Consider the following 129,753-nt stretch of genomic DNA (forward strand, 5'->3'; position numbering starts at 1 on the left):
CCTTTCTCATTTTCTTTTTCAAAATTCAAAGTTTTATGTACTATGTGAATTTTAGGATTGTTTAACTATAACTACATACCTACGTATATTTTTGAAATAGAACTCTGATCAATTTTGGATATTCAGATTCAAAATCTGAAAATTGAGGAAACAAAAAATGAATAAAATATTCAATATGGTTTTCTAGACCAAAATTAATGCACTCTTTTTAACCTAAATAACGCATAACAGCACTGAGAAAAATATCTGTTTAGCAAAGCACATAATATCATCACTATATATTATGAAAAAATTACAAATATGATAAATTTTAAATGAAATGATTTTCATCACACAGCTTAACACCTAGTCATACTTTATATATAGAGATATATTTATATAGAGATAACATATATACACTATATATATAAAGAACAATGCCTATGACTATATTTGAACTTAATGAAAAATACAAAATAAATTCTCATTAAGTTTAGCCCTTAATGTCACTAAATAGATGGCTCTAACAGCTGTTCCCACTTTAATGAGAGCATAATCTGGAATCTAAACATCATACCAGCTATAGGTCACCTCTGGACATTCTCTACATCTTAAAAGTCAGCCAGCCACATACGAGTTGCAATTTAAAGCCATTTCTTCTAACTTTCCTTTCCAAGGGAAAGACTAACAAGAATCTGTTTCATTTAATATAGCTTCTTAAAGACAGCTTTAGCACAACATAAGTATTTTTTTTTCTAAGTAAAACTTCACAGTCCCTATTTACTTTTAACCAAAGAAACCATTTCTATTTAATTACTATTAATATGTCATTTTTCCCTCCTTCAAGGCTCAGCTTAAGTATTGCCTCTTAAATTTTATTATCCTATTTTACCTATGATGCATAATTCTGTTTTATAAATTCTTATAACATTTATTTTATTCGTATTGCTATATAATTATACTAATTTACTAGAGAAAAGGAAGATACTCAATTTTTCTATATTCTCTATGGCAAATGTAAGAATAGCAGGCATATAGTAGAGAATAGTTATTTATTAAATTAAGAGAAACAGTTTATTTATTTTTTTGGGGGGGGTGAATACTCAAGCTACTGAAAGTCCTCCGTACATGCTAGAATAACCATGACTCCAATCTCTTCTGCACATATTTCCTCTGCCTTTATTATCCTACCCTGTACCCCCAAACAAAACCTCATCTACTTGCCAAAGCTTTGTTCATCCTTCAAAGCTTCACTGAGTTACCTGATAACCAGCTCAATTAATGAAATGAAAGGGCATTTGTCTGATTTGGCTGCCATAACAAAATTACATAATTTGAGTGGCTTAAACAACAGAAATTGATCTTCTCAGGATCTGGAGGCTGGAAGTGCAAGATCAGTGTGCCCAACTTGGTTAGATTCTGGCTTGCAGATGACCAGCTTCTTTCTATGTGCTCAAATGGCCTTTCCCTGGTTTATTTTCATGAGGGCACTAACACTATCATAAAAGCCTGACCTTCATGACCTCACTTAATCTTAACTATTTTTCAAAGGGCCCATCTCCAAATACCATTATGTTGGGGATTAAGGTTTCAACATACAAACTTCGAAGGGACACAAATATTCAGTCCATAATAATTGGAAAAAACAAAGACTTTGGATTAGCTGGGCCTGGGTTTAAATATTGTTCTACTATTTCAGACATGTGTGACTTTGGCTGACTTATACTCAGAGATTCTGTTATCTGTGAATGGAGACTATCAATATTAACTACATAATTATAATCATCATGATGGGTTTTGAGCATTTACTATAGTATTTTACTATACAGCATTCACTAATAGTTTTTTCAATGACGTTATAAGTATTAAATTGTTTAATTCTCTATTGAGAAGTAAATGAACTAAGGATATTCTATAATGAAGGAAATACAGTAGACTTAAAAATTTACATCAGTTTTTACTTAAGTGTACTTGGATAAAAATAATCCATTTCTGTTTCTCATGGTAACATATTTTGCCCTTGTCTACAAAGTATATTTTGGCTAAATATAATTATTAGGATTTTAGAATGCAAGTAACCTTTTCTCCTTTCTGGGTTGGATGTTGAAGGAGAAAATATGCAAGAATCATTAGTCAAATGGAGAGTAAAACATTAAAGTCATTAATGACTTTAATCAACATCCTAAAATCTCTATTCCTAAATTCTGAGAAAACTCAGATTGGAGCACATGACTTGAGTAAGAGGCTGAAGTGGAGGTCTCTTATCTACATATTTACATGGTGTGGTAAAAGAAAAATTTCAGCTGAATTAAATTTAAAGGAGTTTAATTGAGCAATGAAAGATTCACAAATCAGGCAGCCCCCAGAATCACAGAAGATTTAGCGGGATTCCACAGCAGCCACATAGTGGAAGAAGATTTATAGCCAAAAAAAAAAAAAAAAAAGAAATGGGAAATGACATGCAGAAATCGGAAGTGAGGTGCAGAAACAACTGAATTGGTTACAGCTTAGCGTTTGCCTTTTTTGAACATTATTTTAACAGTTGGCTGTGTTTTGTTGACTAAAACTCAGTGATTGGCACAGCTGTGGGCTATGGTCTGTTTACATCTCCACTTGTTATAATTCACAATGAACAGAAAAACCTTTAGGCTGAACGTAAATATGAAAGGGGGCAGCTTCAGGCTAAACTTGATTAACAGGTGAGACCTACATTTACAAATGTTTCTAAATTATGATTTTGTTGGTAGAGCAAAAAACTCTTAAGACACACCTCACATACTCAATAACCAGAAGATCAAAGAAACTGTCAGCTTCTGCCCAAGAAAGACCTGCCAATGTCAAGCCTTTCACTCTCTCTTGAAACATGTAATATGCTCTCACTTCAATCTTATTTTCAGAAGACAATTTCACATGCTAATTTATAGAGAAAAATAATTCATATAACAGAAACTCCTTCAAAATTGTTTTTACTAACTCTCCCCACATTTACGTGTATGTTTTTACACCTACCCTGTTCTTAAAGTGGAGAACGTATTCCTTCTCAAGTAAATTACCCAGGTTGTGGTCTGAATCCCTCTCCCTCTTGTTTCCTGAAGAGACTTGCCTCATCATTTAAGCCATCCTTGTTAATTTCAGGCATTCTCTCTCTGCTAGATTCTTCCCACATCCAACATGTTCTCCAATATGTTCAAGTGTATCTAATATTGAAAACAAAAGTTAAACTAACTTGTTTGCAAAATCCGTTTTCCAGATACCATCCGATTTTTCCTCCTTTACAGTCAAACTTATTCTAAACAGTTAATTTTGTCTGGGAACAGCGGCTCACTCCTGTAACCCCAATACTGTGCAGGGGCTGATGCCAGGGGATTTCGAGGCCAGGAGTTTAAGACTAACCTGGGTATCTATCACAGAAAGACTCCATCTCTGCAAAAAAAAAAAAAAAAAAAAAAAAATTCAGAAATCAGCTGGGCATGGGTGGCATGAACCTGTAGTCCTAGCTACTCAGGAGCTTGAGGCAGGAGGATCACTTGAACCCATGCAGTGGGCTACAACTGTACCACTACATGCCAGCCTGGGCAACATAGCAAGACCCTGTCTGTCTCTGTCTCTCTCTATATATACACATACATATGAAATATATATGTATGAAATATACATAAATATATATATTTCCTCACTCATCTGCTACTCTAATCTGGTTTAAACCCCTTTCACTTCATCAAAGAAGATCTTGATGAAGTGACTGAATCCTATGGGCTTTGATTAGTTCTTATCTCAGTAAGTTACCACTGGTTTTCCTCTCCCTTTTTCTTACAACCATCTATTCCTTTCACTTCTGTTTCCTGATTTTTCTTCTATTTTTCTGGTTTTTTCATCTCCCCTTGAGGCTCATTTTTCTCTACCAAATTAATAAATATTATTTCTCAGGCCTCAGTCCTACACCATCATCTTAGTCTGTGACCTTTCCCTCACATGATTTCAGCTACCCTCATGATTTCAGTTATCCTGTTTACACACACTGGCAATTCCTAGATGTGTATCTCTACAGACCTGTTCTGTACGCTTCAGAAACCTATATCCAACTACTTATTCAGCACCTACACTATGGTGAGAAAAATGTGTCCAAAACCAAACCCATAACACTTTTATTCCTAAAACCTGATCCACTTCTATAACTTGCAATGCAGTAATGCATCATAGCCATTATTCTGCAAGCCAAAGATCTAGGGGCATCTATGAAATCTCAGCATCTCATTCCCCATCGAAGTATTATTTATACCTCCAAATTACTCCCAAATCCACTCTCATCTATTTCCACTACTCTTACCCTAATTGAAGCTGCCTATACATTTCTCACTGGGAAAACTGCAGCAGCCCCTTACATTGTCCCACCACATCCACTTTTGCTTCATTCCAATTTGTTTTTTCATGTTGCACCCAGGTGATCTTTTCAAAATTAAAACCTAATTATGTTTCTTCTTGCTTGAATTTGTTTTCAAAGGTTTCTCAATTAATCTCTGGAGAGAAAAGAGAATCACTATTGACTAACAGAGCTTCACTCGTAGGGTTGAGGAAAGGTCGTGAAGCACATGGCTTACTATTAGCTGAACAAAAAGAACATTCTCTTACTCAGGAAGAGGAGGATTGACAGCCAACACTGTCTGCTACCCTACCATTTAGTGAGGAACCCCTCTGAACACATCATTCTACTGTACTTTGCTTGGTGGCTATTCAAGTGGTTACAGATGAACATATGTAACCAATTTTCACTGACAAGAACATCCTTTTGTGGGATTAATAGTGACATTGAAATGGCCCACACTTTTAAATAGTCCTTCTGAAAGCTGACCACTACAGTCACAGCTAGGACACAAAATGCATTCCACCACCTAACCGAATTGCCTTTATTTCAAATAGCACTTCCCTGTCCTGGAAATGTAAATGGTCCACAAAGAGCAGCTAAATTTCTTTATTGTTAGTGTGCTTGCACCTTTTTATACGATAGCTCTAGTCATTCAGCTTTCTCTGCCCATTTCCTTGTTTTCCTACTGACTCTATTGCGCATACCACAGCATGTCATTTCTCTCACTTTCTTTGTTTGTTCCTCATTGTTTCTCCTTTTCCTATGATGCATTCCAGACACACATCTGTGTCCTCAATATATGCAGAAACAGCATGAACTCCAATCATCAAGACAATAACAAAATCTTAGAACAAACAGAAAGCACATCCCTGCAATTGTGTCTTGTTTACTGAGTTGGTGGTCTGAATAGACTCTGCAGGGGATTATCTCTATAAAGCTATTGTACATGATATTGAGTTTTAAGGTCACTAAACAGTATGACTGACTGTAGATAAATTGAGCAAGAGATGAACTTTGTTTTTCTTGCCTTTCCAATCCATATTCTTTATTCATATTCTACTTTTCAGTACCACTCCCAACCAACCATTGCCCCACATCTGGATCTCACGGCTGTAAAGGGCACAGGCCATAGCTCCCTACTGAGCCTTTACCTCTGAATTTTGTGTATCTATATGGCCAGTGGCAGGTCTCTGAATTTTGTGTATCTCTATTGCCAGCCATGAGACCCAGCTGTGATATAACATTTGGCAACACATATGTAAACTTACCAAAATTACTGGCTGTGCCTCATTTAACCCCTAATATCTGAATAAGATGAATTAAATAAATTTGTCTTATTAAGTCAAGGTTCTCTATGAGTTATTTTAATAGCTTTCCAGATTATATTTTAGTTTTAACAGCAGGCCCTTAAAAAATAACCCAGTGACATATCTATAAATTTAAAGTGCCCTATTGTGGTCAATAAGGATTACATCACATAGGGAAGAGAGTGATTATAGGTACTGGAATCCAGAGGCAGGTCTCAGAAATTTGCTTTAGTTATGTGAGTTAAAAAACTGTGTAACTACCACCATGCTGCAGAGTGAGTGTGGAACCTGGTAGTCAACTCTGCACATCACATTGTGTAATAGTAAGATTATGTGGATGAGAGACATAATAAACACAAACTCAATAAAGTAAATCTGAAAAGTAGATTCACATTTCTAAAAAGGAAAATTGTGTTGGTACCTGCTAAGTTTGCCATTTTTTAAAGAAACTAATAATAATTTAAGCACATTTTAATAGAGGTAAATTAACTTTTAATATGAATACATTGGCTAAAGTATTAGTTGCTCTTTAGGGGAAAGTAATGATAAGAAAGGGACATGACAGAAGTTTCTAGGGTCTTGATAATATTCTGTGAAATTTCACAGAGCTCTATTTTATAATTTGTGTACATGTGCACGTGTGTGTGTATAGACATACATTCAATTTACATTTTTTGAATATGTCAAGAAATTTGAAGTGAGATCTTTTTTAAAGAAGTTTGTCTTTTCCATGTAGGCCTATTCATTCTAATTTTGTATTCCTTTTAGTCTCTGTTTTCAACCTGTGAGTTTAGCAGGTTTGCTGAATTGAAAAAAAAAAAAAAAAATCAATAAAATACTCACTGGTAAATCTGCCCAGACAGGATAAGTTCATAAGTCATTGCAACCTCTCTGCCCATGAGGCAGGGTCAATATGGATCAGTGATAAGAACCACTTACATCTGAATGCAGTAAAAACATTGATACTAGACCTAAAGAGTTCAAGGTTCTTCTGTTTCTTCCATTACAAGTGAGGGTAAAAACCCAAGAGCCAGACAAATTCATAGGAATTGAGAATTTCAAAACATTTTAGACACCATTAATCACAACCCTTTCATTTCATAAATGACTGAATAGTAGCCAAGAAATTAAATAACTTGTGTAAGACTCGCCCAACTTTGTGACAGAAATAGAATCAGACCTCAAGTCTCCCTCTTCTCAAGTTAGCACAGCTTCTGAGTTTCCTCTCCCCCATCCCGAAGAAAGCTCTTAACACATAGTTTCCCCCTATCTGTAGGGGATGTGTTCCAAGACCCCAGGGGATGCCTGAAACTACAGATAGTACCAAACCCTCTATATACTATGTGCAAATCTATCTTTTCTTCCTTACAATTTCATGATTAGAAGATTCATTCTTACCGCAGACTTTAGCAACTTCACCATAAAGTTTCTTTTTCTTATCTTTATTAAATTTATAACTTTTACCTTTTTGGTTAAAAGAAGCACTTTTATGGCTTCTCTTTGGTGTATACAAATTTTCAGCATGACTAATCTTGTGCTTTGGGTAATTTAATTTGGGTAATTGTTTTGTAATTTAAGTAAAATAAGAGTTACTGATTACAAATACTGTGATCCCTCAATAGTCTATCTGATAATCAGGAGGGCTACCAAGTGACAGGCAGATTATGTATGAGTGTGAAGACACACGTCCCAGGTAGTCGGAGCAGGATGGCAGGATAGTGTGAGACTTCAACATGATATTCAGAAAGTTGTGCGCAGCTTAAAATTTATAAATTGCTTATTTTTGGATTCTTCCATTTAAGAGAAGATCGCTGTATGTGTGTATATATGTGTATGTACATATTTTCCATGTATTCCCACCATATTCTTTTTTGAAAATAAAATGTTTCATCTGCCATGGAGTTTCTCTATTAATTACTTTCCAAATAACATCTCTAAAATTGTTTCAGAATCATTTTAGCTATTAGAATGTGTGTAGCTCAACTACTAAATTGTAGCTTCATTCATTAATTGACATTATTGAGTACCTAGTTTATGCCACACACTACAATTAGTGCTTGGTATTCAGAAATAATCAGGGAAATGGTATTTGTCCTTGTAGTACCTTAGGTCAATTGAGGAAACAGATAGATATTAAAATATTTATCAAAAAAGAAGTGCATGTAATAAAGCATTTGATTCCATTTTTTTATGTTTGACTGCTGACAGCTTTTGAAACTCACCAGTTCCTCTTCCTTTTCTGCCCTACATCTGGGCGAGCAGATAAGAAAGCCCCAGTGCTCCCTCCTTTGGTCCCAATGGGATATGCCCATACCACCTCTGATACACACGCATTAGACATATATATATATACATGAAAATTGCCAAGAAGAAAATAGACTTTATTTTTAGCAATGACTCAATTATTCTAGAGTATTTTTGAGTACCTCCTATGTGCTGGAAACAGTACTAGGTATGGCAGTTAGTAAACAAGACAGACATGGCCTCTACCTTCACAGAATGAAGGAGGAGATTAAAACAAATCATTACAGTGGAAAGGTAAGTGTTATAACAGATATGTACAGTAAACTATGGGAGCTTATACATAGGCTAATAAGCCAAGTCTAGGAACTCATATTAGGCTTCCTAGAGGAAGTGATATTCATTTGTTTATTTGTACCTTTTATTTTAAGTTCAGGGGTACATGTGCAGGATGTGCAGGTTTGTTACATAGGCAAACGTGTGTCACGGGGGCTTGTTGCACAGATTATTTCATCACTAAGATCTTAAGCTTAGTATCCATTAGTTATTTTTTCCTGATCCACTCCCTCCCCCCACCCTCCACCCTCCAATAGGCCCCAGTGTGTGTTATTCCCCTCTATGTGTCCATGTGTTCTCATTATTTAGGTCCCACTTCTAAGTGAGAACATGCAGCATTTGGTCTTCTGCTCCTGCTTTAGTTTTCTAAGGATAATGGCCTCCAGCCCCATTCATGTCGCTGCAAAGAACATGATCTCTCTCATCAACTCAAATGCCCATCAATGATAGACTGGATGAAGAAAATGCGGTACATATACACCCAGGAATACTATGCAGCCATTAAAAAAAAGAAGTGATATTTAGACCAGGACATAAAGGGTAAGAAGTAGAGGAAGGATAAGAGAAAAATGCAGTAACTCTTAATACCTCCTTCTCACTGCCCACCCCTACCACCCCTAGCAAAAGTTTATCTCTTGAAATTTTGCAAAAGGGAATTTTGATAACAGTGTGGTGAACTGCTTTCCTGAGTTAGGAAGGAGGAAGGAATAGAGAAAGTCCTAGTGGGCAAATGAAGAAAGAGCAGAAGGTGAATTAGAGTGTGCCCAAATTCAAAACACAATTTAAAACATTGCTTTAGAGTGATGCCAGCAAAATGGTAGAGTAGACAGCTCCAAGCTCTCATCTCTCCAGAGAGATTACAAAAACAAGCAGAACAGTCAGAACCAATTTTTTCAGAACTCTGAATGACAGGCAAAGGTTCATTGCAACCCAAAAAAAAAAAAAAAATGGTGGGAAAGCTTAGTAGCATTTTAACTTGCTTTTGACAAACCCCATCTTCTAGTATCGGTCTATAAGAGGAAATCTGGCATTCATAGGGTGGCAACCAGAAGGAGCAGAGCAGATCTGATTCACAAATGATTGTGTCTGCTCTAATTTGGACGGGCTACATAAAGAGCTGATGCAAGGTGTTCTTCTCTGTATCACCTAATTTAAAATTCAAGCCAAAAAAAAAAAAAAAACAGTGAACATTGCTCAAAAATACTGCAAACTGAATGAACAACCATCAGTTGTGTGGAATAATAATGTTTTGACAATATAGTCAAAGCATTATTATGTTTGTGACTGTCTAAGGCCTGTAACAGGTGAAATTTATCCGAGGAATGCAAGAATGGTCCAACAAAAAATATAATTGGCCGGGGGCGGTAGCTCAAGCCTGTAATCCCAGCACTTTGGGAGGCCGAGACGGGCGGATCACGAGGTCAGGAGATCAAGACCATCTTGGCTAACACGGTGAAACCCCGTCTCTACTAAAAAAATACAAAAAAATAGCCCGGCGTAGTGGTGGGCGCCTGTATTCCCAGCTACTTGGGAGGCAGAGGCGGGAGAATGGCGTAAACCCGGGAGGCGGAGCTTGCAATGAGCTGAGATCCGGCCACTGCACTCCAGTCTGAGCCACAGAGCAAGACGCCGTCTCAAAAAATACATACATATATATATATATATAATCAATGCAATATACCACATTATTAGAAAGCAGAAAAAACACCCACATGATAATTTCAATTGATGCAGAAAAGACATTGGCAGAATCCAACACCCTTTCACAATTAAAACATAAGCTGGAAAACTAGGAATAGACAAGACCATTTTCAACATGACAAAGGGCATTTATGAAAACTACACAGCCAAAGCAATACACAATGGTAAAAGACTGAAAGCTTCTCGCCTTAGATTAGGAACAAGGCAAGGATGTCCGCTTTTGTCACTGTTATAAAGCTAGAACCATAAAATTCTTTTTTTTTTTTTTTTTTTTTTTTTAGACAGAGTCTCGCTCTGTCGCCCAGGCTGGAATGCAGTGGCGTGATTTTGGCTCACTGCAAACTCCGCCTCCCGGGTTCAAGCCATTCTCCTGCCTCAGCCTCCCAAGTAGCTGGGACTACAGGCGCCCGCCACCACACCTGGCTAGTTTTTTTGTATTTTTAGTAGAGATGGAGTTTCACTGTGTTAACCAGGATGGTCTCAATCTCCTGACCTCGTGATCCGCCCGCCTCAGCCTCACAAAGTGCTAGGATTACAGGCATGAGCCACCGGGCCTGACCCCATAAAACTCTTTAAAATACACAAGGATAGATCTAGGACCTAGGATTTGGCAATAAATTCTCACCTCAAAAAGACAAGCAACAAAAGAAAGAAATACGTAAATCTGACTTTGTTAACACTGAAAACTTGTTCAGCAAAGGACATTACTAAGAAAGCACAAATACAACCTACAAAACAGAAGAAAATATTTGATGTCATATATCTGATGAGGATTAAATATCCAGAACATATAAAGAACTTCTACAACTCAACAATGAAAAGACAAAAAAAAATTTTAAATGGACAAATAACTTAAAATATTTTAACTTCAAAGAAAATATACAAACAGCAGTAAACACATGAAAAGATGTACAACATTATTAATTATTAGGTAAATGCAAATAAAAACCACAATAAGACACCGCTTTGCACCTACTAGCATGGCTATAATAAAATGTGAAAAGGAAAATAGCAAGTATTGGCTAGGAGGTAGAGAAACTGGAACCCTAATATTTTGCTATTGGAAATGTAAAATGGTGCAGCCACTGTGGAAAACAGTTTGGCAGTTCTTCAACAAACAAAACATGGCATAACTATTTGACACAGCAATTCTACTCCTCGATTATACACCAAAGAGTTGCAAACAAGGACTCAAACAGATATTCTTACATCAATGTTTTGCACCATTACTCACAATAAGCAAAGGTAAAAACAACCTAAGTGTCCATCAACAGATGAATGGATAAACAAAATGTAGTATGAAAATATGATGGAGTATTATTCTGACATAAAAAGAAATTGGTTCTGATATGTGCTGCGCCATTAATAAACCTTGAAAACATGAAATATGCTAAATGAAACAAATCAGGCACAAAAGGACAAATATTGTATAATTAAATATTTAGAATACACAAATTCATAGAGACATAAAATATTGCTTACAAGAGTCTGGGAGGAGGAGGAATAGGAGAGTTATTATTTAATGGGTATAGAGTTGCTATGTGGGGTGATGAAAAAGTTTTGGAAATGGTAATGGTGATGGTTGCTCAACATTGTGAATATAATTAATGCTACAGAATTGTACATTTAAAAATGATTAAAATAACAAATTTTATGTTACCTGTATCTTATTACACTAAAATAGTCAAACTAAAAACATAATGGGTTTATAAGAAATATACATTTTTTAAGTTCAATAAAGGAATAGGTCTCCTTTCAAAGTCTTTGGCTTCTTACTTGAAAAGTGTCTTCCCAATGCACACAGAAGCCCAAATACAGTATACAGTGTGGTTTGGAACACAGAATAAAATATCTGTAAATTCTTTAAAAATTACATAAAGTATTTCAAAAAGAGATGACTAATCCAATGTAGGCTGACAGTTAAATAAAATACGTTGAAAATGTAATCCCAGCACTTTGGGAGGCCGAGACGGGCGGATCACAAGGTCAGGAGATCGAGACCATCCTGGCTAACACGGTGAAACCCCGTCTCTACTAAAAAAATACAAAAAAAAACTAGCCGGGCGAGGTGGCGGGCGCCTGTAGTCCCAGCTACTCGGGAGGCTGAGGCAGGAGAATGGCCTAAACCCGGGAGGCGGAGCTTGCAGTGAGCTGATATCCGGCCACTGCACTCCAGCCTGGGCGGCAGAGCAAGACTCCGTCTCAAAAAAAAAAAAAAAAAAAAAGAAAATATGTAGGTCTCTGAGAACTACTTAACAAGGTCTTAGGATCAAGACACTGAAAGAAATATTCTAAGTTTTAGTATTGTCCTTTTTTAAAAAAGAATATCCAGATGCTTATTTTGAAATAAAACTATTATTACAAAAACCAATAAAAAGATAAATTCCCAGCCGGGCGCGGTGGCTCAAGCCTGTAATCCCAGCACTTTGGGAGGCCGAGACGGGCGGATCACGAGGTCAGGAGATGGAGACTATCCTGGCTAATACGGTGAAACCCCGTCTCTACTAAAAAATACAAAAAACTAGCTGGGCGACGAGGCGGGCGCCTGTAGTCCCAGCTACTCGGGAGGCTGAGGCAGGAGAATGGCGTGAACCCGGGAGGCGGAGCTTGCAGTGAGCTGACAGCCGGCCACTGCACTCCAGCCTGGGCGGCAGAGCAAGACAACGTCTCAAAAAAAAAAAAAAAAAAGATAAATTCCCCAAATACTGTATTTCCAAAAGTGTGCTTGGCCAAATATTTCCTATAAAATTTCACTTATAAGAAAATCACAAATATAGTTATTATTTCTTTGTTATAAGTTGTAATACAATTTCTACATGCTATCATTTAAAATGTAAAGGGCTTTATAAAAAATGTTCAATACTGATTAATTTTTCACATTCTTTTCTTTTTAATCTACAAATACATTTTGATACTTTTTTGAAATATACATGTTTCAAATGTTTCTCTTGAAAAAAACTTGTACCTAAATAATAAGTACCATGTATCTATACACTACAACACATTTGATAAAAATTAATATCAGCAAAATCATACTATTACTGAATATTTTTTCTCTGTGGGTATATCACTTTATGTGTCTTTATGATTCTTATTTATAATAATGGCAGTATAATTTTATAAACCTATTTTATCTATTTTATAAGGTAACTAAAAAGAATTTAAATTATGGCAAACCCACTGATAATCAGTATATAAGATGTTTGATAAAATATGTAAAGTCTATTTTTACTCACTAAAGATTTATGAAATTGTAGCTTTTTGTTTTTCTTCTTTTTTAACTTTGCTGGTCTAGTAAATCTGGCAAGAAAACAATAAATAGATCTTATTCAATCATTTGTCAACACAGTAACAAATTCCCATATTGCCTCAGGATATAAACCATGTGTCCTGTGCAGTATTCATTGACAAATGCATTCATGCTTTTCTGCTCTATTGACAAGCTTTTAAACATAAAGAATTGGTCTCTATGATTTATATTCTGATTTCACATAGGAAGTAGGCTATGCTAGGTAAAAATTTAAATACATTTTTGATGCTCGAGGCTAAATATACACATTCATCTAAATGAAATTGTGCCTTCCCATTAGAATAGGTATGAATAAAAGCTAATATGATATTAAAATAATCACAATTAAGGCAAATATTTATATTTATATAAATAAGCATATTTTGAAATAGTACAATAAAGAAAAGATAGCTAGATGGAAAATGATAAAGATTAAATTATCTACAATTTAATCCAGTTATAAAATATTAAGCATTAATCTATGACAATGTTCACAGAGAGGAAAAAAATATGTCTCTTCTGCAGCTCTCTCTTGGGATTGAAGCATCATTTCTCCAGAAGACACCTTCAGATAAACATTTATTTCACATTGGACAGCACTCTCTTTTTTTTTTTTTTGAGGCGGAGTCTCGCTCTGTCGCCCGGACTGGAGTGCAGTGGCCAGATCTCAGCTCACTGCAAGCTCCGCCTCCCAGGTTTACGCCATTCTCCTGCCTCAGCCTCCCGAGTAGCTGGGACTACAGGCGCCTGCCACCTCGCCCGGCTAGTTTTTTGTATTTTTAGTAGAGACGGGGTTTCACCATGTTAGCCAGGATGGTCTCGATCTCCTGACCTCGTGATCCGCCCGTCTCGGCCTCCCAAAGTGCTGGGATTACAGGCTTGAGCCACCGCGCCCGGCCTGGACAGCACTCTCTTAAGACGTGTTAGTAATTTTAGGCTTCATGCAATGAAGATTTAAAAAAAAAAAAAAAAAAAACTTGTTTTCTCTCTCCCTCAAGCATTTACATGTAGACAGTTTGAGACTAGCACAGTGATTCTGGTGTTGAATAAGACAGAGTGAACTTTAGCTTTTTAATCCATTCTCCCTAGGATGTGATTCTAATCCTTATAATCTAAGATTCCTCTCCAGCTTTCAAATCCATAATGAATACACCTGGATGGAGGAAATGGGAAGAAAAGGACCTGTTCCTCTCTTTGGGACGTGACCCATCAGGACTTCTAATCACTTCTGCTCACACACTAGTGTCCAGAACATAGGCATAGGGAGATGCTAAGAGGAGAGACAAAGGGAAATATCCTTATCCTGAGTATTTTTGTGTCTAGGCAAAAATTACAAATTCCATTAAGGTATAACAAGATAATTGATACTGTGGGGAAACCATTAGTATTAGCCAGTCTGCTCCTTTTGTCATTCAATTATCAATGTGTACCGTCTTTTCTACAATAAAAACATTTTCGCTCTCTTTCTGAGAGAGACAAACACCAAGTCTCATCATCTTAGTGCATCCAGCAAGAAATCCAGGAACCTGTAGTGATTCTTCCCTCTGCAAATATAGCTCTTTGTGGGTAATCAATCTATAAATTAAAGCTATCTGCTCCCAAAACAAATACAGGATAAGAGTTCACATTTAGAAAGGTGTCATGGCAATTTGTACATCCCATTGGACAGCAGTAGCAAACATGCTCTTTTCTGCAAGTAGAATCAATTTCTTTATTAGCTACTTGGCAGCTGCTGGTTCCACTTTCTGCAGATAACTCTTTGCCCATTATCTTCCATGGCTATATTTGACATGCACTTTAGAAAGAATGGTATTCTTAAGGGCTTTTACAGGCCACTTACTGCTGGTGCAGGTTTAGGAATCAGATGTTGTGTTAAGTCAGGCTTGCAGTGTCACTGGCAAGCAAGTCCCTCAAACACTTGATAGAGTTGAGATTTGTTTCCAGTTAACTCCATGTGCAAATTACCACAGGCAAAGTTCTCATGTAGCCACAACTTTTTCAACCTTAGAACACGTACTGGCCTCTGTATTGCACTCATTCCACTGCATCTCAACTCTCTTGAAGTTCTCTGAAGGTACAATTATGGCTAGTGTTTTAGGCTAGGTCTTCCCTACACCCAACACAGAGCTCAAGATTTTTCTTTGTTCAAGTAGCTTATTTAAGAATCTGTTTGCAAAGTGCAAACATGAGAGGTTGGAAATTGAATAGGGAAGGAAGAAAAGATAGATACACAGAAAGATATAGATGTATATTCTATTAGTTTTGTTTCCTTGGAAACCCTGACTAATACAGGTACTATCAGGCAAAGTGAGTTAAATCTCACACAGAAATTTTCACTGTAGCAGAGGCTGGAATCAGAAGTAAAGTTAAGAGGAAGTGAAGCACCTGCAAAGGTTAGGACTGACAACAGTGGTAAAGTACTATCCTTAATCTGATCTTTACTGCTGAAGTTGCTCCCATTGTCTTGCTTGAACTTTTTTTTAACTTTTAAAGGAAAATGCTTGAAAAAGTCTTTAGGCGAAAATGATGTTTCCTACAAAGACTACTGCTTTGTAGCCATGGCGTGTAACTGCTTCCACTCCACACAGCAAAACAGTCAGATTTTTGTTCCCTGCATGCTCCTGACTTATCATACTCCCAATCAGTTTCAATTACAGGCTGCAGGCAGATAGCACCTCCTTTTATCAAAGCAATATTCCCTTTCACCTCCGTTTGCAGGTTGGCTAGCTCTAGCCTGAGTTCATCTCACCACTGAAGAACTTGTTGAAAGCAATAAGAAACAGCAAGACAACAGCATTCTGAAGATTTCCTTCCATATAGGGAATGAGAGTTAAATAGGCCTATTGCTATTTAAAATATGGGAAGCAATAGTTTTACTAACCACTTTGCCACAGAATAATAAATATCACGAACTCTTCAAAACACTGTATGAGTTACATAGGGCAGGACCTCTAGGTAAAGAGAAGAGGTCTAACGTTTGGAAGAGGAGAACCAGATGAAGTGATTAGTGAAGTCAGAGGGAAACTAAGAGAGAGTGGCATCGAAGTTATAAGTAGCAAGTGCTTCAAGGAGGGAGAAAGTGACTGTGCCAAATGCTCATAACAGGTTGGAAAGTGAGTTCGGAGAGCTACCAGGTTCAGCAATGAGATGGTCATGAGTGACAATGATGGGGAATGCTTCTTATGAAGTAGATTCCTAGGCTCCTTGTTTTTTAGTGAGTATTCATTAATCCCATGGAAACTTTTGACACAGTCTCCTGAAACATAACAAAAAGCGTCCTTGCTTTTCAGCATAATTTGAAACAAACACTTCTACTACTAAGATTAGTAAAAAAGAAAATAAAATGGTCAATCTTTAAGCCTAATGGCAAAATTTACTCAAAATATAATTTCAAAAGACCTATATGTGTAAAATAAACTATTGCTAACAGAGACATTCTTTAAATCAAATATTTGCCAGTAACAGGAAACAGCATCAAGTTTTAACTCTTAAAATTATAAATCCATTAATATAATCTAAGTGAATCCAGTCAATATTTAGAAAATAGAAATTTCAGTGATAATGTTAACTTTATGAAGAGAGTTAAGCAAACATGTACATAAATTCTGACTTTCTGATATTCCTCTAAGTAGCTCAAGAATATTGTGCTATTTACAATTTTTCCTTTAATCAAAAATTAAAAATAATTATCAATCAGTAGTTGGAGAGTGGGGAAGGGAAATGTGTCAGGAGACTAATCAAAGAACTGCGGATTGGATTCCTTGTTGACATTGTATACATATATAAATCTATATTGCATTTATGAAATTATACATATTATGAAAAAATGATAGACTTTGAATAGGACCATTAAATTAGTATGATTCAGGCAGTTAGTAGATTTGCCCTACTACATGCAAATAACCGCACTGGTCTCTCTACTCTTTTTATGTAAAGGACAGACCAGTTTTTCCAAGAGGAATTCTTAAACTCATTAGATATGTGGTATTCATTATAATTAGTTTCACTTAACACCACAAAAAGGACTTGTTCACAGGCTATTTTACCCTCTTCTTCCTCTCTAGTTGATTAGCTGTGTTCATTTTTAAATGGAAGATATACTCTAGATATTTAAATGTAGGGCATCTCTCCCTTTCAAATCTCAGAAAGAAAGGCATGCTTCAGTTTCTGTATGGAGAGCTCTGATATCCTGTCCCTCTTGTGAAGGAGGAAGGAATGCTGCTCCCTCTATTCTTCTTTGTCTTCTTCCTTTCATCAGCATTGAGCCTCTCTATGCTTTTTCAGAGCAAAGATAGTTTGTCTCATTCCAGGACATTCAATATTCGTACTTTAAAAAGGAAGAGGAAAGGGTTAATCTTTAATAATAAAAATAGAACAGTGATGGTATTAGTTCTTAAATAGTATAAAACGTAGATGCCTTACTACATCAGAAAGCCTTCTTAGGAGGTCAGGTTCAATGAATAGCAGTTAACAAAAACATTTTGGCAACTTACTTGACAGTTGTACCAACAGGTTTGGATTCATAATGATGAATCTAGGGCATATATTGGTGCCAGGCATAGAAAATTAAATAATATCAAGACATTTTAAATTGCCTTATTAACATCTTAAAACTCACCTATAAGGGAAATTATGCTTTTACAATTTATAACAAGAAAATCATGGAAACATGCATATATGCAAAGAAAATGTAATTATAATACCAAATAATGTTAACTAGTCACTTTGTTAATTGCCTGATGCGTACTAAGCACTTATATGCATTTCTTTCATTAAATCTGAATAATACTTCTAACATATACATTTTATAAATGAACTAATTAAGGCATAGAGAGATAAATGATTCACACCTAAGGTAACCTTGTAAGGAGCAAAGTTAGACTCAACCCAGATGTCTCTGATTCTAATTCTCATGCTTTTAATCACTATGATACACTGCAGTTGATTAAAGTTAGAATTTGAATTTGAAAACTTAGATTCCAATTTCTAGTATGACTACATCACCATGCATTTATGTTCCAAGAAAAAAATCTAAGATGTACTGACATTAATGACAATATTACATTAGAGGAATATTCCAGAGAAAAAGAATACTACCCAAGTGTATTTTTAAAGTTTACTTGTTTTTGGTTTGACTGTGTTTCCTAAGTTTCTCACACTAGAATAAAAGGAAAAAAAAAGACTAAACAATTAACAATTGTGGGTCGTGTGTGTGTGTGTATGTGTGTGTGTGTATGCTTACAAATATGAAAACTCAACTTGCAAGAAAAGATAAGATCCAAGTTTGCATTTTTACAAATAGTAAATACCTGGAAAACCAGTGGTCTCCAGTACAATTAACTACCACTTTCCTCTTATCATGAATCAAACTGAGTGTATTTAAAATTTACTGTATTTCAACTGAGGGAAGTAATTCTATGTTAGAATATTTATGAATGTAAAGTATGTTCATTTAGAAGATTTCATAAACATTTAAAAATAAAGAAAATAAAAATTATCTCTTAATGTCCACAAAACATGCTGTTGACAACATATCACAGAATTAGAAAAAACTACTTTAAATTTCATATGGAACCAAAAAAGAGCCCATATAGCCGAGACAATCCTAAGCAGAAAGAACAAAGATGGAGGCATCATGCTACATGACTTCAAACTATACTACAAGACTACACTAACCAAAACAGCATGGTACTGGTACCAAAACAGATATATAGACTAGTGAAACAGAACAGAGGCCTCAGAAATAACACCACACATCTACAACCATCTGATTTTTAACAAACGTGACAAAAACAAGCAATGGGAAAAGGATTCCCTGTTTAATAAATGATGTTGGGAGAACTTGCTAGCCATATGCAGAAAACTGAAACTGGAGCCCTTCCTTACACCTTACAAACTTCTTTCTTTAACAGTGAGAAACTGATTCTCACGATCCACATTCTATTTACTTATTTGTTCAGTCCTAGAATACACATAATTTAAGAATTGTGAAAAAACATTTAGTAAGTTGATATGGTTTGGCTCTGTGTCCCCATCCAAATTGCATGTTGAATTGTAATTCTCAGTATTGGGGAGGGAGCTGGTGGGAGGTGACTGGATCATGGGCAGATGTCCCCCTGGCCATTCTTGTGATAGTGAGTTCTCACGAGATCTTGTTGTTTAAAGGTGTATAGCACTTCCCTGCAATCTATCCGTCTAACGAAAGGCTAATATCTAGAATCTACAAGAAACGTAAACAAATTTACAAGAAAAAATCAAACAACTCCATCAAAAAGTGGGCATGGATATGAACAGACACGTCTCAAAAGAAGACATTTTCCAACACACATGTGAAGAAAAGCACATCATCACTGGTCATTAGAGAAATGCAAATCAAAACCATAATGAGATATTATCTCATGCCAGTTAGAATGCTGATCACTAAAAAGTCAGGAAATAACAGATGCTGGAGAGGATGTGGAGAAATAGGAATGTTTTTACACTGTTGGTGGGAGTATAAATTAGTTCAACCATTGTGGAAGACAGTGTGGTGATTCCTCAAGAATCTAGAACCAGAAATACCATTTGACCCAGCAATCCCATTCCTGGGTCATTTTACTATAAAGACACACGCACAAGTATGTTTATTGCAGCACTATTCACAATAGCAAAGACTTGCTATCAACCCAAATGCCCATCAATGATAGACTGGATAAAGAAATGTGGCACATATACACCATGGAATACTATGCAGCCATAAAAAAGGATGAGTTCATGTCTTTTGCAGGGACACGGATGAAGCTAGAAACCATCATTCTCAGCAAAGTAACACAGGAAGAGAAAACCAAACACCATGTGCTCTCACTTATAAGTTAGAGTTGAACAATGAGAACATAGGGCCACAGAGAGGAGAACATCACACACCAGGGCCTGTCAGGGGTGAGGGGCTGGGGAAGCATAGCACTAGGAGAAATACCTAATGTAGATTACAGGGGAAGGATAGCATTAGGGGAAATACCTAATGTAGATGACAGGTTGATGGGTGCAGCAAACATCCATGGTGTGCGTATACCTATGCAATAAACCTGCACGTTCTGCACATGTATCCCAGAACTGAAATTAAAAAAAAAAAAAAAAAAAAAAAAAAAAAGAAAGAAGTTGCAAATAAAGAAAGAGTGAGAGAGGAGGGCAAATTAAACCCTGAGATGGACTGGAATCCAGGTATCCGTTTGAACTCATACTTTTATACAGATAATCATATAGATATCTATATATACACATACATTCATATAAATTTAAAAACAGATGTTTATGTGTGTATGTTAGTTTTGTCTGCTTATATGGCAATTGGGTAACTTGGGTAGTAATGAATATAACTCTTGCCAAGATGCTGGGGCTACAGGTGTGTTCCACCACATCTAGTTTTTTTTGTTTTTGTTTTTTTTTGGTGGAGATGGGGTTTTGCCGTGTCGCTCAGGCTGGTCTCAAACTCCCAAACTCAAGCGATTTTCCCACTTAGACCTCCAAAAGTATTGGGATTATAGGCATGATCCACCATGCCCATCCTGTAATTGCTATTATCTAATTCAAGGAACCAGAACTCCTTGGAGAAATGATGGATTAAGAGCTGGGACAGGAAAAGTAAAAGATAGGCCTGGATCATTCTGTGGTGTGAGAAAAGAAAGTACTACTAAAAAAATTGTATGGTCCTGTAAAAAAAAAAAAAAAAACACAGGAGATGATTTGAAGGAGTCCAGTGATAAAATCTGGAATAAACTGAGCAATGATATAATTAATAATTGTAATTAATTTTAACACAGAGAATAAATATCCATAAGCATACACTGATATAAATAATTAAATAAATTTGCAAATGAGGGGAAAGGAACAGTGCTTCCTTATAGTTAAATTATAATTAATAACTGTTGAAGGAATTGTGGGAATAGAAAATGACCATTTGTGAAAACACCAAAGTAACTGGTAGAAGCAGGAATTATTGGCAGTTGCTAAAACTGGTATGGGAGGATGAAATAAGAAATAGAATAATTGAACAATCTAAAATTATCTCCCCAGAAAATGCATATTAAAGGGTAAAACAGTAATTTTGCTGCTATCCTTATAAACAAGTCATCAAAGCCAATACTACCCAGTAATGAGACATATGGATTTCTTGTATTCCCTAATATGGCACACTGAGACGGGCATAACATCATTCCTTTGGTGCTCCTGTCAGGTATCGCATAACCTCAGTCTAATCATGAGAACATATTAAACTCAAATTGAAGGAGATTCTACAAAATAACTGCCTAGGATTCTCCATAAACTCAAGGTCATGAAAGACTGAAAAACTATCCTAGATTGAAGGAGAATGAGGAGGTATAGCAAATAACTGAGGTAAGTGAACCTGGATATGAACCTAGACCGAAAGACAATAGGCAGTATTTGAGTATAGTCTGTAAAGCAGTTAATAGAATGGTATCAGTGCAAATTTTCTGACTTCCATAATTGTACTGTGGTTATGTAAAATATAAACACTTGAGAAAGCTGAGTAAAGGCTATATGGCAACTCATGACTTTATGTATGAAGTGTTTTGGTAAATTAAGCTTAATAATACAGTTAGTAAAAACTTAGTTTGAAAATTTCCTATGAAGAAAAGCATCTTGTTTAGGAATATTACAAATCTGATGTAGAAGATAATATTTACAAAAGATTCATAAGGTGTGGCAGAGGAAACAGTCAGCTTTGAACAACGGCTTTTCAAAACCTTATACAATTAAGTGTCATGATGAGCGGAATACATGAACTACATAAATTTATGAGGAGTTAGAAAACCATAGAATGTTCTCACTGTAAATGCCCTTAGAATTTACTTTCTCAACTTCTTAGCTTCAATCTCTGCTGAAATACTCAGAGACAAGGAGTTTATAATTTTAAAATATGGTCTATTTTATTTCTTGAAAGGTTCCAATCATTAAAATGTTCATCCTTTTATGAACTGAAGCCTGGCTCACTGGTCTAACTTCTTCTGTTTGAAACAGCCTAACCCTTTTTTCACAGGACAATGCTTCAAATATTTTAGAGCTGCCACCTAGTTCCCACCTGGTCTTGTGTCATTTCATCTATTCCCAGTTCCTTTAGCTACTTCTCATTTATTTTAGATTCCAGACACATTATGGCATTGATTCCTCTCTTTAGCATAACAACTCATTTGTCAGATATGGTATTTTAAAACTGGAAGAGGTTGTTTATTGTTATCTGTAGAAAATTCAAACATAGTATCTCCAATCAGGCAATAATTCTTCACCTAAAATGATTCATCTATACCAGCTGACAAATAAAATGAAAAAAAATCCCAAAGGGTTTTATTCCTAAAGAGTTCTAGTGTGCACTTATCTGCAGTGTACGGGTAATGTCAATTTTCTTTCTATGCATCGACAACATAGCCCTGTCACAAAGGAGAAGGGAATGCCCCATTGATGTTGCCTGTGTTAGTATAAATATCATGCTATGAACTAGAAATTAGATATTAGAAAGGATTCTTTTTTGCCACTATACATGCATAATACAATTTTCCCTATTATTTGAGCATTTCTCATCTTGATTACTCATCTATAAGCCCTTAAGCATGTTCACTAACCTGCATCATAAACATCAAAGTGGAACACTTTGCTTTGCTTTTTATGAAATTATTATGCTTACTAACCAATATTTGAGCTCTTACTATGGGTAAATCATTCTAGCTAGCAAAGTGCAGATGTTCAGAGCATAAAGTTTAAAGTGTAACACCTAAACTCAAGCAAGTAATTTAATCTAACTAAGGTTTCATTTTCTTGTGTATAAAGTGAGAATATGTGTAATATAAAGTGGATGGTAAAAAACATTTAGGTGCTACATAATAAGAGCTTATTTGACTTATAGCAGTAAGTTTGTACTCACTAGTGCCAGCATGATAACGATGAGGATGAAGTTACCAGCAGGTGTACACAATAAGAACTGATGAACAAACCACATGATTACCTCTGTGTATATTTCCTTCCTCAGGCTAAACTCCTCTGCTTTGTATCCCTTGGCTCTCACTCTTCAACTATTAAACACTTCACAAGGCAGCTCAGGTCTTCTCTTCTATGATGCTTTCCTTAACTACTCTTCTAGAATTAACTTAAAATGTGTTGCTTATACTCATATTATGTACAAAATTCTGCAGCAAAATTTATAACACTTTATTGCGATTTGTTCCCCATGGGATTACAACTATTTTGAGGAAAGAAACTGGGTCTTATTCCTGGAATATAAAATAGTTCCAAGCACATAGTAAGTGATCAATAGATAATGTTTCATAAATAAAACAGTAAATAAAAATTAATGATTGTTTTATGCTACTTCTTGCTCTCTAGGAGCCAAGTCACAAATGCTTAGTTAAGTGCATTAATTTTTTTTCTAATATGGTACAGAAAACTATTAATAAAAGGTCAGATTAATTGATGTATGCACAATATCAAGAATGGGATTTCTCATAATTTGTATAGTTCCATATGCAACCCTAGCATGTGAAGATTAATCAATTGCGGCCAGCTTTGTATTTATATAATCTCAAGCTAATTTAAAGAAAGCCATCATATCCTACTAAGTTGAAAAGTTTGAGACTTTTAATGTTTAAATAATGGTGAGACTAGCTCTCTTTTGTAATTCTGTATTCTCGTTTTTTAAGATAATTTTAACATTTTAACTTCTTTGAATATCATCATTTCCAAATTCAGTTAGTGGGGGCTTTAACATAATAGCAAATTTGAAAACTAATAGAAGAGTGATAAATGTCCAACAATTTGAACCTCTTTTGGTTAGTCTTCACATTTCTTTAAAAATAATTCCCGTTTACCACAATATCTACACTTTCAATCTTTTTTCCTACTAAAAACAAGAAAAAAAAAAATCATGTTGATGGTTCCGGAATCATCCACAAGGGGGCAAACTTACACCACATGCACAAGGCAGGGAAAATGAGCAATAATAAACTGGATTCATTGGAGAAAAAAAATGGAGTCATTAATGACATTAAGTCCATATTAGAAAGAAAACAATGCTAGTATAGCTCTTTGAGGATAAGATTTTTATTCAATTTCTACTTTTTATTCCTATTTTCAATGCCAGAGGAAGTATGCATATCTGAAAGTTGGAGTCAGATGTAACAAAATCATGTAAATGTCTCTTTAATGATAAGGAAAGCACTTGAAAACACTGTAAGCTCTCTTATACTTATTTCTATTCTGACAGCTTTAAATTTTATTTTTAAAATATATTTCTGAGATTGCTTTATCAAAAATGTATGCATCACCTAAGATGCTATCATTGTCTTAAGAGTCAAGAAATTAGACAGGAATTCAACTAAAATAAAAATGGAAAATTTCTGTACAACACAGCAAACTGAGTTCTAGTTGTGTTTGCCCTTAACACACCCTGTTATGAGTCAGGGTTTTCAGCCCTTGTGATTCTTAAAGTTAAAATCAAGTATAAGACTATTGCTCACAGTCTAATGCTTACCCAGATCAGAGTCCATGGTTCCTATTAGAATCACTCTGCTGTATTCACTCCGAGCTCTGATGGCCATCACTCTCGGTTGTTTTGGCTGTACAAAATGCCAACCCCAGCGAAACAGAACCCTAGGCCAACTCAGCACCCGCACCAGGCAACTAACCATGGCTGGAGAAAACCCAGCAACTTTGCTAATTTGTCTCATTTAAATTCATAATCATAAGCCTGAGTGAACTTGCTAGTACTTATTAGAAAACTCAGTGCAAATCAGTTCTCTTTCCCTCCCTTCTAGGCAACTGTTTCAAAACTTCTCTTTCCTCACATCTCAAGTACCAATTCATCTTTCTAAATTCTCAGCTACTTCTTATTTCATTGGGAATGCAGATGACAGCAAGGCAAAATTCCCTAGAGCTCTGAACATCAAGTTTACCAACCTATCTGGGTCTACTTGAAGCCAAATGCTCTGCCTCCCCTCTCTTTTGGGGGAAGAAATACTTGTCCTCTGATCTAAGGCCAAATCCTCTCTCCTGCACTAGATCCCTTCTGAGTATCTCTTTTTTCCTGCATCATCAGTTACTTGTTCTCTACTAGTTGTTCCCACAGCATACAAAAATGTCCATCTCAAAGAAAAAAAAGATCATTTTTTATTCCTATATCCTGCTCTAATTATTAGCCATTTCTTGCTTATTTTTATAACAAAACCACTTTTGAAAGGCTGTCTTTTATTTTTTTCACTTCATTTACTCGTTACACTATTTTTTGTGCTTTGATAAGAACATACAAATTGTTCTTATCAAGGAAATTACGTATCTCCATGTTGCAAATCCTACACTCAATTATCACTTCTCATCTTAATCTACTAGCAGTGTAGGAGCAATAAACCCTCCCTCTTTCTTCTAAACCCTTGTCACTTTGCTTCTGGGGCAACTCTCCCTATCTCCCTGCTCACTTCTTTTTATACCCTCTGCGGGATCCTCTGGCATGCCCCATGGCTCAGTCATCAAACATCATCTATTCTCTTCCTACACTTACCTCCAAAGTGATTTCATCCAGTATAAAGACTTTATATACCATGATGACTCATAAATTTTCATCTACAGCAATGATATCTCTCCCATGAATTTCAGACTAGTACATCCAGTTGTCTACTTCACATCTCCACTAAGATCTGACCAGAAATGCATAGCTAGCAAGTCCAAAAACAAAGTCTTAATCCCCTAAATCTCACTGCCTTTTTAGGCTCTAAATGAACATTCACTCACCTACCTTTCTAACCCCATCTCCTAACAATTTGCCCCGTTGATCATTTCACTACAAAGAAACTAACCTTTCAGACCCTGGAACATGCATGACATATATGCTCACCTACTTGCATGTGCTGAACCTCTTCAAGTGTTCACACATCTTGCTTCTTTTGCATTGTCTTTAAATCTCTGCCCAAGTGTCCCTTACCACCTTATATAACTGCATTTATACCCCCATACCTGCATTCTTTTTTTTTTTTTTTTCAGAGTCTGTTACCCAGGCTGGAGTGCATTGGCACGATCTCCACTCACTGCAACCTCTGCCTCCTGGGTTCAAGCAATTCTCCTGCCTCAGAGTCCCAAGTAGCTGGGACTACAGGCATACACCACCATGCCCAGCTAATTTTTGTATTTTTAGTAGAGATGGGGTTTCACCATGTTGGACAGGCTGGTGTCAAATTCCTGACCACAAGTGATCCACCTGCCTCAGCCTCCCAAAGTGCTGGGATTACAGGCATGAGCCACCATGCCCAGCCCTGCATTCCTACTCTGCTCCTTCATGGCCCTTTCCACCAACTAACATGCCATATTAGTTGGTGGAAAGGGCCATGAAGGAACAGAGTAAAAACTCTGTCTCCTTTTACTTGGACAAAATATCCATGAAGAAGAGCTTTATTTGTCCATTTTTGTATCTTCAGTGATTAGAACAGCAGTACTAGTACCCTGTACTCTATAAATAATCCACTGAATATCAACTTGTCTGATGAACACAGTTCATTGAAGCTTATTTTTTAATGAAACTTAAATTTACCTTTTTAGTAGCCTAAATTGTATATAAGAAATGGATGAAAAAATTTTTCATTCATGAAGTATGACAGAGACATAATTCTTTATTGAAAGTATTTGATAATCTATTAAGTTGTATATGGTAAGAAATTGATGAAGAAATTTGTCATTGATGAAGAATAACAGAGACATAATTCTTTATAATTATTATTTGATAATCTACTCATTGCAGTAGAAAAGTTTTCATTAAACCATACTTTTCTTGAGAGGGGGATTTTATTGGTTTCATCATATTCTTAAAATAAAAGAAGTGAAAAAAATGTAAAGTATTACCTAAGTAGATTGTTTTATCTTATGCTTTCATAATAATTTTTTAAAAGTTTGAGTATTACTTACACCACAGTATGAAATGCATCATGTGCCATTTACTAGGTATGTCATCTAAGTAAATAGACATTTCACAATTAAATATAGAGTTCTGATTACAGCACAGTAGCTGTGTTACATAGACCTAGAATTTTATGTCAACTCCTTACAAGTATAAACAAAGTGAATTCTTCCTAATGTCAAAACAGTTTCTGTTCTGTTTATAGTCACTTCCCCTTCTTGCATTGTCCTGTTTCTGTTCAATCTGCTGAAACTCTTCAAGATCTAATACCAATCTTCACATAAATGATAGGTTTTTGTTCCTTGTATGATATATCAAAATGTTTTCATATTAGTATAGAAAATTCTTAGCCTACCTATGATTACTTGAATGCAACTGTTTCTATTGCTAGCTTTGCATTACATTTGTATGTATTTTACATGATCCACTTTCTGACCTCATTAAAAGAGTAGATGCTTTGTCATAAAATTGTAAGACTTCTGTAGAGCATGATTAATCAGCCCAAGCCTAGCAGACACAGACACACACACACACACACACACACACACACACACACACAGAGACAGTACCATTACCATGGAAATCCTTCTCCTACCCTTTCTCTTAAGTCAAAATTATGTAAAACAATATTGACTATTATTCATTAAGTGCCCAATTCTTTCCTAGTAGACCAAGTTCCCGGTTTCAGGCAGACCCCCTACGGAGTGATGAGAACAGGAGACCTGGCAGGCAATGGGGTGACAGATGCTGGGGCCAAATCACCCTGACAACTCCTCTCAATAATAAATCTGAGAATCTAATTTCTGCTAAATTGTTAATGGCGGCAAATGAGATACTCAGTCACTCCTCTTGATAGTGTATTTGCATTTAAATGAGTTCTTTCTGGAAGGACTCCCTTAACCCAACGGACTAACGGTTCTAAATGCTGACAGCTCCCAGCACACAGGGCCTCTGGCTCTGGTTTCACATTTTCCCTTGCTGAGACTCATGACATCACTAGGCCATTTGATCTCTAATTTGAGAATATCAGAAAGGAAGCATTACAGACCTCAAAGTCAAGGTCCAAAATGTAGGGTTTTTATTAAAAAATTTGTGCAAAGACAAGCCATAGGTTAAAAAAAATTACATATCGCTGTATGTCAAGTTCCAAGAAGACAGATTCAAACCCTATATGTTGACATAAGACATTTCCCAATATCTTTCCCCTTTTCTTTCTGGTTTCCTTATGCCTCTTACCATGCTATAGTATCAGAAGCAGTTCAATCCTGCCGTTTAATGTCTCTGACTGTTGTCTTTAACACCATCAACACACTGATTCCTTTCCATGAATAGAAAGTACCTGGTAAGAACATTTTCATAGATGAATGTATCCATATAAGAAACTATCTTCAGCAAGTCTGGCTTTGCAGATGGAAACTACCCTGGGGGATCAAGAAAACATGTTCTGGGACTGTCCCAAGTCGCCACAGTTGCATCCCTACTGCCTCAGGCAACTTGAAGGAAAAGATCAAACATCTTTCACTCTTGAGACAATTGCTGTCTTCATTTCAGAAACAAGACAAAGTCAGGCTGTGAATGGTGGGAATCCAAGCCCAAGTCTGTTCAACTACAAAACTTCTAACCTTCACAGTCATCTCAACCTTCTGGTTCTCTTGACCTTCTCATCCTCCTGCCTCTTTACTTTATAAGGACTTTTATCTTCAACATGAGATAACTAGCAAATCCTTCAACTAAATGATAAATTATGAAGGTTGAGCATGTTCTCTCATTCAAGGTATTTAGACTTTCAAAGGAGAAAGGAGACAGAAGCCTGCTCAAGTATGCAAGGATAACACTTATAGAGTATCAGCTCCCTGAAGTTCTGCAGTAGCAATTTCACACCGTCTCATTATAGCCTCACAGTAACAGTCTACAGTTTGTATCCTAACTTTTTGCCATGGCTCCCTTTGACAATCTGCAGCAACCTACGTAACTCTTCTTAAAATAATGCTTTTAAATGCATAAAATATGTAGAATTGCAAAGGAAACTAATTACCAAGTTTAAAATACTGTTTTCAAAATATTTAAAAACAAAATTCATGATATACAAAGGTATGGGTATTTAAACTCATTAAACAAAGTATAGGAGAGTTTTATATATATTACTCTACTTAAAAATTATGATACTGTGGGAAAGGGTCAATTTTTATACTGCTTTACATGTACACTGAAAATGAACAATTATAGTAGTGAATGGTGGGAGCCATGATTCTCACTATTGGAATAGGAATTTATAGACAAGCAAAGGGAGGAGGCTAGAATGATCTATGTGTTAAAGGATTAAAGTTGGAGACATAAGTATGTGTTCATATTTAGCTTAATACAGATACAGAATGGTCATATAAATACTTATGTATAGAAGGATGGGTAAGTATACACATATATTTCTTCACTGTCTTAGTTGAAAGGTCTAAGCAAAATGATCTGCCAATAATGACCATGTCTATGTCCCAGGTCTTGATTTGTATTACCATTCTCCAGTAAAAGGAACAAGGGCTCCATGAAGAAATGGCTGATTCTAGGAATGAATCAGGAAGTATACAAGTTGAGACTGGAAGAACTTATAATACCATAAAGTAAGAGATTGTTAATGGCCCCACTGCTCCCACCACACACACATACACACACACAAACACTCTCTCACTCACTCGCACATCAAAGGTCAAAGGAGCACAGGAACCTACTGAAAGAGTTTCCAATGGGCAAAAGTAGAACAAATTGAACAACAAAATAAAGTAATAACTGATTATTACCAAAAGTATAAAATATAATAAATCTCCATAAGTCTATAATATTGATATCAATAAGTAATTGAATACTTGGTAGAGAATAGACAGATCTCCTGTACAGAATCCCAAATACTTTATGTACACACTCTGCCTTCAGGGAGGTAGAGCCAAAGTCCCAGTCCTTAGGTTTGGGCTTCATGTAGTTACTTCCTACAAGTACAATATAGAAGGGATGGGCAATAATGTCACAGTGGAGAAACCTGACAAACACTGCCTCAGTCAGACGATCAAGGTCAACATCACCATTCACAAATCACATCAACACTTGATATGAACCTTGATATGATGTGAGGAAAATGGGACTTTACCTCTTTCTTTCTCCTGCCAATAGTTCACAACTCCAGTCTTGTCATGAGAAAAGCATCAGACAAATTGCAATAGTGGGGCCTCCTGGAAAATACTTGACCGCTAGTCCTCAAAACTGTCAAGGTCATCAAAAACAAGAAAAGGCTGAGAAACTATCACAGCTAAGAGGAGCTTAAGGGAACATGACAACCAAATTCAGCGTGGCATCCTGGATGGACGTCTGAAACAGATTTAAGGATATTAGATAAAAACCAGGGAAACTCAAATGTAGTTAGATTTTATTTATAGACTAGTTAGTAATAATTTATCAATATAGATTCATTGATTGTAACCAAATGATATGGTTCAGATTTGTGTCCCTACCCAAATCTCATATCAAATTGTAATCCCCAATTTTGGAGGAGGGGCATGACAGGCGGTGACTTGATCATGGGGGAGGACTTCCCCCTTGCCTTTCTGGTGATAGTTCTCATAATATCTGTTTAAAAGTGTGGAGGAGCACCTCCCCCTTCTCTTTCTCCTGCTCCAGCCATTAGGGCCTGCTTGCTTCCCCTTTGCCTTCCATCATGATTAGAAGTTTCCTGAGACTTCCCCAATCATGCTTCCTGTACAGCCTACAGAACCATGAGCCAGTTAAACTCCTTTTCTTTATAAATTACCCAATCTCAGGTAGTTCTTTATAACAATGCCAGAATGGACTAATTACACCAAGGTACCATACTAATGTATGATGTTAATAGGAGACACTGGGAATGAGATATATGGGAACTCCCTGTATTATTTCCTCAATTTTTCTGGATACCAAAGCTGAAAAATATAGTCTACTAAATAAAAAAAGTATGATGATTTGATTATAACATCAGTGTAGTGATATACTGAGATATCTACAAAAACAGCAATAAGGAATTAGCTGTTGTTTCTATTGGTAACAAAGTCACAGGTACTCCTAACATTCTTGTGGCTTGTTGCCTGCATTTATGTTTAAAGGACATGCTAAATGCTAAATTTCAGAGGTTAGTGGAATTAAAAATGAAAATTTCCCATCCAAATTCCATACTCTGGAATTCTATTCATATACCCCTTTTATACAGATTAAGAATCTCCGGCTCTATGGTAATATTAACGGCCTAATGTTATGAAAGTGAGTCTCAGAGCAATGAATTAAGCTGTTCTAACTTTCAAAGAGCATACATTCTATGGCCAAGAATTCTAAGTTTTGTTGGAAAACTCTTGGCTACATTACCACCTAACTTTTGGACTGATAGAGGGATAGAAACATTTCATTTAGCAAAGGTGCTTCCCTGGCCTTGTACAATTGCACTATTTAGGTTGCTGGACAAATCTATAGTGTAAAACTGGCCTGTATCAAGTGATGGTCAATTCGAACAGCAAGGCAAGTTAAAAGAGGGAACTCCATTCCACAGAACCCTAGTGTCAAGGAACCTCCCTACTGGAAAATTACTCAATAGCTAGGGGGAAACCCTGGCTCAGCTACAAAGAGAGCAAATTTAGGCTCATTTTTCCTTAAACATTCAACTCTCAAACCTGAAAAGATTTGGGAAACAAGCAAAAGTGGAGGGTGGGGGTGGGAGTGGGGGTGGGGTGGGGTGGGGTGGGGGTGGGGGTGGGGTGGGGTGGGGAGAGAACAATCTTGTTAATAAGGGCTTATATGAACATATGCTTGTTTCATTCCCAAGGCAAATTTCATAAATCCTTAGGGAAAGAAAGAGATACAGTCATCTGTTAATGTAGATTCTGCATTTTGATTTCCAAATGTTACAGCTGTCACCACAACGGTTTGTCCAATTATGTGGCAGGGAAGGGAGGGGGTCCAGAGCAGAGGGAGTAGGAGGAAGAGATGTTAGAGGGAACATCTGTGCACAAGTGCACCATAAACACAACAAAATCATGGGGCCACCCCGCTGTTTCTTTGAGCACTTTCTCCGGTTGGCCCCACTTCTCCAGTCTTTTGGGAGATTCCCGTTCTATTACGTAGGCGAAAGGTTCTAGCTTTCAAAATTGTGAGTGGTTGGGCTGTGTGTGTACGTGTATGTGTGTGCGTATGTGTGCATGTGTGTCTGTTGGGGGGAGTGATGGAGCGAGATATGAAGGGCTTAGAAAGCTTCGTTACCAATTAAAAATGTTCTTGTAGTGCTTGAATGTTTATCTTAAAAGACAATTCCTGCTCTCAAATTCAGCCAAATGAACAATGCTGATAAGGAAGATGAAGAGGGTGGGAAACCCACACTGGCGAATGGAGCAGTCCATGCAGCCGGGGTGATGGGGGAGCGCTCAGAGCAAGGACGCTATGCAGAGAAAGCCCCCTCTGGCTCTTCTCTCTCGGTCCATAATCCAGCAATGCTGCAACTGTAAAAGCATTAACAGAAAACCAACCCACAACCTAGGGGGCCATCGATCGTTGGGTGCCGGTTCCAGGCTGCCTTCCGTGGAGTCGGGAGCTGCCCCGCTCCCCCTGCGGCTGGCGCGGAATGTGGTGATCCGGCCCGGGGCGGGGATGACTTCATGCGGCCGGAGCTCGGCGGCGAGCGACGGCTGCAGCTGGCAGGTGGGGCGCGGGCCGGAGCGAGCTGACCGAGCACTCGGCGGGCTCGGCGGGACTGCGTCCCGTGGCGGCGGGCGCGGGAACCTGCGCTGACTAGGTCCGGGGAAGGTAAGCAGCCCAGCCCCGGAGCTCCCTGGCCGCACTGCGTGGAGCTTTCCGCTTGGTTAATAATGGGTTTTGCGGCTCGGAGGGAAGAAGGGGAGAACCCCGCTGCTTTCTGCAATGGGAAAAGGAGCAGCAACTAGGATGGAAATGTTAGGCGACCAAGTGCAGAGGTTGGAGGAGCAGTGTTACTGGGCAAACAAAGAAGGCGTTCTTGCCTCTATACACTTTTGAACATGATCTACCATTTCAGTGCCAGATTCGCGTAGACAGTGAAGAGGACTCAAAATGTGAAATAATTTGAATTACTCTCTTCCTTCTGTGCCCCTCTCAATGTCAAAACACCTGCTTCTAGACTGAACCTTTAGAAAGAGCCTCTATTTGGAGGGGAAACTTCTCTTATCTCCTGGAGTTCAGCTTGGGTTGAGCAGCACTTGACATCGCTTCTCCCTTCATTTGCCATTTTCTCTGTCAATCATTTCATTGATCTTTTTCGGAGATGCTGTGCCCATTCACAGGCCAACTCTTGTCAGCTCTTATCCACCACCTGGGTTCCATGACTGATTTTGTCAAGGTCCCAAAAAGGGCATTGCCTCACACAGATTTCTTATTCGGTATTCTACCTGTATACTGTTACCTGTGTCCTTCCCCCAAATGCATGGAATGAAATATCCTGCTTGTAGCCCTGTACCAACATGGTAGCCCATTAACTCCGTTCGCTGTAGTCACTGTGGCTACTTGCAAGCTAGAGAGGACACATAGAATCCACTGGAGTGTGAGGGATGTTCCCTATGCATAGGCATAGGTAGAAGTAAAAATGTGAATGCCAGTCCATCCAGTTTTTCTTGAAGCAATTTTAGTCCAGCTGGGTTTTGAGACAGCTAACTGTTAAGATTTGGGACAAATCGTTTCCAAAAGGTAGGGGAGTCCATTTGCCTCTAGGATTCCTCAATAACCTCAAAAGAGTTTCCAGTGAGGCTTTCCCCGTAGGCAGTCAGAAAGCCAATGGAGCTGCCCAGTCTAAGCCCCTGGTTATTTGAGTATCCTCTAGTTTGTCTTGCCATTTGCAGGTTCCTATCCTTCGTCCTAGGATTTTCCCCACAGACCCCTTGCTACTGAGCCCAAGTGCCTATCCCTGTTGCCACCTAGAGATGTACATTTGAATAATATGCTGTGAAATGGTTAAGATGGCTGTTATGGGGATTGCAAACGTGCTGCCACTTCACCAACAGAGAACAGTTGCAAAAAGCCAGATTGTGGTGTATCTGTGTGCCAATGTTCTATTTAAAGGGAGATCTGTTATCTTTAAACTTGAAATTAGACTGACTCAACAGCCATGCAATTTTATTTTAGTAAATTAAATTAGAAGATCAATGAAAAAGAGGGGCAGAATTGGTAGCTTAAAATTTTACCTCTGCTTACTCTCCTTTTTGAATATTATTTTTAAACAAAGATACTAGTATGGAAAATCATGTTAATCATATTATATATCATTCTTGCCTTTCTGATTGCAAATTTCTTTTTTTACAAAATACACTTTCGAAATATTTGAATTTGTTTCTTTGTCTCCATCTTCAGTATATGAGGCATAGGGTGTGTGTGGGGCAGGGGGGGGTGGGCAAAGCCCACTACTGAGTGACCCACTCCAGGAACTGTCCCTTGGGGTCAGTCAGGTCCCTTTTTTGTTGTTGTTATTGTTATGTGTCAAACAGGGTTTTGGTTTGGAATATTCTTGAGATTCTAGAATTTTTACTCAGTCACATTAAAAGGTAACAAAGAACAAGATCAACAACAAACCCTCTATTCTACCACCTTTTTTCTAGTATTAAAATACTTAACCATATACATAATTATGCTGAAGAATAAGTAATAATAAATATTAATATAGAAGAATAATTTTAATATAATTATTCTAAATAAACCTAAGGTATATGAAATGCAGATTACTACAATTCATCTTAGAAATACAATGCAGTTTCTGTAATGTTGACAGTCACCTTTCTGTTGAAGAGCAAATGCATGAGAATATCCTAATGATGGTTAGAAATTCAAAGTGTCTATCATTTACTTTCTGAAGAAACAAAACTCTTTGGCAGGAAATAGTTTCAGGATTAGGAGATTGGTGCTGCCTACGGTGGAATAATACTTGCTAATGATTTTGCAGGTGAGTTGAACCCACTAATTTATGAAATGGAGTTGGAGAAATCTTGTTAAGAAGAAAACAAGTTAGAAAATTTAATTTTCATTTTAGTACAACTGAGGAAGATAATCAAACTGAAGGGATTTCTGAATTTGGACTTTGTTATGTTTAAACAAGTTTGAGGAAAGTTTCTAAATTTAGAACCCTAAGCAGAAATATATGTATGATTTTATGTCTGAAACTGATTTATGACTTTATTTCCTTTCCTTAAAATGTTTCCTAGGGAGAGGAAAAACTAATTGGCTGGTGTTCAGAATTGAAAGAGGAATGAAAAATGGAAGGATGTGCATGATTAGATGCTAAATGACTAGATACTAAATGAACTGCAGGAACTTTTGTGTTTGACAAGATAGAACTGAAGTTAATCTACTGCTTTCCAATTGTGTAAAAAAAAAAAAAAAAAAAAAAAAATTTTTAGTCTGCTAGGCAGTGTTACCAGAAATTTAGAGAGTAAAAATTTAGGAGTCAAAGTTGCCCTCTTATAACAAAATATCTTTTTCTGGTGCTGCATTACTGCCATTAGCTCCAATTGAAATAGCCTTAAGATGTGAGGCTGAGGCAGGAGGATTGCTTGAGCCCAGGAGTTTGAGGCTACAGTGAGCCATGATGGCACCACTGTACTTCAACCAGGGTAAACAGAATGAAACCTTGTCTCAAATTAAAAAATAAAATAAATAAAAACTTTTTTAAAAGTTATGAAATTTTGAAATGGAAAAAGAATAGCAATAATAAGGCTCAAATAGTAATGTCATTTCTATTCAACCAGTGACTCCACTGAGAATAGGTAGAAAAAAGTACTATTTTGAAAGTTGCCAATGACCTCTTAATTGCCAGATCTCTATAATATTTCATCCTGTTCATTTTATACGTTCTCTTCTATGTTCTTCTTTGATTAAATATTTGTGTTTAAAAGGTATTAAGTACCATGTATCAGGCACTGTGATATATCTTAATCTGTCACTAATTCCCTTAAAGTACCCCATGCCCAACCTCAACCAAGTGAATCTTCTTTCCAATTTGTACCCGATGGTGGCATGCCTATATGTTTTCATTTATTCTTTTAGCCCATCCTGTTACATGTTGAAACCTTGTTCACCTCAGATACTGACTCATTTATGAAGCCTTCCCCATACCCACCTTCCTTCCCCCATCAGATGTGTCCCTCTCTTGTTTAAATTCCTATAGCACATTCTATTTTGGGTTATCCTTCATGTGAACATGCTTTGTCTGCTCTTCTAAGAAAGCAGGGTCTGGGAATAAGTTTTGATTACCTGCAACTCTATGGTGCCTAGCTACATATATGTATTATAGCTGTTCAGCAATTTGATTTTAGTGAAGAAATAAGTTATTTTCCAGAGTTATAAATCTATCTACCTACCCTTCTCCACCAGCCAAGTTCTCAATATATGTGCAAATGCTAATTTGTTTTTTTAAAAAAATCTTTATAATAATAGTAAATATACTATTCAAATCTTTAAATCTACAAAAGGTATTGTGAGCGTAAACGTCCTTAAATGTATACTAAAAGCATGGTTAGCACAGCAAAACAAATCTTTAATGGAGACATTGTACCTGCTTTCAATATTATTGCATTCTAGCAGGAGAAGGCACCTTACACATATGAGAATTTATCTTGTTTCAAGCCACTCTTCTAGGGACTTTCATCTTTGGTATATCATTTGATGTTTATACTATATGAGAATTTTACACTGAGAAAACCTAGGCTCACAGATGTCACCTGAATGGCAGAGATTTTTTTTCCATATTACCATCCTCTCTTTGAAGAGTAACAGAGGAAGGGAAAGCATTGTAAAAACACAAAGTCAGAGCTATCAGAATAGTTTCAAGTTGTTTTGTGATTCATCTTTCCAGCTTTTTAAACTTTTAGGTTAACATCCCAAACTTTTGATAACTTAGTAAAGTTTGTACATCTTCTCCGCAAGTACATACAGAAGCATACACATATAATTTTGCATACAAATGCAGGTGTGTATTCACTAAAGCTGTCTTTACAGAATGGTTAAAGAACATCTATTTGTGCTCCCCTGGACAATATGTATGTCCTTTGTTAGCCCTTACATTTCCAGTACTTGAGATGAGGTTTTCCTTCTATTGTTCTCCCTGCTTTAAGACCTGAAATGACAGCCCTTCACTAACACTGACATGAAGACAGCTGATGACTAGGAAGCAAGTGCTAGTGAAAATAGTGACTTGAAGAACCTTGATTCACAGAAAAGGCAGGAAAGGGAGCTCCGAACATTACACATTCCAAATGACTTATTGAAGGTTTTCCAATCAAAGCCATTTTTACAAAAAAGAAACTGTTCTCAGACTTAAGAGTATCGTACTGCCACAGATGTGGGAAAACATTGCCAGCAGTTGACTGGTGTAGTCCACTTTGGAATATATTCGGTTCTCTTAGGATGGACTTATTAACTGTCTCAATATTAATATTTCTTTATGGTAATGCCATCTGTAGTAATATATTTGTTTTTGCCAAGTTAAGGAAAGAATGATAATTTATGTTCATCCCTCCTAGGTTCTAAAACAAGTGCCAGCCTGAAAGAGCTGCATATCATTTTAGATACATAAAAATGCATTCAGATTCTCAGCTGATATTTAAAGGGACTGGTACTAGCAAGCATGGTTCCTGTTGATGTATTCAAAGAGCATTCAAAGAGGTGTGACAAGAACAACATTAGTCTGGAAAAAAAAAAAACAGAAATGGAAAGATAGAAAACTCGAAAGGACAACTTAAGCTGTTACTTTCTTTACATTTCCCAAATACCTTCTTTTGTACCAAAATAAGATTATAACTATATAAGCATCCAAAATAAGTAAAATGCCATGAAAACTTTATAATATGCTCCATATCAGGTAAGTTTATATTTTATAGATTTTATAATTAAAAATTTATTTCTGGTAAAATATACATAAAATTTACTGTTTTAGCTATTTTTAACTGTATAATTAACAATGTTGGGCCACCATCACCACTATCAGTTTTCAGAACCTTCTTATTATCACAAACAGAAATTCTGTACACATTAAACAATAACTGTTCATTCCCCCAGCCCCTGCTAAACACTGTTCTCCTCTCTGTGCCTATGAATTTGCATATTCTAGCTACCTCAGAAGTGGAATCACACAGTATTTGTCCTTTTGTCTCAAGCTTCTTTCACTTAGTATAAATGTTTTCAAAGTTCATCCATATTTCAGCATGTATCAAAACTTCATTCCTTTTTAAGGCTGAATACTATTTCATTGTATGTATATAACACATGGTAATTTTGAATTGCAAAACACTTTCAGTACATTATTTCTGTTACATTAAACCTGGCTAGCATATAACACCACCATATTATCTTCCATAGATGTCAAGTAATGTACATTATGAAGGTGCCATGATTTATTTGGTCAAAACCCATTGAAAAACATTTACTTAATTCCAAATTGTTTTGTGACTTCAAGCTATGTGGTAATAAACAAAGTAAATTAATGCATATGTCTTTATATGTTGGTACTTTTACTTTTGATCAAAGAATGCTTGGAGTGGTATTGTTGGGTCAAAGATTATGCCCAGATATTTACAGTTTGAATACTCTAAATACTGTAGTACACAGACTATAAAAATCCTAACATTCTGCAACAGATAGTATTACTGAATGTTCTAGAACCCTTTCATACTATTTTAAAAATGAATGCAGATACTATAAGGAAATTCACTGAACATGATCCGAGCAAGGAAATATTCTCACTTTTTTCATTTCCAGTTCATGGAGGAAATATTCACAAGTATTGAGAAAATTAAAGTCTCTCAATCATGCATTTTGTCATCATAGATGACAAAGTGCATCATAGATGTCAGTTAAGTCTTGTAATAACAATATGGAATAGTAGAAACATCTCTAGATAGTTTTTAGGAATTGTGTTTGTTTGCACCAGCAATAGGTTATTCGTATCAAACCTAATCTAAAATTTGTTCTTTTTTTTGTTCAAATTTATGTACCTATATTATGGTAAATATTTTATTTTTTTCTTAGTTTCTCTTTAATGTATTATTTTTAGTTTATTCTGAAATAGAATAATAAAGCCTAGTGATAAGAGTGTCTTATTTAAGCTAAACTACAAAATATTTGGCATATGTGAAGTATAAACAGAACTGGCAAGACTTTTAACCATCCTCCTCAGCAGAAGACAGTCTCTATTGCATTGGCCAGGAGAGAAGCAGAAGACTTGCTGGAGATTGCATCAGTTTTTAATTAAACACTAAAATGCTAAAAGGGCAAAGATGGAGCAACATGTCTTATATATTTGAGTAGCTACTCAAAACTAAAGGGTTATAAGAACATTTATTTAGTCGGACAGACACACTCCATAGTGTAGCTGACCCTAGACATGTCACAACTGCATTTTAAAGTATGCTTTTTCTTCAGTTGATTGGGGTGGAGGGAATTATTAATAAACCTTTATCCTATGGTTTACCTCTATCTTTTTGGTTGTTTGATGAAACCCTCTTTGAAAAACAGATGTAAAACAAATCAGCATTCTGATCTTGGCCTGAATAAGCAACACCATGGCCACATCTTCTTAATGCGCTGCTGTGGTTATGAGACCAAAGGGTAGAAGCAGCAGTGTTTTGGTCATTGCAATAGTCACAGCAACATAGCCTGCTGCATTCCTCACTTATATACTGCAGAATCTGACCGAATAAACACAGAAAAGTCAGTAATACCTTTAATACAATTCTTGCACAACTCTCCATGATCTTTCATACTCAGCTTCTCTGATAATTGAAATGTAGGAGAAAATAACCAGAATGTTAAGACCTCTTATCCATTTACAAAATGTGATTTTGCTGGGACTTGCAGAAATAACATTGAATCTGAAATTGGTGAGCATCCAATGGAATCACTAGAAATAATCTGTCAAAATCACTCAAATACAAATTTAGATTTAAAGACTAGAAAATTCTAAAGAGTAACTATGGTAATATAATATACAATTTAGTAAAGGAATATGATATATATATATGGGTTTCTATTTATAAGGTATACTCACTGAAGAATAATGGATTTTTAAAAACAATTTATTCTGAAAAGACTGTTTTACCACTTTTTTAAACTAGTGCCATAAAAATAAATTATGACAAGTCACTGTCATCCAAGTTAGTCTCTCATGTGGCTCTCAAGGAAGTGAGTAGCTCTTGGGGAAATGGCTTTCTCAAATTTGTGCTTTTCCGCAGTGAGTCAAGCTGAAACAAAATGAGGCTGATATTCTTAACTATTTGTTACATGCCCATATTTATAAGAATTACCTAATAATCAGTACAAAGGGTTTTATAACTAAAAATGTACCTGTTGAGACTCTCCGTTGATAAAAGTTGGCTAACATACAGCTGGTGATCCTATAGAAATCTAAATTACATTTTTTTCATCTTCTCCAGATTAGAGAATAACTCAGGATTTCAAAGCAAAGCATGAAAAAGTAGCATTTGACATATTTTATCAATGTTAAGATTTCTGGGGAGCTTATCAGCATCATATACTCTAAGTACTCAATAAATATAAATTGTTATTTCATAAGTAAAATATCAACAACATAAAAATTTCTGTAACTCAAGTGGCCACTATGGTATAGGGCTTTACTTACTATAGGAGATTACAAAATATTAATTGAACAACAAAATGAACTAATACCATTTATTTTTGAAAGCTATCCCCCAATACAAAATGATTGGTATTCTACACAAACTCATTGTGATTCCTTTTGTAGATGTGGTAGGAGTGAATTATAGATAAAACTACCCTCTCCCCTGGTTCTTTTAAAACTATACTCTCTTCCCTCTGGGGTATAAGTTGAAATTTAGAAGTGAATCATATTTTACTGGAATTTATCTAGTAAGTAGTTCGAGACACTTAACCATGCACCGTCTACTTACCCAGGGCAGAAAACAAGACATTCCCATTTTCAACTACAGCAGATGGGGACTTTTAGAAAACTCAGAATGCAAGACAGAGACTATAACGATAGAGTATTAGTCAGCACTTCTTTTGTCTGCATATCTTTTTCAATCTCATTTATTGTAAAGAACACAATCATAGTTAAGTACAGTTACTATCCATTGAAAATGTTTTCAACCTGCATACAGGTGTGAGATAGTGGGCCCGTCTGTCACATCTTCACGAGATGTGTTGGAGTGACATTTCACCACAAAATTCAAACCTGACACTAAAATTATCTGACATTAAACAGTCCATCAAATAAGAGGATGAATGTTGGCATCTTGCTCATCTATTTAGAAAAGAAAAATCACTAACATTTTTAGGCAATACTTAAATGTTTAAATTTTTTCCTAATAAACAAAATGGAAAATGAAATAAAATGGCATTGCGGCGTTATGAAAGCAAAGCAATTAGGTTAATCTCAAAATGTCTGACTGTAAAGTTGTAACAATTTTATTCTCAGAGCTCTCAGGCAACTTTTGATCATTTTCAAGTTCAATCAAGAAGCTCTAACCATTATCATGAATATATTCTGATCACTGGGCTTTCATCCTCCCTTTTGCTATTTATTTTTAATTTATTTATTCGGGGACATTTTGGCTACCACTTATATCCAGATCATGTCTTTCAGGAAATGAATTTGGGCTTTGAATCATACCTTTACCACTTTACTAGCTGTGTGATTTATACATTACTCAACCTCTGTGAGTTGTTTCCTGATATTTAAAACAGGAAAATCACCGAGTTGTGGTGAAGATGAAAGAAGATAACATAAAGGAGAACTTAGTGAAGTGTCTGAAATATACATGGTAAAGGTTAATGTTTTCCATTTTTATCATTTTTATTTCCACTGACAACTTATATAGCCAGACCTCATTACTACATCTTTTCCCAAATGTTCATGAATTACTTTTTCTACCCCTCCCCATGTAAGTTAAACTAAGCCTTGAAATGACCCTGAATCTCACTGGAAAATGTCTTAATGTAGATAGTGCCAGTGTCAGGAGAGGTTGTTAGGCTCTGATCAGCAGTGGCTGTGGGAATTAGACCTAGCTTCTATTTTTAACTCTCAAGTAGTTGATTAGATCACCTGGCAAAAGTCAACTGGCTATTAATGCTTCATCTTATTTTCTTTGAATTGTACCACATGTCTAATCACTTGTTTCACTGGCTCATTATCAGAAATGATATTACGGGCATTAAATAAGGGTGCTTATTTCAGAGGCAAAGTGTCATATAAAATAGGAATGTCAAAAGCCTTTGAAGATCCTGCTATTTGGCTAACTCAAATAGTTGTTGTTGTTTCAATGTGTAACTATTGGAGAAGTTTCATATTATTAAGTTGTCCAAAACTAAAAATTAAACTGTAACTCCACTGTAGGTCATACTCTTGTTGGTCTGTGATACCTTTCTATTTTACTGAAGCCCAAAGAATTTACAGAGACTGTGCAAGCATTAGTATTCAGGGACTTATTACTAGGTGCTACTGATTAGATTTGGTGAATAGCAAAACTGTTAAACTAAAATTAAAAAAAAAAAATAGAGCCTCACTTAATGTGGAACCTTTACTAGTAGAAACACCAGCCTATAAAAGCTGCATTTTTAATGATATACTTACATTAGTATGATGACAATTTTTGTTGGGCTTGCAAAGCACACAATTTTACATTTTTTTCTTATATGGCTTTCTGTTATTGATACAGGCCATTTGGGTTTTAAAAAACAAGTACAAAAACTGCCTGGGACCTTACATTTAATATGTCAATCACAGCTATTCACAGGGGAGAATTTTTGTGGTGAGCAAGAACTGCAGCCAAATTTGTTAATAATTTACTGCCATTAGTAGCGTCTCTTCATGTGTTCCTGAGAATAGAATAACTTCATTCTTTCAAGTAAAAAGTATAAATCATCAGTATAAGTTTGTCTTAAATCTCCAAGCCAATATTGTTAATCCCTATTTAAATGCTGAATTGATTGGCTGTTTGCCAAAGGCTTGAGGGGTAAATTTGGGGCATAGTCTGATTTTAAGATGAGATGTTGGAAACACTGAAAATACCTGCTTTAAACATATATGTACATAGAAGTACACATATATTTTATGTATATTGTAAACTATATTTAACTAATTATGTATATATGTATCTATGTATGTATTCATTAATATTTTCTTCCTATTTCAAATATTTAATTCCTTGAAAGTTTGATTTGATTTAAAATAAAGAGACAAGTGCTTGGAAAAGCATGTGAAAAATCTTTGTTTCCAGCACCAAGTTCAGCAAGGAAAACTTATTTTTTTCACTGGCAGTTTGTTTTTCAAAGTTACAAGAATATGTTTAAGATTTTTAAAGTGATTTATTTAATGAATGAGTATGACTATGAATTTACCTATTTCAGATTGCTATATGTGTCATATTAATTTTAAAGTATATATTTATCTAAGCTTTTCTGAACTAGATCTTACCAGGTTATAACTACTGTCCAAGTATGTGAGAACAATAGCATAGTTGCCTTTCAGCTTGAAAAATGCACCTGTTTCATTTTGTTATTTTTTTAATCCATAAGTTATTTGGCCTTCCATCAGCTTTTCTGTCTTGAGGAATACATTGTCCAATGCGTAATAAATTATTTTGTACATCTATGTTTCATGCCATCATTTTTTAGTGTCTCACAAAGTTCTAACTTGGAAGGTTCTCATTTAAATCAAGTTTTTCAGAATACAGACTTGTTCTTTGTGAATTGTCAGATCTGTTTGTTAGGTATTTCTCCCTTTTTATTTTGGAGAATGAGTAGAGAAAGGGAGGAAGGAAACTGTACCATGGGACATTTCAGTTCTTTTTCTATACTTCCTGCTAGTAACATGCCTTCTCTTAGGAAAGTTAGAAAGTTGAGAACTGCAGTTAAACAGCCCCAAGGTAGGACGTAGGCCAAAAATACTAAAATTTGTTCAAGTACAGTGAGAGAACCAAACTTGGTCTGGCATTTAATTTAGTCTTCCTCACTACCCTAACCCAAGTAGTATACTTTTAACTAGATTCTTTAAAAATAGCCATTTGTTGATTAATGGCGCCTATTTTTGATTCTACTTCATTTTAACTTTGTTTCATAACACTATTATACAGAGGCTTATTTTAACAAATGCCATGAGTTGGATCATTGAGTTTCTCTTCTGCTTTATAACTGATTAGTTCTACAATTCAAAAATGCTTAAAGGCCAGAACTGTCAATTAGAAGATATAAGCACAACAGAAGTGATGTTTCTAAAATTAACTCTGGAATACATCTCTCTTAATGTTAAATGCTTAAAATATGGGACTGGGTGCAGTGGCTCATGCCAGTAATCTCAGTGACTCAGGAGGCTGAGGCAGGAGGGTCACTTATGGCCACCAGTTCAAGACCAGCCTGGCCAACATAGTGAGACTCTGTCTCTACAAGAAAAAAAAAAAAATTACAAGTCCAGGCATGGTGGCTCATGCCTGTACTTAGCACTTTGAGAGGCCATGGTGGGGGATCACTTGAGGCCAAGAGTTAGAGATCAGCCTGTACTGTAGCGAGACCCCATCTATACAAAAAAAAAAAAAATGAAATTCCTTCTGGATCATTTCTAGAACACAAATATTTATGACATTTCTTTAGTGTTTTTATTTTTATTAAGTGTTATATACTCATATTTCATATAAACTGTATTAATTTTAATACTAGCTTAGAAATTTTAATTTAGTGTAAATATACCAACTAATGTTGAAATTGCTCCAACTTTAGGGTCAAAATTAATTTAAAGGTTATTGGAGTTACTGTTCTGGTTTCTAGTAATTGGTGTCTCTACTAAATGCATCAGAAAGGCAAAAAGAGCCATGGTTCAGAGTGTCTGCCCTATTAATAATATACTAAGATATAGCTTACAGATATAGATATTAACAAAATGATTTATTTTAGAACATCATTTATAGCCTATAAAATGATTTGCCAACTGATAGACAACCTTTAACAATAAAATATACCTGCTACTTCCTTTTTTGCAAATTCATCATACCACATCAGTGTTATTTCAGTAGTGTGATCAATAGATGACTAATGCTCAATCAATCATTCTCTGTAATTCTCATCTTAACAATTATTAACAAAATATGGAATGGGCAACAATTCTATAGCATTTAATCAGATTTTCATTTAAACTCAAGTATGATCTATATTCCTATAATGCTTTTATATCTACCACTTCACTTAAGTAAAAGAAAGCTTTCTTGAGTTTTTATGTCAGTTTTCAAGTGGATCAGTCTTTTTTAAACATTTTTTATTTAAGAATACTAATTAAAATGTGTGCATAGTTAAATATAAATATTGAAATAGTCTATGAAATACATGATCAAACAAACAAAAGTATGGGAATATCCTTTAAAACATACAAGTTTTGAATATATTTAGATTATTTATGCTAAACTTTATTCATTTGCATACCAGGTCACAGGTGTTGCCTTTACTATTAAGTGTTATAAGATTCTTAGAGTAGAAGATAACATATAATTTTTTTGTAAAATGTTAAGTGCTAAGACTAGACCATTAAACAAAAAATGATGCATACATAGAGGAAAATATTAAAAGGAAATTTAGAAGTCAATTATCAATGGTTAAATCAAGAAGCAGAGAGTCAGTGAGATCACATTTATTTCCAAATTTATTCAATGTGTATATATTACTTGTAGAATTGCGTAAAAAGAAATTCACTTTTGGATATTCTTTACCATCTAAACATTGCTAAGAGTGTGGCTGAAATGTTCACTTTTTATGTAGATTTCTGGAAAATCTAGGCTGACCTTGAAAATATTAAATATAGAAGAAGGTAAGTTTTCCCTCATCCTAAAATTATGATAATAAATTCTATTTTTAAGTATCACATAATTTTCAAAGCATTTTTATAACAACTGTCTACTGGACAATACCAACTCTCTAAAGTTGGTAGAACTAGAATCGTCCTTATTTTGCAGACAGTGAATTCGAAGTTCATGAAATTTAGTAATTTGCTCGCTTAAGCAGTATACACAATTACTAAGTGTTAGAGCAAGAATTCAAGCCAGTTTTGTGCCATGGCCAATCTAGTGCTGCCCTCTATCCTATAGGAACTGATGTGTTTAAGAGTTAAGCACAAACATGGAAATAAACTTGGTCTGCTTCTAGTTACAAATTCACTTACAAACCTCACTGGATCCTGAACTAGGAAAATCTGTAAGGGTTATTTACTTTCATCAACCCAAAGATGAACATGTTAAACAGATTCTTAGATTTAATTAAACTTATTTTTTTTCACCATATCTTTGTGTCTAATCAACAGCTCCTTTTGAGTATACCATGGCTTCATTTAAAGAGTTGGATTGCTTAAAAAATAAACATTGACATTGCTGATCACTTACCTGTGTTAAATATGCCTGTCTAGTTTGCATCGACATAATGCTGACATTCATGAGATTATATCGTTTTATTATACACACACACATTTGCTAGGTCTAATTTAAGTAGTAAGTTTTGGTCCTTACTAGAACATGATTTATATAATTGGCAACCTAAGTGTAAGATGCAGTAATATAATCTATTATTTTAAAAGATAAATGAAATTCACAGAATTCTCTCCTATAACTACATAGGGAAGTTTCAATGGATTTCTACCAAGCTTTTGTTAAGGATAAAATTTTTTGAAAACAGGTCACTTATAAGAGCTGCCTTAGATTTATAATGCTTCTGAAATACCACTATAACCTGCTTTTTAAAATAGCCTGACACCTACTAAGTACCCTTTCGCCGCCTACAAGAAAGCATGAAAAAGAAAGCATTTATATTTTTAATTTTAGTGAAGAGTTCTTGATTTAAGAATTAGTCATTTGCTGTCATTTGAATTCCAAGTATGTTGTAAGTACTTGAGGTTCTTTCTGTATGAATTTTCAGTGGAGTTTTTACATTTTTCATCATTAATTTCATCCTTCACTTGGGATCAGCCAAATCAAAGAGTTTATGTTCTACCCTTTCTTAGTTCTCTTCATTGCAAATACTCAGAACGTTCTCAAAAATATCATGGCTTGATACTGTTTACTGACAACCGATAATGCCAGAAATTAGTGATTCTGGTTTTCAGTTGAAAAAGCCAAATGAGAAACTGAAGAAATAGCATTTTTCCTCCATTTAGCTGACCAGCTATTCATATCAGTGATCATTAACTTTTGAGGCTAAGGATACAAATGTTAATGTTTTGTGTATTCACAGAAGTGAAAAATAAGGTAACAGTTATTGTGCTTACTCTGTGCTAAGCACTGTTCTAAAACCAAATGAATTTCTCCTAAGAGCCCTAAAAGGTAGGCATTATTACTACCTTTTTGACAGATGGGAAAATTGAGGCACAGAACAATTGAGTAAAGTACCTGTAGTCACACAGCTAATAAAGCACACAGATAGGATTTAAACACCAGGTGGTCTGTTGTGAGACTCCACATTCCACTGCTATTGTTATTTATAAGGGTTTGGATCCCTACTCTTTGTTGTGTGCCCATTTAATTGCTTTGTGGAAAGAAAGGGAAGGAGGAGAGAGAGGGAGGAAGGCAGGAGAGATGGCAAATTCCTGCTCGCTGGTTGACATGGTGTGCTATAATTTATAATGAAGTTCGATTTAAGGACTTGTAAAGATTTCAATAGAAAATAGTCTTAAATGTTCAGTAGTGAAGTATGTGGTAATATTATCAGATGGAGATAGCACGTGAATTTCAATTTAGTAATAACCATAACTGAAATACAATAGCAGTCTTATATTTGGAACAAATAAAATTGAAGTAACTTTTAAACTTTTCAGTTCAGGGGTACATGTGCAGGTTTGTTATATAGGTAAACTTGTGTCATGGGGGTTTGCTGTACAAATTATTTCATCACCCAGGTATTAAGTCTAGTACCTATTATTTTTCCAACTTGAGTAATTTTCACAGCAATAATTCTATCTTTTCTTAAAATTATTAGGTATTTTTTCACCCCCAACATTCTCAGCTTATTTAATATTAATAAAAATTTACTTTTTATAAAAGTCCACAAATTTTAGTAAGGTTTTAAATTAGGCTTAAATTATGAGAGGAAAAAAAACAAATTTAGAGCTTTTAGCCAAAGGAAAGCATCTTCATCCCACTCCAGCCCACCCCTGCTCATTTCTGTCATAACTGTTTCCCTAAGAAGGAAGAAATTTTTCTGATTGGTCAGATTTAACTGAATATTCACTGAGCCATATTTTACTATTGCATAGGGTCACTATGTACTTAAAGATACAAAGCAGGCTGGATGCAGTGACTCACGCCTATGTAATCCCAGCACTTTGGAAGGCTGAGGCAGGCAGATCACTTAAGACCAGGAATTCAAGACCAGCCTGGCCAACATGGTGAAATCCCTTCTCTACTAAAAATATTAAATACAAAAAATTAGCCAGGCACGGTAGGGTGTGCCTGTAATCCCAGCTACGTGGGAGGCTGAGGCATGAGAACCACTTGAACCTGAGAGGTAGAGGTTGCAGTAAGCCGAGATGGCACCACTGCACTCCTGAGTGACAGCAACAGAGTGACTCTGTCTCAGAAAAAATAAAAATAAAAAAAGTACAAAGCAATAGTGCCCACATTCTTATTTGTCCAGCTCCTGGTCTTTTGAGAGCAAGTGCAGTGAGTATCCTTGAAGCCTGGACCTTCAAGGTCCTCTCCTCTCTTCCAGTCCATGCACCAGTGTGGGCTTCATCCAGAAGAACAATGGGCTCATTTCTGTCTTTTGCCTGTTGGTCCCATGCAGATGAGTCAGGTTTCATTTGGGGCCTAGCAAATCTTACATGCCCTCTTCTCAGCATCTTCCTTTATATATGTTTCAGTAAATATTAACATGCTCTAAATATGCCCTTGCCATAACTCTGAACTCAGGATTACCAGAAAGTAATTCCAAAGCTGAGACATTTTCAGTATCTTAATCAGCAGATAATTTGTACTTACATTAACATTGACTATTATTCACATGTTCTTTTGCAATTTGAATCTATTTCTGTCTACAAGTACTTAAAATAGATATAGATTTTAATCAAGATACTTTAGGACTTTTATTACATATTTATTATGTACCTTATTTCAGGCATTTATTGTAGTAGGTGCTGGCAGTAGAATGTTAAACAGAATGGTATAAAATCTACATTCTAATTTTCAAACAAGATTGTTATGAAAGTGTACTTAAAATTCAAACAGGAAAAGAGGGCTGGGCACAGTGGCTCACATCTGTAATCCCAGCACTTTAGAAGACTGAGATGGAGGAGTACTTGAAGCCTGTAGTTCAAGACCAGCCAGGACAACATAGCAAGACCCCATCTCTACAAAAAGCACTTAAAAAAAAAAAAGCACTTTAAAAAAATTAGCCATGTGATGCATGCCATAGTCCTAACTACTCTGGAGGCTGAGGTAAGGGTATCACTGGAGCCTAGAAGGTCCAGCCTGGGCAGCAGAGCAAGACCCTGTATCTAAACAAACTAACAATACAAAGCAAAACAAACAAACAAAAAACAAGAAAAGGGTACAGAAATTGTATGCAAAAAAACAGTTTAATATGCATGTTTGGCATTTTAGAGATAGAAGATATCTAACGCAGAAGCTTTACAAGATTAAAGATGGAGTGTCACTTCAGCTGAACTTTGTTTTGTTTAAAACAAATGTTTGTTTATTCAAACCAAGCCGCAAAACCAAACAGTAATTATCCAACTTTATAGTTTCTCACTTAAGATAGAATGCTTTTACTTATGACTTGCAGTAATATTAATATTTCAAGAAACTAAGTTACATCAGCATTTTTGAAGTTAGGTTACTCCAGTGATGAAAATTTCAAGAGTTTCCCATCAGTTTTATTTCATGTGTATAAAATTGGATTAAAATGTTACAGTTTTAAGTGAAAAACTATTATATTGACTATTGATTCTGGGGTTCCAAGTTCTATCAGAAGGTAGATCAGAGAAATCCCCAGCTCAAGAACACACCCAAATTTTAATTATGAAATTATTTTTCTTGGTAGATTACATGTTGATATCCCAACATCTGCAATGCCAAAGGATGTTGTCAAGTTATTATCAGCATTCAGTTCAGCACTAGGTTTTGAGAATTTAGAAGTTTTTTCACTACTTTTTTTCCTCCTACTCCATGACAGATTGCTTCCAACTCTGAAAGTATCTTGACTCATTCATGTACCATACATTCAAGAAATACATACAGTTGAGTTACTGATCACATATACTATTCCAGATATGGTACTGGTCACTAAGGCATCAAAGATCACTAAGACACAGACTTGGTTCTCAAAGGGTCCCCAGTGTAGTGAGACTCTGCTGCTTCTTACTCTTCAAGTAGTATCAATTACATGCAACCAGAAATAACAGGGAGTTAAGTAGCATTTGTATCACAATTAAATATAGATTGGGCCATGTAATCTCTCAAAAATCAGATTCAGTCAAGGCAAGCATACACTCTTCTTTGGGATTTGCCCTTGATGAGTATCATTATCTATTCTTGAGACATCATAATAGAAGTTAGTGAGCAATTCATCAAATACAGCCCTATGGAAGCCAAAATGAATATTTTCTTCTTTAGTAATTGACTTTCTAGACATTGCTAAGGCGTTTAAAGTTTCCCTGCCAAGAAATCTCCAGTAAACAGCAGTGATGGTAGGCACAGGCTATTTACTGCCATGAGTTGAAAAAAAATTAGTGAGCTACTTTTTGATTGCTTGTCAAGCATTTTGACATGTTAGGACAGAAAGCTCTGTTTAAATGTAAAGAGCAGTTTGTGTAGAATTGCTTTAGGTCATCCTAATGAGGAAGTGATCTATCAAGTGAAAGACTGGAGTATAGGAGAACTGCCATGATGTAAGATTGATTTCTGCTAAAGAGACCTTAAATTTGGCTGTGTTTTAATTTGTGGTTTCTTCCAATCATTTGTAAATTACCCACAGTAAGTACCCAATATAAAGAGCTATTCAAATTTACTTTCTAGCATACTCACATTGGGGATTTTTTTTTCCTTCTTTTCTCTGTTTCTCTCCCAGATCAAAAGAGGAGCAGTGGGTCTCAAGGTTTAGGGATGGGGTCCACTTGGAGTGACTGACTCAGTAAGCCTGAGTGCAACCTTGGGCCTTCCAGTTTTAACAAGTTCCTAGAAAATGCTTTTGCTGCTGGTTTGTGGTTCACATTTGACCAAATACTGCTGAAACAAAACTATTGGGGGAGGAGGAAGAAAGAACTAAGAAGCACTAAGCCAGCCCCGAACTTGCTCACCAAACTGTCCAGTCAGCTGTGAATGTAATCACTGCTGCTCAGGAACCTATTGAAAGTATGTTCAGCTCTCCGAATCTGGGGTTCTGCATCCGTGGATTCAACCACCAGATTGAAAATATTCAAGACAAAAAAATAAAAGATAACTATTACAAATAAAATAATAGAGTATAGCAACTATTTACATGGCATTTACTTTGAATTAAGTATTATAAGTAATTTAGAGAGGATTTAGAGTGCCCGAGAGGTATGCATCCCTGGATTTTGGTATCTGCAGGTTTTGATATGGGAGTGTCCTGGAACCAATCGCCCCGTGCATGCTGCCAGGTGATGACTGTAAATGGTCCTCTGAATCAGTCACTGGCTGAGGGATTTAGAAAGAACAATCCTTACCTTTCTGCTTAAGCTCAGGCTCACAGTTTAATCTTTTAACCTCCCTCTGCTTCAGTCTTTCTAAGTTTCAAATAATGGTAATTTATTTCCTCTGTTATTAAAAAACAAGACCAAAAACACCACAAACAAAAGCTTATCAAGACTGGCAGGGTACGACCTGTATATTTTTAGCTTCTTAAATTTGTCCTATTACTATTTAAAATTAAGAGAATATATTTTTCTATTTATAAATATATTTATATTTAAATATATGCAAAATGATGCCTATTCTTTACCCAACATTAGTTATAAAGAAAAAAAGCAATTCCACACAAAAATAATATTGCAACAAAAACATGATAAATGTATTTTGTGAAAGAACTACAGCTGCCTCAGACACAATGAGAGGCTATGAAAATAAAGGAAAACCATTTGAGCTCTAGTTAGAGACTCTGTAAGTAGTGAGCACAAATTTCTTTGAAAGAAAAAGAAGAGGAGTCTGATGCAGGTAGACAATCCAATTCTAGTTACTGTCTTTGTTTATTTGTGATAGTCCATAATCTAAAAAGGTGCAAATACTATTAACTAGCCTGAGGACAAGGTGGCAACTGCATTTCATTCTGAAATGGAAAAATCTAAGGAAGGCAGAAGAAACAGTTGCATGAGAATTATTACTCACTCAATTATTTTTCCTCAAAAAGTTGTGTATTTTTTTTTGAACTTTGGGGAAAGCATATATAAGAATTTCTATTGACCCTGAACAGTCCATGTATTTACCCAGAAATATTTGTATATCTTTCAACTGCAGCATGATTACAAAATAGATTACAATTCTACTGTAGAAAGAAAATATGTTTTTATATAATCTATAACTTACCTGGGTAGCTAGAAAACACACATACACACACACACACACTACATTTTAATCCTGGCATCTCAGTCAACCCCCAAATCTGAGTGGTTCTTTCAAATAGTGCGTCTGAGTCTGCAACTTTACCTTTCCTTCTCTAAGATGTGTCAGGGCATATGGCTGGAGGAACTTAGTACATAGACCTAGACAGACTCAGGGTTTTGGGGACCAGTCATGAAGGGTCTGAGGGATCTGTAGGCCACTTCCTTTGATAAAACTCTGTACCAACTCTTTTCTTACCAAAATTTCCCCCAAATAACAAGGTTTAGGTTTTTTTTTTTTTTTTTAAGCTTCTTACTCATAACCTTCTTTCATGGCATACCCTGATTTTTTTTTCCAAGGTAGAAAATTATTTGGATGTATCCATCTAATTCTCTGATACAGTAAAAGAGAGCTATAAACTTTTAGCAAAATTTATCTCTATGAAGATTTTAGACTTTGAAGCTTAACTGGCTAAATTTTTCCAATACTTGCTCTCTACTGTCTGAAGGGTAGACATTTCCTTGCCTTTAAGAGGTGGAAAGTCACAAGGGAACAAGTCCTTAAACAGATCATCTAAAAAGCCCTTTCTAATCTACACCACCTCCAGCACCACCAAAAGTCTTCAGTTTTATCCACATATTTGTTTCTGTGTGATAATCAATATATTTTTGAGTTAGTGTATTTCCCAACCCCCTCCCCACCCCACCCCCCACCGCCAACAACTAGAATGCAAATCCCATGACATCAGGGTCTTGGCTTTTTATCATTTTTTCATTGCAGGACCTACCTACAACAATTACTGACACGTAGGAGCCACTCAGTAAATACTTCTAGAATGAAAGAAAATAAAAAGGTGATGTATCCTTACAGATTATCCACTGCAAATTTTGGCTGCTACCAAGCATGCATCTTTTGCTTGAGTGCTACTGCCTCAAATAGGCCTTCTGCTGCAGACATACTTATCTATTCACAGTTCTTTTGAACCACCATTGCTCTTTATGTTTTCTTGCTTTAAATCATGCTGTTGCCACTGCCTAGAAGGTTCGCTTCTGAACCTTCTTGTCTTTCACACTCCTACATTTCCTCAAAACATAAATCAGATGTCCTGCTCTCCAAAAGTGTTTCATGATAAACTTGTTCTTTCTCTATGTCCCTATGCTGATGTATAACCCCCATACTCTATGCTGGCCCTTAACCCACTCTTTATACTATTCTCTCTGATGGAAACTCATTACAGATTTTGCTAAGGGAGCCATTGAAAGCAGGGACTGTTTGCTATTTCTGGCAGCAAAAGCAAAATGCCTGGTGCATAACAACTATTCATAAACATTGAGTAAATGAACAACAGCCCACCTTATTTATCTCTCACACTACTACTCTTTATTGTTTTAAACTTCTATAGTTATCCTGGGGAAATATGAGAGTAATGAGTCTTCTTGAACATCAGGTGCATGGGCATTTATGGCAATATCCAGCTTGAAGATGAACTACATCAAAGTTTCAAGACTAACTAGAATTCTCAAGGAGAAGGAGAGAGGCATTCAAGCTTATTTTGGAGTAGTAAATAACAGTGAATCTGGTGTCCAGACTGCCACAAAGACAACCACTGCCATATTAAGCTTCTCATACTAAGAACAGTATCAGGTATATGGTAGCAGATCCTGATAAAACTCTTCAGAAACTGTTTCTGCACTTTATCTCATCTGGCAGCTCTTGGTGTGTGCTGAGGTAATATATTAAATTTATGGTGTAATTAGTTTAGAAATTATTCCTGTAGGGAACAAAGATGGTCAAGAGTCAAAGCTTGATCTAAAGTTGATAGCCTGGGAGACAGGTCGAATTTGGAGGTGTTACAGTAGCATATGTGGCTTAGTATCAAATAGGTCAAAATATTTATGACCCATCCTGCACACAACCCAGAGACAAATGACTGGGCATTGTGAGAGAGAGTGGGTGTCTTGGCAGAAAGGCATTACATCTGTTTCTTCCCCATCTATGAGTGAATTGTGCATGCTATGACAAGGAGGCTTTTTTAAATATGAGAAATTTGAGGCAAAAATGATAGACAAAAAGGGTGCAGAGAAACAAGGTGAGTAGTGAAAGGCAGAAGTGGTGTATTGGCAGGCCTGGAAATCAGCTGTAATTTGAGTTAATTAAATGTGGCATAAAACATTTGTAGGAAAAGGTTGATGAGATCCAATTAATGGGCAAAATAAATAATTTTCTGAACATTAACATTTGGGCCATATCAAAGATGAAAGTGGTATGTGATCAGAGATTGAGAAAATGAATATGATAATTCTTTTGTCACATGAGGAAATCTGAGGTGAGACTGAGAACCCTGTCTCAATGTAAGGAAGAGATTATCTTCAGGAAATGGCAGTTGCATAAAACAAGGGAGACTCAGGGGCATGAGCAAGTGGATAAGAACTAGTCTGATTTATTCATAAATGATCTTACTCCATTTACTTCTATTCCTCAGATTTCTTGGGAATTGATAAGTATATTTTCTCCATAGTACTTCTTGAGATGTAGAACCTCTAACATCAATACTGATTATTGAGTTTTGTTGTTTTTCTCTACCTCAGAGATTTTTATTTTAAAGCAGCAGTAAGGAATCTATAATTCACAGTAGTAAACTATAATCTACAAACCAAACCCATTCTTAGATAAGAATGCTCTTTACATTTTTAAAAGGGAAAAAAAAGGGAAAAAATGAAGAATATGTGATTATGTAGTCCACAAGAACAAAAATATTTATTGCCTGCAGGGCTTAAATTTAAAGGTAAACATTACAGAAATCCTCACATTAGAATTACATGTAATATAATTATATGTAATAAACGTAATCATATTACATTATAATGCATTAGCCTCTAATGTAAGAATTTAATTTGAATGTGAAGATTTCTCTAATTGCATATATATAAACATACACATACAGTTTTATATGAGAGAATAATTCTATCTTACATATTGTATGATTTCACACCTTTGAGGATAGATTGCTAGATAAAAGAGATAGGAATAAACATTTAGCAGTTTCATAGTTCACTGGGGTCAAGAAGAAAGAGGAGTGTGGCAAGTTCATTTTCTTTTTGCAATTACAACATCAGAGAAAAAATGAAGGGAAAAAAAGTGAATCAGAAACCTGATTATAGGCGATGCATAGAGAGAGAGAATGAACAAGGCAATAAAAGGGTGTAACTAGCTTCCCTACGAGTTCTAATGCTAGGAGGAAAATGAAAAATAAAAATGTAGGTCCTGAGGGTGCCAGCTCCACTGCCCCCCAGTCCCTAGCAAGTATTAGAGAGGGTAAGAACTATCTGCTAAACTTTTGCCGACTTCTCAAAAGAGACATTGTATAGATAGTCCCTCAAATAGACATAAATATATATCCACATCTATTTTTGATGGTAGCATTTAGCTTCTTATGATTGTGTGTATAAAGCACTTCAAGCATGCTGCTCCTAGTCAAATCCCTGCAGGGCCAAACAAATTAGGGCAGATCAAAGCCAAGAGAGGTGGGAGAGGCTGTGACAAACTGGGAAAGTGTGCCCTTTCTAAAAGGATTAAAATTATATTAAATTAACAGTAAAAAAATAAAGCAGTCAGAAGTCACCAGTTGCGACTCCTGATCTCTTTTTCCTGTGAACCATTCTGATTTTTCAGGTAGAGGGACAGAGAGGGTAGGGCAGGAACTTCTTTCAGTTGTTACCTTCTGGTTTTTCTTTTCTTGCAAATTTTTTTTATTCTTTATGTGTTCATAAAAGTCACACATATGTACACTCTAATAACAATGATTCCATCTACAAAAATCTGTATTACATATAATTATTATATTTTATAATTATTGCATTTGAGAAAAATTTGTTTTCTTCCCAAAGGAGGCCTATATAACTTTAATCCATTAAAATAAAATTAATTTTGAGTAGCACATTAACCAGATATTTTGCTAGGCTATTTCTGGATAATTTCCAAACTAAATTGGCAAATTTTATTTATTTTTAATTGAAAAACAATTATATATATATATATTTACAAGGTACATTTACAGATTTTTAAAATAGTTGTTACCTTCTTGAAACTATTTATTCTAATTGTATTCTAATTCAATTCAGTCCAACCTCAACATCTCTGCATTTCCCCTATGAATCCATCTGCTATCATGGTCTACTCTCCAAATTCTTCTTGATAAATAATATTCTTAGCTGCAATTTTTTAAGCACTCTTAAATTTATACCACTTACTATTTATCAGTGGCATTTAACTCTCACAAATATTATCCACATTTTACAAATAAAAGTTGCACAGTTGGCAAGTGACAATCTAGAATTCAGACCCAAAGGCTTCAAACCAATGGGTCATGCTCCTAATCATGAAGCTAAACCCACCTCAAAGAAGTTTGAGGGAAATGAGAGGCAGATACTGGATCCCATGTATACAACAGCTGTCAGGTGGAAATATCTGACAGAAATGTATTTCCATTGAACTAGTTTATTTCTCTAACCATTGAATTAAGCAATAGCACATCCTTATTAAACATGATCTCTCTTTAAATTTTTGATTATTTCATAAATTTACATATATATGGTAACGTGAATTAAAACATTGCAAAATACCAGTTGAATTGTATTTCAAATAAATATATCACTTTCTTCAACATTAACTTAATGTGCACTATTGTTCATATACTTCTGGATAGTCCACAATTATTCAAATGGTAATTAAAGTGTCAAAATCATTTTTTAACACTTGTTTTTATTAACTCTAATGTCCACGCCCCTAACAAAACAGTCTTCTTTGTTCTTCACATTTTCTGGCTTCTTCAGCTCAACTGAAAGTTGAATTTTTTTTTTTTTTTTTAAGATTCCCTCTACCATCTGCAACAGAAGGTTAGCCTTCTCTTTCAAGAGTATAAGAGCCAGGAGCTGGGTGTGGTGGCTCAGACCTGTAATCTCAACACTTTGGGAGACCAAGGTGGGTGGATTACTTGAGCCCAGGAGTTCAAGACCAGCCTGGACAGCATAGTAAGACCCTATCTCTACAAAAAAATATATTTTAAAAAATCAGCTGGGCATGGTAGTATGCACCTGTAGTCCCATCTACTCAAGTGGACTGCTTGAGCCTGAAAGATAGAAGATGCAGTGGGCCATGATGGCACCACTGCACTTCAGCCTAGGCTACAGAGCGAGACCCTATCTCAAAAAATACAATAAGAAGAGCCATGTCATTCCTTGTATTTATGCCACTTTGTTTTTGCTTCTACTACCATACTGCACTGCCCTACTTTGAACTTAATGTTAGGAAGTACTATGGCCCTCTCTCTGTTCAGACCACTTCCTATTCACCCCAGAACCAGTGGCCATTTGTAGTCAACTACAGTTCACCAAGCTTTCTATTATTTCTTTAGCTCCAACACCTATATTCATCTATCTCATAACTTCATATGTCATCCACATCTCAAAAGTCAAGCTTCTAAACTCCACTGCAACAATAAGAGATCAAATGAGCTTATGTGAGGTGACCAGAAATTAAGATATTGTAAACATCAGAAATATAAAAGGCCAACCACTGTCTGTTCTGCAAATTAATATATTGTTAATACTAAAATTTGTAGTCCCAACCTACAAGTTTGCTTTTTCCTGGAATTTGTTATATCTCTATCATATGCTAGGCACTGATTGACTATTTGATTTCATTTTTCTTCCTATTAAATAGTGACAATTTTTTAAAAATTTGTTTTCCAGACACAGAGTGACAGCTTGACAAAAAATGTTATGGTGTGTACCAAATACCAAGATGCCCCTCCTACCTGTACTCTCTTTCGTACTCCCAATCATACCACCATAGTTTAGATTCTATTTTTTTTTTCCAACTTTTACAAAAGTGTCTTTATCTGCTTCCTGTCTCTTATCCATCTGTTAATCTTACTGAAGATGCAGTGTTGGGCTGTTCCTTCAGGGGAAGGCTGTCACCACCTGCTGAATTATGCCCAAGATTTCAGCAGCTAGAACTTCCTCCTTCAGAAATGGAGAGAAGCAACACAGAAGTAGCATGAAGATGTGCCATAGAATTAAAGCAAGGTGATGCTTAATGAATCTTGTAGTGCCCTCTCAGAAATGTACACACAAATATACATGTGCCCAAGATTTTCAATGTAATTTCAAAGGGATTCTCAGAACTCCATGTGCCTTGAACACTGAGGTCAGAACCCTGGTTCCAGAAATTCTAAGATTTGCTTTAAATAATGCAACCCAGAGAGCTGTGTGCTTGGATCAAATTGTTTAGATTCCTTGTAGCACTGCTTCCATCTAATTGTCCCACCCTATGCCTTTGACTTGCATTAATGGGCAAACTGTAAGTTTCTTTTCTGTCTTTTGACAGAGGTCATCATCCATCATATCCTTCATACATAGGGTCTGTATAAATGCACACAATGTCTTACATATTATTTCACCAGGCTCACAGATACCTGGAGTACAAACGAAAGTTTCAGGGATTCCAGGCTAGCAATTTTCTATAAAGAATAAACTAGCTTTTATAAAACAGACTTTATTTTTCTCATATTCTGTTTTAGTTATTCTCTTATTTTCCCATACATTCTTTAATGTTTCAACTATACTATACGTACTGAAGTGAAATAATGCAACATACTTTTGTTCACACCTAAACCTAGGTATTAGTGTGGAGGCCTAGACGCTGGCATGATGGTACCAGTGATAATCAAAACAAGAGAATTCCTAAATGGATGCAGTTTTCCTCCGTCACCTACCTGGAGATTGTTTTCCAATGCTAAAATCAGGCCAGTTTGAATTTTGCTTTAATTAAGAGAATTGGTGTTTTCTTTCATTGTTACTTTGTTTTCTCTAAAATTACAATCTCCTGTTGCTGCCCATTGAATACATCCAGAGTATACTCCTTATCATGGCACTTCAGGCATTTCTACTGTTCCAAACTATGGCTACAGCTCCATCATTTCCTATTTCCCTTTACATAGGCCTGTGCTGCTGTCCAACTCCACAAGTTTCCTTTCAAGTGCTGGGAAGTTTCTGATCTCTGTGGCACTTTTCATGCTATTAAGTGTACCAGGAATTTGATGTTCTCACATGCAATACATATTAAAACCCATTTACTGTAATATACTTATATAGCTAATAAATCAGACAAAAATTATTAAATGACACTTAAGGATTGCTATGTTGTTATACAGTGGGTACATGTATACCATATTCTACCTCGTGGCAAGCAAGTGCCTTCATGTTTTTGCTCCAGCTTACTTCAACTGCCTCATGTCTTCTAACACTTAACTTTAAGTTCTGTGTTCTCAGAGTACTTGAAATTTCAATGTGCTTTGCTCTATATTTTCCAGGCCACTGCATGTGGTACTATCTTTGCCTGAAGTTCTCTTTTTCCTCCGTACTTTACCTGCCTACCACCCTTTCCCCCTGCAGTGGGCCACAATCTTCTTTGGGAAAGGCTGGTTTCTGTCCGTCTCATGGGTTCAACTAACATCCTATTCTGAATCATATTCCAGCACACTGTATTTTGAAACTCCCTGTTCGTTGTCTTACTGCACTGTTCTCGGTGCCTACACTGCACCTAGCACATGGAAAACACTTGAATGAATGTTGCTGACATTGAAATATAGGTATTACTGGTTTTGAAGAGCTATTTGATAAAAGTTAAGTGAAAGCCATAAAAATACTTTTCATATATTAAACCAGGAATCAAAAACTTAAATGCTTTCAGAGATCAGGCAGGTCATGTAAATGTCCAATGTAGTACAGGAGATAACAGATATAGTACAGGAGATAACAGTCTCTGTTACATTACAGACTATGTAATCATTAGTCTGATTACATATCAGACTAATGTACATACCTTATCTAAACACATTCAGATTCACATTTTTATAATTACTGTCCAAGCGAAACAAATTATAACCCCTGTCTTCAAATAATTTCTTAGAAGGAAAAAAAGATACGTTTATTAAAATGTGACCTGTGGATTTATTTGTAATAGGGAAAAAGTAAATACAAATTAAATAGCCAGTAATAGAGGCCTGATTAAGTATGGATTATATCCATTATATGTCATACATTCATTATTATTAAAGAATCACCCAAACGGTAATATATGGAAAATGCTTTCACTATTGGAAATGGTAAAGAAAAAAGCTAAATTACATGCTTTCTATAATTGCAACTATGTAAAAATATGCTTCCTTATTAAAATGAAAAGACTTGAAAGGATTATGCAAAATGAAAATACCTATATTAGGATGCTCAAAATATAAATGATTTTTTCAAAATACAACATTTAGTAATGCTATTGTTTTTCCATTCCCAGTCTTTGGAGAAATGTGGGAATATCTTTTGGAATCTTAGAATTTGACACCTAGCAAGCCAAATCAGGTTACTTTGGGTAAGAGCTGAAGAATATCAGTTGTGGGCTGAAACAGAAATACCATTGTCATGGCAACCACCAAAAATTTCATAGAAAAGGCATAGCTTGGATTTTTTTTTAATGGAGATGACTAACAAGATCGCTTTGGAAATAGTTCTGATATAGTGTGGGATAATATACAGTAAGTCTGACAAACAGTTTTGCTGGAAAAATTGGGATAAAGTGGCATAACCTTAAGATCAGAAGTTAGAATCCCTAGTGTAAGCTTAGCATATGTTGTATACTAATTAGCTTTTACTGACATAATACTCATATACCAGTCTGTCTTCCCTGCATATAAAAATTATATATTTAGTAACATTATAATTCTATAATGATAATAATTCTCATTATAAATAAAAGAGCTTGGGTTTTCTTGTCAAGAGAGATTTAAACTATTTTTCTGATTCTTTATGAAGACTCAATTCAGTGTTCCTCTGTGATACTATATATAACCTACTGGAAACAGAGGCTTGTGGAAATACTGATAGCATCAATAGAAATCATCGTGACTCCTTCCTTGGAAAGGGCATGTTTCATCAGTCCCGTTTGCCTCATTTATTAAGATGAATTGTTTCAAAAAAAAAAAAAAAGATGAATTGTCATCTTAAGTGACAGGTATTTTCAGTGTCCAAACTTCCTGCAAAGATTTATGTATTTTATCCCATTTTGTTTGAATTTAGATCAAGAATGCTCATTAGATTATTTTGTGAGCCCAGGTTTGCTAGAGTTTACAAAATCTGACCTAGCTCACTAGCCACCAAGTGGCTATCTTTATACAATGAAGGTTTCCTGAAGAGTGAATGAAATCCATGGCTTTGTGGAATACATCAGCTAATACATTGAAACTGCTAATTGTGTGATTGTCCTGGGGACATGACTAGTTTATTTGGAAACTACTTGCAAAATTGCTTTGCCTTGCAAAATTGCTTCTTCGCTGGCATATCCAGTGGAGACCTTTTGGTATCCTGCACAACTACTCAGCCTAGATATGGGACTATATAGTTAAGAAGGAAGAGATTGTAACTACAATTTAAAATTGTAATTACAAAATTGTAATCATTTTAAGGGTGAAATTCTAATTGGCATTTTTTTGTTTTATGTAAGCTTCTGTAGATCTGCATTGATCATAAATAGCCACGTATCAAAAGTATCACATTTCTCATGTCACATACAAACTTTTGACTCTAGTATTCAATGTAACAGTAAAACAAAAAAAAAATCAAATCCTATTACCTCAAAATAAGGGCTGTGTGCCAGGATTGGGAATCATTATAAAGTGAGTTAAAATTAAATGAGATGTGGAGCTGAGTTTGAAACCCGTGCAGTTCAAACCTCATAATTGAAATTGGCACCTGATTGTTGTTGCAAGTAATTCCTATTCATTCAGCTCTCAAACCAATTAAATAGATACCATAAATATATTGATTCCTGTAACCCATTTAGTCTATTCTTTTCTGAAGCCACCAGTAAAACTAGTCTTTTTAACCAGCTACTGACAACAGATGTCATGTTATAAATCAAATGGAATTATGAACTTCTATGTCCGTTTTTAAGCATTGGACCACAAAATTAAACCTTGTATTTCTACATAAAAATCCAAGCATTATAATGTGAATGAGATGTGTCCACTTATTCATTCAACACCCACTTACTAAAATGCTATTTCATTTAAAAGACTATCCTAATAAGTTAAAAACTGTTTGAGGATCTTACTGTCTAGTTAGTCATACAATTAATCATCACACATACTAAAGGTCTGAATCAGAAAAGAAAAAAGAGAAAAAGAAGAAAAACAGTTTGAGATAGAGTCTTGCTCTGTTGCCAGGCTAAGGTACAGTAGCACCATCTCGGCTCACTGCAACCTCTGCCTCTCAGGTTCAAGCAACTCTCCTGCCTCAGCCTCCCAAATAGCTGGGATTACAGGCGCATGCCACCATGCCCAGCTAATTTTTGTATTTTTAGTAGAGACGGGGTTTCACCATATTGGCTAGGATGGTCTTGATCTTTTGACCTCATGATCCACCCACCTCGGCCTCCCAAAGTGCTGAGATTATAGGCGTGAACCACCGCACCTGGCCTTACCAGTATTTTTTAAATTTTGCACACAAATAGCCATAAGGAGCACATGGGTAGGACTTTTTCCATGGAAAAATATGTGACTTCTCTATAATTAATTTATATATCTCAACCACTTACGTTACAAATGAGGAAAATATAAATCCACCAAAATCATTCTGTAAAATCATTCCTGCTTTGAGTCATATGAATACTTGTTGCTAATTTGAGGCTTTCTAAATTTAAAGACATAAGATGAGTAGTTAATGACCTTGAAATTTAATTAGGAAAGTGAATGATCACTGGGAGAGAACCAGACAGTATGTTGTTTGCACTAATTTGATTTATATAACCCTTTTCTAGTCAACCTTTTAAAAATCAGCCAGGCAGTAGAAATTCTCCACCTCCCAAAATTAGGAAGTTTACTAATTTTTGAATCTGGGTGAAGTTTCCCAGATTAATCCAAATGCAACTAAAATGTGATGGAAAATGAAGCTCATCTTAGTTTTCTTAATCAACGTGACCTACTTTGTCCAGTTAAACTCAGAATATTCATGTTCACAATTTGAACCAGGAGAAATGCCTCTCTAGGTTCACTTTTCTCTAAAATTCTAAGACTAAATAAAATATTAATAAAATGTCTCAATAATTATCTTACAAGCATATTGAGATAAATAGTATGAAATAACTTGTTTTAAAAACATTACAGTAATAGAGATTATTAGAAAATATATCTTAAGAGGGATTAAACTACATAGATACAAGGTTCGATGTATTTTCTTAAAAGATGAGAACTTGCTACCAGAAACATGTAATATATGAATACATGGAGGTGAGATTCTCTCTTTAGCAGAAAACAATTAGGGAATATGTCAGTGGTGTTTTATTTTTTATACATTGCCTTTATTATTATACATTTCCAATCATGATCCCCTAGTGTAATTGCATTTAAATTGTGTTCTTAACCATATGTTAATTAAATAAACTCAGTGTAAAGACCCAATCTAACTTTCCTGAGTAATGTAGACTTAATAAAATCTGCAGCTCATTGGAATCTAGAGTATTACAGGATCTTTGCCTACCTAGCTCTTAAACTGATTTGTTTTGGATTCTGGAAAACTTAGCACCTTGGTTAAGTGGCTTGTGAAGAAATTTTGATATATACATCCACCTCACATAGATCTAATAGCTATGTGTTTGGAAAGTGTTGTGTGGAAATAAAGAATTAAACAGCAAGGAAATTTGGATTTCCTTAAGAACACACTGAGTTGTATAGAGATAGGGTAATTTCTGGAAAAAACTAGGCCTATCAATAAAGGACAAATATATACAACTCCCTTCTTTTGCCGAAAATCTATCTGTTATTCCATGTTGACTTAGATATTAAGAGAATATTATACTTTCCAATAATTACATTGTTATAATGCAGGGGATATATTTCCCACCAGTGACTGTACATCTACAATATATGATGAAATAAAAGATATAATTATAAAACACCATACTATCATACTCAATTCATTGAGATAATAAAGTACATTCTAAGCCTTATTTAATGGACAAATACATGCACTATTAGGTGGTTACATGAATCTCCATTATATTTGAAAAATGCATATGTGTTGACATTAAAACCACATTTCTACTGTGTCTTAAATTATAACTACATAAAATTAACACACTAACTTTATCACTTATTTACCCCAATAAAAGTCTGTTTCCAAACAAGAAAGATGTACTGGGTATATATATATGGAGGTTTATGTAATTTAGATGTCTGGCATATTTTTAAAAACTGTCCAAAGGAGTTTGAAGTAATAATTTTAATGTAGCAGGAAAAGATAAAGCCATTCTCCCATATTTCCTTAATGTTCATATGCTATGTATTGTATGACATGATGTATATAACGAAAGTTACTAAAACTTTTTTTGGAAGAGAAAAAGCTAGAATAGCAGATGTGCACACTAAAAGGCAAAAATCTGGTTTTACAAGTTTTATAATAAAAAAGTGGCAAGATGAAAGTTTTTTTTTTAACTTAGAACTAAATTCAAATTTAAGCTTAACTTTTACAGCAATCTTTAGAAAATTTTGCTATGTGGTCTTTCTTGAAGATTATTTGTAATTTTGTATAACTGATTTAGAAATTCCCATCAAATTTTAAAATTCAGAGTTCTAGATAAAACCATCAATTATCTGAAATCCTTTCTCAATCAAGACTGCCCATGAAGCCAAGTGCCTTATTTGATCCTATAGTAAGCTTCATTGAAAATCAGCAGAGTCTTTATTCATTTATAAATGATGGGCATGATTAATTAGTCTCAAGTTTGCTCACAATTCTGAAACCTTGAAATTATTGAAATACCAAAAAAAAAAAAAAGGTATGAATAAAGCTGTTAGGAAAAGTGATTGCTTGAGCCTACTCAGTCTCAGTGAAACAAAGGTCCATTTTGTGCATAAATGTAAAGAAATATATTTTTGAAAAAAAAATTTAGTTAGAAAATGATGAACTCTGAGGTTTCATTTATTGCTAGTGAAAGAGTTTAGAGCCATTGTAAATAGTTTCCTCTAAATCGTAATATGATAGGTTTATTTTAGTCAGCAATTACAATAATAAAATGCTAGGTATCGAGTAGAACATTAGGTCAAGATCCATTTCTTCCCCTTGTATAAAATCTGGATGCATCCTATTAAAGAACAGAATTACACAGGCAAGCAAAGATGTATTCAAGACCATTTCAATAGGGGAGAAAGACTGAATTCAATTCTGCTGAAATAAAAGGGAGGCAAGTTTTTAAATGATGCGGTGAGCTAGTGAAAAATGCTGGAGAATGTTAGGGTAGAGTTTGTCAATGTGATTAGACATCTGTGTTTGCTAATGGGTGCTTAGCCAAATTAGGGTCCTATCCTTTCCTGCAGATTGGGAAATAGGAACATTATTTTTGATTATTACACTTCAAAAAGATGGTTCCCAGGTCTATCAGAAAGACATTCCTGGGTTGTAGAATATTTACAGCTCACAGAGTCAGAGAAAGAATTTACAATTGCAAGTTTTCTAAAGTAAGTGATCTTGAAAAAGGGTGGTTACAGGCCTAGGGTCCCAGAAGGAAGAAACCTGCTGGAAGTTCATCAAGCTAAGTGGGAAATTTAAGTCTGTCTTGGTCAATCCAAACCTGGAACACAGATTCAGATCTGATTGCCAACACAAGAAAAAAGCTGAAAAGACAGAAGCTCCCCTGATCACCCATCCTCCCTTATCTGAGTTAAATATTTCATTTATTTATATTATTTTTATTTTTTCATAGGTTTTTGGGAGAACAGGTGGTATCTGGTTACATGAGTATATTCTTTGGTGGTGATTTGTGAGATTTTGGTGCACCCATTACCCAAACAGTATACACTGAATCCAATTTGTAGCCTCTTATCTTTCACCCCTTCCCACCCTTTCTCCCTCAAGACCCCAAAGTTCATTGTATCATTCTTATGCCTTTGCATCCTCATAGCTTAGCTCCCACTTATGAGTGAGAACATATGATGTTTGGTTTATGTGTTACCATGGAGGCACAGGATTGCCAATGTCACAGATTTTATCTGAATGAATTGCAAGTTTTTGTTTGTTTATTACTCTTGACAAGAGACTATGAAGTTTATGAGGGCAAGAATATTGTGTGTTTGTAATCACAAGATTTACAGTAATGCCCCTCACCTCATAGTAATTGAATTAATGCTTGTTAAAAAAGATTGAATTTTAAAGATTTTAGAGAATAAGATAAGAAATAAGGATGTGGGAATAATAGTGTGGATATTACAAAAGAATTAAGAGTATTTAGTTTGGTAATATGAATCCTATAAAGGAATATGATCAGAGACATGTTCCTGGAGGTATGAACTGTTCTAGTAAATCCTAGACAACTAAAAGTTGGCCATACCCAGTGAAGACAGGAAAAGGAGCTTATGTCTAATGTATGATATATGGTAGACACCATGTTAGCATATCTAATTTAGTCCTTTGGAAGTAAAGTATTACAGGCTCCACTTCATAAGTGCAGAAACTGACAGAGTAGCCATATAGCTACACTCACCCTCGCCTCTACTGCCCCGTTATAAAGCCATTAGACTTTGTTGCTGTAAACTTAAATGGTAATTGTTTAATTTTTAGGGAATAGAAAAAATAGTCAGAAGTTTTAACTTTACATATTACATGACACCCCCAAGAAAGGATCATCCACAATATATAAATAGAATCTATGCAGTATTAGACATATATTTAAATGCTAGAGACAGGGAAGAATAAAAATGGGTAACGTTTTGGGCATCTTCCAAAACGTTTGAAGGGAGTGTCAACACAAGGAGAATCTGTTTCTTGGCAGAATCATCAGCAATTAAATTCTGGTTTGGATGGTCATTGAGATGGAAGTTAGTGGGGCTCTTCCTGGTATTTAAAACATTCTCTGTGATTCTTTGCTAATGAAATATCTCTGTTTCCTTGGTTTTATTATCACTGGAAAGATGTTTAGGGGAACAATCTTTCTGTGTTTTCAGATGTGCATTGAGAATGCTATTTAATTCTTATTATGTGCTGGAGAGGTACTGATAGTTCCTATGTCTCAGTATGTCAGGACAAGAAATATTAAAGCTGCTTGGTGCCAGTCCTATCTGGTTAAACAAACATTATAAGGGAAGATATTCCTGAATTGAGGGGAGACATCTGGGACAAGAGGAAGCAAAGTGGAGAGAATTTAATTAACAATTTAGTTAAATCTGAAAGTCCCATAAAATTCAAATACCCATGTTGGGCTGATATGATACTTATTTTCAAAATAATATGGCTTGAAAGTTTTTCTAAAGAATTTGTGGTGAGAAAAAAACTAATGGTCATCTAGTGAATAAAAGAAATATGTATTTTCCTCACAATTCTTTGAAATCCTTGACTTGTCATTTGACCAATTTTATCATTTTCTCAAAAAATAAAAAAAAAAAAAGAAAAGAAAATTGCATACTGGAAGGAAGGAAGGCTTAGTGCTTTTCTGGTGCACTGTTGGCATTCTTCCAATTCTTCTGGAAAACGTCATTCTATCATTTATGCTCCTGTGAGTCAAAATGAAAAAGTCTGTATAGCCTTTTAGACAGAAGTATCAGGATGTTCTTAAAGGGGCCATATCCAAACAGGCATATTTAAAATAGTTATTATCATTATGCCCCAACAAGACTGCAAAGTTGCTTAGCAAGAGAATTAGGCACCCTTAACAGGAACATGTATGAGAACAATGGTGAAACATAACTGAGCCTTAAAAAGGCAAATTCTTCGAATTAAATCGTGAAAGGACAATGTGTCATGGGGAGAATGAGTATTTTAACCTAAGACTTGTTCTCTGATTATTTTATAGCTAAACATAAGTGTCTTCCTATAGAATAAATAGAATGATAATTTTAGTCTTTATATAATTTAAGGCACTTAAAAAATATTGTTTATCCAGGTTAGCTCAATGATGCATAATATCTCTATTGTGAACCATTAATTATCTTCAACATTGTAGATAAAGAAAGAAAGGAAGGCTCTTACAAAAATAAAAACTACAAAATATTTGATGAACTGCAAGGGTTTTATTTTGATGTTATTTATAATTTAAACTATCAGAAACTCAAAAATTGTACTTTTATATAAATTTGAATATACATTTACATATAACATATCTAATTCCCATTTGCAGAAAAAAAAAAAAAAAAAAAGCCTGCAAAGCACTCTTTTAGAGTTCTTTTGACTAGTTTGACATTGGCTGACTTTATACTCCAATACCTGTAAAAACACTGTCTTGCTTCATTTAGTAATAATGGAAACAAATCTGGTGCATGTGGGCTGTCTTGATATAATGCATAAACATCTAAAAAGTTCAGTCAAGGAATAAACTCAGGGTCCCATCTGTGGAGGCAGAGAATCCCAGCTTGGATCCTAGTCCTGTTTCTGGCTTTGTCAAATCACTTACCCACTCTAGACCTCATACTCCTTACCTATAAAATGAGACTTCTAAGATTTCTTTCAAATCTAATAATTCTGAGTCTATGTCCATCAACTCTTAAGTGGTGTGATTTTTTTTTTGCGTGGAAGAATTGTTTGTTATATTGAATTGGTTATTTGCCTGCTGTCTCTTTGTAAACACTAGAAGTAGTAGGCCTATTTACCAACACTGTTAGAATATCAGGCAGAAAAATGTCCCTACTGGCTTCTTTTTTGCTTTCCTTTATGTCTGATTATATGTTGCACTGCTGATTTTTGGTCCCTGAAAGTTGAAAATGTGCAGATGCAGATGTAATATACTGCAGCTTTTTATATCAAGCCACTCTGTTTTAAAACAACTGGATTTTTTTTTTTTTTTTTTTGCAGTCTTTAGAAGAGGGTTAGATGACCAAATCTGTTTTCCTTTTCTTGAGAGTTTTATAACATCACAAAAGGTCATCCTTAAACAGTCAGATAAAATTAACAACAAAATCTTGGAAAACAGCCAGTGCATCAACAAAACAAACCCAGTGGACTGTTTACAAATGTTAAGTTTAAATAGGCAGCAGAACACGGGATGGGGAGGAGAGGAGAAATACATCATAGACAACAAAGAAATAATTTCCAGAGATGACCCGCGACACTACACTGTTGGGAACCAATATCAACAACCAAACTTGGCACCCAGCAATATGTAGAGTGCATTTATAAAAATGTTAGAAGGAGCAAGTCACAGAAGCAGAATCATGGGCCATTCCCATACTGGGTTCTCCATGTCATTTTTAATGAAAAGATAAATTGGTAGAAATATTTTAATTGCAAAGAAGTGAAAAAGTGGTTTTTAATGCCACCAGTTGATGCCAGGCCAGGGTTTTCACTATGCAACCTAGCATGTAGCCCTAAAGTCCTGGCAGTTAAATAGTAGGGAAGACACTGTTCCCTTCCTTGCAAATACCACTTCCTTTACTAAGGATCCTAAAGGAAGAGAAAGCCTTTAACAGAACACCTGAGAGGAAAGCCACCAATATTTAAATCCAGGAACTTAATATTGACCTAAGAAGCAAGTAGGCTTAGGAAAAGAGCAAGCTACAGAAATTGCTGAAGGCCTTGCATATTTAGTTGAAAATTTTAAAATTCTCAATAGAAATAGAGAATTCTCTGCAAATTGTATTTTATCCATGATTGGGATGTAGCCTATTATTAGAAGTTTACCAGGATGAAAAGTAACCTGCTGAGGATTGCAGATGACACTAATACAGAAACAGTAAAAAGCAGAGACTGATATTTGTAACAAAGGATTTCATCAGCTTTCTAAGAAAGGCTTTCGTGGTTGACACAAGAATTAGACTGTAGTTATACCTCATATGAATTTTAGATTATGCAATACATAAAGATGCACTTAGGAGACATAATAAATTGCACATCATATACTGCAGTAGTAAATGTTACATTCTTCTCAATGAATAACTTTACAATATTTTGTGGTTTAAGGAGCCTAGTTTAAAAAAAAGATTGTTTTAAATTTGAGAAATGAGCAAGTTAAAATAAGATGAACCAGATTTCTACAATCCACTTTCTAATGCTCAAAGTGGAGAGGCTACAAAATGGTGCATGACTGAGGCTATGGGAATCTGTTTTCTGCACTGTGTGAATCATATTATACATTCCATAATATGAAGGGGTACAAGGCACTTACAGGTTGTATTTTTCAAAGGAATAGTAGTCACCTTCAGATACTTCTCTTCTAACTAATTAGACCTTAAACAAAAGTATATTTGCATAAGTTTCATCAAGCTGCACTTTTCTGAATTTCTTTCTCCTTTGAGTCTATTACTCTATTCACTCTGTTATCTAATACCCTTTACAGTAACTGTATGCCCTGAAATTCTCTTCCCTCCTCCACATCATCAAAACTTGCTGTGAGATCATTCAGGCTGAGGTTAAAAAAAAAAAAAAAATGACTAAGATCTTAAAGTAAAGATTTGAATTTCAATGGAAAAGAAAGGCTAAAGGATTGAGGTTCTCAGGCAAAGAGACGAGAGTCTGCCAGGCAACAGAACTTTTTGGCTCCTCCCAATTATAAGACCTGTCTTATAAGCCATATAGTTGGAGAGACGTAGTCATTGAAAAGGCTCCAAATACATGAAAACAAAAACAAACGTCACTTCTCCTTAGTTTATAAATACAGTGTAGGCATATTGAAGAGAACATTAAAATTGATGCCTGTTTTCTGATCTCAAACTGACTAACAGTGAAAAGGAGTTGAATAAAGTGCCTTGGTGTTGGTGAATGCAAGAAGAATTGAGTGTATAATTACAAAAGGAAAGTGATTGTCAGTGTGTGTATGTGTGAGAGAGTGTTTGTATAGAAACCACTCCAGAAAAAGACATTTAAAACTGCTAAAGTTATTAATGCACTGAAAAGAAACTACTAACTTCAAAATCATTCTATTGCTGCATTAAGTCATATTTGAGGGACAAATCAATAGCAATGACTTTCTTGAAATGTCTCCCAATGCTATGATTTTGTTCTATGGCACTGGTAGGTAAAGGGGTTTGGTCTGAAAGGATACAAACAGGTAATACTATCAGTTAAGAATGTTGGCAGTACTTGAGCAAAAAAACAAAATATGATAGAAAACACAGTTTTTTCCGTCTCATACACAAAAGTCTAAATGTTATGTTTAGCAGTTATGTAAATTAAAAGAAACTGATCTTACTACCTATTATTTTTATTCAGTTACCAAAAGAACATTTGCTTTGAATGAATATGGATGCATTTTTCTTTTAACAGAATCAGGCAGCTAAACATGACTCTCTGTTATTTACATAAGTCAATATCTACTTGCCCATGTAAGCTTGCTCCATGAACTTTACAGTCAGATAATTCTTATTATGATCAGGGAAAAAGCAAGCAAGAATGAATGTGATGCCAATTCATATAACTACGAATTAGTATTTAGTAGTAGTTATTGATCATTTTACATGGAAAGTAAAAAAATCAATTATCTAACATTCCATTGTTTACTATTATTTTTAGCAAAAATGGGATTTTTGCTTTTTTTTATAGGATGTTCTTTGTTAAGAAGTGAGGAAAAAAGCACTTACTGATCCTAACCAAGTCGGCTCCTCAATTTGCCTGATGATGAATATGAATACAGGCTTTCTCTCCAGTACAGTAGCTCTTCATCAAAAACAGGCTGGCTCTAACATATTCTGCAAACCGAGAAAAGTGTTCCCAGACACAGTCAGCAATTCTTTTCAACTTTTTGAGATTTAAAATATTACTGTACTTTGTATGAATTTTATATTTCTCATGGATAATTTTACTGTGAAATTTATGATGCTATAAAACTATATTTATGAAGATACTATAGTAGGCTGTACATATCTCCATATCTTATATTGGTAACATTTAAATTTGAATACTACATCTTTATCCTTTCATAACCTAGGAGATAATTGTTCTGATGACTAGCAGAAGAAGCTGGCAGGAACGATAGATTTGCCACTCTTTGCTTTCTGTTATTTGTGAGTCTATTACTCTAGTTGGTCAATTAATGACAACACATGACAAAATCTTCCTACTAATTGACTGTAATTTCACTATTTTTTGTTATGCTGAAGCTTCCTCTAATTTTGTATGTACATATGTTACCCTACTTGTCATTTTTTTTCCTCTCAACCTTCCTTATCAGAAAGCCCATCTCACTGACTTTACAATCAGATAATTCTTGTTATGATCAGGAAAAAAGCAAACAAGAATGAATGTGATGCCAATTAATATAATTACTAATTGGAAGCCACATTTTGAGGGCATTAAAACAGAAGAAGAGTAGAAATGATAATAACTTGGTTTTAGGGAAGTTGTAACATATAAATAGAACCCAAAATGGCACCACTGGTAGTTTTCCAGGGCCTTAATATTTCTGACACACCCTCAATTTGTACCCGTGGATAAGATGTACTATTATAGGGGAATCAAAGAGTTAACATATTTGGAAAAATAAGGTTATCAAAAAGAATAATGACATTGTTTAAACAATAATGCATTAAGCTTTCCTTGTTTATTATGCTAGAAGTTGTATGAGATTATCTGAGTAAAAGCATTTCAATTACTTCAGCATTGTGGGACATGAAGTATAAAAGAGAACTCAGGACATGGAAAAAAAAGGAAAAAGAGAAAGGAAAGGACTGAAAGATTAATTACTTGGCTGTCAGCTGCTGGGGGTTTATTTATGTTCTCTTAATATTCATAAGGCTTCTGTCAAAATGGTATTATTAAATACCCATTTTATAGAAAAGGGACTGAGGCTGTTCAACTGCAGTTTATTTGATGGGTATTTCTGCCTGTGCTGGGGACAATTATGTCAAGAACTTCAATCCCAGTTAAAGTGAAACCTAGCAGAGACATAGTTTTGATCCAAATTTTGACAATAGTACAATGTCGCTTGTCCTTCTCCAGGATGGTAGTCTGCGTTTCAATAACTACAGTTCTTTCCCCTATAATATTTTTTCTGAGTTGTTTGTACCAACTCTTTGGTTTTGTAAATTTATGTGACACTTTGTTTTAAACTAATTACAAAGTGTAAATTAGACTAACTCTAAGATGTCTTTTTTCCACTAGCTGATTTGTTTTGTAGTAGCACAAATCTGAAATTACATGCAAAATGCTGTTTACAGTTGTTTATTTTTAGTAAGGGGATGCTGAGCAGTCAGCGAGTAGTCAGATTCTCAAAACAAAATCAAATTGGCTAATATTTTACATTAAATCGGGTAATGAATATCACTTCTGGATCCAAACATTGGTTTAATTATTTATAATCTTTGTAGTGTCCCTAAAATATCTATTATCTCCAATTAACAGTAAGGAAACTGAGGTATAGAGAGGTCCAAGTGAGTGGCAGGGATGGAATTCAAACCCAGGTCAGTTTCAGGCTTGAACTACACTAATTCTATACCTTTCACTGTCTCTCTCACTGTAGATATTTGTATTAATCTGTTTTCATGCTGCTGATAAAGATATACCCGAATCTGGGAAGAAAAAGAGGTTTAATTGGACTTACAATTCTACATGGCTGGGGAGGCCTCAGAATCATGGCGGAAGGCAAAAAGCACTTCTTACACAGCAGTGGCAAGAGAAACTAAGGAAGCAGCAAAAGCGGAAACGCCTGATAAACCCATCAGATCTCGTGAGACTTATTCACTATCACGAGAATAGCACGGCAAGACCCCCTCCGCGCCGCCTTGATTCAATTACCTCCACCTGGGTCCCTCCTAGGACTTGTGGGAATTCTGGGAGATACAATGTAAATTGAGATTTGGTGGGGACACAGCCAAATCATATTAATAATCAACGAATGTTCACGTATTTCCTTTACACCAGGTGAAGTAAAAGAACAGGTGTGTGAAAGAAACAATCAATCATTAAGTGATACTTAAACCAGTGCAGATTAGTTTTAATGTAAATGTTATAATAATAATGCTAGTCAGCAGTTACTGGATATTCATTTTATGTTAGAAACTGTGTATTTAGTACATTAAGGGTGTGTTCGTTTGTTTGTTTTGAGACGGAGCCTTTCTCTGTTGCTCAGGTGAGTGCAATGACACCATCTCAGCTCACTGCAGCCTCTGCCTCCTGGGTTCAAGAGATTCTCCTGCCTCAGCCTCCCAAGTAGCCGGAATTACAGGCATGCGCCACAACGCCTGGCTAATTGTATTTTTAGTAGAGACGGGGTTTCACTATGTTGGCCAGGGTGGTCTCAAACTCCTGAGCTCAGATGATCCACCCGCCTCAGCCTCCCAAAGTGCTAGTATTACAGGTGTGAGCCACTACACCCAACCTTTATGGGTATTTTTAAAGTTAAATCTCACGTATATACTACCGACTCTAGGAAGTAGCTAAGGTGATCAAAAATCAACATGATCAGGTGCCAGCAATTAAGTGGAAAGGGGTTCCTGGGGGATGGTTTTGACCAAGACATTAAGCAGAGAAGGGATGGACAGTGGTGGAAAGACTGAGAAGCTATTTATAGCAGGGAGATAGCACTACTGTAAGCATGCATTGCTTGCCTAACAACCATGGACCCTGATAACCTAAAAAGTGTGGTTTTGATGAAAACTGAAGAGTGATACCTTTATGTGGTTTGGAAAAAAAAAAAAAAAAGGCTTATATCTATCCCTCCCTTCATGTTTGAACATAACTGGTTTGGAGATGTGTTGAAATGACTGATCATAAGTTCTCTTTCAAATCTGAACTAAATGTCTGTGTGATGGAGATAGAGGCTATGGAGCTGCTTTCCTGAGGTCATAGATTCAGCCCCCTCACTTTCGCCAGTGTTTTCCATTCTGGCAAACCAGCATAGTTCTTTTTATCTGTAGTTATTATACATCTAGTTGATAAAACACAATTTGATCTATTTATACCAAAGTATAAATGAAATCTTAATTCATCTGATTAGTTCTTTCTGTAAAATTGTGTTCATTTCTATCATATAGGTTGTAACATAAAGATTTTTGGTGAGATCATAGTCCCAAAGTGATAACCTAGATCATCTGACTCTACATTCTCCATAGGAATAAACCACATGAATTTCTCTGAAGTAATGTTATAATTAATTCCCAAAGGTAATTTATGATTATATATATGCCGCTTTCATGCATATTTGATGTCATTTCGACTTTCACTATTCATTTATCATGTTTGCAAGCCTTTTGTTAAAAATAGCTGGTACACAAATCATTTCCTGATTGCCACATCTGGAACCCTGATTATATTTGCATTTCAGAGTCGTTAGCCTTTAAAACTAGAGCAGAATCTGGGAATTTGCAGACAAAACAGTGCTTCCTTCTGGCAGTTGCATAAAAAGACATTTTTAAATCTACATTTCTGTTTAAAGAAAACTGATTTACTTTCATTCTAAATTTATATGACACTTTCTTTAAACTAATCATAAAATGTAAATTAGGGTAACTCTAAGCTGTCTTTTTCCCCACCAGAACAAATGACAGTAGCATTTTGTACAAAAAAAAAAAAGTTTTTCTAGTCACACCTTGAATCATTGCTCTCCCCATCTTTGAAAGTTAATTCTCATTAAGATGTACTGGTATCTCATTGAAATCTTTGACAAAGCCAGCTTAGCTATTCTCTTGAGTAATGATTTATCTTACATTAAAATATCTTAAACATATGAACATTAATAACTAAAGTGATGATTATTACTAATATTGGGACTCAATTCATCCAGGTGAATACTTTGGGGAGGCAGATGGACTGTGAAGGGACAGGGATAATTTTTAACTGTGGCCTTGATATTTAGACCAATGGCCAAGGAAAACCATGAAGAACATGAGAATGGACTTCATTCATGTCAAGGAAGCAGAGTATTTGCTGATGGCTTAACATTTACTAGGCATGTCCTAACAGGATAGCCTGGAAAGATATATAACATTTTATCTGAATCATTTAATTTAACCACATCCCTCTGTGTTAGTATTATCTCTATTGGTAGACAGACACCAGGCTCAGGAAGATTAAGAATGTTACCTAATTCTAGTAAGCTGCAAAATGTAAACTGATTTAATTCCAGAGCAAAGATCTTTCCACCTTATCAGCATGGGTCTTTATCTCTTTGACAATATATGAGCTACATGAGCCTTCTTCCAGAAAAATGCACAAATAAACAACATGAGACTTGGCATATCAGTACAAATCTCACTAAATGATTGGTGTGTTTGGACTTGCATCTGCTGGTAGATCTTTTGCAAAATTGCCTTCCTCTGAGATAGTGGACTTTAAGTATTTTTTCTGAAGATATTCCCAAATTATACATATAAGAAACTATTTTCCTTTCAGGCTAAAGATAAATTAAAATGTACTTAAATACACATAGGTGCCACTGTTGGTCTAACACTCTACATATACCAGGATACAAACTAAGTTGGGTCCAAAAACTGTCCATTATACTGTGATTTGTTTCTGATATTGTGACGTAGATATAATTTAATCAATTATAAGACAAGAAAAAAGAAAGAAATGCTCCTTCTTCCTCCTCAACATCATGTAATTAGCCTACCCTACTGCCCTAGGCTAGGCCGAGTAGTTTTTTTTTTCTTTTTTTTTCTTTTTTTTCCCTCCCTCCTAGTACAAGGAGCATATTTTAGTGATCCTCGGTCACAATCTTCTCCATTTCAAGTACATCTCACATAAATCTAGCCCATCCCACAGAGTTTGTGCCAGGCAGTCTTAGAGTCAGTTGTACCCATGTATGTGTAATTTTGAACTTCTCAAGTAGGACCATTGTAGTCAGTAGAACACAGTGGTTGGCACTGATGTCAAACTTTCTGAGTCCAAATACTACTTCCATCTCTGACTAGCTATGTAACCTTAGATAAACGTTAAGTGTAACGTTTATGAAAAACATCTGTTTTCTCAGGAAAAGAGGAAAATAAATACACCTACCTCACAGGGTTAATGTGTAAATTCATGTAACATGGGATAATGCATGTTAAGCATTGCACAGTACCTGCCTCTTGTTGGTAATAGCTGCTCTATTATTAATTATCCTCTTTGTATCCCCCATTCTCAGCTCCCTTCTAATATATAATAGTTCTTCAGCAAATATTTACTTGATTGAGTTAGTTCTAAAACTTAGGCAATGCACCAACAACAGAATAATTGCCCTCAACCATCACTTCTCCCACTGAAAGGGAGAATAGACAGAAGCCAACTGTCTACCCTTTTTCTACACAAAACGTCTCATCCAGCCTCCAGTTAATAAAATAATAGTTCTGAAACCCCCAAAAAATTAGCAATTGTTAAAATCATGCTAGTTTGAAAATAGTTGAGTTTTCCTAATGAAGTATGTCTCGGCACTCCAGGGTCACCAAGCTTATATTAATATAGTCTAGTTGGGACTAATGGTAATAATCAGTGAACTAGTCATTTCTGAGCTTCTTGGGCTCTTAAAAAATTTGTTAGCATTAAGCCCACACTTCACAGAGGCACAGCTATTTTATTTTTATAGGAGACTCAACAGTCAAAGTAATCTCTTTAAAAGCACAAAGTATATGATATCATTGCCCTGCTTAAAACTTCTAAAGGTTATATATTGGGAACATACTAAAACATAAACCACTTAATAGCACTTATAGGCCTCCAGTGTTCTGGCCCCCTTCAGCATCTCTTCTAGACCTTCATAGGTTCCAGGCATGTTTGCCTTTTTCAAGCCCTCAGATGCAGCAAGCTTGTAGCTATCACATGGCTTTGCATTTACTGATCCTTCTGCTTAGATCAGTTTTCCTCTAATCATTTCAGTCTCGTTTCAGATGCCAGCTCTACCACCTTGGCCAGAGAGACCAGCCTCCTCTGTGTCTGTCTATCCCATTAATCAGTTTCATGTATCAATTTGTTTACTTATGTACTCTACCACCAACCCCCCTGCCCCCAACAACTAGAGCATTTGCTTAAGGGCAAGGACTTTGTGCTCATTCACCACCAAATCTTCCAAGGCTTTCAACAGAGACTGGTATGTGGTAGATGCTCAGGAAATGAGTGTTGAATTAATGAATGAATATGTGAAGGAATGAAAAAAAATGAGAGACGCTATGACAAAAATATTTCTCCTTTGAAAGAACAATGTAACAAGGAAAAAAATCTTCATTCAATTAAAATCAATCATACAACGTTACTAACATCACTTAGTAGTTCACATGCAATACAAAATATTTCTCTACTTTCTGGTTCTATCCGTGTAATTAATTAAATTTTGCTGACTCTAAGGCCAATCTGTGAGACATTATTTAAGTTCCCTACTCTAAAATTTCAGCATTAACTTGGCAAGAGGCATCATCAGTTAGTGGTGATCTGACCTTGCATAAATTATAATTAACCTTTCAATGCCTCAGTTTTCTCATTTGTAATGTGGGAATTATGCAAGATGTATAAGTTTATAAGAATAATCACATTAATAAAGCTCTTAGAATAGTGTCTTGCATCTGCCAAACAATATAGAAGTCTTGACTACTGTTACTAGTATTATTATGAGAATTAAATGTGGAGAATAATCCTTCATACAATTGTATATTCCATTGAATGTAAATGGAACTAACAAAATATTTTGAAATCAGATTAAAGTTGGCACGGTAAAATATAACAAGGTAGAAGATTATGCGGGTATAAAAGCATAACAATATTTTTGTCTTTTGTTTTACTTTATTTTTTAAAGAAGGAAAGAATCTAGAAATAAAAAGACAAAACCTCTTCATTGACTGTGGTGACATGGAGATCACTGGTGTCCTTCATAAGTGAAATTTCAGAGCAGTAGACAAAGGTGTTGGAGTGAGGGAAGCCAGATGAAAGTAAACTAGGCCGGGTGGGGTGGCTCACACCTGTAATCCCAGCACTTTGGGAGGCCGAGGTGGGCGGATTGTGAGGTCAGGAGATTGAGACTATCCTGGCTAACATGGTGAAACCCTGTCTCTACTAAAAATACAAAAAATTAGCCAGGCGTGGTGGCGGGCACCTGTAGTCCCAGCTACTGGGGAGGCTGAGGCAGGAGAATGGCGTGAACCCGGGAGGCGGAGCTTCCAGTGAGCCGAGATTGCGCCACTGCACTCCAGCCTGGGCGACAGAGTGAGACTCCATCTCAAAAAAAAAAGGTAGACTAATGAGTAAATAGGACTCGAGGAGTGGGAAAAAAAATCTATAAAGATAACAATTTTGAGAAGGACAGATGTGAATGAGATAAAGAAGATATTCGATGACCAAGGAAGGTTTCATGTTGCATATATAGTTTTTACTATTTTAAATAGGAGTTAGTGGTCTAGAATATGTTTGAATTTTTATGGGAATAATCTATAAGGAGTAGGTCGGCTGTGGAAGACTCAGTGCTGTGAAGTTCTTGATCAGATGAGGAAAAATGGAATAACCACTACAAGCAGTGTGAATGGCCTTTCACATTAACTCTAACAAAAGTGGAATACAAATATCAGTGAAGATGCTAATGGATAAATGGATTTGACAGTGGGCCATTTACTGGCTTCTATTTTCTTAATGAGATATAAAGCAACACATCAGCTGAGAGAGGAAAGTAAAGAAGAAAGGGGGAAATTTGAGGAGAGTGGGGAAGGCTTATTACAAAAAACAAAAAGAAGAAGAAGGGTCCTTAAGTAGAATAAGAAAGAATTTACTGGTTAGTCAGAACAATATTCCCAGCCTTAGAAGCCCATTTGAGGTTGGTATTCATTAATTTATTGGAATACAGTTGTGCCCTGTCACGTGATTTTTCTCCAGTTACCTAGGAATAAGTTATGAAGAGACAGAAAAGAGTGAGAGAAGACAATTAAAAGAAAATACATTCATATTTTAAATATGTATGTGATGTTAGACTTTAATAGTTATCAAAAAATTTAAAGAAATGGAACATGAGGGTCCAGTTTATTAATTTATCAAAATTAGTAATCACATATAACAGTATCTTATTTTGGTAACATGCTTCATCTAATTTGGTTCAATAACTTGAAAAGTAATTTGGCAATGTCTAGTAAGATAAAAGTGGTCATAGATTTTTACCCATTAATTTTAATTCTGGAAATTTACTAAAATAATTTATATTTAGAAAATCATTATATAAAGGTGTTCATTGTCCTGTCATGTGTAATAACAAAAAAAGTAAACACATTTAATTTCAACAATAAGAAAATGGTTGAGTAAAGCAAATTATATCCAATTAGTAGAAAATTACACAGTCATTAAAATTATAATTATGAGACTATGCAGCAAAATAGAATAATGCTTACTGAAGAGAGCTGATTTCAAATTTGTCTGCCTTGTGACAACTATGTAAACCTATGACTATTAAAAATCAAACAAAAATAAAAATTTAAAAGCTCTGCAACAGTAAAGGGAATTTTTACTTTTGTTTTAAAATATTTTTAGTATGGTTCTTTTTTATAATTTTGCTCTTTAAGAGGAGTGTTAAAGGAAATTTTTTTTGGCCCCCTTTTTAAAGACTTTCTGATTATTATGTCTCACATTTTCAAATAAATAATTATTTTACCAGAAAAGGTCAGACTTATTTGACTGATTAGACTTCCACATTATTTGGTAGAAAAAGAAGAAATATCACTTTTAAGTGTTTTTAGAAAAAATGTCAAGATTCTTTTTCCTTTCTTGCTGTATTTTTCCTGGAATAGAGACTAAGCAAACTGTCTAAAATTCTAGTCATTATTTTTCATTATTTTCATTTTTATTCATTATCCTGCCCTTCACAAGAACAGTAATGAATCTGCAGGTTGCATCTGCCAATTTCTTGCCTCTTATCCACATGATGAAGCCATGCTGATATGAGCACATCCACTATTTTAAAAACTCTTCAGTTATTGAATTATAGTTTGGTCTTCTGTTATAAGGATTTTATGTAAGTGTAAAATTTGGACTCAACTTCTGGAAGCCTTTTGTCTTCTTAGTCTAAACCTGAAAGATCCTTAATATTCACCCATATGAGAAATAATTATGCATAGTTAGAAGCTCCTAAATTATTTATTAAGGATACCTGGCAGTGCTCTTGCTATTTCTCAGAAGCCCTTTATTGAAGTTTCTTTCTCCCGCTTTCTCTTACACCTATACACACAACCCTAAAGTAATTAGGGTTTTTTTATGAGGATTGCGGGTATAATATTTATAGTTTCTTTTACAGGGCCAGATACAAAGCAGGCACTCGTTGTGTGGTTAGTAATGTTATCACTTTTCTGTTATTATTTAGGTCTTCATTTTCCTGACTGTGAGTTCCCATAAGGAAATACAATTTCCACTACATAGAGTAACACCTGTTATCTGGAGAGATTTTAATTGAGCTCATTATTTAAAAAAAAAAAAAAAAAAAAAAAAACAGCAGATCAGTTTTTTGCCTCTTGTGTTTGCTTTACATCAGTGTTCAATAAAGACTTATTTAGTTATTAAGTTCTACTTTTTGAGAAAGTAGAACAAATTGATATGGTAAAAGAGATGAGAGAACTGTCCACGGAAAAAAAGGATCAACTCACTTACATGCTCAAAGTCCACCTTAGGAGAACTGCTGTTTTGAAAAACACAAAGGAAAAGTGTAAAAATGTATTGAGTAAGTTATAGTAATTATTTTTAAGAGCTAAGCACAAAATTTCCTGTTGATTTACATATTTGGTACCAACAAAAATCATATTTAATTAGTCATATTAAGATAGAATCTTGAGCTACAAACACATAGTCTAATTTATGAAACATGTCTTTGTTGACTGATAAAAAGTAAGATGGTGAGTGATCTCTGAGTAGCAGAAGGCAAAGAGAAAAATAGCCTTTTCTACATTATATTGTACTTCTGGGTAAAATGTTTCATAAATCTAGCCACAAAGCTATATGTTATATAGCTTTTAGGTACCTGCTGTGTCAATGATTTCCCCTGTGGAGATCAGATTGTGCCAAGGAAGGGATTTGTAAAAGTAATACATATGCCAATATCATTGGCAACCACGAGTGCTAGCAAAGGGAGCCTTCAATTCACATTGATGAGCATACTATCCTGTAGTATCATTTCCTTGTGAGTTTTCTGTTTTGGAAAAGGTGAGTAAAAAATGTATTTTTAAAAAGGCTTTATAGACAGAAATAACAATATTTCATTTTGAAAACATAAAATACTTTAGCTAAAGTTAATACAGCATCTTGCATTAATATTTCACCTTACATTAGACATTGCCTACCGCCAATGTTTATGGTAATCGTTGCCCTCTGAAGTGGAATCATGCCCATGGCAAACATTAATCTTAAAGAAGATTAAACACAGAAAAGAAATTTAGCATTTAAAGACAGTCTGCTTTGATTTACTCAGTGAGTTCTTCCAAAAACATGTTACTAAGAATTATTGCTTATTGAATTGGAATTACCAACCATTTTAGAGTTATTTAGTTTTTTTTCTTCAACATCAATATCGGTAAGGTAAAGCAAACTCAAATATTTATTGGGGACTGCAGAAACATAATCATAAAACAAGAAAACACTTGACTTTTTAAATAGACTTTATATTTTAAAACAGTTTTAATTCAGAAAATTTGCAAGTATAGTATAGAGATTTCTCATATATACTATGCCCATTTTTCTCTATTATTAACAACTTATATTAGTATGTTACTTTTGTTTCAACTAATGAACAAATATTGATATATTATCATTAACTGAAGTTCATACTTTCGTCATGATTTCTAGATTTTTACTTGATCATGTCACATTGGTGTTCCAGGATTCCATCAGGATACTGTATTACATTTAGTTGTCATGTTTCCTTAGGCTCCTTAGTTGTGACCATTTCTCATACTTTCCTTATTTTTGAAGACTTCAACAATTTTTGATAATACTGGTCAGGTATTTTGTACGATGCCCCACTGCTAAAATGTGTCTTATGCTTCTCTCAAGATTGGGAGTGTGCTTTTAAGGAAGACCACAGAGGTAAAGGGCCATTTAGTCAACATGACTTATGACTGCTGATGTCAACCTTGATCACCTGGCTGAGGTAGTGGTCATCAGGTTTCTTCACTGTAGTGTTTCTCTTTTTTTCTCTTTCTGTATTATACTCTGGAAGGAAATCACTATGCTAAGCCAACAATAAGAAGCAGAGTTATGCTCCCCCTCCTTAGGGTAGAACAGCTACATAAGCTATTTGGAAGTTTTCTGCACTGGAGACTTATCTATCCCACAGCCATTTATTTATTTAGTCACTTGTTTATACCAGTAAGCATCTGTGGACATTAATTTTATACTTGGAGTTATATACCACTTTATTTTGTTGCTCAAATTGTTCCATCTTAACCATTATGAACTCTTTCAGTGGTTCCTGGGCTTCTTTGACATGGCTCAATCATTGTGGATTTTAAAAACCACTTCCTTAATTTCTCACACTACAAGAAAGTCTATTTCCATCTTTTATATTTCTTGCCCTGGTTCTAGAATTGGTCCTTTCTCCAGGAAGCTCTAGTTCCTTTACTGGGGAGTGGTATTAGCACCAAGATCTGGGTGCTACGTTTGCTCATTGTTACTGGAGTGTCATTATTTCTAGGTTGTCTTAGCTGACTGAGTGAAGAGATATGTGTATGTATACTAACAATGTGTATACACATGTCTATACTTTTGTATGTATGTTTCTATGCATATGTACATTAAGCTAAGGATGAGTTTATATTAATGTCTCCAACCCTAATCTATTATCTCATGAATCAGTCTAGCCTTCCTTATCTATAAATTTCACCTTCAACAGAACACTTTACTTCTACAAGTGTGAAAATCAAATCGTAATAACTTTGTTAACCCTTGGGAAGCCATTTGTCTAGCAGAATAATTCCTAAAGGGCGTGGTGTATATTGTCAAACTTCAATGTATAGCCAGCAGCAGTTTTTAACGTTAATAGACCTCCATAATTCTGGTTGTGATAAGATGGAGTAGCTGCATGTCTCCCAGGTCTTTTCATTTACCACTAAAACCCTGAAATGAATACAATATATAAGCATAGGAGGCACTGAATAGTGAAAATTGGAAGGCAGACTTACTTCAGGACTTAAGAAATGACATGGCAATTAGTTCCCTCTTTTCTTATTTTCTCTCGCATATCTCAGACAGGGCACCACAGGAGCCTCCAATCCGTAACCAGTAGACACAGACAAAAAAAAGCTCCAAGAAAACTCTGTGCTTCTTAGCCAAAGTATGGGAAAATAGATTTCCGACAACAGAAAACCTTTCTGGCAGTATGTACACCCTCTCCAGCCAAACATTAATGAAACCATAGGTCATGGTTACACCCATGACCCATAACTTTTATTTCAGAGGGACCAGGTAAAGAGTTGATTGTGCATACCACCCTAATCTTGCCCTTCACAAGCAGGCAGCACTCTGGTGTGGTTCAGTGGAGAGCTGAGCCTCCACCCCACCCATCAGGAAGGAGACTTAAGGAGATCATGCCAGATAGAGCTTATTACAAATGGACTCCCTGCACACAGCCATGGGGTCCAGTGGGGAACTAAGCCCCCACCTCTCCTTGCCATCAGCAACAGGATGTTGCAAGTTGGGGGTAAGAAGCACTGTACTTTCCTTTAAAACCTGGGGTCAGGGGAGACCAGTGAGGAGCTAAGCCTCTACATACACCTAACACCAATAGGATAGAATTAAGGTAGTGTAAAGAAAGAGAGTTGACACTTCATTTCCCTCTGCCATGGTTCAGGGGGCTTGTTACAGTGCTGACGCTCCATTCCCATTTGGAGACAACAACGTGATATGAGTGGTCCCATTCTCCTTGGGAAGGTGTCAGCAAGGCCAAAGACAGAGCTAAACTTCTACCTCATCTGTCTGCAGTAAGGCCGTGTGAGTCAGCGTTCCTCTGTTGCCAGTGTGGTATCAGCAGGGCCCAGTGGAACCTGTACATTCCCACACTTGTACCTTTCATGCTACACCCCAATATAGGGGAACTTCCTGCTAAAAATAATAATAAGTTAAAATAAGATCGAGAGTCATATAGCACTCAAAATATTCACAATACAATTGAAAACTGCTTATTATACCAAGAACCAGGGAATCACAAAATGAATGAAAAAAAATTATGGTCAGCCACACTAACACAAAGACAAATCAGTTGTTGAAATTACCTGACAGGGATTTTAAATAAGATATCACATAAATGTTTCAAAAACCAATTATGTATTTCTTGAAATAGATGGAAAAATAGAAAGTATAAGCAACAAAATAGATGTTATAAAATAAAAACAAGTAAAAAAAAATAGAGCTGACAAATACAATAACCAAAATAAAAATCTTTGTTGGGCAGGCTCAGGAGTAGAGTGGAGATGACAAAGCATAATATCAGTGACCTCAAGATCAGATCAATAGAATTTACCAAACCTGAAAAACAGAGAGGAAAACATAGGCTTAGTGAAGAAGTGGGCAGGATCTCAGGAACCTGTGAACAAAAAATAAAAAAATAACATCCATATCATCGAACTCCCAGAATGAAAACAGAGAGCCAGTCAGATGGAAAAATTATCTGAAGAAATAATGACAGAACAGTTCCCCAAACTGGCAAAAGACATAAACGTACAGATTTAAGAACCTAAGCAAAACTCAAATAGGGTAGACACAAAGATATTCATGCCAAGGCACATCATAATTGAACTTCTGAAATGTAAAGAGAAAGGAAAAAAGTCTGAAAAGCAGACAGAGAGAAACAATGCGTTACTTGCAGAGAAACACCAATTCAAGTGACAGCAGATTTCGGATCTGAAACTATGGATGTCGGAAGTATTGGCATAACATGCCTCCAGTACTGAAAGCAAAGAACTGCCATGCACAAACTTCATATCCAGTTTCTTCTTTGGCTTATATTAATGGACTATTAACTAATCTTTCTGTGTCTAGGATTGCAACTACCCTTCTCCAACAATCAAGCCCCAGTATTTCCAAAGTGACCTGTCTAAAACAAACATCTGATCATGTTATGCAAGTAAAGCTTTCTATCTTCGTCTAACTTGAACTTTTCTGTTAAAAATCATTCCGTGGTTTTCCGTCTTCCTTAGAATTAAATTCCACATCCTTTTCATACATACACAAACCATTCTTTATCTGGCTGCTACCATGCTCTCTGTTTTCTTCTTTTTTTACACCCCTATAAGCACTCTTTATACTGGTTGTATATGGCATTTATTTCTATTCTGTTCCTTAACCAATTTCTTTCTTTCTACTGTGGATTTGTCTTCTCTTTGACTCAAAAATTTCCCTCTCCTTCACATTACACATCCATCTCCAGTACTGCCTTCTACAGGAAGACCTGCAAATAACATTCACTTATTATTTGTCCACAGAATGAATTAACACTCTGCTCTCTTTTCCATTGCACTATGTAATAATTTGTACTATCTGGATGCCCCAATAAAGTAAATTATTGATGGTAAGATAATGATTTTAATAAAGATTACACTGATGTCTAACTTAATCCTTGGCATACATTCGGTGTTCAGTGAGTGTTAAATGAGTGATGAATTAATGGTCAACTTGAAATCTTAATTTTTCCTTTTTTTTTTTAACTAGGGCTGTATCAAAGATACAAAAATTTTCAGGAGATTAGAGACTTAGGAACTTTGATTTGATTTAATAGAGGAAATTGTTATCAATGCATTAGTACTTAATTACCTCAAAAGAAAACTGTCAACCCAGGAACTAAAGTTTATCCACTTGGACTTACAAGATAACCTTTAATACCCCACTGCCACTGTATCCGATGCTGTCAGAGGCCACCTACATCTCCCCCTACACTCAGCATTCCAGTGCATACTGATAGAATTGTGCCATCACCTGCAAACATCTCTTTAGGGCAGGCCAGAAGTGTGCAGGAGATAACATCTCTGGTTGAAACTTTCAATCCGTGACAGAGTGGATTTGGAATATGAACACTTCGGCTTTCCCACCCACTGGTGGGGATAACCCTGAGGAATGTTCTGCAGGGTTTCACAGAACTCCTCTGAGGGACTTGTAACAGTTCCCGCCAAGAGTAACCTGTTCAATGCTGTGCCTCTCTTGGCTTTCTTTCATGCCTCTATTCTCAATTCCCACTCTACTCCTGAGTTTCCTTGCTTACTTCCCAGGAACGGTTTGAATTCAAATTCTTTCTCAGGCTCTGCTTCTGAGGGAGATCAGTCTCAGACAATCCCAAATCACTTCTAGTCTCCTAATAGCCCAATGTTCCTTTCAGGGCCAACACTGGTACAGATGCTGAAGGCTGGCTCATGGTCTGTCTCTCCTAGATCCTAATGTTTTCAAACAGATGGAAAAGAATATGACATTAAAGATAGAAAAAATGTATATGCGAATGGCCAAGAAGTGGAGGGAATGAGAGATCGTGTCATTTGTTTTCCATAAATGATGAATGATAGTATAGAATTTGTGAACAGATGGTCTATAACAGGTATGAGTATAATTTGAGAAGGTTACTCCTTAGTCACCCAGAAGTCTGCTATTATTGTTTCAGAATCACAGTGTTGGAACTTATTGCATAATTTGCTTCACTTTACCCTAATATCCATCTTTCTAAATCTGTCCATCTTTCTAAATCTCTAAGTAGTAGTCAACAGATTTGTTCTCTCCCACCATCTCATCACAAGAAAAGCTACACACACACAATTTTGTGTGTGATGGCAAAGCTTGAACAGACATTAAAAGTCTCTGTAAAATATCCTTCAACAAATTCCAATATTTATGAATAATTAAGTTTAGTCAAATTAATTTTTTGAAGATCTAAGTGAAGATGGAAATCTAGATGAAGACTGAAGAACGGAAGTGAATATTTAAAAAAGACAGAAAACTTGCCTTTTTTGCCCGCTACATCACTGACTAGTAGTCAACAGATTTATTCTTTCCCCACCACCTCATCACAAAAAAGCTACACACAGACACACACACACACACACACACACACACACACAGACACAATTAATTAACAAAGACTAACCAGGACTCTTTTGAAGACTCCTTGACTTGAAATCCCAAAATGCAGCCTATACTCGCATCATGTGTTTGTCTTGTGAGAATTCATACTTGTAAACTATAAAATTTCCTGAAGTTATGATACTGTTCAAAAGATGGATGCTTGAACATTTGCTTAAAATTTTTAAAAAGTGAAACTTATATGTACAGATAATTTCCCTTTCTCTTGCTATCTCCATTTCAGTTTCCTGACTTTCTGAGAAGCCCTGGCTTCCCCAAAGAAGTGATTTCTGGTAGAAATCTGAAGGTCATCTCCGAGAAAAAAGAGATCTACTATAGTCAATGAATTAAAGACAAGAAGGTTTCCAATCAGGTAGGAACACTAATTCTCAAACATTTAATTACCTTAAAAGAAGTATGCTGAGAACTGGCTATGGTATGACTGTCTGAAAAAATGGTATCTAACCTACCCTGCAAGGAACCTGTTCACCATCCTCTTGGTGGTTGTGATGTTTATCCGACAAAACCTTGGAGGGAAATTCATACAATAACAACACGATGCTTTTTTCTATTTTTAGCTTGTTGTTACTAAGTGCACTTAGTGAGCTCCATGCCTGTGGTTTAATCCCGGGAGGTTAGGCCTGTGGAGCAGCAGATTAACCCTTTCAGTGTTTTATTTTAAAACAAATCATTTTCATAGGTTGTCTCCGTAATCCTCTATGAAGGTCACGAAAATTATGGGTCATGGTGCCATTTAGTTCTATAAGAGAAACACTCCTAACGAACGATGTGAGGAAGTCGTCTTGGTTCCTATGGGGCACTTCTCATCTTGGTCTTGGGACAATCAAAGTGAGCGCATATAGAGAGTTGGCAGGGAGGTGAATGGAGCATGCGCATGCGAAAGGGGAGCTCTGTTTTCATTTATCTATGCACGTCAGCATCCCACTGAGAATTTTCTTTTCATTTGCAATTTAAGACCAACACTTGGGGCAAAAGGACATCCCATTTTATGGAAAGAAAAGAAAAATATAGCAGTAGCATCATAATCAGTGGCTTATCTTCTCATTTGCAGTTATATTAATATATACTTACTAATGTCTATATATTTAGCACAGCACTTGATCCCTAGTCAGTACTCAAAATGAAGACACATAATAAATAGTGGATGAATGAAGGAAAAAAGTTTGTCCTTGTATTGCTTTTTGTGTTGGCTTCTGTAGTCTCAGAACCCAGCACTATAACTAACACATAAAATGTGGGCCATAAAACTTTTTGAATGAATGAATAAGTCCCCATGATTGTAAGGACAATTATAAGACCAACACAAAACACATATTTGCCAAGTTCTATGACAGAAGTATCTGTGACATGAAAGCCTGAATCTGAGTCTGCTGATATAGCTGACCATTTTTCTAGTTCTGAGACTGCTTTTTAATAATTTACGTGTTATCCTTTACATTTAGGCATAGTACCTTCATTAGATTTACTGTTCAATGATTTGGCCTTGGGGAGAAAATCCATCAGATAAATTTCTTAACTATATTACTTGCAAACTTCTTTTTTTCAAATTTATAACTGATACAGTAATTGTACATATTTATGGGGTATAGTGTGATGTTTAATGCATGTATACATTGTATAATGATCAAATCAGGGTAATTGGCATGTCCATCATTTTAAGCATTTATTATTTCTTTGTAGGGATAACATTCAGAATCTTCTCTTCTAGCTATCTTGAAATATACAATACATTGTTATTTGCTATAGTCACCCACTGTAAAACATATTTGTTAGAGCATTTTTATAATGACACAGTTAAGGGCAATTTCAGAATCACTAGCTGCTAAAATTGTTATGTATACTTTTCCATGGGTAGTATAGCTGCAGCAGCTATTTCTCTACATTCTGCTGTTGCTGTCTCCTGCATTTCCATGAGAGAACAAAATCCATTTCATTAAAGAAGGAAATGTAAAATTTAGCATACTCCAGTTACCACAAAACCAAAACACTCACACACACTCTCCTAGGTGTGAAAGTGAACTAGTGATCTAAAATAGCACCCTGAAACTCGTTTCAAAATGAGAGGACATTTACTCATATTTGATTATTTTATTCTTTTATTAATTATGATATTCAGATATAGTTACTAATAACAATTCTGTATTGTTAGATGGAGCATTAGCTATGTTCCATTTTTGTCTTTGTATGTACTTATCAGTGAGCTATGAGATTGCCTCCCACACCTTATTCTTTTCCTGCATTCTCTTGGGAACAGGAGAAGTAGCTATCAGTTGTTTTTAAAATTTCTACACAGCTGAAAGACTAGTATCACTTAAATAAAGATAGAAAATTGCCCCAAAGTAGGGAGCTTCATTAGGTAGCATAAAGTTCTCATGTGAGAAAGGAAGAATTTCTTTTCTCAGCTGAAAGGTCTCTGAGTACAAAATATTCATAAATCAATATATCTGTGGTTTTGGATTAGATCTCCATCTCTACAATTAATGTCTAAGGGTTATCTTCGGTGACCAGGAAATTTTTATTTTAAAAACATTATTATATAGTATTTGAAACATGCAAAGTAATGCATGCAGATCTGTTATATGTAAGTTATGAAATGTAATAAAAATAAACTCTTGCAAACACACCACCAAAACTAAGAACTAGAATCAACACTGCTGAATCTTTCTTTGTGGTTTTCTCTGGTTCTTTTTTCTTTCTGTCATAAATAGCGTAATTCTGCTCTTGGTTTTATATTAACATTCATTTAATTTTTATGTTTTTTTTACTAAGTATGGTTTGTTTTGTGTTTTATAAAATTGGCATCATGCTTTATGTAACTGTTTGCTTTTTTTCACTCAACATTGTTATGTTTCTAAGGTATACCCATTTTGTTTTAGCTAGTATTTATTCGTTGTTACCACTGTATAATACTATGTTGTATAAATGTAAAAAATGTGTATATTGTCCTGTTGATGTTATTTGAGTGGTTTTGGATCTATTATTAACAATATTTTATGAGCATGTATTTTAATGTCTCTTGTTACACACATGTAAGATTTATCTTAACATGTGTAACTAAGATTAGAACTGCTGGGTAATTGGGAATTTGAATATCCAGCTTTAAAAGATAATGCCAAAATGTTTTTCAAAGTTACTGAATCAAGTTGCAGTCCTATATGATTCTACAGCCTCACCAGATAGATCAGCCAATCTAGTTAGCATAAAACCTCAATTGATCTTTGTGCTGGTTTGCTAGGGCTTCCATAACAAAATACCACAGAGTCTGTGGATTCAATGACAGACTTTATTTTTACACAGATCTGGAGGTTAGAAGTCCAGAAAGGTGTTGGCAGGTTTAGTTTCTCCTGAGGCCTCTCTCCTTTACTTGGAGACTACTGCCTTCCTGCTATGTCATTGCGTGACTTTTTCCCTGTTTGCACGCATCCCTGGAGTCTTTTTCTTCTTATAAGGAATCCAATCATACTGGATTAGAGCCTCACGCTTAAGACCTTATTTAACCTAAATGACTTCTTTAAAGAGCCTATCTCCAAATGCAGTCAACTGAGGACTGAGGCTTCAACATATGAATATCTGGGGAACATAATTCAGTGTCTAATAGTTTTAGTTTGCATTTCTCTAATTACCAATAGGTTGAAAATCTTTTCATCTGTTTAATAGTCACTATGTTTCCTATTCTGGAAAATTGTGAAGAATATCTTATTTTCATTTTCTATTTATCTTTTCATACTTATTTCTCATTGTTCAAGTTAAATAGGTTTTTAGAGCTTGAGCTTATATCTACCATCATGCTAATGTTATCTGTTAATAAGAGTCAATTTTCTTAACAAAGAAGAATAAATGTAAAAAGGTTTTAAATGTTGTAGGTCTGCTCTGTTCCATAGAAGTTTCTGTGATAATAGGAATGTTCTCAGTGCTGTCTAACACTGTATCCATTAGCCTTGTGTTTTTTTGAAAAAATAAATGTAAATTAAATTAAATTAAATTAAAATTTCAGTACCTGGGTCAAACTAGGCTACATTTTAAGGGTTCAGAAGCCACAAGTGGCTAATGAGTGAACTGTGCAGCTTTAGATGTTAGATAATGGACCTCTACTGTCCCAGAATTTTGTCTTTGACAATGGCATAGTGAGATATTTTATATAACAGTTATTCTGGCACTAAAAAGAAAAGTTAGCTACCATTAGACTCAGCAATCACATTACTGGCTATATACCCTGGAGGAATATAAATCATTCTATTATAAAGACACGTGCATGCAAATGTTCTTTGCAGTACCATTCACAATAGCAAAAACATGGAATCAACCTAACTGCCCATCAGTGATAAACTGGACAAAGAAAACATGGTACATATACACCATGGAATACTATGTAGCCATAAAAAAGAATGAAGTAATGTCTTTTGTGGGGACATGGATGGAGCTGGAGGCCATCATCCTTAGCAGACTAATTCAAAAGGAGAAAACCAAATACCATATGTTCTCACTTATAAGTGGAAGCTAAATGATGAGAATTCCTGAACACAAAGAAGGGAACAACAGACACTGGGGCCTTTTGAGGGTAGAGCGTGGAAGGAGTGGGAGGAGCAGAAAAAATAACTATTGGGTACTAGGCTTAGTACCTGGGTGGCAAAATAATCTATGAAACAAACCCCTATGACATGAGTTTACCTATATAACAACCTGCACATGTACCACTGAACCTAAAATAAAAGTTTAAAAAGTTAACCAAAATGTAAAAAAAAAAAAAAAAGGATAAAGGAAAGTTAGTTATGTCTAATTTTTCAAAGTAACCTATATGATAACAATTTATATCCTAAACTACTTCTTGACATAAATGTTCACTTTATAGTGAGGTTCATTGTCCCAAAATGGCACATAGCAAAGTATCAAGAGGTACCCTTATTCCTAATATGCTGTAATAGAATGAAGACTTTATCTGGTCTTTAGTGTAATTGGATATTGATCTGTATCAGTCTTCATATTCAAACATATTCAAAATTATCTGCTAGTCCCGTGATGGTTGTCTTTGTTTTGTTAAGCTAATATCAACATGTATAAATAAAGTTTTGATTGTTTTCTCCTAAAATCTCCTATCTGTCCATGTGGAAATGCATCTCTTACTTTTTCCCCCTCTTATAAGCTCTTCTTAAAATTTAATCTTCATGAGTCTTATTTCTCCTAGCTCTAATTACTTAGAATTTTATTTTAAAATGTAAGATATCACTGATAAGCCCCTTTTTAGTCATTTTATAGATGACTTATAGACGATTGAAAGATATTCCAGTGTGTTCAAGTAATAAATAATACTCAGTAATCAGAAAACCTGAGTCTTAGTTTTCACCCATAAAAATGAACCATGTGAATTCAAGTAAGTCATTTTATATGTAAACTTTATTCTAATTCTAAAATTGTTATGATCGTTTATAAAATAATGTTTCACTTTTGACAAGTCACAAGCCTATAAAGGTTTTAAAATCTATTTTAAAATTAGGAAGACTCAAATATTTTCCCCTGAATTTGATATTAAACTATAATCATTCGTCTTCACTTACAGCATGCTGTAGCTGCAGTTAATAGAAAGACAAAATATTATGTCTTAACATTGTGTACTTGTATGTTAAATGAACACTTTTCTTTAAAATCATATTCTACCTAAATTCTTGATGCCTTTTATACATTTCCAGTTCCTATGTTGTTACAATCAATCACTTGTAATAGAAAAAAAAAAAGAATCATTCTTTTTTTTCTGTTTGCTAAAAGCTCTCTTTAGAATATCAAGTTTTAAGTTATTAATACAACAAACTTTGGAAAATAAGCTCTCATAATTTCCAACATTAATGCTTTGTTTGACTGGCTTTTAGAACACCATACTCTCACAGTTTTCTTCCTTTTTCACTTCACTTTTCTTTCTGGTCTCCTTTGTGATGCCTCCATTTCTTAGTGTTTATTGCTAGAGTGCCCTAAAACTCATTCCTGGCCCTCTACACTTTTCTGTCTGTGCACATGAGTTTTATTCTGCCATTGCTTCAATAGGCAGATGACTATGACTCCCAAATTTATACCTCTAGCCTTCACCACTCACCTAAGCTTGAGACTCATAATTTCCATTTCCTACTAAATATCTCTACTTTATATATCACAGACACTTCAGAATTAGCAAATACTATGAAATAGTTTACTTTTTTCTATCACTTTTACTCCAACTGTTTCCATCTCCATAACTCATCCATTTGCTCAAGTCAAAAGCTTTGTATTCATCCTTAAACTTTCTCTTTCCCACAGTTTCTACATCTAGTTCATGAGAAACTCTTCCACCTCTAACTTTAAAATCTGTCCTGAATCCCTCTACCTCTCACCGTCTTCACCCTACTGCAAGCCATCATTGCTTGCTTCACCTAGTGCAACAGGCAGTCTCTTACAGGATCTTCCTCCTTCCCCTCTTGCCACAGCCCTTCTAGTTTATAACCAGTACAATAGCCAGAATAATCTTCCAAAGAAATTTAAACCAGGTAACATTACTGTCCAAAACCCTGGCTCCCAAAAATTAAACTGCCTTCTTTGACCTACATGGCCTTAGTCAATGTTCCTTCTGCCTTACTGTCCAAACTCATTTACCACTTTCCCCCTCACACACTCACCTCTAGAATGTTTTTCCCTAAAAGACTTTTCCAGCATCAGGACATTTGTACTTGTTATTTTCTGAACCTGGAAGACCTGTAAGATTCCTCAAAATAAGATCTCAGAAGATACTTGCATTTTCATTTTGTGGAGACATTTGGTGAGAGACATTTTGCAAAAGATAGATACATTTTACTTTGGAGGGTATTTACACATTTAGCCATGAGCAAGTTTATTGAATAACAAATACAAAAATGATAGAGTGAAGGTGTGTATTTTAAAGAGAGAATTTGAGGAATTGTAGGCATGTGAGTTACACCATGGCCTCAATATTTAATGCATGAGAATCACCTGAGGTGAGTTCCAGACAACCATTTCCACCCATAAAGATTCTGAACAGGAAATCAAGAAGGCCTGAGGACCTGCCTTTTGACAAGGTCTTCAGGTGATTCTGCTGCATATGGTTTTACAGACAACCCTTTGAGAAATACCAAGCTGGTATATTTGTTCAGATAAACATGCGCTGGTGCAGAGCACCAATGGTATGCAATTGACCAGCACATTATATGAATCTTGAGTGGCCAAAGATGAAGAGTATCCAATAAATACCACTACAGATACTATCCCAAGCACTCTTGGCATGGAGACTTGAAAATCCATTCACAGACATGAACTGTTAATCATTGAATTGTGCTATATAATTTTTTAAGTTGTGAGGTATTAAAATATTTAGATAAATATTATAAATTTTGTCACACATTTTATTGCTATAAATGATGCATACATATGTCATAATTATAAAGATACAGAGCATATAGATATAGATATGTAAAGAATATGTAATCTAGGCTTAATTATTTAGCTGATACTGCATATTGTCTTTATAACTTCCTATAGAGCCACTTCTAATATTTTTAGGAAAAAATATTGTTTTTCTCCATTCTTTTCCACTTTCCTTTCCTCATCCTCTTCCTTGTCCTTTCCCTTCTTAAACAATTTAGTCCAAAAGCCATTCGATGAGGCCTAGTAAGCCTTTGACACCATGGGCAGGGTGAGTATACAGGGGATTGCAATGGTTAGGCATTGGCTATTAAAGCCCAAGAAGTAGAAGGAGGGTGTCTGCATGGAGGAGCCTAGTGTGAGATATTGAAAGTTATTGGAGGGAGAGGGGCATCTACATGGGGGAGTGGCCACAACAACCACTCAATACAGATAGTTATAGTCTGTGCTAGGTGGGGAGAATGTTGTATGGGGTAAAAAAGTGGTAGCAACAATAATTTGTTAAAATACAGGGAGATTGATCTAGTAAGTGAGAATATTAAAGACGAAGGTAATCAGTATTTCTCATTGTCTGAGGAGGAAGTTAAAGTATAATATAGGCAAAAGCTAGAATGAACTCTGGTGCTGTATGAAAATGGGGGAATGAAAGTGTTGGTTTTCAATATATATAGCAAATATAGAATTAAACATAGATGTAAAGTATATATGTGTGTGACTATAATGTAGATGAAGGTGTTTTCACATGTATGTATGTATGTCTATATACACATAAATCCCATAGCTCAGTCTACTGCAAAGGCCTGGGGCAGCTATTCCCCAATAGCAATGAGCACACCTAATGTCCAGATCTTGGTGTCTAGATACAATTCTCCTATTGAAGGAACCAGAGCTTTCTGGAGAAATGACTGATTCAGAGCAGAGAAAGCATAAGATGACCCTAGAACATACTGTTCCAAGAATTAAGAAACATATCAAAGAATGATGGAGAGATGTCAAAGGACATCTCTGGCAGGAATTTCCCCTGGGCAAATCTTGAACAGTCTGAGAGTCAAAATAAGTAATAATAGAAACTCGTTATAGTTAATTTAATAAAATGGTCAATGAGTTTATATCAGTATAAATAAATTAAATACATTATGTTTGGTGAGAAATAGGATATTTACATAAGCACAAAGTATCTTGCCATAAAATGTATTAATGTTAAAAAAAGAAATAAATAACTTTACAGTGGAGAAGACTGGCACCTTTTAATCAAATGAGTAAAATTAGTATCCCAATAAGGGTACAAATTAAAAGTTTGCCCAAGTTGTCTGTTGATAGAATGTGGTGAGAATAGAGCTTCACTGTGATTTTCCTGCCAAAGAACACATCTTCTGAATCTAATCATGAGACAAACACAAACAGCTAAATCTTACAAAATAACTAGTCTGTATCTTTAAAGGTCTTAAGGGTATGAATTTCAAGGGAAATCCAAGAAAAATTACCAGATAAAAGAGATTAAGAGAGGACAACTCAATGAAACATGATTTTAGGCTAATCCTTTTGTTATTAAGGGCCTTATTGGGATAATTGACAAAATTTAAACAAGTCTGAGGTTTAGACAGTACTATAGTAATGTATCAGTATTAATTGTCAGATTTTCTTGTTAATAGTTGGATATGTGTGTAGGAAATGTTTGGGGTTGACAGCTTACTCTCAAACGGCTTGAGAAATAAGCCATTTTTACTGTATTTTTTACTGTCATTTCAACGTTTCTGTGTGAGATTGTATTTTAAAAATTAAGAACAAAAGACAAGTCATCCTTGAGTCAGATAATCTTTCTTTAGGCAGCTAGTATAGTTAAAAGCTGTTTACAATGCTAGTCAGCTTCTAGCCTAGTGGTGCTAATCTCTCTTGCTAATGCCATGTAATTCCAGAAATATTTCTTTCTTTTTTTCTTTTTTTTTTTTTTTTTTTTGATGCTTTGGGATTTTTTTCCTAATGATGTTTGTATTAGTCCATTCTCACACTGCTATAAGGACATACCCAGGACTGGGTAATTTATGAAGGAAAGAGGTTTAATTGAGTCACAGTTCCACATTGCTGGGGAGGCCTCAGGAAACTTAAAATCATGGTGGAAGGCATCTCTTCACAGGGTGGCAGGAGAGAGAATGAGTGCAAGCAGGGGAAATGCCCAACACTTTTCAAACCATCAGATCTTGTGAGTACTCAACATTACAAGAACAGCATGGGGGAAACCACCCCCACAATTCAGTTACCTCCCTCTTGATCCCTCCCACAACACGTGAGGATTATGGGATTACAGTGGAAGACGTGATTTGGGTGGGGACACAAAGCCAAACTGTGGCAATGTTTTTTACTCTACAAACATCTATAAAATTAGTAAAGTTCTCTATATTACAATAAAATCAACAAGATTCATAAGAATGAAAATAAGTTCTTCAAGAATTTTATATATTTCTACCTGCATTCAAATTGGAATAAATAGGCATGAAATTCATAAGAAAAACATACCATAAGAAGCATTCACACTCACAAACTCAAAACAGTTGAACATGTTTACCCTGTAAGAGGGCGATGATAAAACAGCAGGGTGACAACTATGTGTCCGAACAGAAATGCGACCTTTTAAATCATCCATGTCAGGCCAGGTAACAACTGGGCAATTCAGCAAACAAATTTTTTAAAAATTCCTGTTTTCAATGATTTCTTAAATCCACACTTAGAAAATTGAAAAACTTCTCTTTAACTCTCAGAATCCTGGGCACTTATTAGTTAAAGCAAAGCTGTTGTCCTATTGGCCTATACCTGGTTATAAATAGCAGCAAGACATGAGAACACCCAGGGACACTGAATGGGCTTTCTAAATATAGTTTTTTCTTACTTGAAAGGCCTTTTAGAAGAATACCATACTTCGTGAAAACTTGCCCTTTATGAAGAGCACACAGACACTAAGGTCAGCAATTTTTAGACCTCGAAAAGTTTTAAAATATTTCTTTAGTTTGAGAATCCACATTTTGGAGGCATGAAAACTGAAGTGCAGAGAAATTAATATTTTTCCCAGCATCAGATGGCAAGCAAGTACTGTAAAAATTATGGCATTGAATCTCCTGTCTTTTAATCAATTGAATGAAGCTTGTAACAGATTGCAGTAACTGCTTATTTTCATTGCCCTCAACACTACGTTCCTTCTATGCCTCATCCGTCTTGCTTTTGTGAGCGGGATGATAGTATTACCTGCAAGTATTAGGTGTGAGAAATATTTTTCAATTTTACTTTTTTGTAACTCACTCTTGAAATGCTGTTTCTGTGTTAAAAAATTTGTGAGAGCATTTTCCTTTCTTCTTTAAATGACTCTGTTTGCATTTGCACTCTCTTACAGGTGAATTACTGTGTAACACTAGTATAAAAACACATTTTAGTAGAGGAGATTATAGTTGGAGACAATAAGGTGGGGACTAGAGTTGTCATACCTTAGAGGGAGATGGGAGACAGAGACAATGTTGGCTGGACCTAATCTATTCTAGCCTTCCTTAACCTATTTATGCCTAGTGTTCCATTATTGGGACGCTAAACTTGTGGGAGTCATTTACATCCCACTGCTCAAGGTCATCACCAAAGTCTGATTTTTCACAAAAGAAATTTGCAACCTCTGGCATTAATGGGTTAATTGAAGTCCCAGAGTGATTTCTGTTGTTTGCATTGCCACAGGCGAGGGAATACAGAAAGCAACAAGATTTTCGTGTTTTCCCATTTCATATTAATTTCCTAGGGATTTCTATAAAACTTAAAAAATATATGTAAAACAGCTTACCTTTAATTTTCCCCCACTCATTTGCATTTTAACATGTTGATAAGTAGCATTTAAACTCAATAGTTATGCTTAACCCTGTTCTATAATTTCTAAACGTACTAGGAAGAGTGTGTGTGTGTGTGTGTATGTGTGTGTGTGTGTGTGTGTGTGTGTGTGTGCTGCCTTTGCAACCAATAAAATAAAGCTCTCAGTTGAAAAACAATTATTATCATGTAGATAATAATCAGATTTGATATTGGGCCAGCCATTGGTAAGTTTAAAAGTCACCCTAGGTGACTTATATATGCAGCTGGTGGAACATCTCTATTCAGATGAAGCATTTAGATGGAAGTATAGCCAAGCAAGGCTATAATTTCACATCTGAAACCTGTTTTATCCTGAGTCATTTGCATAGTGCTTATTCTATGTGTTTATAGTGTCTTTGGTTGTGTTATAAATTATTAAAAGTTGGTGTGAATTAAAGAAGTAACATGCAATGATTAAAGCCTAGAAGATAAGCACCAGATCTTCTAATTATCACTCAAATGAGTTTGGTTGACACAAAATATTATGGGAATTAGACACAAACATTGTTAATGCATAATGCTGAAATAAAAAATCTTATGTAAATATGAAAGACATTCCAATTTGTACCACAAGGTAATGAATTCAAGCATTTTTATTTTATTTTATTTTATTTATTTATTTATTTTATTTTATTTTTTTGAGACGGAGTCTCGCTTTGTCGCCCGGGCTGGAGTGCAGTGGCCGGATCTCAGCTCACGGCAAGCTCCGCCTCCTGGGTTTGCGCCATTCTCCTGCCTCAGCCTCCCGAGTAGCTGGGATTACAGGCGTCACCACCTCGCCCGGCTAGTTTTTTGTATTTTTTAGTAGAGACGGGGTTTCACCATGTTAGCCAGGATGGTCTCGATCTCCTGACCTCGTGATCTGCCCGTCTCGGCCTCCCAAAGTGCTGGGATTACAGGCTTGAGCCACCGCGCCCGGCAAGCATTTTTATTTTTAAGTATTTACTTTGTACCCTGAATTGTGCATAAAACACTTTTCTAAAATTTAGAGTGCAAACTAGAAAATATAAATCTCAAGTAGTTTATATTGTAGTCAAAGGAAAGATTTTGAGATCCTTAATGTATCAGTTCACAGAAACCTCTTCATCAGATGGATTGGTATTTATTTGTTATAATTAATGTTTACCATTTTAAATAGTTTCTTCAATATTCCTGGTAATGGAATAGAGTCATAATAATAATTTCTAGTCTTGATAATAGAGTCAGTAGTAGAGTTGCTCATATTGATTGTAATTTTGATAATATACAACATATCGTGAGTTTTCCAGATAACAACTTGTCTCTTGGCCAAAATAAATACACATATTGTTTATCTTGTTACCTTATACAATTTTTTTATTTTATTAATATAGTGATTTGATCACGTCTTTTCACTAATATTTAAAAATAGTTCAGTGGATAATCTCATTTTGAACTGTCTATTGATTGCTATATTCTTTATATATTTTCTATATATGGGTATATTTCTCATTAGCCAAATTAATACTTTCTTATTTACACTTACATTAAATCACATTTCTGTTCTTCAGCATTTTCTTTTATCTAGATCTATTCTACTGACTTAAAATAGTCTGAAAAATTTGAAAATTCTATTTAAAACAAGTGTATGAAAAATCTTTGAAATAACTTATAACAGTGTCAGAGAAAAAGAGGATTACACATTGTACTGAAAAGCGTGCCATTAATAAAAAGATTAACAAAAAATTCTAACAACATTCAGACAGGTAATAGCAATGAAAAACACTAATTATGATACTGAACAATTACATTTGCAAAAAATGCTATATAGGAAATTAGCATCTGCAGAGAAGATATTATAAATTGGCAGTGATTATGTATAGATTTAAAATATGTTGAAACATGGTCATGGCAACTGTTTTTCTTTTTGGCTGAAAAGAGGCATATTGAAGTGTTTAAGCACTTTTTCAGTAGGAATAGATATTTAAACACTACAGAAAATGCTTGCAGAATAGCAGATATTAACATGTGTATGAAATATGTGTTTTTAATTAATGCATTTTCATCCATTCAGAAAAGATCACCGAGTTTAACTTAAGTGTAGCATTGTGACATATTAAAATGGCATTCTTAGACTTTCCATATTGCTGTTCCTTTTGCCTTCACCAAACAGCACTGGCCTCTCATTTATCCAAGTTAGAAATCTAGACGCAATTCTAAAATTTGTCAACCTAGAATCCCCTACCTTCATGCTTCCCACTCAATAAATCACTAATTTCTAACTCTCCTATTTCACCAGGCAGTCTGCTCCACTGTACCCCTGCTCTCTTATTCTCAGGGCCTAGCATCTCTGCCTCAACCTGCCAATCGAAGTCACTAGTTCATTATGAGCAGGACCATTTTTAAGCTTTCCTCCATCCTGGGCAATTGCACTTTTGAAAGCTCCACACTACATTTTATCAAATATGTTAAAATGTACCAAATCACACATTTAATATAATTTATTACATAACTAAGTAGGAAATGCATTTCATGAGTTGTAATATTAGTGCTGATAATATTAAATAAACATAGTTTTAATCTCAATTTTGCATTTTAAAAAATATTTTGGAAGCCTTTTTTTAGGTGTCAATATTTGTGTAGGTCTTTCTCAAACTCATAGTCTCCAGAGAGTGTGCTTTTACTATCACAAGGCAAAACAGCCCTGACAGTGAGTTAACTGAATATGAGGACCATCACCTGGATAATTAAACCAGATTTGTGGGAGATGGAATAGGAAGTGTTTGTAGAACAAATACAGAAATCAAGAAAAAGATGGTGGTGTCATTAATACTCTGCATAGCAGATCATAATATTCAAAACCCAGATACTGTTGAGATATCAATAGACTGTCACCCTATGGAGTAATACGTCAAAACATAATGTAAACTACTTACATATTTAAAAAGAAATATTGATAGCAAGCCATTAAGAGAAAATGAAGTAAGTTTATACCCCAATGCAAATATTGGAAAATGGTAACTGTAAATGGTTAAATCACCTACTAGTTTTGTGACTTAAGATTTCTAAACCTTTATTATTTAATCTTTAAAAGTGAAATAATGAGAATACTATTTGGAGAGAGTTGTTAAGAAATTTAAATTATATAATCCATATACAAAGAGTGTGTATCTGGCACATATGTGATATTTATTTTTGTTATTGCTATTATTCATAAGGCACTATTAAATCATAGCAGTTTTGTTATTCTTACGGTCAGTATTATATCTTGGAACAGACCAGAAAATGTTACTGAGCTTGACTGGATCCTTTTTGCGGTTTTAAAGATGAAAAGTTAATATAAGTTATTTTGAGAACTGTGTCATTGTTCTAAACTCCTTTGAAAATCTAAATATTTATTTAACATAGAAGGAAAAGTCATAGATAAATGAGAGGTTATAGATTTTAAAAGTATCTTTCTTCTTTAGCCTCTTACAGAGCCAGTTAAGAAAAAGATAAAATAAATAATTTGGCAAGTGTTATATAACAAAGAACACCGCCAGCCCCAGGGCCCTTAATGCGTTTGTGATTTTGATGTGAATAAACCCTGGTCCCCTTTCTGACGTCAGTACTGCCGCTGACTGGGTAAGACATTGGTCAAGTTGATTAACCTCTCGCCGCTTTCGTTTCTTCTTTTGTAATGTGCAGGTAATATTACTTGTCACTTGCCAACTAGCAGTACCTCTGCAGCTAATTGACTGTCTCAGCAGGGATATTGCAAAGATTAGCAGATAAATGATTTATAATCCCTTTGAAATATTAAATAAATGAATAAATGATACAAAAAGCCCTAACAAGAGAACAGAACAAATTGTTCTATGTTTTAATTTGCTACTTTCATCATATATATTTGATAAAAAACTTAAAAGAGGGAGCCATCAACAAAGTGAAAATGGGTTAGATTACTCAGGACTCTAGTTGCTTTCTATTGCTGTTATTTTAAACAGTATTTTGTTATAATTGTGAATATAAGAAAAGAAAGTGCTAGAGATCATAATTGCATTTATCTTCTTAAGTTTATAAAAAATATTTTATTAGACAGGAAAATGAACTGGGTAAGAATAAGGACACAAGCTCTCTTAGCCTAGTTTTACTGTGAACAACTGTATGACCTCGATCAAGTTACTTAAACAAGGAGGATCTTGAGTAAGATAATCAAGAATAATCTACACAATACGTTTTGTGGATTTAGGAACAAAATACAAAACTCTGTGCCATGTGTTGCAGTGGATTTGAAAATCAAAGATCCAGAAATATAATATAAAGAAGTCAACGTGAAAATAATAAATTCTCATATAAGACAGAATTAAATCAACACGATAACAAAGTTATTTATTCTACCTGGAGATGGAGAAAGAGTGTAACTGGAAAGATGAAAAAGGTTGAGAAGACCAACAGGAGAATACCAAGAGTATTACATGTGCTGCTGTGATTGGACCTTATTATGAACAGGAGGGATACTGTGAGAAACGAGGCTAGTAAAGTAGATTGGCTTCAAACTCTTAAGGGCCATCAAAAAATTGAACTATGTTTTGTGGGTTCCTAGGAACAAGTGAGGATTTTTGAGTATTATTTATGTTTTATAAAGTTAATTCTGCTGACCCTTTAAAGGGTAAACTGGAGAAGATTTAGGTAAGTTGAATTGTTAGCCTACAGTTGCAACAGTCAAGAAAGAGATGACGAAGGTTGTTGCCAGAAGAATGGAATGAAGAATATTTAAGAGAGATTGAATAGATGGAATTAACTACTGAGGTTTGAGAAATTATTGGATGTGAAGAATTAGTGAGAGGGAGTAATTGAATACAATTCTGAGATTTCTATTATTGATACCTGAGAAAATAGTGGAGATATAAACAAAATAATAGAAAGAATGAACAGTTTTGTGAGTAGAGGTGGACATGAAGAAAGCAAGAGATCCCATTTTGAACATACTGAATTTGAGATTTTAAAGACATCCATAGTGGAGTATTTAATAGTCAGTAGAAATTCTGTAGTGAAGCTTTAAAAAAAATATCAGGCTCCAGAATTATAGATTTGAGTAGCATCATTTTACAGGTGACAGTTAAGGTTATAAGGGTAAATGGGATTACCAGAAAGAGCATAAAAAACAAAAAGGAGAATAAAGATTTATTTTAAGAGATAAGTAGTGGGAAAATCAAGAACTACAGGAAGATTATAAAGCAACCAAAAGACTGCAGTAACTACGGCAGCCAAGGGACAAGAACATTTCAAAAAGAAAAAAAAGACCAGGCATGGTGGCTCACACATGTAATCCCAACACTTTGGAAGGCCAAGGTGAGTGGATCACCTGAGGTCAGGAGCTCGAGGCCAGCCTGACCAACATGGAGCAACCTCATCTCTACTAAAAAAACAAAATTAGTTGGGCATGGTGGCACATGCCTGTGATCCCAGCTACTCAGGAGACTGAGGCAGGAGAATTGCTTGAACCTGGGAAGCAGAAGTAGCGGTGAGCCAAGTTCGTGCCACGGCACCCCAGCCTGGGCAACAAGAGCAAAATTGCAAAAACAACAACAACAAAAAGAACAATAAAAAACTGCCGTGTAAAATGCTATATACAATTTGATATGAATGACTATTGTGAAAAGACTTGCATTTGGTGAATAATCTGTAGTGATAGTTCCTGAGAAAACAGTTCTCCTTAGTTAATAGATATATGTGTAAAATTACAAGAGGAATTAAAAATAAAGCAGTGTAGAGGAAGCGGGGAAAACTAGTATCTACCTCTTTTCCTATATGGGAGTAAATGAAATAAAAAGACATGAATGTCTTAAAGAACATGCAGGGTTGATTGTTCCATTGCACTCCAACCTGGGCAACAAAGCAAGACCCTGTCTCAAAAAGAAAGAGAAAAAAAAAGAAAGAAAGAGAAAAAAATAGAGAGTTAAAAGATATAAGATTTTATAACAGGGAAGATGTAAGCGATTTGAAAGATGTTAAAGAAGTAGCTGAAGTAAAATCGTGACTCCAGAAGCAAGAGGCAGAATTGAAGGAATGATAATGGAGGAGAAGATAGAATCAAAAGCACCAGTCAGGTATTGATAATGGTAGGCAAAAGGGCTCTTGAATAAAGAGATGGATGACTTTAAATGTGACAATAAAGAAAGAGGATTGAAGATGAATGATGACCTTGGTCTCCACAAAGTTATTAGGTAAGATTTGCTATGGGGAGTAAGAAAGCAAGATACAAATAAAATTTAAAGAGCATAGAAAAAAAAAGAAAAAAAGAAATTGTTTTTATTAGGGATAGTATAGGGGTAAACCAGAAATGAGTATAAGGATTTATGAGTAGCTTTGAGGTCACTCGTTGCCTAATTATAAAAATATTTTCCAAAGAAAGATAGTACTTCTAATATTTTAAACATTTACAGGTGAAGTTTCTCATTTTAAAGTTTTTATGTGTTAAACATTGTAGGGGGAAAAAGTATATGAGTCTGATCTAAAGAAAGTTTGAGAGGAGAAATTAAGTAATGTTGCCATTCAGGGAGGGGGGGGAAAGGCTGACATTTGCAGGAATTATGCAAAAGCAAGGCGGAGGTGGGCAGGGAACTGTTGGCACTTTTGCACTAAGCAAGTCAGCGGCACCAAACTCTCCTAGTGATCTATGTATTCTGCAACCCTACACCCTCACAACCAGTATTTTTTTTAGCGCCAGGCTTACCTAAGAATGTACTTGATGAAGCAGTAAAAAAAGAAATTCATTTTCTTGAATCTCGACCTTTGAGTACACATCTTTTTAATATTCATGTGATGAAATGGGACATCTCATGAAGCACTTCTGTTGGGTATCAAACACATGGTTATCACAAGTAAAGCACCTTGTGCAACTGTGGGTTGAGAGCTGAGCTAGACACTATTTTCTTGGATCACCATTTTTACTTGAAAGAAGTGACAGGCAAACTGCAGTTGTACAAACTTGGACATTTGGCAGAGATTTTCTTGAAAATGAACAAAGTGACCTTGTCACTTCTAGGAAAGCAAAATCTAACAGTATCTTTTGCCAGTGAAAAAATCTGAACTTTCAAACAAAAGTGATAATATTGGGAAACTTATTATCTGCCCCTGTGAATTTGTCAGTTTCCCAATTCTTAAAGACTTTTCAGATGAGATAGGTGATATCGCTAACAAACGTGATACTGTATAATTAAATGTGCTACCATTTGGGAAATTTATATAACCCAGTGTACCAATATTTTCCAGGTGACCAATGTCTGATAGTTTAAAAAAAAAAAAAGGAAAAAAATGTGTGGACAAAAGACCATTTCGAACTGCAAGAAAGACAAATGGGAACTTTCTAAAGGCAGAGTATGGAAAGCATATTCATATGACTTTAGATTCCACATTGAAAAAAAGCCACAATTATCTGAAAAAGTTATTAAAATTTTCCTCACTTTTCCAGCTAAAATAATAATATCTCTGTTAAGCCAGATTCTCTTATATACTTCAACTAAAACAACATATTAACAGAGACTGAATGCAGAAGCAAATATGAGAAGCCAGATGTCTTTTATTAAACCAGACATTTGTAAAATTAAACCAGAGAGTTGCAAATGTAAATCAACGCCACGCTTGTCACTATTTATTTATTTTTTTGCTTTGGAGAATATATTTTATTGTCATTAAATGTTTATATAAAATGTAATGGGTTTATTAATAGTATTTGAGGTGAGTTAGTAATTATTTAATTTTTTCAATTTTTCTAATTTCCGATATGTTAATATTGGTAGATTTATCCCTGGCAAATGAAAGCTAAGTGGAGTTCTTCATAATTTTTGAGCATGTAATAGATATCTGAGACCAAAACAATTCAGAAATATTAATGTAGACCAAGCACTAAACACGTAGTAAACTACTCAAGGGCTTTAAACATACTTCCCATGATTTCACAAAGTCAAAGTTGAGAAGTTATATAATTGCTTTTTGTAACGGTGGAATAAGGGAAATTTTCTTTCTTTTTCTTTCTTTCTTTCTTACTTAAATCATAGTATTCAGATTAAAGAGAAGAGAAGTCTTCAGTGCATGCTAATGACATTCTCTCCATTCTTTCCTCCAAGTCTGTGAGTCTCATTTCATGTGTCCCATTTACAGGAGTAAAATTAGCATGTTATCCAGTCACCATTTGGCTCATGACTCAATGTCACTATAAAAATCATTTTAGCAACATCATAGTCCCAACTTCTAGAATCCATCGATGTGGAACACTTCAGTTTGTTTAACGTAGGAGACGTAAGTACATGCTTTTTAGATAGCCTCTTGAAATCTATCTAAATCTATAAATTCTACTATAGTAATACCTTTTGCTTTATTCTCTCAAAAAATTTGTGTGTATGGAATTTTTAAAAGATAGCATAAAAAAGGAAAACACAGATCATGAGTCTCAGTTTTGAAATCCATTATATAAAGAATTTGTAGAGCAGCAATATTGCTTCTGTTGCTAAAGAGTAAGAGAGTGAGGCTGTTTTAAGAATGGGGAAAAGAAAGAGCAAGCTTATTTCTAATTCATAGATTTTGATTGAATTTTTAGATGTCAGGTTTTAGAGATTTATGCTTTAAAATTTAATACAACTTCAAATAGTTCAGCATTTAAATAATAAAATGTCCATTTCCCTCTTTTCCCTGTCCCATAGGGCTGAATATTAGTATAATTGGATCTTTTGTATAACTGGATACAAAAAAGTAACACCATATTACCTTGTCTGTATTCAATACTATCATTTGGTTATGTCTAGAAAATTCCAATTATAGCAACATAGACAGGAAACTCTAGTAAAGAGTCAAAGTCTACTTGTAATAAGTTTTCCAGATTTTTTCCTGATTATTTTTATAAAGTCAGAATATGTGCTACTTGCTGATCTATTACACTTCCATCTGCTGCTGACATTTATCTTGCTTTTTTTGAATTTTGTAATTTTGAGGGGTGAATATCTGTCAACCATAATTTTTATGGCTGTTCTCCAGAATTTCAGAGCAAAAGTACAAGTCATCTATACAGGTATACTTGACGTAAAAGATATTTATCTCTCAGAGTCATATCACTAAATTAGAAGTGTCTAAATGCTTGACTGAAAAAAAAAAAACATAACCACCATGCAAGTAAAAATATCTATTTTTGAGCACTTAAGGGGAATTCACTAAAAGCACTATAATCATAGAGAAAATCTGGAGTATACAATATATATTTTGTTTAAAAATGTAATTGTATGCTTTCCTTCATTCACATATTTGGTGTGTGCTGTTTGTTAGCTATTGTTCTTTTATTGGAAAATAGACCTATTGTCTAGAGAAAGAAAACGTAATAAGCAATGAAATATTACTTTTATAGTAATAGCTATTTGTATTATAATAATTATATTGGCTAGTGCAATTGGATATCCATTACTTAGTTTCCATGTTACTTTAAAGATGCAGAATTGGATGTCCATTGAACTAAAAATATATTTCAACTTTACAGGAATAACCTGTTCTCACAATTGTCCACATTGTCTTTCATTCAATTGAAATGAAAGCTATATATGAAGATTTTAAAAGTAAGCACAATATACTTTTATGTCTCTCATAACCTCATTTCTTCCTTCCTGTGTTCATTACGTGGGAGTGGACTAAATAAAAATTCAGAGTAAGTTGTTGGTTACCCTAGTACAAGTAGGATTGCCACCAGGATCTTTTAAAATTCCCAAATAGATAAATCATAATACAAGACACTTTCTTTTAATATATACCTTCCCATGGAAATTTTTACCACTTTCTCTGCCTCACTTTTGGTATTTCAAATCTTTTAAAAACTATTTTCAGCAAGGAGAATTAATTAGATATAAAACCCTACAAGGATATGTATTATTATGGCAGTTAGAAATGATAATGGCAAAAAACAGGGACCTTTACTGCAAAGTACAATGCCCTTTACACAAAACCCAAAGACATATACCCATAGTTTAAGTCATGGTAATATGTATGATTTCATGGTTACTTAAAATCTCTGAGACTTATTTTCTTCATCTGAAAAGTGAGGATTTGTTTTCCTATTTTACAACATTGTTATCAGATCAGAAATAATAACACTTGTGCTTTTTTAAGCCTATTTGTTTCTTTATTTGTTTTTTTGAGATGATGTCTCTCTCTGTCACCCAGGCTGAAGTGCAGTGGCCCGATCTTGGCTCACTGCAATCTCCACCTCCTGGGTTCAAGTGATTCTCCTCCCTTGGCCTCCTGTATAGCTGAGATTACAGATGTGCGCCACTACACCCAGCTAATTTTTGTATTTTTAGTAGAGACAAGGTTTCACCATGTTGTTCAGACTGGTCTCGAACTCCTGACCTCGTGATCTGCCCGCCTTGGCCTCCCAAAGTGCTGGGATTGCAGGCATGAACCACCGTGCCTGGCCTAAGTCTATGTTTTTAAAAGTTATAAAAAGAGACTAAGAGTGAAAATTGTGAAAAGAGCTTGAATATGTCTTGTGACTCCACCTCTCCTTAAATATTTATAAGATGTTTTTGCTAGGTTGATGTGCATGTTCAGTTCTAAACCTCTGAAGTAATGTAGAAACCAAATACTGTGTTGGTTAATGGTAATGCAGATAATGAAAAATCTTTACCATTAATAATACTGAATTATTCCAAGATCCAAAAACTTTATTCAAACTCTGACTTACTCATAGACAGGCTGCCTGGTAAAGTAAAAAGTGTGGGCAGGAACTTTGCAGACTTAAGTTCCAAGTACTTAATTCATTAACTATGTGAATATGGGCAGATTAAATTATTAAATATGTGAATATGGTCAGATCACTTGAATTATCTGGTCCTCAGGTTCTTCATCTATAAAAACTTCTAGACTGAAGTAGATGAATTTTTAGGATTTAGCAATTTAGTACAATCAGGAAGCAGGAAAGTTTTCTGTGGTCACCGATAAAAGGTGATTAATATATTTCTTCCTCATTGGTCAGTTCTATTTAACATATTCTTATTTAACATTGGCTATGTGCAAACAACTCTGCTAGAAATTGTATGTGATTAAAATATTAACAAAATGCAGTTTCTGCCTTATTAGAACCTGTAATGGATATCAAGGGAAAGAAATGAGGGAAAATATATTCTCCAACATGTGTCATGTTAATGGGCAGTAGGTAATGACATTAGAGGTGGAAGGAAATAAAATCAATAGCATGTCTTAGAAAGACAGGTCAATTCATCCAAAAAAGAAAGAATGGTGATTATACTGAGAAATGTTGTTTGAAAAAGGAAGAATTTTTAGAGAATTTGTAACAGATGTCTTGTATCTTCTCAGAGGAAGATGCAGAGTCATCTCTTAAGGTAGGTGGTGTCTGCTGTGTAGACTGGAAAGGCTTTGGAATCCTTCCCAAAGAGAATAGCATAAGGAAGAGTCAACTAGAGGTGAACCGAAGAATTTCTGGGCAACTCCATCCAAGTGTGTACTAATAATAGAGCCAGAAATTTCTAGTTGAGCCAATTGGCACAATTTTGTGACTTTTTCTGGTAACACTCAACCGCCCAGTACTGAGATCAGAGAAAATATACTATAGTGTTTTCCCAGCAGTGAAGTGTAGGTACAGAAGTAAAGATAACAATAGATCAAAGGAACTTCTTGATGCTAATTTAAAAAACTACATAAAGTAGTGCATAACTGATTCAAGTAGGGCTGGACCTAGAGGCAACTAAAAAGTGATTCAAGGAATTAAAGACAGCATCAGTATAAAGAATTGGTTCATTGAGTATAAGAGAAAAGAGAAAAGAAAAGGTGGCTGTGACAAGAGGAGAGAATTTCCAAATTCAGAATTTTACAAATGAGGTGGTTTTGGTTTATTTTTGTTTGTTTTGCTTCCAACTTTTATTTTAGGTTCAAGGGGTACATATACAGGTTTGTTACATGAGTAAATTGCATATTTAGGGGGTTTGGTGTACAGATTATTTTATTACCCAGGTAATAAGCACAGTACCCTATAGTTTTTTGATCCTCACCCTCCTCCCACCTTCCATCCTCAGATAGGCCCTGGTGTCTATTGTTCCCTTCTTTTGTCCATTTGTACTCGGTTTTTAGCTACCAATTATATGTGAGAATGTGCAGTGTTTGGTTTCCTGTTCCTGCATTAATTTACTTAGGATAATGGCCTTCAGCTCCATCCATGTTGCTGCAACAGACATGATCTCATCCACTGTTGATGGGCATTTAGGTGGATTCCATGTCTTTGTTATTGTGAAAAGTGCTGATGAACATACGTGTGCATGTGTCTTTATGGAAGAACGATTTATATTCCTTTGGGTATATACCCAGTAATATGATTGCTGGGTCTCATGGTAGTTCTAAGTTCACTGAGAAATCTTTAAAATGCTTTCCAGAGTGGCTGAACTAGTTTATATTCCCATCAGTAGTGTAAAAATGTTCCCTTTTCTCTGCAACTTCACCAGCATCTGTTAATTTTTGAATTATTAGTAATAGCCACTCTGACTAGTGTGAGGTGGTATCTCATTGTAGTTTTGATTTGCATTTTTCTAATGATTAGGTTGGCCAGTTTTTCATATGCTTGTTGGCCATGTGTGTATCTTCTTTTGAGAAGTGTCTGTTCATATCCATTGCCCATTTTTAATGGAGTTGTTTGGTTTTTGCTTTTATTTATTTATTTATTTATCTATTTATCTATTTATTTATTTATTTATTTATTTATTCAAGATGAAGTTTCACTCTCTCCACCCAGGCTGGAGTGCAGTGGGCATGATCTCAGCTCACTGTGACCTCTGCTTCCCAGGTTCAAGTGATTCTCCTGTTTCAGCCTCCTGAGTAGCTGGGATTATGGGCACCCAACACCAGACCTGGCTAATTTTTGTATTTTTAGTAGAGACAGAATTTCACCATTTTGGTCAGGCCGGTCTCGAACTCCTGACCTCAGGTGATCCACCCACCTTGGCCTCCCAAAGTGCTGGGATTACAGGCGTGACCCACCGTTTGTTGATTTGTTTAAGTTCCTTTTCAGTTCTGGATATTAGAATTTTGTCAGATGCATAATTTGAGACTATTTTCTACCATTCTGTGGTTTATCTGTTTACTCCGTTGATAGTTTCTTTTGCTGTGCAGAAGCTCTTTAGTTTAATTATGTCCCATTTGTCAATTTTTGCTTTTGTGGCAATTCTTTTTGGAGCCTTTGACATAAATTCTTTGCAAGGGCCTATGTCCAGAATTATATTCCCTATGTTTCCTTCTAGAGTTTTTACAGTTTTAGGTTTTACATTTAATTAAGTCTTTAATCAATTGAAATTGACTTAGTCTTTAAATTGATTTTTGTACATGGTGAAAGGAAAAGGTCCAGTTTCAATCTACATGTGGCTAGCCAGTTATCCCAGCACCATTTATTGGAGAGTTCTTTCCCCATTGTTTGCTTTTGTCAAATTTGTTGAAGATCAGATGGCTTTAAGTGTGGCTTTATTTCTGGGTTCTCTAATCTGTTTCATTGGTCTCTTTGTCTGTTTTTGTACCAGTATCATGCTGTTTTAGGTTACTGTAGCCTTGTAGTACAGCTTAAAATTGGGTAGTGTGATGCTTCTGGTTTTTTTTTTTTTTTTTTCTTTTTCTTAGGATTGCTTTGGCCATTTGGGCTCTCTTTTGGTTCTTTATGAATTTTAAAATGATTTTTTTCTAATTCTGTGGAAAGTATCGTTGGTAGTTTGCTAGGAATAGCATTGAATCTGTAAATTGTTTTGGGTAGTATGGCCATTTTAATGATAGAAATGAGAGGGTTTTGAGTATTCAGTTTTTGTACCTTTTTACATTTTATTTCCAAGATTTAATCAAGAGTATTTGTTACTCCTCTCAAGTAATGACTTACTGAGGGGAGCGTGGGGGCTGTTTTTCTGGACTGAGAGCAATACTTGATCACTGAAAATATTTAGAATTACTGGTGCATGGTGCATACTGGTAATAAAAAGCAAACTGAATTTTAGTCCATTTTATTAACGGACTGTACAGGCAATGCTCTCACTTACTGCTTATCCCTAGGATGAACTACCTTTCACTCAACGCCTCCCACCTGATCTCAAGTCCTCTCTGGAGTTGAAGAATGACTAAAATGGTATTAGAGAAAGATAATTTTATAATGTAAACTAAATGTCAACAAACTATGCCATGTAGGCTAAATCTAGCCCATTCCCTATTTTTGTTAATAAAGTTTGTTTATTACATTTGTTTTACGTATTGGCTGTGGCTGCTTTTTTACTGTAAGGACAAAGTTGAGTAGTTGGAATAGACATCATGTGACCCTAAATATGTAGTACCAGGCCCTGTACATTAAAGGTTCCCAGACCTTTGATTTAAATATTTAGGACCAGAAAAGGCATTACTTATTTTGTTAACCTGCAAACAGGACAGTTGTTTCACATTCATATACTAGGTCGGTCGTTTAACAGTTGTCTTTGTTAAATGTTTAGCATTGACTACCATTATATTTACCTATTAATTTTTCTTTCTTTTGTAGTCCCTGCTATGTGGATATTTGGTAGCAATGACTGATGTGGAAACTACATATGCAGATTTTATTGCCTCAGGAAGAACAGGTAGAAGAAATGCAATACATGATATCCTGGTTTCCTCTGCAAGTGGCAACAGCAATGAATTAGCCTTGAAATTAGCAGGTCTTGATATCAACAAGACAGGTAAGTCATCTGGCACACATTTCTCTGTGAGCATGGAATGATTTGCAGCATTTTACTAAGTGGGATTAAGGCACGAAAAGTCATGTTTGAAAGTAATCTAATATAAAGAGTTTTAAACAATCTAAGGCAAGATGAAAGTCTGAGACTAATCTCTTAATCAATCCTGCTCTATTTTCAGTGATGTCTCTTTAGAAGGCTTCTCACTTAAATGCAGAGTCCTTAATCTGATTTTATTAATGCCATCAATAAAATACGTGGTGTGTTTTTTTAAAGCCTAATTTCTACAAAAGCTGAAATTGCTTATGTACAGTATTTAACTAAGTTGGAGCGCCTACCTTTGACAATATTGGCCACCTCTAACATTTACTAGATAGATATTTAACAAGATTCACAGGTAATTCTGATAGACTTCAATTCTAAGAACAATTTTAGAAAAAAAGAGTCTCCAGGGCTAATTTTATTAAAAATGGAAGTAAAATGATCTGTTACATTAGTAAGTCTTAGGTCTTTGATTTCCCATTCCAGATAGAATGGGTTTGTGAAAAATGTGTCTCTTTACTGGGCCTTGAATTCTTACCCAAGGAGTCTATCTTCATTAATAAGATACTTGACAGTTTTACTTCTGAGTATTAGAATAAGTTCCCTGACAGTTCCTCCACCCGTAGCTTTTGCAAATATCAAAGCTGAATGTGTTTCCCTGAGAAGACTTGTGTAAAAATAACCTTTAAAAGTGAAAAGAATTCACAATTAGGGAACCCTGATATTATGTGCATAGAAAGCACTTACCACAATTTCTGACTCTTAATTATTCAGTATGTCTTCGCTGTTAGAATTTTTAAGGTAAAACATTTAGATTATTAGAAAACTGAGTCAGAGTATATGCATATATAGATTAATGAAACAGCTCAGCAATATTACTTTAAAATACATAAGGACAGTATTTTATTCAATGACTAAAGCTCAGTACTTCTCAGACTGGTCTTTTCAAATTCGGATTAATAATAAAACTTTAACGTTACCACTTTGGAATACACAGACCTGTGTGTATCTTAGGTTTCATTGTTGTGCTATTATTGCTACCAGTAGTTACTTCCCAGAACAGCTCTGAGAAAGACTGTATCGGAAATTATTCCAATTTGGTAACATGAGATGGATAAATACATTTTTGCTGCAGTCTTGCATAATATTTATATTTTGTTTTTCATACACATATGCTATTTTAAAGAGTCTGCATTAATTTTAGCCACTCTTAATATTAGGACATTTTTATTCATAGTGTAATTTAATTTCTTCTTTTTCTATTTTTCCTGAAGTTGAGAATTGCTAGTCCTAAGAACACTTTATTTTCCTGAAAACATATTAAATTACTATAAATTATTTACATAATAAATTGAAATTTTATATTAATAAATGTAAATAAAATAATTTTATATTCATTATATTATAATTAATTTAAATTATCTTTATATTTCCAAATGTCTTCTTTTCTAAATATTTTTGCATGTTAACTGCAATTCACTAGGCTCTTGCAACATTTGCTGTTTCTCTAAAATTATGAAGTCCAAAACCAGGAACAGTATACAAAGCAATAACTTTGTTTATTCTAAGTACAAAAACTAATAACTGCATAACATGAAGATCTAAAATATAAAAAAAGACAAATGTATAATGACAAATTCAATGTCACTAAGAATTGTGAAGAATTTCCTTTCTAATTCATAAATGTTTCAGCTTCATTTTAGTTTATACTCAACAATATTGTTACCTCATGTTTACTTTTATTTGTTAATAAGCATCTGTTTAGCAACAGTCTCTATGTTTGCAGCATAAGGCTAAGCCCTGAGAAGTGTCCCCAGACACCTAGAAGGTCCCAAGCCCCATGGGAGTCAAGTTCCTTATCTTGTATTTATACAGTCACTTTCATCCTGAAATATTCTACTGTCTTAGAGATGCCCTAATTTGCCTTCATTTCTTTGGTTACCAAAAGCTTCTCCTGTTTATCAAGTTCTTGTTGCATGCTAATTTACACATCTCAGAACCAGGCCATCTGTGCATCATGGGGGCCTCTCATAATAAAATAGTGCATGAAAATGATATATAATGTCTGGTCATACCCTTGGTAGTGCTTTACAAGAAAATATTTTTATGTAGAAGAATTGATTATAATTTTCCTAAAGATTTAATGTTATTGGAGTATGGTGAGGTGCTTCGTGTGCACTTGCTAAGAGTAGAGGAGAAACTGCCTTATAACATTATGGTCCAAAGAATAGACCAGCCCACTTACCTGCTTTTATTTGAATTATGATAACAAACCCTTAGCAAATATTGATTCGTTTATATTATTGCGACACCTGAAAACATTTTGTCCACCAAGTCATATTGGCTGCCTGATAACCAAATATCTCATGCAGATATATGAATCTTTGAGTCTGGAATTGCCAACAGCTTGTACTTATATAACATGACCTAATATGGAGTGAAAGCATTGAAATGTTTGCTATACCACTGGCTAAGATTGCTACTGAGGGTGCAGTTATGAGGTTGGTTTTATTGGAATTGTACACATGTTCTCTAAGGGCAGACCAGAGGCCATTATAACTATTTGACAAGGGACTGGCCAGCTGACATAGTGTCCTTTCATTTTCCACTATTGCTTTTACTTTGAACTAATAGAACCTCTGAGAAATTAGCTGGATTATCATCAAGTGCTATAGAAAGGAGAAAATACAGTTTTAAAATATTTCTTCAAATAAGACAATCAGGCATAAAAAGGTAAACATGCTCCCACTTCTGATTTCTACTTAAAGACATTTCTAATTTCTGCAACCTGTGAAACTGTACCTACGTGACATGACCTGGCCATGAGATTTCTGAGCTATTTATTCGAAGTTTAGCTGATCACTAACTACTCTGAAAATTTGAATATTATTTTGTTTTTGAGCCATGCTGTCCCAAGTTCACAGAATTAATCAGTACTTGAAAACTCCAGTGGCGAACTGACTACGAAGAAAATAATCTCGTTCCTTCAAGGGTTTTGGGCCTCTTTAGTATTTCTGAAGTTACCAATATGACATACTGAGAGTTGGAAATAAAAGCAATCATTTTTATTTTGCCTGTATTCCGTTTTTGTTTTTCTTTTGCAGAAGGTGAAGAAGATGCACAACGAAGTTCTACAGAACAAAGTGGGGAAGCCCAGGGAGAAGCAGCAAAATCTGAAAGCTAACGCCTTACTTTGACCCTCGACCACACCTGACAATGTCTCAAATCTCCAGGAGTGTCTGGAATGCATTTGTTTCCATGAGTGAAAAGAGGAAAAAGAAAATGGCTGTGCTGCATTGCAGGAACCTGCCCATTATCATGTTAAAAATGAGGGCAGAGGCTGTGGCTGCAGGCAGACTTTTCCCTACCTCTGTCATTAGCAATGGTTGAAATCATGTGGCTTGTGTTTGGGCGTCATTTTTGTATGGATCCTTTCACTTGATCATATGACGAAATGCTTATAGAGAGTAGCACCGACCTAGATGATGATTCTTCCTGTAGCATCTGGCCCCTCACAATGTCAGAGGATTTAATTGTGTCTAATTGCGAAGGGTTGATTGAACCCCAGAGTTTAAATATCTCTGGCTCAAGTGTTCACCCAGTAAAAGAAAGATCCAGAAAGCACTGTTTTTAGCATTATGTATCTGTGTGTTACTGCTGTGTTATTTACACTGTTTTGTATTGTACAATATAGATGCTCAGCACTGCCCCCTTCTCTGATTGCTTATGAAAAACAAAATGATGTGCATTACTGTGAATTTTTATACCGCTCATTTTTAAAAGGGCTGTCTTTTTATTTTAGTTTTCCATACTGTGATGGTGTACACAGGATAGAACACCCTTTTTTAAAACACAGTCTTTCCCCTTGCTTATTGTATGTTGATGAGTTGATTAAGTCTAACAGATTCATCAAGACTCCATTGCTTTATTATACAGACATTTGAAAATATCCATTAATGTGAATATCACCTGAATTCAGTCTGTTTGGTGTCTGCACAGACTGGTATTCAATCTATCAAGTTTGTTTTATTCTCAAGTGGAGAACTTCTCCCACCTAATATATATATATATATATATATACACACACACATATATATATATATTTTAATTTATGAGAATTTTGGACAATTGGAAAGGTAGAAAAGAAAAGCCAAGATCATACTAAGGACTGGAAATAATTTGTTCTATAGAATCAAATTTCTCACAATGCTGTATGATATTTAAATTTGGAGGACAACTTATCTTCACTAAGCTGAATAAGGTGGAGAAAGTAATCTCCTTGCAATCACGTGGACACCAATCACAAAAGTAAAGCCCTGGTGTTGTGTTTTCATGTCTTTTTTCAGCCCTCTCAGATCCAAATGTTATTATGCACTTTTTAATGTTTGTAAACTTTTACTAATAATTAGTGTGAATTGCATTCTGATACAATAATGATTAGCATTAGAAGCTAACAAAATTCTCATTAATACTGTGTTTGATGGCCTCTGCTGTGTTTTAACATCGTGCTTCTTGTATGGAAAGTTTTTGTGAGCTGTGTAATCCCTCTGGTCAGTATTATGAAATCATTTGTCAGTGGTAATAAATAAGGAACCAGTAATATGCCAGTGGTTCATGAATTACTGGACAAATAGCAGACAATGGGAGTCCCTTTACAATAACAAGCCCACTTAGCTGTCCTTGAGGGCTTAGATACCATTCCACGTGAAGTAGTTAGAGCAGCATTTCAATAGGTAATTTGTGTGGTTGTGCCAGAAACTCAGCCCTCCTATGTAATTACATACAGGATAAAAGGTAAGTCTGCTCACTTCTCCTTCTACAGAACATTTCAACTGACTGGAATAACGGCATGGGTTGCGTTTAGTACTCAATCAGATATTACTAGAAAAAAAGTTAATAATGTGAGCCTTTCCGAGAGTAGAAAGAGGAAAGATTAAATTTTAGAGTGCTTCCTTCTGTCTAATCCATCAGGGGCCAAAACGCCCAGTAAAACTCAAACACATCACCTATTAATAGACTCACAAGTGAGAAAAGAGGTTCCTAGGGTTACCTTAGGCAATCCCTGGTAAACTGTTTAAACCATCGAACCCCTACAGTCAGTTTTCAGTATCTTCATTTAATAATTTAATAGGTTTCTTGTGAATTTAAACTTCTCTTCTTTCTTAAGGTTGTGAAATTCCAAACTGATTTCATGTGATTTCGAAAAGTTTAGAACCAGTGCTGAGTGTATGTGGAGAGTTTATATTCCTATGTGATATACTATTATTAATGCATGTGGTGCCATGCTTGTCTTTAAATATATAAATAGTGCTAAATTGCAAAGTCATATGGAGCTTTGGATTTAGTTTGACTTCTTACTACTGCTTTGTCTGCTATATTCAAAACCAAAGGTATTCCCAAGCTAGGGAGATACAAATTATTTTTCCAAAATGTCCACATCCTATACATTTTGCTTATTCATGGTATCTTTCAAATTTTATTTTAGTTTCCTTTATTTGCAAGTCAAGAATACACATGGATCTGAATTTTTAAAGAGCGAAGGAAAGAGTAGGAAACCAAGGCCTTGGGTTTGGTAATAGGCATTGGATGGCTATTAACCAACTATTCCTATGCTAATGGCTTTGCAGCTGGTCTTCTCCCATTTGTTCCTCAAACAATTCTATTAGAGTGGTATTTTTATCCAGTTTCACAGATAAAATATAAGCACTCAATAAAATATAACCTTTAGAAGCTTAAAGAGCTGGTAAGTGATGAACTTAGGATTAGTACCCATGTTTGTCAACAATGAGCTTTCCAGTGCACATGTCATAAAATTAGAGCCAACTGCAGAGCTGTAAGGGAACTTTTAGAGATGAACTTCTGCAGCCTCCATATTTTACAGAAGGAAACTGAATCCCAGAAGGAGAAACTGCCTTTTTCAAGGCTCCCTGGATGGGTAATAACATATATGTGAGTAGGTCACACAAAGTATATCTTTTTTTAAAAAAAGAAATTCAATTATGTCTTACTTGGGGGGTATGTTTCCCAGAAGATATTTTTCTGGCATGTGGTCTGTATAAACAGCATTTTGTTTAATTATCAACAAACATGGGGACTTTGGCTTTTTGACTTATTTGCAACAAGCATGAAATTGTTAAATTTACCTTTTATCAATTGTAATCATCCTACGCCAACATATTGTTATCATAAATTCATAGAAATATTTTTCCAATAAATAACAGACATTGAAATTCGATTCTTAGATAATACTCCCAGAACAGTCAATGGTAAATGCCCTATACTTGAGTCTTACTTAGATACAGTGGCAATGCACCATTTTAGAAGATGATTGATACTGCTATTTCTCTTCAGGGAAACAATAATGGATAAAGAAATGTAACTGCCGGGCAACAAAGCTTCTAAGTGAAACCTGTAGTAGCAGTAGTAGTAGGGAGAAAATGTGTAGTCATCAAGTGAAAATAGGAAAGGATCTATAATTTATGATGTCTTAATAGACCCTAAATTGTTCTTTAATTACAAGAGTGGCAGTCTCTGAAGTCATTTGTGAGCTTGTATGACTTTTGTATTTAGCAATGTTGCATGCTCACATAATTGGTAATTAAAAGTAACACATTTTTCTGAAATGTACACAGTCTATTAAGAGTATTTATTGAATTCACACTATGTATTTGGTGCTAGAGAGTGCTGCAGGTGATAAAGGAGACATTCTATACCTCAGTCATCTTGCAGTGGACAAACCCAGGACTCCAGCTTCACTCTTTCCTGGTCTTTATTCTAATCATTTTCAACTCCCTTCCACTCGAGTAGTCTACTTCCTGGTCTTTGTCATCTGCCAGAACCATCCCACCTCCTAGATCTTAACTCCCAATACCATGCCTATGGTTCTTACTTGCTCATCTGTAGGGAGATGACTTTCAGTCAGGAGAAAGACAGGTGTTTATCAGAATTCTTGGAAAGTTTTTACAGCACCCACCCTCTACCCACCCCCCACATAGATACATTCATACATAAACACTGTTTCTCTTAAAATAACTTTCTACATGACTCTGATACCTTTCTTCCACCCACCTCACCCCCACCACTTTAGAAGCAGTGATCTAGAAGTTCAAGGATTCCTGATATACCCACCCTGCCCACTCCACCGAAAGGCTCTGAAATGACTCGGGAACAAAATGCAATCCTCACAGACACCCATGATTTTACTGCATTAAGGGTAGTATTTTAGGGTAAAGAAGCAAAGAGAGCTCTTCTTTTATCTTAGTGTTTCTCTCTTTCCATTATTTTATTTTTATCAAACACAGGCAGTAATGACCAAACAGAGACCTAGGTGGAGCTTGGGAGAAAGTAGGCATCAAACAGCACTCAACCTGAATCCAGGCAAGTTCTTCAGTCCAAAGAGCAAAGGAGATGTAAAGATTTAAGTTCATCTTACTCAGCTCACAAGGATAAAACACCACATAGGGATTTGGGACCAACAAAATACTAGCCAGTGAAGTAAGTTGTAGAGCCTCTAGTGTCGCTACTCAGTGTATATTTCTTGTATCTGTCTAATTCAGGTGTGGGGATTTGGGATCCTTTTCATCTTTAATACTAAAGTCAAAATTAACAAAATTATATGACTATAACCTATTAACTTTCTAATTTGCACCACATGTTCTTTCTGATTGGATTAATATGGATGTTTCCTCAGCAACCTTCCTGCTGGTCTGGACTCCATTGTTCATCCTTCTCCTAGATGCTCCTCAGGTTCCACATTTTCTTGCCTTTCCACCATCTCTGCCCCATCAAAATCAATTAGGCCATCTCGCTTCTCTTTACTTGTCTTCTGGATGACTGTAAAAAGTTAAAACAATGCTTATTCATTGTTTGCAACCTCAATCTAGACATAAGTGCTACACAGCTCTCTCTTTTCATGTCCGTGGGCACAGAGGAATCGTCCCACTTTCTGGCTAAGATTTATTCCTTCATTTGATGTTTTTAAACAATTTTATTCTGACTCTAACAGGATGTCTATTAATTATCCCTTTTTCTTTACTGACTTTACCCTTTTTCACAAATGTGCTCAAGTTTTCAATTTCCTGTTTGCTTCATTACTTATGATTCTCAAAATAGTAATGTATACTCCTTATTTTCATGCTTCTTCTCCTCCTTGTTTCTTATTCTTTTGCAATTTGGCTTCCAGGAAAATTTTTCTCATTATCAATGACATCTTTAGTAGCTCATCTTCTCTGTCATTGTCATTGAATTTCTGACCAATGTGGAAATTAACAGGTGATGATGATTCAGAGGACTCAGATTAACCTAAAATAAAATTTAACATTGTTATATTTTCAGTTGATACTAGTATGACAGGGTATCACTGCATAATAAAGTCTTTTTCAACTATATAGAATCGACATATATCAAGAAAAAGTCAGCTTTCTCTCTAGGATAGAACTTCCATAATGTATGGATATGTCCTTACTCTATGACCACAATCTCTCCATAATGTTTGCTTGCTATGTGCTCAAATCCTATAGTGCTCATTACTTTATAGGAGTGGTTGTTACATATCTGGCCACCAACACAGAGCCTAGACGTTCATAGATGAACAAGATTATCTTGTGATGTTGTAAAGTTCTGTGTTCCGTTCTACTCTTGGATACATGTTAATGATATCACTTGTTTCTCTCAACAGCAGCTATATGTGTGTAAAATCCCAGTCTTGCTCTACTTCTCTGAATTATACCTAAACAAATATATCTACTCCAAATAGAGTGGATTATTTTTGTATATTTTATTAGCTTACTCAATGACATTTAATCTGGTTCACCATGGAATGTTTTTGAAATGCTTCATTTGCCTTGCTTTTTCTTCCAGGTGTTTTTATTTAGTGATTTCTTTTTCTTTTCTCTCTGACACCTCCTCACTCATCTAAGACTGGGCCCTCCTTGTCTACCTCCCCACTAAATTTTGTGGCTCCCTGAGTTCCCATTCTCATTCCTCTTCTCTAATCTCTCTCTCCAGATGACTTCCTCCATTCCCACATCAGCAACTACATTCCTATGGTGAATTTCATATCTTGATCTCTAGCCCAGGAGTCACTCCTCATTATCTGACCTATTGGATAGTTGAACATGGATTGCTCAAAGAATCTTAAAATTCAGTGTTCTAATATTACATCCAGTGCATGATCCCATTTTCAAACCTGCTTTTCCTCACATGCTGCAGATTTCAGATCATGGTAGCACTGATTTTCCACTGACCTTAAATCAAAATTCTTGGAACCCTTTTAGCTCTTACCTCTTCCTGTGATTTGTGTGCTTGTTGGTTTTTTGGTCAATCAATCCTAATTCTTCACTATTGAAACTGCTCACTGCTTTTTATCTGCATTCCAACTCTTTAAATCATAACTTACCTATTATAATGCAAAGACCTGCTCAGCATGACCTGCCTCATCCAGCACTCTTTCTAGCCATCTTGCCACCAGATGTATTGCTCTGATACATGATTTTGATCATGTATCTCTCCTAATTAAAAAATCCTTCAAAATTTTACAGTATAAGTACCACAATGTATTTGTGTATAACTTCTTGCTCTGTGTTGCTTGTATCCTGTTCCTAAAATGTGTTTCATGCTTGTGGGCAAAGTCTCATTCGTCCTTTCAGACTAAGCCTCATTTCATCCTTTTTGGTAGAGTCTTTCTGACCCATCTCCATTCCCAAGCACTACCCTAGGAAATCAGCTGCTCTATACTCATTGCTCTCTAACAATTTATCCGCAAATGGATCTCTTTATCATAGCTATTTATTTGCATGCATATCTCTCCACCTCAAGTGTGAGCTTTTTGAGGGCGTCAACCCCCTTTTATTCATCTTTGTATTCTTATTTTTTATCTATGTTTATCTATGTAGGTTACTGCTAATCAGTAAAAACATTAGCAGATGTTTGTAAATAAATAATATCTGCCCTCTTGCAGCTCATACATAATGAAGTTAAGAGACAGAATCTATACAGATCGATTAGGGAAAATGCAATTCAGAGAAAAAATTGATGGTTGAAAATAGTAAAGTCTCAAGAATATTGCATTGCAGAGGATAAAAACTTAATTCCTGTCACCTTTTTTTTTTTAGTTTATACAAGAGTAACTTTTAAAATTTGTATCACAAACTGGTGTGCTGCATTTATACATACACACACACACACACCACACACACACACACAAAGATTTGATAAGACATAAATAAATGAGGTGACCAGTAGGACAATACATAACTAGATGGGCACATTAAGGTAAGCCATCCAGCTAAATAATGTCTTTGGTAAAGATATTTCTGGGAATTTTGTGGCAGGAATTATCTTCAGTTTGCTGGAATTAAGATGAGTCCAAAGGGGGTTATATCTTACTCTCTTGGCCTAAGCAGTACTTTGTTCAGAGAGGAAGATCTCCAGGAAGGATCTTGCAGGCCTTGAACAAAAGTTCACTGGAGTTTCTGAGAATATGCCTTACAGAAATGCACTCAAACAGCCTAAAGAAATGCGAGTTCTAACAACAATATAATAAACCTCACTGTCAGGAATTCACAGAAAAAAAGGGGAAACAATAGTAGAAAGCGATTAAGAAACACATTTTTATATATTCAAGAAAGAAAGCTCACTGATATACATGTATAGAACCTTAAAGACTTTTTCCTGAATAGTGTTATCTTTTAAAAAAACACTGGTAACAAAATTAACTTTGGAGCTCTAACAAGACTAAAGAAGTACTGTGAACTTTGGACTCTGAAACTAAGAAAAAGATTGACAAAGGTGATGATGTAGGTTACTACTAATAGAAAATGTTTAAACTTTGGCTGCCACGATTCATTTTGCACATTGCTTGAGTAGGATGGTGTGACTATTATGACTGTCCTGTTGAATTTCTAAGATTTTCTTTATCCCACATCCTCTTTGAAATTCACAAGCCAATATACAACCATGAAGTTTTAAGTGTAAAAAAAAAATAGCTATAGCTAAAGAATGACAACTTAAACTGATTCTGCCTTCTCAGATGGTCCTAAATACAATTCAACAAATCATCAAATTTGTCTAGGAAATAAAATTTGAGCATTTACGAAGTTTAAGTCTTTTTTTATTAGGTCCAATAAGAGTGAAATTTTTAAAAGACCACAGAATCCAATAGACCAATAAAAACTGAAATAATAATGGGGACCACAGTTTTTCTACCAGTATTTCCAGTCTTCCCCTATCACCACTCCATCTTCCTTTTAAGAACATATTATTCAATTCTACTATCTAATGAGAATTTAGTTTTTTTCTCAGCTGATTCCTAGGCCTTTTGCAACACAGAATTGGGAGAATAGATATACAAGTTAGAGTGACAAGAGGAAAAAGAAGATTCTTAGGTAAACAATTCTAGAAGTTTCCTTGTTGAGAACAAACCAGGTAATGATCGAAACAGATTTTTTAAAAGTTGTTTAACATTAACATGTTTAAGTAGACATACATAATTTAGAATAAAGAATTACAAGGAGGATTTTTAAAGCAGTGAAATGGGTTTTTAAAATAAGCTTGAGGAGGTTTGGCAAGTAAGACATTTAAATGAAAATACAGAATGAAACACAATTGGAAAGGACAGAAAAGGGCCTTTAATAGGTTCTGAATTAGATCTTCTTTAATATCCTAAAGGTATATAAGTAAACATTGGAAATTCTTTTCAATTATTTCTGGTTTTCAGATGAAACTTTTTTGAATTAGGCTCCCTACAAAGAGGAGGCCACAGGGGACCCAAAGATTTATTAAAGGATAATCATTTAATAGAAATTGTAACAGAAGCACATACATATCTATGATAAATGTCTGAAACTGCTAAATAGTAACAAATGAACATGGAACATCCTATACAGATTCTGTGAAAGAAACTGCATATGACAGGATATATTATGAAGAAGGAATCACTGAAATTATCTATTGGAATATGTGTTTCATTGAAGAAAAAATAATTAGGCATTCTGTGTAGAAAAACTGACATAAACTAAGGTACACAGATAGGAAAACAGAATCATATAATTTAAAAATAATCCCTGTTTGCCAGAGCACAGTGTGTGGATGCTAAGTCTGAGGAGAGACACTAGGCTAGGTGGAGAAGAAATGTGAGACTATGGAGAAGGACCTGGAAGCCCTCAAATCTGATGAAAGTCAGTGAGGATTCCAGGGTGTGCCTGAGATAGTTCAAAAGTGGCTGGCAGGCCAGCTCCTAGACCACTCAGAGAGAAAAGTGTAAACATCAAGGCATGTCCCACACACAAGGACCCTGAGCCACACATAAGGCTTGTGGTGAGGAGCCTAACACAGAAATGAAAGAATTCTGAAAGTGAGAGTTAAATTTTTGCAGGTAAACTAACGGCTAGAGATGAAAGTAGACATAGGACTTATTCAAAGGTTAGTAATCTGGTAGCTGGAAAAGCCAAAGAGATGTCAGAGGGTAAATGAGAAGCAGCAGAGGTGCATACAATGAGGCACAGATGGGGTTCTTTCTGGCAAAGCAGCTGCTGTTGTCCTTCATCCATACTGTCTCCTACTCATGCCCTGATTCACTCCTCAGTTTTTAAAGACACCCTGTGTCTCCACTCACAACATGCGGTTCAAGTATAAAAGAAAGATGTCTTTTTATATTGCACCATAGGAAGGGGGTAGAAGACTTTTCTCAGAGTAATAGTAACTATTATGTTCTGAATATATTTCAGATGCTTTATTACCTCTTTCTCACAGTTACTCTGAAATATGAATATATTTATTTCCTTATAAATGAGCAGTCTAAGACTCAGAGAACTTAAGAGCCTTGAGCCTTGTCTAAGGCCATGTAGGTTTTGTGCTGCAAAGGCAGGACTGAAAATTATGTCCATCTTCTCAGGTGACAATTCTCATGCTCTTTCAACTACATGTGAGCTGCCCAATAGAACAATAATATGAGCTGAACATGCAGTTTTACATTTTCCAGTAGCCATATTAAAAAATAGAAAGAAAGCAGTAAAATAACCCAATATATCCAAAATATGGCTGTTCAGTACATAACCAATATAAAAATTATTGACACATTCTTTATTTTGTACCAATTCTTCAAAGTCCAGTGTCTGTTTTGACTGATCTCAATCCAGACCAGCCAAATTTCAAATATCTGGCCTACCATATTACACAGCACAGAACTCTATACCATATTCTGCTTTCTGGCAATTAAGCAAGGAGAGGATTCACTTTTTCAGGATAGAGGTGTACAGTGTACACGTGTGTGTATAGTTCTTTCTCAGGGATGCTCAACTCTGGCTTCCTACCCAAATCAGCTAGAATACTTTTTAAAGATTAGGAACTCAGCCAAATTTCCACAGATTTTGATTTTATTGTAAGGAGAGGTTCAGACATTGGTATTTTTTAGCTTTGTATTAAAGTATAATAAATATTTAAAAGTACCCATAAATGTGAAATTTGATGGATTTTTCTAAAATGAACACTCAGGTAACTAACATCCAGATCAAGGATCCATATATCGTAACATCCTGGAAGTTCCTGTCATGTTCCCTTCTAGTCATCACTCATTAGACAGAACTGTATCCTCTGAGACTGGTGAATGCTAAATCTTCATCTGTCCCTCCAGAGCAGGTTCCAAAGTTCAGCCCAGAATGGTCACCTAATGCATTAAGGAAGGCTCATCGCAAGTCACCCTTCTGTAGAGTTCTAGTGTCATGTTTCTCAGGGCAACCTGAAGCTCCCAAAATCATAACTCACCTGAAAACCTATTCATATTTTAGAAGTGTTTACCCAAGAAAGCACAGGTCCTTCAAACTACTGTATCCCCCGGTCCATGCAGGTCCAATCTCCATTCAGTTCTGAACTATCAAGATGGCTCCACCTCTGTTCTGCTCTTCTTAGCTGTATGATCCCAGGGATTTGGTCCTGTCCTTGCCTTTCCTAAACTATCTATCTATTTTTTCACCTGAGTTTCCCTTCCCTCATTATCAAAAGATCAGATGGATGACAACTTTGTGAAGCCAGTGTCACAGATTTCAGTTCCTTGCTGAACACATTATAAGTCTTAGGCTTACTCCCCTTTTCTTGGTACATAATTTCCCAACATATTGCTCTAACCCATCTCATTACCACACAGATCCTCTAGTTCCATATGTTAATTTCTGTAGAAACAGCATTTGTTCTTCCTGTTGGTCATTAACCTCCTTCAGATTTAAGTAATTAAAAATATATTTACTATGAAAACTCAAAATTGTTATCTTTAATACAACAGCATTCCCTCACTGACATAATCAGAAAATAATCGTCAATTAAAATATTTCCTAACTCTAGCCAATCTGAAAAGCATAAAAGGGGATTGAATCCTTAGGCTCTATGATTCAATAACTCCTGAGTAAACAGCTTCTAGATGTATTAAACACCCAGCAACATTTGGCCTGTCATTTACTGGAATTACAGTTGCTTCACAGTGTCGCTTTTTTCTGTGCTCTCAGAACAATGCCTTGTTGTACTTCCAGCCCATACAAGAATATTTTGAATGAGTCTGACTTTGCAAAGACAGTACTTGTAGTTGATAAAGGGAAAACATGACCATCTGTTCTCTCCCTTCATGGCTCAATCTGACAATATCATAATACAGCTGTCTTCCTTCTTGACTCCATCCTACTCAGCCCACCTGCCTGCTTCTGCCAGTTTCCTGCTTGAGCTTCCTCACATACATTGTGTCTCTCCACATTCCTCTCCTCCTACTCACATATCACTATTCTCCTTCATTTTATCTCTTCATGATTTTTATAATTCTCAAGAATACCTAATCAGTTGCTCTCCATTCTGCACCCTCCCAGCCTCAGCTTTCTTCCTCAATCTCTCTGCCCAGCACTTCCTGCACACCTCTCAGTCACTACCCACCTTTATGTGGGAGGAAGGGAAAAAAAGGAAATTAGCTCCAGACTCAGGCTGCTAGATATGATTCAGTCCAAAGTTTGTTGGAAGTATGGACCCCCTCGGTATTGGTGAGGAACAGGTGGTACAAGGCAAAGTAGGAGAG

General features: G+C 35.3%; 1 protein-coding gene across 3 annotated transcripts; it reads left to right on the top strand.

Moving 5' to 3' along the window:
• Positions 1-32,627: 32,627 nt before the first annotated feature.
• PKIA (cAMP-dependent protein kinase inhibitor alpha) lies at positions 32,628-121,331 on the top strand. 3 transcript variants are annotated; one of them, XM_033202480.1, is made up of 6 exons: positions 32,628-32,948; positions 88,943-89,071; positions 108,100-108,237; positions 109,463-109,538; positions 114,488-114,665; positions 117,809-121,331. In XM_033202480.1, exons 4-6 carry the CDS (start codon positions 109,524-109,526, stop codon positions 117,886-117,888), a joined length of 273 nt encoding a protein of 90 aa, XP_033058371.1. In that variant the 5' UTR covers positions 32,628-32,948; positions 88,943-89,071; positions 108,100-108,237; positions 109,463-109,523; the 3' UTR covers positions 117,889-121,331. The 3 variants fall into 3 exon arrangements, with proteins under 3 accessions (XP_033058371.1, XP_033058372.1, XP_033058373.1); XM_033202481.1 differs by lacking the exons at positions 108,100-108,237; positions 109,463-109,538; XM_033202482.1 differs by lacking the exons at positions 32,628-32,948; positions 88,943-89,071; positions 108,100-108,237; positions 109,463-109,538 and adding an exon at positions 99,010-99,073.
• Positions 121,332-129,753: the final 8,422 nt, after the last annotated feature.

Source organism: Trachypithecus francoisi, unplaced genomic scaffold (assembly GCF_009764315.1).
Source record: "Trachypithecus francoisi isolate TF-2019V2 unplaced genomic scaffold, Tfra_2.0 Lachesis_group7, whole genome shotgun sequence".
NCBI classification, from domain to species: domain Eukaryota; kingdom Metazoa; phylum Chordata; class Mammalia; order Primates; family Cercopithecidae; genus Trachypithecus; species Trachypithecus francoisi.

Excerpts from the sequence above, each read along its gene's own strand:
- PKIA (XM_033202480.1), top strand. Across the intron at positions 114,666-117,808 it reads TCTTGATATCAACAAGACAG|AAGGTGAAGAAGATGCACAA; the intron begins GTAAGTCATCTG and ends TTTCTTTTGCAG.